The sequence below is a fragment of the Mastacembelus armatus genome, chromosome 16 (genome assembly GCF_900324485.2).
Source record: "Mastacembelus armatus chromosome 16, fMasArm1.2, whole genome shotgun sequence".
In the NCBI taxonomy this organism is placed as follows: domain Eukaryota; kingdom Metazoa; phylum Chordata; class Actinopteri; order Synbranchiformes; family Mastacembelidae; genus Mastacembelus; species Mastacembelus armatus.
In genome coordinates, this window is record NC_046648.1 from 300,260 (window position 1) to 437,376 (window position 137,117).

General features: G+C 42.4%; 17 protein-coding genes across 28 annotated transcripts in view; 10 read left to right on the plus strand and 7 right to left on the minus strand.

The window, feature by feature from the left end:
• Positions 1-414: 414 nt before the first annotated feature.
• Positions 415-5,596, plus strand: rbm24b (RNA binding motif protein 24b). Its single transcript, XM_026294244.2, has 4 exons — positions 415-885; positions 1,131-1,254; positions 1,370-1,424; positions 3,958-5,596. The coding sequence occupies exons 1-4, from the start codon at positions 715-717 to the stop codon at positions 4,313-4,315; spliced, it is 708 nt and encodes a 235-aa protein (XP_026150029.1). The 5' UTR covers positions 415-714; the 3' UTR covers positions 4,316-5,596.
• A 1,055-nt stretch (positions 5,597-6,651) lies between these two features.
• On the plus strand, positions 6,652-9,781 carry grinab (glutamate receptor, ionotropic, N-methyl D-aspartate-associated protein 1b (glutamate binding)). The gene is made up of 7 exons (XM_026294294.2): positions 6,652-6,814; positions 7,496-7,772; positions 7,862-7,965; positions 8,103-8,303; positions 8,622-8,750; positions 8,840-8,983; positions 9,222-9,781. The coding sequence occupies exons 2-7, from the start codon at positions 7,532-7,534 to the stop codon at positions 9,372-9,374; spliced, it is 972 nt and encodes a 323-aa protein (XP_026150079.1). The 5' UTR covers positions 6,652-6,814; positions 7,496-7,531; the 3' UTR covers positions 9,375-9,781.
• A 140-nt stretch (positions 9,782-9,921) lies between these two features.
• On the plus strand, positions 9,922-11,706 carry LOC113122754 (speriolin-like protein). Its single transcript, XM_026294295.2, has 4 exons — positions 9,922-10,101; positions 10,670-10,888; positions 10,988-11,106; positions 11,335-11,706. The coding sequence occupies exons 1-4, from the start codon at positions 9,942-9,944 to the stop codon at positions 11,665-11,667; spliced, it is 831 nt and encodes a 276-aa protein (XP_026150080.1). The 5' UTR covers positions 9,922-9,941; the 3' UTR covers positions 11,668-11,706.
• A 421-nt stretch (positions 11,707-12,127) lies between these two features.
• Positions 12,128-16,604, plus strand: smpd5 (sphingomyelin phosphodiesterase 5). Its single transcript, XM_026294357.1, has 8 exons — positions 12,128-12,308; positions 13,322-14,540; positions 14,630-14,705; positions 14,814-14,954; positions 15,035-15,124; positions 15,226-15,289; positions 15,405-15,564; positions 16,225-16,604. Exons 2-8 carry the CDS (start codon positions 13,422-13,424, stop codon positions 16,330-16,332), a joined length of 1,758 nt encoding a protein of 585 aa, XP_026150142.1. The 5' UTR covers positions 12,128-12,308; positions 13,322-13,421; the 3' UTR covers positions 16,333-16,604.
• Positions 16,605-17,118: 514 nt separating this feature from the next.
• Positions 17,119-18,603, plus strand: malsu1 (mitochondrial assembly of ribosomal large subunit 1). Its single transcript, XM_026294390.1, has 4 exons — positions 17,119-17,392; positions 17,867-18,042; positions 18,132-18,213; positions 18,293-18,603. Exons 1-4 carry the CDS (start codon positions 17,173-17,175, stop codon positions 18,445-18,447), a joined length of 633 nt encoding a protein of 210 aa, XP_026150175.1. The 5' UTR covers positions 17,119-17,172; the 3' UTR covers positions 18,448-18,603.
• On the plus strand, positions 18,456-25,288 carry LOC113122812 (peptide YY-like). Its single transcript, XM_026294392.1, has 4 exons — positions 18,456-18,526; positions 24,342-24,524; positions 24,608-24,697; positions 25,078-25,288. The coding sequence occupies exons 1-4, from the start codon at positions 18,507-18,509 to the stop codon at positions 25,100-25,102; spliced, it is 318 nt and encodes a 105-aa protein (XP_026150177.1). The 5' UTR covers positions 18,456-18,506; the 3' UTR covers positions 25,103-25,288.
• A 1,017-nt stretch (positions 25,289-26,305) lies between these two features.
• On the plus strand, positions 26,306-35,106 carry pals2a (protein associated with LIN7 2, MAGUK p55 family member a). Its single transcript, XM_026293356.1, has 14 exons — positions 26,306-26,593; positions 28,145-28,215; positions 28,626-28,735; positions 29,396-29,514; positions 30,737-30,889; positions 31,565-31,714; positions 31,812-32,039; positions 32,619-32,750; positions 32,912-33,014; positions 33,137-33,208; positions 33,296-33,457; positions 33,557-33,759; positions 33,838-33,966; positions 34,048-35,106. Exons 3-14 carry the CDS (start codon positions 28,705-28,707, stop codon positions 34,222-34,224), a joined length of 1,659 nt encoding a protein of 552 aa, XP_026149141.1. The 5' UTR covers positions 26,306-26,593; positions 28,145-28,215; positions 28,626-28,704; the 3' UTR covers positions 34,225-35,106.
• Positions 32,034-39,947, minus strand: gsdmeb (gasdermin Eb). Of its 4 annotated transcripts, XM_026293358.2 has the most exons (11): positions 39,731-39,944; positions 38,926-39,467; positions 38,649-38,841; positions 38,145-38,319; positions 37,477-37,597; positions 37,255-37,374; positions 36,892-37,019; positions 36,620-36,800; positions 36,315-36,388; positions 35,957-36,212; positions 32,034-32,399 (listed from the first exon to the last, which is right to left on the minus strand). In XM_026293358.2, the coding sequence occupies exons 2-10, from the start codon at positions 39,128-39,130 to the stop codon at positions 35,997-35,999; spliced, it is 1,413 nt and encodes a 470-aa protein (XP_026149143.1). In that variant the 5' UTR covers positions 39,131-39,467; positions 39,731-39,944; the 3' UTR covers positions 32,034-32,399; positions 35,957-35,996. The 4 variants fall into 4 exon arrangements, with proteins under 4 accessions (XP_026149143.1, XP_026149142.1, XP_026149145.1 ...); XM_026293357.2 differs by having other exon boundaries at positions 38,926-39,944; XM_026293359.1 differs by lacking the exon at positions 32,034-32,399 and adding an exon at positions 33,009-33,157 and having other exon boundaries at positions 38,926-39,945.
• Positions 39,948-41,226: 1,279 nt separating this feature from the next.
• Positions 41,227-68,486, minus strand: osbpl3b (oxysterol binding protein-like 3b). Of its 5 annotated transcripts, none has more exons than XM_026294118.1 (23): positions 68,250-68,479; positions 56,886-57,036; positions 53,983-54,099; positions 53,287-53,340; positions 52,816-52,929; positions 52,423-52,578; positions 52,100-52,223; positions 51,128-51,231; positions 50,716-50,808; positions 50,465-50,624; positions 49,709-49,839; positions 48,987-49,088; positions 47,500-47,637; positions 46,903-46,996; positions 46,500-46,744; positions 44,604-44,741; positions 44,413-44,476; positions 44,238-44,316; positions 43,979-44,123; positions 42,899-43,043; positions 42,673-42,799; positions 42,093-42,215; positions 41,227-41,954 (listed from the first exon to the last, which is right to left on the minus strand). In XM_026294118.1, exons 2-23 carry the CDS (start codon positions 56,979-56,981, stop codon positions 41,858-41,860), a joined length of 2,646 nt encoding a protein of 881 aa, XP_026149903.1. In that variant the 5' UTR covers positions 56,982-57,036; positions 68,250-68,479; the 3' UTR covers positions 41,227-41,857. The 5 variants fall into 5 exon arrangements, 4 of the variants coding, with proteins under 4 accessions (XP_026149903.1, XP_026149906.1, XP_026149904.1 ...); XM_026294121.1 differs by having other exon boundaries at positions 53,983-54,094; positions 68,250-68,449; XM_026294119.1 differs by lacking the exon at positions 48,987-49,088 and having other exon boundaries at positions 68,250-68,470.
• Positions 68,487-68,682: 196 nt separating this feature from the next.
• Positions 68,683-78,786, minus strand: spmip4 (sperm microtubule inner protein 4). 4 transcript variants are annotated; one of them, XM_026294089.1, is made up of 9 exons: positions 78,649-78,786; positions 72,015-72,147; positions 71,863-71,934; positions 71,714-71,743; positions 71,433-71,623; positions 71,257-71,345; positions 71,001-71,175; positions 70,729-70,817; positions 68,683-70,659 (listed from the first exon to the last, which is right to left on the minus strand). In XM_026294089.1, the coding sequence occupies exons 2-9, from the start codon at positions 72,101-72,103 to the stop codon at positions 69,775-69,777; spliced, it is 1,620 nt and encodes a 539-aa protein (XP_026149874.1). In that variant the 5' UTR covers positions 72,104-72,147; positions 78,649-78,786; the 3' UTR covers positions 68,683-69,774. The 4 variants fall into 4 exon arrangements, with proteins under 4 accessions (XP_026149874.1, XP_026149876.1, XP_033181511.1 ...); XM_026294091.2 differs by lacking the exon at positions 78,649-78,786 and adding an exon at positions 72,571-75,530 and having other exon boundaries at positions 72,015-72,122; XM_033325620.1 differs by lacking the exon at positions 78,649-78,786 and adding an exon at positions 72,571-75,530 and having other exon boundaries at positions 70,777-70,817.
• On the plus strand, positions 75,715-86,146 carry pde11al (phosphodiesterase 11a, like). Its single transcript, XM_026294097.2, has 20 exons — positions 75,715-76,524; positions 77,198-77,356; positions 78,373-78,462; positions 78,661-78,801; positions 78,903-78,967; positions 79,160-79,280; positions 79,477-79,552; positions 79,635-79,702; positions 79,836-79,928; positions 80,899-80,949; positions 81,059-81,205; positions 81,283-81,390; positions 82,549-82,658; positions 82,740-82,830; positions 83,458-83,558; positions 83,768-83,845; positions 83,947-84,010; positions 84,795-84,869; positions 85,015-85,098; positions 85,187-86,146. The coding sequence occupies exons 1-20, from the start codon at positions 75,751-75,753 to the stop codon at positions 85,478-85,480; spliced, it is 2,790 nt and encodes a 929-aa protein (XP_026149882.1). The 5' UTR covers positions 75,715-75,750; the 3' UTR covers positions 85,481-86,146.
• Positions 86,147-100,825: 14,679 nt separating this feature from the next.
• On the plus strand, positions 100,826-104,480 carry cbx3b (chromobox homolog 3b). 2 transcript variants are annotated; one of them, XM_026294096.1, is made up of 5 exons: positions 100,826-101,048; positions 101,434-101,574; positions 101,676-101,826; positions 102,192-102,361; positions 103,277-104,480. In XM_026294096.1, the coding sequence occupies exons 2-5, from the start codon at positions 101,435-101,437 to the stop codon at positions 103,395-103,397; spliced, it is 582 nt and encodes a 193-aa protein (XP_026149881.1). In that variant the 5' UTR covers positions 100,826-101,048; position 101,434; the 3' UTR covers positions 103,398-104,480. The 2 variants fall into 2 exon arrangements, with proteins under 2 accessions (XP_026149881.1, XP_026149880.1); XM_026294095.2 differs by lacking the exon at positions 100,826-101,048 and having other exon boundaries at positions 101,397-101,574.
• Positions 104,481-104,664: 184 nt separating this feature from the next.
• Positions 104,665-106,605, plus strand: snx10b (sorting nexin 10b). The gene is made up of 6 exons (XM_026294094.1): positions 104,665-104,797; positions 105,063-105,149; positions 105,220-105,320; positions 105,446-105,547; positions 105,695-105,904; positions 106,109-106,605. The coding sequence occupies exons 1-6, from the start codon at positions 104,765-104,767 to the stop codon at positions 106,233-106,235; spliced, it is 660 nt and encodes a 219-aa protein (XP_026149879.1). The 5' UTR covers positions 104,665-104,764; the 3' UTR covers positions 106,236-106,605.
• An 8,184-nt stretch (positions 106,606-114,789) lies between these two features.
• On the minus strand, positions 114,790-122,725 carry skap2 (src kinase associated phosphoprotein 2). Its single transcript, XM_026294088.1, has 12 exons — positions 122,565-122,725; positions 122,199-122,304; positions 122,066-122,091; positions 121,686-121,787; positions 120,925-121,005; positions 120,554-120,637; positions 120,293-120,417; positions 119,889-119,952; positions 119,601-119,723; positions 119,333-119,407; positions 118,413-118,525; positions 114,790-115,169 (listed from the first exon to the last, which is right to left on the minus strand). The coding sequence occupies exons 1-12, from the start codon at positions 122,602-122,604 to the stop codon at positions 115,077-115,079; spliced, it is 1,032 nt and encodes a 343-aa protein (XP_026149873.1). The 5' UTR covers positions 122,605-122,725; the 3' UTR covers positions 114,790-115,076.
• A 2,647-nt stretch (positions 122,726-125,372) lies between these two features.
• hoxa2b (homeobox A2b) lies at positions 125,373-127,025 on the minus strand. Its single transcript, XM_026293847.1, has 2 exons — positions 126,528-127,025; positions 125,373-126,093 (listed from the first exon to the last, which is right to left on the minus strand). Exons 1-2 carry the CDS (start codon positions 126,895-126,897, stop codon positions 125,402-125,404), a joined length of 1,062 nt encoding a protein of 353 aa, XP_026149632.1. The 5' UTR covers positions 126,898-127,025; the 3' UTR covers positions 125,373-125,401.
• A 5,597-nt stretch (positions 127,026-132,622) lies between these two features.
• On the minus strand, positions 132,623-133,972 carry hoxa9b (homeobox A9b). The gene is made up of 2 exons (XM_026293947.2): positions 133,325-133,972; positions 132,623-132,861 (listed from the first exon to the last, which is right to left on the minus strand). The coding sequence occupies exons 1-2, from the start codon at positions 133,839-133,841 to the stop codon at positions 132,623-132,625; spliced, it is 756 nt and encodes a 251-aa protein (XP_026149732.1). The 5' UTR covers positions 133,842-133,972.
• A 2,128-nt stretch (positions 133,973-136,100) lies between these two features.
• The window catches only part of hoxa10b (homeobox A10b), a 2,061-nt gene continuing 1,044 nt past the window's right edge, over positions 136,101-137,117 (minus strand). Inside the window, exon 2 of the mRNA XM_026293644.1 lies at positions 136,101-136,462. Within this exon, the coding sequence (XP_026149429.1) occupies positions 136,188-136,462 (275 nt within the window). The 3' untranslated portion in view covers positions 136,101-136,187. The remainder of the gene's footprint in view (positions 136,463-137,117) is intronic.

Below are 137,117 nucleotides of genomic sequence, written 5' to 3' on the forward strand. Positions count from 1 at the left end.
TCAACTATTTAGAGAAGTGGATTATAAAGCAAACAAAGATACTGACTTGTAGGACACTGAGGTTATGTCTCTTGGATTTAAGCAGCCTGAAGACTTAAGAGACAAACAAGTACTTTAATTATATAAGTTACTTATATTTATAAGTCCCAAAACATTATTAAGGATTCAGTATTTTCCACTAGGACTGTATTCCTGGCAGTGCTCTGACACTGACGCTTTGTGTTTGAAACAAACTTTTTATTAAACCAACAGTTGAAATATTGAATCCAATAAGAAAAGTCACAGCAGCTTTTGCATTGTTTGCAAAATCAAGCTGGTAGTGATGTGCAGCTTTGCTCTGACTGCATTTGGCACATGAAGGCTCAAACTTTTACAGCATGTCTGACAAAGCGCCCAGTCAACATCTAACTCTCTCCTGGGTTTTCTGTCCTTGTTTTGTTCGGCGCGCCCTTTGCGCACTCCCCGCGCCGTGCGACAGCCCCGGCAGCCTGAGCCCAGTGTGGTGGTCTGGATCTGGGTGGAGTTTAGTATCTGTGTCACGCACTGACAACTGGGAAACTTCCCGCAACAAACTAACAGGTGTCCTCCTACGGATCCGCCAGTCACGATACCGGGGGGCTTCCTGTCCGCAGTCTGTCTCTGAGCGCATCTGAACGCTTCCCTTTGTTTTACTTCACCCCGCAGCTTCAGGAAATCGCTTTCAGACTCCGACTAATGATGCACTCGGCGCAGAAAGACACCACCTTCACCAAGATCTTTGTGGGAGGTCTTCCATATCACACAACGGACTCAAGTCTCCGGAAATATTTCGAAGTGTTCGGGGACATCGAGGAGGCTGTGGTCATCACTGATCGGCAGACCGGGAAGTCCCGGGGTTATGGCTTCGTAAGTAACAGCCGAGGTTTCCTGCACACGTGCGTAACCGGGTACGAGGTCAATTAAGGAAAAACATGCGCAAATATCTGGGCTGAAATAACCCGGGCCCTTTTCTGTGTGACAGCTAGGTTGGATATATCAAGCGACCCGAGGACCCGAGTTAGACCAGAAACCATGTGAAAGGCCATGTGTCCTGGGTGCTGCCCGGTGCCTTCATTTCCATAAAGTGAATAGAACATTGCTGTTTCTTGCAGGTGACCATGGCAGACCGGGCTTCGGCAGACCGGGCTTGTAAGGACCCCAACCCCATTATAGATGGAAGGAAAGCCAATGTGAACCTGGCCTATCTGGGAGCAAAGCCCAGGGTCATACAGCCAGGTGAGCCCAGGACTACAGCCCAAATAATCAATGAAACATAGACACAGCAGCCCAAAGGACTGACACTAATAAACGTATTTTGCTTAAGTTTAATTGGAATTGTTTTTCTTTCTAGGGTTTGCGTTTGGCGTGCCTCAGATCCATCCAGCCTTCATCCAAAGACCTTATGGGTATGTGAAGCTACACAGTCACAGTTTCTTTCACAAAAAACTGTCTTTACAAACTAGGAAAAGAAAATCTATGAGTTGTTCACGATGATATCTGATGATTTTTATCACATGCATTTGTCATTGCCTCCACCTGTTTATTCCTGAATGAGGACATGTGAGTGTTGACGTGTGCCCCTCTGGCATTGATGTGCAGGACGTTTGTCTCCAGCCACTACAGCTCTTGACTTGATGTTGTCTATCTCTCTCTGATCTGACAGGGTCGTAACGATTAAAATAGCTGATGAAGGGACATGATTTGAGGAATAGCTGAGTCTGCATTGGGCAGAGCACTAAAGTGTTACCTCTATACTCTGACATACACAAACAAACTGAAATGGTGACTAGCTGCATGGAAGTCTTATGTTTTTTCCAGTTTTCCATAGTACTTAGATTGGTGTGTGCCTTGTTTTTCAGTATGATGTGGTGTTCAGCTTAACTGTGTGCTAATTTCAACTTGCGGGGGGGGGGTTGCAGGAGGTTTTTGTGCAGACTTTGCGTTTTGATAGGGAGTTGTAACTGAAATGAAATGGGGTGTTGATTCTTTCCCCCTTTTAATAATTGATTTATGCTTCAGCCTGTGGTTTATTATTTTCCCCAGTTTTAGTTAACACTATGTTGATATGTTTTGTTGTCACATGGGGGCTGATGATCACTCAGTGTGTTAATTTCACAATCAATCCCCTGCAACAAAACACTGGCGTGCATGTGGGGGTTCTTTTTCTGTTTCCTTACCCATGATGCTGTGTTTTTTTTCTATTAACCCATTGCTTCCACTTGTAGGTCACGTTGGTACATTATTAGCAAAGCAACAGCAGCCGATTCTGAGAATCTCCGAATTAAAGCTAGATCAATTTTTAGATGTTAACTAGTTATGGATTCATTATTGAGCTTTACAGTAAACAACAAACTTTTCATATAGATAAGCTCAAATTTCCGCTGCAGGCTGGAGACTGAGATCTTAGCCGGCCTCTTAGGCAGCAGCTGTTGTCTACAGTGATCTCCACAGCCTCTCAAATTCAGATGGAAAATGGGAGTCACTCGGCAGCGCTGTTAATAATGTATGTTACAGGCAGGGCTGCTCGGCTGTGGACAACAGGTGGACCGAGCCGTGTGCCCAGGAGGCCTTTTGGTTATGTGCTCTGGATTACCCATGTGTCCTGGTGATTTACAAAGCACCTTTATTTAGCTCTCAACTTGCAGGACCGCAGAATGTGCATCCCATGTCTTTCAGTGGCTCTTGAGATGGCTTAAGTCAGCTGTGCCCTCTTAGCGCCCGAGCCGTCGATGTTTAATTGCAGACAAAATCACAAAGGACAGCAGCATTTGTTCCCTGTCTCGTTAGATCAATTATAGATGTAGATAATTTTCTGAACAGAACTTGCAATTGTTTCTCTGGTCATTGTGCTGCTACTGTACAGAACTGTTGCTCGTATATCTCATTTTATAACAGAAAAAACTTTATCAGCTTCCCGGCCGATCGAGTCTGATGAGAAAGACGATACATCCAGCAAAATCACTGTGACAGGACAGTGGTGTAGGCAGCCATTGCTGTTGACGAGTGGCCTGCCATGTGTTACTGAAGGGGGAGCTTGTCCTTTGGAAATGACAAGGGGAGCGAAAATAGCTGCTACCAGCCTCCCTTGTCAGTCAAGTTGTGTATGTTTGTGTGGCGGCGTATGTCTGTAAGAGGAGGAGGGGCACTTGTCTATGGACAGATATAACAGTTTCACACCTGCTCCTCACTATATTTACTGAGGGTGACTTTACCACAGGTTTAAAGTGCAAGCAGATTTACCCAGATACCCAGGCTTGGACTTATCCCTGGTCTATATACAGAATATTGCTGTTCCTTTGGGAACCCCCTACTCGTTCACTGCTTTTTGTTCTTTAGAATAGCTGAATGAGTTTCTTTTTCAAACAAAGACACAACAGGGCCCCTGCAGAACTTACCACAAGTACCAACCTAAAAGGATACTGTATAGTTAATTCAGTAGCTATACTGACTGCATTGCATTTTTAGCAGCTCCATTTTAAAGACACAGAAAGCCTTTATGTTGTGTTTAAGGACCCATTAACATGTGTGGGCATGCCTGTATTTGTGGTGTTGGTGTTACAGTATGCAGATAGAATAATGTCCACCTCTTTTCTTGATATGTTGTGGTGTTGTGCGATAAGCTCGCATTTTGTCAAAAACAGTTTTCAGTGACACGTTGGGTTGCAGAGCTGGGCTGTGTCTACTTTAATGCCTCACTGTGTTTCAGATTCAGGTGCTTTTTGAACTTAAAATCTGCACTTGTGTTTTTTTGTGCTTCCTTAACTTTTCATTTCTGTGTAGGGTTTTTCTGTTGTTAATGAATGGATTTGCTGTGTTCTGAGGACTGGATTGACGTATTTGTGGCATCTGCTTTTCAGTTTTTCCAGAATTGAGTTTCAGCATTAGACAAATGACTGGCTGTGGCTCTGCTTTGACCCTGTGTGTCATTGCGTCCTGTAGGATCCCAGCCCACTACGTCTACCCTCAGGCCTTTGTCCAGCCCAGCGTTGTGATCCCTCATGTACAACCTTCTGCTGCTACCGCAACAGCTGCTGCGGCCGCCACCAGCCCATACCTCGACTATACCGGAGCAGCGTATGCCCAGTACTCCGCGGCGGCCGCCACTGCCGCCGCCGCCGCCGCCTATGAGCAGTATCCATATGCGGCCTCACCAGCACCAACAAGCTACATGACTACAGCAGGGTATGGATACGCTGTCCAGCAGCCACTCGCGACTGCTGCCACTCCAGGAGCCGCCGCTGCTGCTGCCTTCAGCCAGTACCAACCACAGCAGCTCCAGACGGATCGCATGCAGTAAAGCCACGAAAACTACCTGAAAAGAGGGAAGAAGGGGAGGCCGCCGGTCAAGGTAGAAGGGGGAATATGGGAAACGCTGAATGGTGGTTGTCACTCCCAGGTTTTTTCTTAGCAGCTCTTCTACCAAAGACCCTGAAGAAATTATTGAAGGGAGCTCAGTATTTTGTCACTGTTCAATTTCCAGTATCTGATTATTTATTTATTCAGCATCACTCACTGGACCTCATGTCAACAATTGCTGAATTTTGTGTATATATATATTTCAGTGGATCTTGTATAAAATTTCCTATTACATTTATGTCTTATGATCAGATTTCTTCCCCAATACTTTGAAAACAAACCAAAACACTTGCACACATACGAGAAAAGTATCTTTCATCATCATGCAGTTTTTAGTATATCATAGTTTTGGACCAGTAATTTGTTTGGTAACGCTATGCAGACATTGATAGAGAAGTCAGTGTTTTGTTAGGATCGCTCTTCTTTTTTAGTAACTGTGTGGAGTGAGATGGATTAGACAGCTAGTTTAAAATATATTTTCTTGACAGGACAATACTACAAAATGCTGAAGGTGATGCTGGGAAAAGCACTCACCATTCCTCCCTTATAAATTGCACCTCAAGCTCAGCAAAAGGGAGGAGACATTGTTGAATGTGAATCTGTAATTTTGAAAAAAAAGTTTCATAATGTGCCTTTTAAATTATGCTATTTATCTATTTATTATGGAGCCTTGCATTGATTAACCCTACATTTGAGTTCATGTGTTAGTATGAAGCCTGCTATAGAACATGCCCTGATGTGCTGCTGCATTTCACATGATCAAGAACATATGACAGATGTTTAAACTTGGCTTAACAAAGCAATATACTGTGTATAAAGAACAAAACATGAGTGGAAAGATAGCAATAAATCTAGAACTTTTTTGTTTTCTGTAGGTTTAATGTCTAAAATAGATTCTTAATTCTTTATTGTTGCTTTTTATACTTGAGCAGTTTGATATAGGACAGTGTGACTGTTCCCTTTTTAAATGTTTTCCATTTGATGTCTTTTGACATTAAATGTCTTTCATACTGCAAGGGCATCACCCATTTCACCTTGCATTTTATAATGCATGACTCAAAATAATGCAAACATTATTATTAAATTTGTGAAATAAAAGGAAATTTACCACCAACTGTTTTCTATTGTTCTGTGATCTGTGTCATTTTAGCTCACATGGTTTGATGAAGTCATATGACCTAATGGTCACAGCTGTCAATAAAGAACACACGTACCACTTTCACCATTAAACAGACTCATGTTTTTGTAAAATCCTTCAAAACAAAGTTCAAACTTGAGATGCAAGATATGTATCCTGCATCTGGGGAGGCCTGAGTCTAAGAATCCAGTCTGCTGGAAGGCCAAAACTGTAAGAAGTCCCTGTAATACATAGCCAGTAGTTTGTGGAACCAGATTCTTTCAAGTTGACCAAATAAAATCATAAAACTCAAAATATCCTGATGTGTTTTTCAATGTATAAATCCTAGGTTTATATTTCACATCATGACTAACATTAAATTTGATACAGCAATGTTTTGGTTCTCCTGTGGTCAAATGACTGAAATGCACATTTAACTCAGGGATTTCTGGTTTTTACAGACACTATAATTCTGTGTTTCAATCACTCACAGATGCAGGATATTATATCAAGACTGCCTGGTCCAAGGAAATGAAGGCTGTTGTGACCTTTCCCGGTTGCCCTCTTATTTTTCACCAAAGCTGTGGCCTTCTGACACCTGCTGGCTCCTGTGAGTCACAACTTCCAGCCGAGCATTTTGGAGCTGACACCGCACTTCTCGTCCAATCCGCTCACGGTCCGTTGGCGGATATATGTCTTTGTTCTTTGTTATTCCAACCATCATTTTCTTTTCTCAGAAACTGTCAAATTCACCCACATAGAAAACATGCAGTGGAGTTGCGTTTGGATCATAGCGGCGTTGCAGTAAATATGGGCATCCAACCTCGAAAATACGTTCAGGCCAAAATCTAGTTGGTAAATAGGTTACGAATGGGAAGGTCGAATTTGATGAAAGCTCGACTATATCCAAAATAAATAATAAATGAAAATATATTTCTTGAAAATCGAGCAAACATCGATGCCCCAAACAACCAAAAAGGGCCGTTTGCGCTATAAAACCAACATTTAGTGGATGTAGTGCTATATTGCTAATTCATAATCACTATTTCTAATCAGGTCAAAGAACTTTGTATGTTATAATATTTATAGTGGGTGTTTATAAGACGATGAAATGTGCATTGTTCCCAGGTTTCCCATTCGCCGCGTGTGACGTGAACGCCGCACTGCATTCCCGGACGCAGGGGGCGGGTTGCCAGTTTCAGTGGGTTTGGGCGAATATGGTTGAATTAGCTGCAAAACGGGAACAGAACCTGCCATAAAGTGTTGTCAACAATCCGGGAAGAAGGCTGTTGGCACTGGGAACGTTAACGGCGAGTAAATAACGTAAGCAGTGTTTAAATGCTTCTGTTGTACTAACTAACTTTGTGGCAACGAGCGCTTGGCTAACGCTGTTTCGGTCGTAGCGTTAGCTTATTGTACCTTCAAATAAAAAGCGTCTTCACTCGGTTTTAACCAAGTTATCGGTGCTCAAGCAGCAAGAAGAACCAGCTGTGTGCGCATTGGCGCAGGAAAAGGAGCCGTTTCTTGGCGGAAAGTGGAAAATTTCTCCTCGTTGGCGAAACCTCGAAGAAACCTCGTTTAACGGAAAACGCTTAGATTCCAACGCCCGGCAGCAGGTGGAGACAGTCGGTCAAGGCCGTTGTCAAATTAACTGACGTTAAGGATCAAAACACAAGACTGGTTAGGGTTGGTTACCCATAAGGTTCGGTTCGGGTTCAGGTAAGGAGTAAACGTGCTGACCTGCATCAATAGTCGATTTCCGGGGCTTGGAATCTAACACCAAGATTAACTGAACCGCAGTGAAATCAACTTTAAACCGGAAGCTCCGTTTCATCGTGTGAGAACAGACGGCGTCAAAAACTCTTCTGGTTAGTTGTCGATGCGGTTCTCATATCCACCGGAAGTCAGGCCCGTCGTGTGCGGTCTGCGACGGTACCGCGCATCTTAGTGAGGGTTGTTCCGTTTGTGCCCGTTAACGTTTTTACTTGACGCCTTATTTCTCAGAGCTGCCATCGGTCTCTGTTCACACCGACGCCGGACATGGCCACCGAGAAGGCTCCGGCACACGGGGCTCCCTCTCCAGCCTTGCGGCCCGAGGTGGACATGAAGATGCCAGGGCCAAACCTGTTTGGGGATCCGGCTGCTGGTGGTCTCCCTTTCCCCCCACCGACTGCGTTTGTTCCCGGGATTCCTGGAGCTTTTGGGGCGGCCACAAACCCTCAGGGCGGCTCAGGATACGGAGCCAACCCATCACCCTATGCAGCTCCAGGCCTCTTCAGCAGTTAGTATCTCTAACAGGTGTCACTTCATGTGGACTTACGTCCATTGTACATTTGCACTAATGTGATGTTCTGGTTGGTGCCACTTCAGATGATGTTTACTATAACCAGGACGACCCACCCCCCTTTCATGAGAATGAAGAGTTTGACTTTGGATTAGATAACAAGAACATAAGAAGAGCCTTTATTCGAAAAGTAAGTAGGCAGCAGTTACATGAACACACAGACAGAAAACCTCCTTTGTGGACTTGATGCAACTTCAAATGCATCTAAAATGTTCAGTTCTTGTTATTATTACTTGCTGCTGTTTAATAACCAAATGTGCCACGCAGGTGTTCTTGGTGTTAACCGCTCAGCTGATGGTGACATTCACCTTTGTGGCTGTGTTCACCTTTGTGGAACAAGTCAAGATGTTTGTCATGGTGAACACCTGGACCTACTTGGCCTCTTATGCCGTGTTCTTCGTGTCACTTTGTGTGATCTGCTGTTGTGGGAACATTCGCCGAAGACATCCCTGGAACCTGGTCGCACTTGTAAGCCTGCTCAGACTTTTTTTTTTTTTTTCCTACCCCTAAATAAGAAGCAGAGAGAATTACTGTGTTATCTGTTCTGGTTTATAAATCAGTGTTTTAGACTGAAACTGAAACAACAGTGTGTTTTAATGTGGAAAAGGGGGAGATTAGAAGACTTTTTTATGCTGACATTTTGATTTAGGAAGTGTCAGACTACAGTTGAGGTGCGGTCTCTGTTTTAGGTACAAAACATTCTCCATTTTTATTATTCGTGCCTTGAGCTGCACTCACGTCAAACAAGCGCAGCAGTGCTGATGTGTTCCTGTTTCTTGTTTTCAGTCCGTCCTCACTCTCAGTATGTCCTACTTGGTGGGAATGATTGCCAGCTACCATGAGACTGACTCAGTGATCATGGCAGTGGGCATCACAGCAGTTGTGTGCTTTACAGTTGTCGTCTTTTCTCTGCAGGTTGGTATATGTGTGTCCCTGCCTCCTGAATGTGTATCATGTAAATCGGTCACACTCGCTTTAATGACGCTCTTGGCTTCTTCCCACAGACTAAGTATGATTTCACTTCCCGTTACGGCGTGCTTTTCGTGTGTTTGATTGTTCTGATCGTCTTCAGCATCCTCTGCATCATCATCCGTGACAGGATTCTGCACATTGTGTATGCAGGATTGGGAGCATTGCTTTTCACCTGTGTAAGTCCTTAGACAATCAGATTTATTGCAGCTTTACAGAATACGGTATAAATGAGAGCAGTGAGTAATATTGACACCGATGATTTAAAGTTACAGGTTTAAGGACAGAGGTAAATAAACAAAAATTAAAAATAAATGATTGTAACCTCATAATTTTCTATATTTTTTTGTTTGGGCTAACATGTTTGGTTTGTGTAAAAGAAAGACAAATATTTGACCCAATTTCTTCTGTTAACAGTTCTTGGCAGTTGACACACAGATGCTGCTTGACAACAAGGAACTGTCCCTGAGTCCAGAGGAGTATGTCTTCGCTGCTCTTAACCTATACACAGATGTCATCAATATCTTCCTCTATATTCTCTCCATCTTTGGAAGTGCAAGGGGGAGCTGAGGAGGAGGAACAATAGGGAAATTTGTGTTGGCAGTAAATCGTGTCGAGTTTGTGCATAGAAGTGACCAATAATCTTTAATATTCAGTAACGGTTTGTTGTTCATTGATTACATACAGTAGTTGAGATTTCTTTGTTTCACTCAGTGTGTTTGTGAAAGAGTTTGCTCAGTTGTCATTGAGAAGAATCTGTTGACATGTAGTATAAACCAGCATTAGCCAGCAGTAAGGGAAGGTGCTAAAAACCACAGTGCACAGCTTCAATGTCAACAGATTGGTCTCCATGACGACTGAAAAACCTCACCCACTGTTGTATTTTGTCTGTCATGGATATGAAAAGTTAGTGTAGCGTAGCTTCAGTTTGGCTGTTTGCCGTATGATTTCCAAGGATGGGAATAAATTTTATTACTCCAATGGTTTTTCTCTACATGTGATCTGTTTCCTTGTGTGGGGCGGGGGGATCCTGAAGGCCTCGCCTACTACGGCAGAATGTTATGTTGTGATTTGATATAATTCTGCCCAGAAGGTTCTGAGTGTTTAGGGTTCGGCTGTGAAACAGGGAGCCCCAGAATGGACTGGGAGAAAACCGTTGCTGCCCTGCTGTCAGAAAATGAAAAACTTGGGCAGGAGAACGAACAGTTGAAGTCACTGCTGTGTGTAGTCAAGGAAAACCGAGACTTGAGAGCCAGGACACGGAGCTTCAACAATGACACTCTGGAGGAGTTCTCAGGTATTCGAGTGTTTTTCTGTGCCACTAGATGGCAGCTAGTGTACAGTTCAGAGGTGAGAGTGCAATGGCAAAGAATTGGAGCTAGAGTCGGGTGTGACTGCTTTAAACAGACGAGGTCAATGTTGGAGTCTGGTTGCCTTTGTTTTTAAATCAATTACTGCATTTCCTTTGTCATATAATTACTATGAGACATACAATATGTTAGCAAATATAAATCATTTTATGGGTCCAAACATAAACATCATACATGGATCCAGTTCTTCATATGTAGGCCTGAAGCAGCATTTCATAATAAAACAGTTGGCAGGGGAGAAACTGACCAATGTTGTTACCTAGCAACTAAATTCCAGAGAAATGGTCTTGGCAGTTTGACCTTTTCAACCTGAAATGTGAGTGAAATGTTGACTTAATTGTTTCTAAGAAAAATAAAGGATAGAGGAATTACAATTAAAGTTAGCAAAAATTGTGTACAAATTAAAAACTGTATCTTACCGATTATCAACAAATGTTCCTGTCATAATCCTTACAGAGTAGGTCTGACAATAATAGTTGGATTCCTTGTTATCAGTTAGCTCACCGTCAGCAGGAAAACCATCTAGTCTGTGGCAAACCACCTTTGATGACAGACAATTCAGGGAACACTTGCAACAAACCAAAACCAGCAATGAACACCGAACCTCATCCCCTGTTGACCTCAAGTCTTTCATCCAAAGCTCGATGCACACAGACACAAATGAGACGGCAGAGGTTCAGAGCTGCCAGGCCGATAATCCTCCTGAGGTCAAAGGTGAGTGATACCCAACATATGGTAATTTTGAACAAAGTAAATATTCACATATATTTTGTATATGTCATATTAATTTTAGTTACTTCCTTGTGGTTCTAGACAGGCTGTTGGGAGAGATTGCCTACCAGCTGGATAGACGGATTCTTTCCCATGTCTTCCAGGGCCATAAGAGGCTTTATGGTTTCACGCTGCTCAATATACCAGATAAGATCATAGAGGTTAGAAGTTGCACCTTGATATCTGAGGTGTTTAGTGGAAGAATTTTATTTTTTATTAACCTGGCAAACAACATGTTCATTTTTAAAATTCTAGTCCAAAGATTATAGATCAAATTTAAACAAAGATTTAACTTTCTCCCCTTTTCTGCTCATTTAGACAAATCGTACCATAACATTTCTTTTATGTGACTCAGAGGAAAGTGTCAAGCCTTTATCCCACTCCTGCAGGTCACCACACACCCGCTGACAGGGAAGATAGATGATGGCTATCGGGTTCATCTCACTCAGAGGTATTCTAACCTCATGGACCGTTTGAACCAGCTCGGATATAAAGCGACACTTCACCCACCTTTCACCGAATTTATTGTCAATACCTATGGGATCCTAAAGGAGAGGCCTGGTGAATACAGCACCCAGGCAAAGGTCTACAATAATCCAGACTTTCTAGGGAAGCTGATAATGTCCACAGCACCGAGAAAACTTCAGAAGGACCTGCTGCTTGTCCTCACCTGTCTCTGCAACATGGCCGAGAAGGACAGAAAGCCTCTTCTTCTGTGGTAGACATGATGCAAAGTCCGACTAAATTTGCTATACCACCCACAAACTGCAAATAAAAGCTGATAAATGAAATTATGTGATGCATTTTATGTGGCTCTGATTTCTTACACAGGAAAACTCCTGCCTACAATTTAAAATCCTCAATTCAGCATTTGTTTCTTCACACAGACTGTGGTGAAACATTGAAGGTGTCTCAGTCTGTTGTCTATACAAACACAAACACTCTCAGCAGTGACTTGATATTTTGACTGATGTTCAGTAACATATTGAGGCGGTGTAAATGTCATTCTGACTGAATTAACCATGATGCCACGATATAAAACATGTATTCACAGGTAGACTCATGTTTAGAGTATCTCCTATTCAGGCCCAGAACAGATGTTACAGATGTTACTAGGTCTCGACAGCTCAGGTCACGTGACAGATGGGCCAGACACCATGGTAACGTCATGAGGGCGTGGCTTAGTAATGCCAGTATAGTATAATAAGCTGCTGGGAGCCGTGTGCTTTTTATCTTCAGGTGACTTTACTCACCTGTTTCTCGCGCTACAAGCTGTTTTATTCGACCACGTGACAACCTAACAACCAGGTGTGAGTGAGAACCCGGTTAGTTGGAGCTGGGTTCCTCAGACCGACTGTCCCAGGTAAGAGCTGGTCGGGGTAAGCTAGCTGTTATGTAGAAACTACAACCGGATGTGAGAGCTCAGTCACATCGAAGATGGAGCTGCACCTGAACCAAAGTCTGTTGTCTTACAGGTGTTACTGTAAAGTGTTGAGTCGTTGGTTAAGGGAAACTGTTAGCTTAGCGTTAGCATACCTGAGGCTAAGGCTGTCTGCACACACACTCACACACACACTCAGACTCACACTCACACACACACTCAGACTCACACTCACACTCACACTCAGCTCGCATCCTCTTCCAATTCAAAAACGACACGACGGCTCAGTTTAACTCAGTTCAGCTCAGTTCAGTTTAGTTTAATTCAGTTTATCTCAGTTCAGATCAGTATTAGCTCAGTTCAGTCCAGTGCTGTTGTCTTGTTGTGGGTTCTTGTTTTTGGCCCAGCTCAGAGTCCAAAGTCCACAGTGGTGTCACACCGACATTAAAGGACTAATCCACACTAATGATTTAGAGAGTGAGTCTCATTATACGATGTTAGTGTCCAGAAAGCTGGATCAGACATAGTGGAGCTTTTCATATTAAATATTATTTTCGACCAAGAACATTTCTGTTAGGTTAGCAAAATATTAGTTTTACCTCTGACACACCCAATGACTGTTACCCAGTATAGTTATGTGGTAACTACAAACAAAGGTGTGATCATGCTTTTCATTGCAGCCTCACTTGGGCAGCAGTGGCCGTCGTGCAGACTGTAGCAGCCGGATTAAAGGAATTCTTTACCATGTTCTCCTCCTGTTAAAGTGGTTGGGCTAGTGTGCAGTAAGCCAGTGTGCCCTCCCCTCTGCAGCTCACTGCTCTGCATTCATGCCCGTACTGTCCTCACTTGCTTTATCGTTTCCAAACCTGCGTGTACGGGCATGAAGTAGGTGTGAGATAAAAACCAGCTTGATTGACAAGAATGTATGTTACGCTGTGGTTTGCAAGAACAGAGTCATGTCACAATAGTTACATTTCTTTTTCCTGCCTCCTTAGTGTCCAGTGGAGCTCATGAATGAGCGCGTTGAAGGAGAGGACAGAGCAGGAAGCCCCAATGGTGCTGACAGTGACTGTTGTTTAGACAAGGGGCAGAGGCATGGCCCTGCAGACATCTCCCTTTCCTAATGGGTGTGTTGCAGCCATCCATGCTGTGGGATGGGCATTAATCTTGCCTTGTTTCTGGTTTCTTGATCGCCTCATTGCTGTGTGCAAGTCCACCACCCTGGAGCGAACCCAGAGAGTTGAGCAAGAATGCTACCTCCAGCCTCTCAAGGTCATCTTTGGGGCTTGTATCTTCTTCATTCTTTTTCTTGCCACGGCCCCCTTGGCGTTCCTGGGCTTTCTGCTCTGGGGTCCTCTTCAGGCCTGTCGCAGACCCTTTTACTACCACAGAGTAACACCATCTTCGCCAGAGAGGGAGACACACAGGGGCTTTGAGCTTGCAGGAAAGGCATCATTTGGCTTTGCCACAGCCAACCTGTGTCTTTTGCCTGATGGCTTAGCTCGCTTTAACAACCTGGGGCACACCCAGCGGAGGGCGACTGCTATTGGTCAGCGCATTGTGCAGGGTGTGTGTCGACCCCATGTCCGTATCTTTGTTGATTCCCCCAGCAGCTGTGGTACTCTCAGCCCCTCCACTAGTATACTCCCCACAGTAAACACAAATACATATGGGGCTACAGATAGACAGGCTCAGCCCCCAGTGAGTCATGATTCAGCTGAAGGACGTGTTTCAGTCCCGAAATCCAGTAGTCATGTGGTTTGTGTGCCCTGTGATGATACAGAAGATGACGCCTGTACTGAGTCACCTCCTCCCCTACTCAATTCCAATCAGAACTCCAACCAGCAGGGCCGAACAGGTCACCGGAGTGCCCCCCGAGCCCTGCTCTCCCAGGGTCTCCGCCAGCAGGATGACGTACCCTGGGAGGTGTCGTCTTTGTTTCCAGCTAATGTGGACATACTATGCTTAGAGGAGGTGTTCGATAAGAGGGCTGCACAGAAACTAACCCAAGCATTAAAACCTGTGTTTGGTCACATACTATATGACATTGGTGTGTACGCTTGCCAGCCACCATGCAGATGTTCCTCTTTTAAGTTCTTCAACAGTGGCCTGTTTCTAGCCAGCCGATTCCCAGTGCTTGAAGCCCAGTACCGCTGCTTTCCCAACAGCCGAGGGGAAGATGCTCTGGCTGCCAAGGGCCTCCTTTCTGCTAAGGTACATGCTTAATATTATATATTAAGCTTCTATCGGAGACTGTTGTCCTTTTTGTTTTCCAGAATTAATGTTGTTTTTCATATTCACAGGTGCTAATTGGGCAGAATCAGAAACAGAAGAATGTGGTTGGTTTTTTTAATTGCACACACCTTCACGCACCAGAGGGCAAGTCACATTTTTTGATATGGTCTACTCAAATTATTATCAGAAAATAGTTTGCTTATAATGAAACAAGTTGAAACAAGTCACAGCTTCTGTGTGTTGTCTTATTAGGTGAAGGTGAAATTCGCTGTGAGCAGTTGAATATGGTCACCAAATGGATTGGTGATTTTCAAGCTACCCACAAGCAGCCTGATGAGGATGTTGTTTTTGATGTGCTCTGTGGTGATTTCAACTTTGACAACTGCTCACCAGGTGTGTTTTATTCTATTCTTTAAGTTTTTTCTGAATGCATCTTCACTAGTAGTATTTATACATTTTCTCTCTGCATCTAGATGACACACAGGAACAGAATCACTCTCTGTTTGAAGAATACAGAGATCCTTGCAGGGAAGGGCCTGGAAAAGAGAAGCCCTGGGTCATAGGTGTGTATCACTTCAATACATTATACAACAGTAAATGCTACATACTTACAGTATTTGACAAAGTTGACTAAAAATAAGGTTTTGCAATGATTTGGTTCAAGGAACTCTGCTGGAACAACCTACCTTGTATGAAGATGACGTAAATACCCCAGAGAATCTACAGAGGTACATCCAGTTCCACTGCTTCAGCACATATCACCAATGTGACATGAACAGAACCTTTAACAAGTCACTAAAATGAGTTGAAGATTCACTGTTTCTCATCTGTGGTTCTGTGTAGAACTCTGGAGACAGAGGACCTGAGAAAGCAATATATCTCTCCCCCTGTTCCCGCACTGGGCTGTCCATTGGTTTACCCTGAGACCGGCCAGCCGTGGGTGGGACGTCGGATTGACTATATCCTCTACCGCGAAAGCTCTATTTCAAAGCACTGCCACACCGTATGTGTCCTTGTGTATTGTTTCTACTCATGTCCTTTCTTCTACATTGCCTCTGCATTTATAAAAACACAACCGATGTCTCTTTAAAACAACGACAAAAAGAACAGTATTTAAGTTATGGGGGTATCAAGGGCACTTAGCTCCTCTTAAAAGGAATCTAAGCTCATCCAGGAAACACAAAATCGCATGTTTAGTGGGAAGGTCTCAAAAACTGATCAATAGCCATTAACTTTTATAATGCAAAAATAAATGATCAATTTTAAGTCAAATTACTGTTCTGTGATTGGTTGTTTTAAAGGATAAGCTGATGATTTTCAGATGATTTTGGTTATTTTCCAAAAATCCTGTGCACACACTCAAACCAACAATGAATTTTATGTATTCATCCTAATGTCTGTGGCTCCAGAACCTGGTTTAGCTTGTTCTTCTGTGTTTCACCCTCATGATATGCATGAGGCTCTTTCTTACCTCAGTCTGCAAAAGGCCACTCTGAGGTAAGAAAGAGTCAACTGCATGTCTCGTACTCAAATGTGTAGCACTATCAACAGTGCCAGAAGTTAGCATAAGTTAAGCATGAGAAAAGAGAGCCCCCTCCCCCTCAGAGCTACAGCATGATTTGAATCCTGATGAAATTAGTATACTGTCATTTCCTCCATCCAGGAAATTGAAGAGGTGACCTTTATAACCCAGCTGGCGGGGCTTACGGACCATATTCCTGTGGGTCTGAGAATAAATATAACACTGGACTCTGACTCTGCTGATGAATGAGGACTAATGTGAATGAAGCTTCACATTCCTTCAAAGGGAACCAAATGTACATTTCTCTGATCTGTACAGGCACAAAAATGGTTTGTTTACATTTTCAAATTTGTACTGACCAATGAGGTTATACCTCAGGTGAAATTAATAGCTTTTATACAATTTTATGCATCAAGGCTTTTAAATGCCACTGGTATTGTTTTGTAAAACAATACATTTTTTTAGGATTTTTCCTTTTGAAAGTTCTCCTACGGAAATAAATGGAAATGGTTCATTTTAAATCTTGTATCTTGTTTTTCATTGATTTGACTGTGAGGCGCAGTGACACGGTGGTAGTCGTTTACCACAGTAAAACTTTGCAGTCATTAGTTTTTGTGTCCTTAAGAGTAAGATCAAAAATAAATATGTATAATAAATAAATAATAAATTATGTTTTATCGTACAATAGATTAAGTTATTATTCATATGATTATTCAAAGCAGAGTATTTTATACATCTTTGGAACATCAAAATAAAAATTATATTTATTACAGTATTTTACCTTTGGCAGTATAGTCTGATTATAATACTAATAATAATAATGAAATTTTAAGCCCATCGCTTTGATTTGTAGAGCAGAGCTAAGGTTTTTGTTGTAAGGTGAAGCAAAGCAGCTTATTGATCTGCATTTGAGTCAATTCCCTTTGTGATCGATAGGGTGCACCCTTCGCGTGCGTCAAGCCAAGAAACCAACGAAGAAGACATCCGAACCAATCAAAATCCAAGGACGTGCATTACTTCCTGTTTTTAGCTTAGCCCATGAAAGACTCGTGGTTGGTCTTCCGGCGCTGAGACTGTGGCGTTAAAATCATGAGTATCGTCAGACGGTCTGCGAAATTGGTGTCGTCGGTGTTTAAGAGCAGCTTCGTACCGGAACAATCCGTCCGTTCGGTCCGCAACGCGTGGCGGCTCCGCCCGTGTCCGTCTCCACACTGCGCGGCAGGTTTAGCGTCGCGCCAGCATCACCTGGACAGGTGTTGTTCACAGGTGTCCGGAGACAGGAAGTCGGAGGAGACACATGAGGTGCACAGTAAGTTCTGTTTATTGATCTGAGGTGACTAATCGATTAACTAATGATAGAAACTGTTTTAAGTTGTTAGTTGCATCATTAAAGGATTTTGAAGTCGCTGTAGCGGGAGCAGCCGAAAGGAAAATAAGCTTTGGTCTATAAAATATCAGAAAACTGTGATCCCAGTTTTCCAGTGGTGAAGTTTTTTTTCCAATTGGCCGTTTTGTTCAACCAACAATCCAGTCAAACGTCAACAAATCCTACATGAGAACCTGAAACCAGGAGCTTTTGGTGTTTTACTTGAAGTGACAGTTATCAACATATTTTCTATTCTTGATCTGTGTCTGTCTTCAATAATAGTCTGCATATGACATGATATTGAAATAGCAGCATCAACAGCCTTAGTCACTTTTCTGCATGAGGTAACTCTGCACCTGCCACATGATGAATGAAAAGATTTAGTGATCTGCTGCTTGAATGTTTGTTTTTCTCCAGGACCCTCAGAGACTTTCACTCTCGATGTGCTGGTGTCTCTGCTGCGTCAGGAAAATGCCGTGGACGTCTGTGTGATTAAAGTCCCAGAGCAGGTCACGTATGCCGAGTACTTCATCGTCGTCAGTGGCGTCTCGCCTCGACACCTCCGCGCGATGGCCCTGTATGCCATCAAAGTGGTAACTAATGTTCATTTTCTCTTTGTGGAGGCGGAAATGGGCACCAGATGTTTGTTTTTAAACACTCACACATGATGTTTTTGCTCCAGTACAAATTTCTGAAAAAAGACCAGGATCCACGTGTCAAGATAGAAGGAAAAGATGCAGAGGACTGGATGTGCATTGACTTTGGTACGTCAAGCTTCGACACTCTGTCTTCAAATGTCGATTACAGACAGTGACATTCACTTTCGCCCTTTCTCTGTCTCAGGGAATATGGTTGTTCACTTCATGCTGCCAGAGGCCAGAGAAGTGTATGAACTGGAGAAACTCTGGACTCTCCGCAGCTATGATGAGCAGCTGAAGAACATTCCTGCTGAGACGCTACCAGAGGACTTCATATATGATGCTGACGCTACGAAGTGACAACACTGGACAAATTGTAAAAGTTGTTTTCAGACTTTACTGTATCTCTGTAGCATCGGATGCACGAATCCCTCTCTCTGTGAGTAGAAATAAAACTTTCAATATCATCTTACTGTAAAATTATTCTGTATTTACTTGTAAATATTAGAATAAAAAGATATACGCAAAGCACCAGAATTTGAAATTTGAATTAAATTGTTATATTATGTTTAGATATATTAAACACCTTGAAATGTATTTAACCACAAACAAATGCATTTTTTAAAGCTCCCAATATCTTGAGACAAGAACATAATGCCAGAGAATCAGGGCATAAAGTTAGAACCAAACACAGAAACGGCACCAAAGATATTATATCCCATTGTACACACGTACTACACAGTCATGGCTTGATGACAGTTCCAATTCACTGACATGCTCCTCATCATGTTGGATCAGAATATCAGCTAAATGTAAAAAGTAATGAAGCAGGAGATTCATACGCTCGGCCTGATGGGACCTGGTGTTTGTTGTTCTTTTTTGTTTTTTGCCTCCTGGGAGTGTTTTTTTTTTTTATCCTAACATGGTTTGCAAATGAAGAATGTGACTCACACTGTTTACATATACTGAATGGAAAAGATACTAGTGACTCAACAGCTTCACGTAATAGTTCCCGGCTGTAGATCCACCAAACGCCCACTAAATTGCAACTATGTGAACTTAAGGTTGGTCATACTTGAATATTTAAAGTTTATTTGAACAGTCCAATAACTACTATATGGTTTCTCATCTACAGATAACAGTGCTGTGTGTGTGTGTGTGTGTGTGTGTGTGTGTGTGTGTGTGTGTGTGTGTGTGTGCGTGCGTGCGTGTGCGCGTGCGCGTGCGCTCTTGTTTTTCTATTCTAGTGACACCTGACATATCACTCACACTGTGGGGACCAGTTTTCCCCATGGGGTCCAGGTCTCAGTCCCCACAGGCACAAGCATTGCAATCAATAGAAACAGCCTCCTGATATGCCTAGTGCAGTTTTTTTTTAAAAAAGAAAACTGGACCCCAGAGGGTCGATTTTCTGGACATTTGTGTTTCGCACACTGCCCTTAGTGGTTGTGGATGGCTGAAGTGGAACAGACGCGGCTTCTGTGTCGTGCTGACTGTGCCAACAGGTTAGGACTGACTTATGTATGGACTACATTCAAAATGATGAATTATTTTGGCATTGACACTTTGTGATGCAACTTTTAATATACAGCACAAGCATTGACCCATAACATGTAAATTATACTTGTAATTATACTACATAATTAGACTTATGTCCCCTCCACTCCCCCCAGTGTAAAAGACCAGACCAGCTGCTGTTGCCTGACGCAGTATTTTTTGCCTCAGAAGAAAATCAAAGGCTGGAGCAGAGTGAGACAGAGGAGCTGGTGGAAAATGCTGAGGAGCAGAGAAGATACAGGTGTAACAGTGACAGCACTTTGAAAGCCACAACGAGGTGGATGCGCAGCACAGTGCACTACAGGTGGTGTATTTATAGCATGTCCGGTACAATTTATGCATAAAAAACAACTGGGCAGGAGAAAAATTTTTATTTTTCTGAGTCCAGTCATATTTTATTAGACCAGCTGTATTTTTCTGAGACCAGTCATATTGTATTGGAGCAGTCATATTTTTCAGAGGCCAATCTTATTTTTCTGAGACCAGTCGTATTATATATTATATACAGTATTACAGTCGATCACCACATTTTGTTGGAGCGACTGAAGCACTAGGCGGGAATAACAGGTTCTGCACTGGACTGGTTCTCTTCTTACCTGTCCAATAGATCGTTTTGTGTCTCAGTTATTAATTACAAGTCTTCTTTCTCGCCAGTAAAGTACAGAGTCCCTCAAGGTTCAGTGCTGGGACCAGCCCTATTCTCCTTGTATATCTCGGACATATTATTCGTAAATATGGTGTTTCCTTCCATTGTTATGCTGATGACACTCAACTGTACTGTCCCTTTAAGGTCTTAGGCCATGGAAGGTTGAATTCCTTACATGAGTGTCTCACTGAGATAAAAAGCAGGATGGCTCAAAACTACTTGCAGCTGAATTCTAATAAAACAGAAATAGTTGTTATTGGGTCACAACATATAACCAAACATACTCTGCCCTCTACAGATCCTCTTTTACATAACTCCACATCCGCTGCAAAAAGTCATGGTGTTTGGTTTGACATTAAACTTTGAGCACCATGTCACAAAGCTTGTTCAGACATGTTTATATCACCTCAGAAATATCTCCAAAATACGCTCAATTTGATAATTTAAGGATATGGAGGTGATTTTACATGCTTTTATTTCCTCAAGCCTTGACCATTGCAACAGTCTATTCACCTGCCTGTGCCATAAATCAATTAACCGGCTCCAGGTTGTCCAGAACTCAGCTGCAAGACTCTTGACTGGAAAAAGGAGAATTGACCATATCACTCCTGTTTTAGCTTCCTTGCGCTGGCTCCCGGTACGTTTTAGGATAACTTTTATAGCACTGCATGGCCTTTCTCCAAGTTATATATCCCAGCTATTAAAGCTGTATGAGCCTGCTCGTAGCCTGAGATCCTCTGATAGAGATCTTCTATGCATCCCCTATGCTAGAATGAAAACCAGAGGTGATAAAGCCTTTGCAGTTAGAACTCCCAAACTCTGGAATGACTTACCTGAAAAAATAAGATCAGCTGACGCAGTACCATCTTTTAAAGCTCTCCTTAAATCTCACCTTTACCGGCAAGCCTTTCCTCATCTCCTTTAAATGGGGACGACCTCTTTTCCTCCTTAGTATTTAGGATTTTGTTGTTCTTTTATGTCTTTTATTGTAAAGCACTTTGTAACATATGTTTAGAAAAGTACTCTATAAATGAATTGTATTATTATTATTATTATATTGGACCAGTCGTATTTTATTCGACCACACATATTTTTCTGAGACCAGTCATATTTTATTGGATCAGTCATATTTTATTTGACCAGTCATATTTTTCTGACACGTCGTACATACATATATAACATGTCTGGTCCTCTACAGGGGGCAAAAGTCAGGTATGGTACCCATGGGGCAGCAGGTCAGGTCAAAACTTTGTGGTGAGTGTTTCCATTTTTTAAGTCATTTTCATCATGGAAAAAATTATGGGGCCCCACCATGTATTAATATCTGTGGGTATTTGTGTGTGTTTGTACAGAAATGGCCAGTTAATACAATCTGTTGGTCAAGCTGTAGGAGTTTTCTGGTCTCAGACAATGACTTTCTAGTGGATAAATGAAATGACTTTAGGGGGCGAATTGAAATGAGTGAAACAAGATGTGTTTTGTGTCTTATTCAAAAGCTGCTAATGTTCGCATTAACGGCACAGTCATCTTAACAATGGTTGTGCAGCCATTAATGGCCATGGTGTTTTTACACAGAGAGAGGGTACTGAAGAAAAGGCAGATCAGTTAGTTTTAAGGACACTGCAGTAAAATAAGGCAGGGCAGCTTTATTTATATGGCACATTTCAAACACATTAGAACAACCAGAAAAATATATATATTAAAGTATTAAAAGCGAAATGGCTTGTTTTCACATACATGTATGTATCCCATTCTATGGGAGTAGATCATTTATCTCCTATGTTCCATCAAAGAACATTGTAGATTTTAACTCCCTGATGTTACTGATTTGTGGAGTCTGCATGTTCTCCCTGTGCTTGTGTGGGTTTTCTCCAGGTACTCTGGTTTCCTCCCACAGTCCAAAAACATGTATGTCAGGTTGATTGGTGACTCTAAATTGCCCATAGGAGTGAGTGTGAGTGTGTGAGGTTGTTTGTCTCTATGTGGCCCTGTGATGGACTGGTAACCTGTCCAGGGTGGACCCCTGCCTTTCACCCAGAGAGAGCTGGGATAGGCTCCAGCTGATCCCTGGGACCCTGGTTAGGACTAGGGGGGTCTAGATGATGGATGGATGGATGGATGTTACTGATTTGTGTATTTCTTTTATTTTGTTTATTGATTCACCCATCCTGGCATATAATACTCCTCTCTAAAAGATGATGAATCAGTTAATTATATTTTCATCACACACTGAAATTATTTAAATTGGGATATTATTTTATTGTTCTCCAAAAATGTTCATGCCTTTATCCAGACAGACAACATCAACAACATAGCATGGCATAATGATATTTAATGGTGTCTAGTAAGAAATCTTTTATTCAAATGTAAATGTTTTTTGCTGTTAAATTTTGCACATGACAGCTGGATATTTGGTTTATAATACAAAGCTGAAAGTTTTTGCCCCTGTAAAGACTGTCCCTTTGCTCTGGAGCTCTCATATGACCGTCATAGGAAACAAAAACACTAACCTACTGTCAAATTTCAGTGGAGTGCTCTTCAGAGAAAATAGTTGTGATCAAAGCCATTTAACAGTTTAAAGGCTGAAAGCTTTTGTGCCCTCTATCAAGGAGGGATTGAAGGTTTGTGGAGCTGTGCAATTTGCTGCTCTTTCTTGTATAGTTTGGTGTAATTTGGAGCCATACTTGTTGGTCCGGTCAAAGTAGTTTAGTTAATGTCGGTCAGTAGTGTTTAGAGTGGAGTTATAGCACCACTGTTTTTGCATTCATATTGATTAGATGAGTGAGTAGTCATCTTAGGAGGATGCTAAATAGATAAATTTAAGACTTCTGAAGCTTTAGTTCTGAATCAAAGCTGTTAACCCTTAAATAGACATAAATCCAGGACACTGGATTGAGATAACAAGAACTATTGCTGTCCCTTTTTTTCTAACAGTTGGCTTATATAGTTCAGGTTATCAATACATAATCAGTGTTCTAGTTTCGTAATGCAGATCTGCTCAGCATTTGTCTATAAACAAAAAATCTAATCTTTCCAAACACGTGGGGTGTCCTAACATCTTTCGACTTAATGTGAAAACAACAGACCATCGTTAGCCGTTTGAGGCCACACACCATCAGCTTTATTGAAATGTATCATGCTGGTTTTGACTCTTGAGTGGACTCTAAATTAATAAAGGTTTTAGACTTGTGCTAAACTTGTGCCAGTACTTTTCCAAGATCACTGCACTTAAAGTTGAAATTTCTTTTTAACAAAGGAGGAAATGTGCTGCGATGAAGCATACTCACATTTAAAGCTTTCTTATTGTATTTGTTGTAGACATACTAATTGATGATAAAATAACAACACTGTAAAATGGCACAAATCAATTAGGAAAGCCTTTGTGAGTTGAGAGTTTGTATAATCAAACTCATTGCTTGCTGCAAAAGTGTTGATCACATAAACTACAATTCTTTGGTGAAGCAATGCAGGAATACATCTATAGAACCCACATGTTGACTCTGCAGTAAATTTATAATGCAGTTAATTTTAATAGGAAAAACAAAACATGTAGACTACAATTTCAAATATTTAACGTTTTAATGGATCTAATTCTGTGGCACCTTGTACATACGTCCATGTGTTTTTCTATGTTGTTGTGCAGGCATTAGAAAACTAATGGGGCAGTAAGTGTTTCTCAGGAGTACCCTAAATGTGGATAACGCTCCTTCCCCACGTGACACACACAGTATAAAGCAGGGCAGCTGTTAGGAGCTGACAGAGGTGTCTTGAACGTAGAGAAAACTGACTACAGCATTATCTTAGAATGTAAGTTAGAATCTATTTTTTTAAAACTGAGTATCAGTGAGCAGCAGTTACAGATCTGACAACCTTAATGAGCTGAGATGAGAGATAAAGTATTTTTTCATCCCTGAAGGGAAATTCAGGATTTTGAGGGACAAATTTAGGGAAATTAAATTTTGTGAACTATGGAAGTATGAATCTTTTCGTTTTTATTGTTGGATAATTATTTTTCACTGCATTTTGACTGTTAATTTTCCATGTGAACCAGGGTTTGCTCCAGTGCAGTGATGTCTCTGAATATTCTGGTTCTCTGCCTGCTGGCTTGTATTCACTCCGGCGTGCATGCGTATCCAGCCAAGCCTGCCAGTCCCCAGGAAGGTGCGCCACCTGAGGAGCTTGCCAAATATTATTCTGCACTGAGACACTACATCAACCTCATTACAAGACAGAGGTTTGTTCTTAAATTTATTTCAGATATTGATTGTAAAAACATGATACACGTAGTGACGTTGCTTGACTCTTTCTAATGCACAGATATGGGAAACGGGACATTCCAGAAACTTTAATTTCGGATGTGTTTATGAGAGAGAGCACTGAGAGTATTCCAGGATCTAACTATGTCAGGTAAATCAGTTTTTTGTAAATTTTGGAAAACTGTTTCCTGCATTCATAAAATATAAATTATATTTATATCCACTGGATTGTTGTTCCTCACTTGTGCTGTCTAAGTTTTCAATTTTATGCAATAATTATGATTGTGTTATAAAGTATTAGAGTGAGATAACTGAAACAAGCTAAACAAAAATTCTACAACCATGCAATCCAGTGTAATTCCACACACACAACAGCCATGGCATAAATATGTCCATGTGAAAGTGATAATGTTCAGTTGGTGATGTTTGGGGTTGTGATCATATCCACGGCTGTTTCTATTGAACTGCCTTATTTAATTAGGGACATGAGATAATCTTACACAGGTTTTTAATGCTTGTCTTATATTGCAGATATGATGAGCTGCCACTGTGGTGATGCTGCTGGAGCATCAAGGCTGATGACCATGAAGCTGCTGTCATATCTCCAGTAACATGAAATTAACTGGTACTGCATGGAATAAATGTTGTCTGATGCAGCTGCTCTGCCTCTGTGATGCTGCCAATGCTACACCAACACATTTACTGATGGAGTAAAGGTGCCCCCTACTGGTGAACACAATCAGTTTGGTGAGTGTTTGGCAAAAAGCTTGTGATTCACTAACAGTCTGGTCCGAACCATCCGAACTGGGTATAATCTGGTTAACACTGTAATGACAGCTGGTCCAAACGACTGGTTCCCTACAGGTTTGTGTGTGTCTGTGCTCAGTGCTGTCCAGGTGATGCAAAGGAGATTATTTATTGGTCCGATATCACAGGTGTCACAATTGAAGGTGAAGGTGTCACTAGAGAAGGTGTCACTAATCAAGGTGTCACTAGAGAAGGTGTGAAGGTGTCACCATTGAAGGTGTCACTAATGAAGGTTTTATAAATGAAGGTGAAGGTGTCACCACTGAAGGTGTCACTAATGAGGGTGTCACCATTGAAGGTTTCACTAATGAGGGTGTCACTATTGAAGGTGTCACTAATGAAGGTTTTATTAATAAAGGTGAAGATGTCACTATTGAAGGTGTCACTAATGAGGGTGTCACTATTGAAGGTTTCACTAATGAAGGTTTTATTAATAAAGGTGAAGATGTCACTATTGAAGGTGTCACTAATGAGGGTGTCACTATTGAAGGTTTCACTAATGAAGGTTTTATTAATAAAGGTGAAGATGTCACTATTGAAGGTGTCACTAATGAGGGTGTCACTATTGAAGGTTTTATTAATAAAGGTGAAGATGTTACTATTGAAGGTGTCACTAATGAGGGTGTCACTAATGAAGGTTTTATTAATGAAGGTGAAGGTGTCACTATTGAAGGTGTCACTAATGAAGGCTTTATTAATGAAGGTGAAGGTGTCACCATTGAAGGTTTCACTAATGAAGGTTTTATTAATGAAGGTGTCACCACTGAAGGTGTCATTAATGAGGGTGTCACCATTGAAGGTTTCAGTAGTGAAGGTGTCACTATTGAAAGTTTTATTAATGAAGGTGAGGGTGTCATTAATGAAGGTTTTATTAATGAAGATGTCACTAATGAGGGTGTCACCATTGAAGGTGTCGATGACTGATGGAGAAACTGTTTGTCTATAATCAAACGCGACCTTTGACTTTTAGGGGTCATCGGACTTGATGGAGAAACAGCGGTGAAATAAACCACGAATGCAGTTTAACCTCGACACGCAATGACTGCATGTGTCGGTGAGTTTACAGTAAACTGTGGGTCGGATGTGCAGAAACCCAGTGGACCGCACATGACGCCGTTAGCACCGGGAGGACGCAGGGACGCGCACTGGTTTGAATACAAGAAGTTACTGGTCCGGAATGAGGAAACACTGAAATAAAGGGAAGCGCCGCAGCATGTCCGAGGGATCCTGATCATATCAGGTAACACATATTTAATTTCACTAGACAAGCGGGCAACGTGGGACCCTGGACTGTCCCGGTGCCACCCGTTAACGTCAGCTAGCTAGCTGCCTTTAGCCACATGCTGCTATAAGAGCTAGCTGCCTTCGCTGGTGCTAACGCTGCCCACAGAAACACTGAACATGAAGTGAGCCGGGTCGACGTGTCCGCCCTGCCTGTCGCCGTGTGTTCACGTTGATCCAGCGTTGATCCCTAAAACAGAAATATGTGTCTGAATAACCACACGCACGTGGGGGCTACACATCTTTGTTAGCTAGCATTAGCAACGGCTAGCACCACGCCGGTAACGACAGAAATGACGCCAACGAGACCCAGACAGCTGCAGTTTAACAGATTCAACGTTACGTCTCGTTTTGTGCAAACTGATTCTGTGTGTCTGACCCTTTAGTCAGCTGTTAGCTGTTAGCGTTAGCGTTAGCCTCCTCACCCGACACACGTGCCCAGCAAACGTTAGCGTCGCTGTAGGAAACGTGTTTTTCTCGTTATCATGGTAGCTTCATGATTAAAACAGCTCCGTGCCTAACCCCCACTAACTAACCCACACTAACTAAACTAACGCTAACCAGCTAAACTAACTAGCCCTCAGAGCCGGTGTGCTTGTCTCCCCCATTCAGTAAGTGCTAGTCATAGTGTATGAGTATAAATACTGTATTTCTCAGGTGTGACAAGTGGAATCAGGTGTAATTGACCGAAATCCCCTCAGTCAAACTGTGTCAGTGTGGTCACTTCAGTTATTGATACGGAAACGATTACTGTCATTGATTAATGCTCCTATTGGTTTTCTGTTAATCGATTAATTGTCAGCTCTGTATGAGTTATGATCTTATGATGAGTTATGGACCATGAATCACATACTTGACACTGATTCACTATTTTAGCTTGAAAATGGCTGAAACGATTAATCGAATATCAATTACAGGTTAATTTCCTGTCTGTGGGCTGGTTCCACTGATTTCTATTCAAAGCTGTGACTTGATGTAAAATCAGGGCATTTTCTCACCAGCAACCTGTGGGCAAAGCCACGTTAACGTCTGTAAACGAGTCTAAAACTAAGTTTCTAGACTGGGGCAGGTAAAGTTCCACTTCCAGCTCGTCTTTTATTGGTTTGGCTCCATGTTCTTTAATGCTGTGGGTAATGCACGTTACAAAATGTTCCTGTGTACTTCACTGATTAGGAAACGTTTTGTGTTGTGTAAACATTGAGAGAACTGACTGTTTTGGGCAGCAGCAGGACAATAAATAAATCAGCCTTCAGATCTTATTCAGGCCATGAAAGTATTTCAGTATTTCCTGGAGCTTTATATCACTTGATAGTAGTAATGTCTGTTTTTAAACAGGCATTGATCGTGTGATTGATTTGGCCAATCAGAATGGTATAATTATTATTGATACGATACTAGAGAGGAGGTTACTTACCGGCATGAGCTGCTTTTATCAGTAGTTAGCATGAGGTTTTAGTTTCAGTCTAATAACAAGAATAATGTGATTTTTGTTTTTGCCCATTCTCCTCAGCACCATATGAGTGTTTTGTAGAAAACACGGGGCTCATGGTCGGATCACAATGATTTCAACATTGTTAGTAGGTGAGTTTGTATGTCTCATATATGTTTTCAGATTTTTAGCTCTTTGTTGACCTAGTGTAGACTGTGTGACTACTGTGGTGCTTTTTTGTGTACGGTTCACAATTCTGCCCCTGCTCAGAAAGCCTGTAATTGTGTTTGTCTACTGACTAAAGCATTGGCAGATCTGTTTGTCTCTGTTTCGAGAGCATATTTGTACAGCAAGTCCCGAGGGACCTCTCAGTATGTGGCTGGCACAAGCTTTAGGCTCATCCGTTGTCATCCCGTGGCCCACTTTGTCACTCCATTAATTCAGTGCTCACTGTGCTAATGTGCATCAAACAAGCAGTTTTCAAATGTCTTTTTTGACGTGCCTTGTTTGGTGATGTTGGCGTAAAGTCTACTAACTTGAGGTGGTTTTCTGTCTTCTGTAGCCCTGCAGTTGCTCTGGATTCTGTAAGGCTTTGACCGGGTTTAGAGAGTTTTATTTTGCTGAGGTGAAGAATAATACCCATGACTGTGGCCAATGCAAAGTCTGGCTCAGGTAAGCTTCCAAAGGTAAAGTGCTAACTAGTCTTTAGCTGTGCAGTCTGCAGAGTTTGACAGTCCGTTACTGTTTGAACGCTACTGTTGTGTGGGCATGTTTGCTGCTCTCTACACTTGGACATTTGTCCTGTGAAATCCCGTAGCCATACACATTAACCACACACAGAAAAACTCTTTCTTAACAAACTGTGAACCAGCAAAGGGTTTCGGTTTCATTAGGTGCTACATTTATTTTTCTATCCTAATTTAGTTTGTTAATGTTTTCAGTGTCTGAAAAATGCAAAGCAGAAGAAAGACAAATAGAAATATAATTATTGGCATGTGTGTGTCAGGATTTTCAACTCTGGTTTCTTGCTACAACAAGGCAGTTCTGTTTGCAGAACAGTTCCTTTGTTACTCTGCGTGCTTGTTACTGCTGCAATGGAAATGAGGGTTGTTCTCTGTGAATTGGTGCATTGACTGACTGCTTGCTTATTGTTCTTGCCTTGTGAGCTTTTATTATAATCACAGTTTTGTTTTTTTCCATCTGTGTTTTCATTCGCTTAGAATTTTAATTTTATTCATTATGACTCGCAATAAGCTTCATAACCTATTTCCTGTATTCACAAAGCAGTAATTGTCAAGCACCAGTGTTTGATGTGTGTTTTCTCCTCTTCAGCAATGCAACAGGTATTGGACAATCTGAAAGACCTGCCATCAGGCACAGGAGCCAAAGACATTGACCTCCTCTTCCTCAGGGGCATCATGGAAAGCCCCATTGTTCGCTCTCTCGCCAAGGTACAGTGAAACACCTTCCAGCTTCAGCACTGCTGCACATACACACACATCCATGCATGCAGAAATACCCAGAGTCATAATCTGATTAGCTGGTCATCATACTATAGCTATTAGTAAACAGAGGAGCAAATGTCAAAGAAATGAAGGTGTAGTAAACGTCATGTCACTGCACACAGCGCAGTCCGACATGACAAAACAAAACTGAAATGCTTTTTAAACTGGGGGGTGTGTCTGCAGGCAAGTGCTCCCCTATGATAGTGACTAATTCTGGTGGTGTGAAGGTTTAAGTTACTTGCAGCAAATATCTTGTAGCCAAAATAAGAAATATAACTGAACATCATTAGACGAGTGATCAGATTTATTGTATGCAGGGTTACACCGCACAGATCTCGTCATCTCAACATAGTTTTAATCTGATGACGAATCCAAAAGTATCTGCTCAACATCTGAAGACAAAAAAAATCATTTAACACACGTTAATCAGTGTTTCATATGCTAAAACAGGCCGACAGCACAATGAACAAATGGCCTACGTAACAAAATGCAGACTAGGGTCACCAGGGTCATCATTATAAATAGAATGATTTGTACAAAAAGCTTGTCACAAAAGCACGACTGTCCTCATTTCTTACAGAGCACTTTTTCCTCATATTACATTTTTCCTAGTAGATGTGCCCACATGCAGTTTCTGATCATTTTAAAATACAACCGAACAATACAGTATATAGAAGGACACAACAATTCTGATATTCTCATATATAAAACCGTAAAAAGAGTTTGTGAATAGTTGTGCCTGATAGTAATGTGGGTTTTTAGCGTAGGTGGGACATAAAGAGACTTTTCAGCAGTGGAGAAAGGCTTTGAATCAGGAAACCCCATAAGGAAACAAGATTTATGTGAAGGGCATAGATAGGTGGGACATAAAACCCTGGATAATGATGTAATTGTCAGGTTTCCTTAGAAGTACTATATGTCATTACATATTGGGACTGTACTACAACAATATCAAAAACAAGAAGCATATTGTTTGAAACTTATTCTAAAATACGTTGAGATAAAATCGTTTGTGTTGGATCAGCCCTGGGGTGCTGTTTTACCCAAATTGGACTGATTTTAAAAAATGGTTTCACTTCAATGTAACAATTAAAAAGCTATATTTGGGAGTGATAGTATATAGATTTTAATTTGTTCTGCATCTGTAATGTAGTCTTTTTGTTCAAAGGCCCATGAGCGTCTTGAGGAAGTGAAGTTAGAGGCTGTGCAGCACAATAATGTTCAGCTGGTCATGGAGATCCTGGATTCTCTTAACAACCTGCCAGAAAAAGATGCTGCTGCTACAGAACTTGTCGAAATTCTTCAGGAGCCTCACTTTAAGGTATCGTAGAGCTTAGTCTTCTTGTACACAACTGTTACTGGGTTTAATGGGGATGAATAGATTGGAGATTTGTAGAATGATCTGGATTGTGTGCGACTGGAAGCCAGAAATTTTTACTCCAACCACTGCTTAATTTTCTCTGGAGGCAGCTCTTCTTCCTGGTCTGCTTTTACATTCTTGACCACTAACATGCTCCAGCATGTGAGTGTGGGGGTGTAAAACCTTGGGCCAATAGCAAGATGAGTTATGAGGGTAAAGTGAGGGGAGAACACTGTCTCATCTACAGTAAATCTTCACATTTGCTGATGCAGTTTGTAGTTTCTGACCAATGATAAATCTGTGTTGCAGCTTCCAGGGTAAGAACAAGACTGGTTTATCTTTTTTTGCTTGTCAAGGTGATTTCTGTCTCTCTGCGGTCATAAAGTGTCTTTTTAAAGGTTTGTGTCAGAGTTATGTGTACAGCAAAGTGATTTTTCTCTTCATTTTCTCATGGTAGTATATCAAATGTTTGTTACAGTGCTAGTTTAGTGTTAGTTTTTTGTAAGTACACGGTTTCCACATATCTTCTTGTCGTTCTCGGTCAGATAAAGCTGTCAGAAAGCTACAGCTACAGCATCGTTGTGAACAGGTTTTGAGTTATTTCTGTCTATTTCTCTTTGCATCTTTCTGCCTCAGTCATTGATAGAGGCTCATGACAAAGTGGCAGCAAAGTGCTATGAAATGCCTCAGCCTGTGGAGAACAGCAACCCGTTGCCGTTGAGTTCATTCATGCCAGCTGATGCTGTCCGGATGATTGGCATCCAGAAGAAAGCTGGGGAACCACTGGTAAGGCGTTTTTATACACCACTGCACTCTAGAGGAAACATGAAATGCTCCTGTTTGGATGTTAAAGCCCGTGAGACACTGAGTGACGCTGTTTCAGGGGGTGACGTTCCGTGTGGATCGGGGAGACATGGTGATTGCACGGATCTTACATGGAAGCTCGATTGACAGACAGGGCATGCTGCACGCAGGGGACATAATCCGTGAGGTGAATGGTCGTGAGGTCGGTACCAACCCCCTTGAACTCCAAGAGCTACTGAGAGACTGCAGTGGGACCATCACTCTCAAGGTCTCGCCCAGTTACCGAGACACGCCAACACTGCCACAGGTGAGGAAGAAAGAGGCTGCATTTGATGTGTTCTGTCAATTTTTTTGGTGTGTTCACTGAAATCAGTGGAAAATATTATGTTGATGGGCGTCTACTGAAGCATTGAGGGGTGCTGTACCTGTTAAGGACTGGGTGACTTGAGTTTTCTCAAAATGCCAGGCTTCTGAAAATTGAGCCCCCCCACTGTCTATTAATAACACTTGACATACATGAAATGTCTGGAGCACGCCCACTCCTTCGGATACACACCAGCTGACACCGAGGAGCTTGTAGGGTTATGTCATTGACCTTGGTACAGGGATCTCATTCTTCTGGCTGCTTGTGTCTTGGTTTTCAGTTATGACAGCTTGTCAGTTTGGCCTGTTGTAGACAAGAGACAAAAAACTCATCTGTCAGCAACTTTATTCTGAACATGTCATTTTTCGGTGAAAAATCCTCCTGACAGTGAAACTTTTCAAAGACGCATCTAGTCCGTGTTCACCCACCTTCTCACTACTGTCTCTGAGCACTGACAGCAAGAACTATGACAGTACAAACGCAGAACAGACAGAGTTAACCGTTAACTTGTTGACACTCTAGGTTTATCTGAAGCCACAATTCAACTACAACCCTGTCACAGACAACTTGATCCCGTGTAAGGAGGCAGGTCTGGCCTTCTCCAAGGGGGACATCCTTCATGTAGTCAACAAAGAAGACCCCAACTGGTGGCAGGTGAGGGGGGACATTCTGCTCTGTCATTGATCTGCTTTGACTAGTGCTGCACAGTTAATTCAGGTGTGGAAACATGTTCTGCTGAAAACTGCATGAGGTCGCTAGGGCTGAGAAGTGAAAACTTTAAGCCAATCACCTCTCAACTACTGATTTCCACATAGGCTTGCAAAGTTGTCGGAGGAGCCACTGGCCTCATTCCCAGTCAGTTGTTGGAAGAGAAGAGGAAAGCTTTTGTGAGAAGAGACTGGGATAGTTCTGGTACAGGTCAGTGCAAATCGTGTTTCTGCTTTCACACCGTTATACTAGCTCCTCTTATTTGATGTTCAGGAAACCTTTGCCTTTAGCACCACCAAGTGGTGACCTGAAACTTTGTGCATGTGGCTCAGGGAGGCTCTGTGGAACTCAAGCTGCAAAGAAAAAGAAGAAAAAAATGATGTACCTCACTGCTAAGAATGCAGGTGTGTATGTTTTCCTACATGCAGGAGATTTAGATGACGTGTGTAGACAGTTTGGTCCTTATTCAGCCCATGTTTTGCCTTGAGCAGAGTTTGACCGTTATGAGCTGCAGATTTATGAGGAAGTAACCAAGATGCCGCCGTTCCAGAGGAAAACACTTGTTCTGATTGGAGCGCAGGGAGTTGGGAGGCGGAGTCTGAAGAACAGACTTATTGTCATAAATCCATTGCTATATGGAACCACTATACCCTGTGAGTGTTTGAGACGAGCAGCTAAGGTTGTTTAATTTTCTGTACTTGACGATTTCATACCAGGTAATTGTAACACCTTCTCTCACCTCTTACTTCCAGTCACATCACGGCAACCCAGAGAAGAGGAGAGAGATGGCCAGAACTACTGCTTTGTGACACGGGAAGAGATGGAGAAGGACATCAAGGACAGCCGTTACCTGGAGCACGGCGAGTATGATGGCAACCTTTACGGCACCAAGATCGACTCTATCCACGAAGTGGTGGATGCAGGTCGTACCTGCATCCTAGACGTCAACCCTCAGGTGAGTCAGTCACACGCATCATGTGTTTGATTTGTTTTTCTGTTACGTTTTGGTCGTGACGTTGTATTTTCTGTTCAGGCCCTGAAAATGTTGAAGACTGCTGAGTTTATGCCATTTGTGGTGTTTATTGCTGCTCCTGAACTGGACACACTAAGAGCTATGCACAAAGCTGTGGTCGATGCTGGTTTGACTACCAAACTACTCACAGTAAGTTTTAAGATCCAAAAACTCAAATATTCATGAATAATTGTTTTTTTTATTGTAATGGACTGAATCTTTCTGTTACAGGAGAACGATTTAAAAAAAACTGTCGATGAGAGCGCCAGGATCCGTCGGGGGTACAGTCACTTCTTTGACCTTACTATTGTTAATGACAATCTGGACAAGGCCTTTGACCAGCTGCAGGAGGCTGTGGAGAAATTATTCATAGAGCCACAGTGGGTTCCAGTCAGCTGGGTCTACTGAAGTCCAAGCTGCTTGGCCTGGGATGAAAGGAAGCACCTGAAGCAATGGAGGACGCAGCACTGTACTGCACACTCAGGCAAAGTAGGAGACTAAGCCCTGTGTGAATTTGGGTGTTGGGTAAAGCTGCATCACTCACCTTCATCTGAGCTGCCAGATTCTTTTAGCACACTATGCAACTTACAGGAAGTGTACTTATTTATTGGTAAAATCATTTTTAAAAAGAACTTTACATTCAAAAGGTTTGGAGGAAAATACTGGCCCTTGTGCCGGGATGTTTTAAAAGCAAAAGCAGTTTTTGCCATGTCCTGTTATTTTAGGTGTGTAAGGGTTAAAGGTTTATATATTTATTCTGCAAAAACTGAGAAGGGCTTGCTCTTTAAAACAGACAATACCTCAGTGTTACAGTTTACAGTGCATTTGCCTCCAGTACTTCATCTCACTTTTTTCACTACAAAATTGTCATTCGTGTTAGAATAGTGTCATTGTTTTGACATCATGGCTACACCTGCATCTTGGGGTCTTTGCAGTTCATCCACAAAAATCACACCTGAGTCGATGTTTGATATTGTACAGGAAGAAACGTTAATAACCGCAGTGTATTTCTTCTTCAGACAAACACAGCACACGTTGCATTAACTGACCGGCAGACCTTTGGGTTACGGTTAGATGATGAGGCGACGTGGTGCTGTGTCTGTCATGGGAAAAAACTTTCCACAGTACTCTTAAAGGGTACTGCACCTCAGTGAACCATCCCTTTTGATGTGATAGTACTAAAAACTAAAACTGTTGAAATAATTTCAGCTTTACTTAAAAATGTATATTTTACGGTATTTCAAAAAGATGTATTTTCAGATGTCAATTAAATAACGTGTTTTATAACGAGCTGCCTTGTTTTTTTTGGGCAAAATTGCCTGATAAATGTGCAAATTGTGTTTTATAAAATTATTTTGCACCATAGAAAACATACCAACAGGAGCTAAAGCTAAACTAACCAAAACAAATTAACAATTAACTAACAAAACTAAAGCTTTGTTCCCTTAACAATATAAATCTCCACTTTTAAAGGCATTCTGAAACTAAAACTGTGTGATAACACAAAATTTTTAAACATTCATAAACCAATTTGCTCAAGTATTTCAAGGTGAGGTCTGTAGACCAATCATTTTAAAAAACAGACCTATGTCTGGGATAAGTCTGGATTAAAATGTTTAACAGAGTTTTCCAACCTCATGAATATTAGATCTAACAGTATTTAACAGAAAAACAAAGAAGCAAACTGAAAAGCTGTTAAAGATAAACAATCCACAAAGCAAGGATGTATGTTAAGTAGAAAATTCCCTAAGGGGCCTCTAAAACTATATTTTTACAATAAAGGAACAAATTAAATCACTGTCACAGTGCTCATTAATCTGATATTCAGTTATAAACATAACAGGCCTGCTTTAAGATCATTTTTATTACTATAATCTCAAGGTTGACTGTAATTTCATTAGTAATGATTTGTTTAGTCTATAAAATGTGTAAAACATAGTGAAAAGGTTAAAAACTCACCAGAAACTCAGGTGACATTTTAAAATTGTCAAATAAAAAAGCTGATTTTTAAAAAATACAATTTGTTTGTTGACAGACTAAAGTATTAGCTGATTGTTTCATTACTAGTACATTATATTATTATATTATGGTTAGATGCCATTCTGTTGCACCATAGGGAGTATAAAAAAATAAACTTTACCTTCTTGTAATGAGGCATTTAAGTCTTCAGTTCAAACATATCAGGCCAATGAGGCGAGACCTCTCACGGCGATACAGAGGACCAGAGGCTGGTTTCCATGGTGGTGGTCTATTTCTGTCCTCACTGTGTCTCCATCTCTCTCCAGAGACACATTAGATGAGGCAAACAGGTCTTTGATGTTTTCAAAGACATCTGTCCGTGCAGTGAGACCTGCTCTGCTCAGGCTCAACTCTCCCCTCCCTGAAACACACTGCACCTGGAACAGGTGTGAGGGGAACAAATGAAAAAGAGAACAGCTAATACACATAAATGGTATTAAATGTCATATATTCATTTAGTAAAAACTGCATTCACTAACCAGCAGCTCCATTGTCTGTAGCACTGTGGGGCTGCAGCACATTCCCAAGGCAGCAAGACAATCATCTGTCATCTCTGAAAGACAACGACCCAAACACAGGATGAAAACAGGCCTCAAGGAAACCAAACGTTCATGGGCTGCTGCATGCAGCAGGGTAACCCTAACCCTAACCCTAACCCTAACCCATGCAGAACTCAACACTACATACAGTATTCCTGCTCCACCTTTAATTAGGTCATTTTTCTTGCCAGATTGAGAACTTGCAGCAACATTTAATTTAAGTAATAGAAAAAAATAAGTCTCACCAGTCATGGCACTGCTAATGAGGTGAAGGGCGATGAGGACTGATGTGGACCGGCCTGCCTGGGCTGACTTCACTTCACCACATTGCTCAACAATGTCCAAAATTGCTTGGATGTTCTGTTTTTGAAGCTCAGTTGCTGTAACATCACCCAGGGCAAGACTCTCCAGGCACATCTGCTCCAGCTGAGACAGAGGAAGTCATCCAGGTTTAAAAGCCAGCAAACAAGATTGTAAACATGCCTCTGTGCTGCTAAGACCCGTCTGTCCCACCTACCACATCCTGAAGTGTGCTGACAGCTGCTGGGTCCTGCATAACCTTTGTAACCTGCTGGAGCAGAGAGGACCTTGTGGTGACAGGAAGCGATGAAAGCAGCTGGAAATGATCGTTAAATTGCTCCAGGTCTGTCCATGGAAAGAAAAAAAAAAAAAAAAAAAAGAGACCATCATTCCCAAATAATAAGGGTCAAAGCTTATGGCCACAAAGAGTTATCATTCTGACAGGACAGAATGGGGCCTCCTGTCTCTAGAGGCTCTATGCGACTTCATATTTGTTTCTAAAAATGTCATCTGCCGCCACAACAGTCACGTTCCATGGCTGCCAAGAGAAAAAACAGATGAGGAGAAAACAGTAATTTACCGTTTTGAAGGCAGCTATTTCCAGAAATGGGCACAGGAGCTCCAGAGACAGCACAAAGTCTTTTGGCAGTACAGCTGTCTACTTCAAAACCTCCAGTGGTGTCCGACATCAGACACAGCTCTGAGGGTAAAAAAGTACCACGTTTCAAATCACTCGACCTGTTTGTTCTTATTAAATCTGCAAACACTTCTCCATCTGTGAGTTTAATGACATATTTCTCACCGTAGCGTCCATCATGTTTGATCTCTAGCTCTATGAGGGCATAAGCGATGGTGGTGTGGGTCGGAATCTCCATGGTAACATTGCTGTCTTTACTCAAGCTCCCATTCTCCTTTAACGAAACCTACAGACAGAGCAAACGGAAGAGCAGAGCTGAGGCCGGACGATTCCAACATCGGTCTATTTTAAAGAAAACAACTACAAAACAACCAGTAAATAAAAGCTCTTCATACAACCAGACGTGCCTGTTAGATGCTCTTTTTAAGAAACATCTTATTTATTGAAAGAAACTATTTCCTGTGGAATATGAAGAGTGAATGCAAAAGCTTTTCTCTGCGCTAAGAATTTCACAATAACACGCAGGAACAGCAAAATATCAAAGAGGAGCAGAAATCTCATTTTCCACCAAGAGTTTGCAGAAAAAAATGCCACAAATTTCATTTCTTCTTAACTTAAAAAAAGTTAGACGCAGAACTGAAAACATACTCTGGGAAACTGAAGAGAACCAGTACATATCACATAAATTGAACAGAAGGTAAATCCCAAATAACTCCAGAGAGACTGAATACTCATACACATTCAAAGACAAACTTCAAAATAAAAGAATGCTTTCTGTTGTGGAACCCACCCTGACACTACATGATCCTACAAAATAAAACATAATATTCTACCTTTGGACTCTTGGGCCCGCAGATGCTCAGTCCTCCTCCACAGTGTCTGGCCTGATGCTCCTCTTCTATGACCGAACAGGGCTGCGTGGTCACAATACGCTCTCTCACGATCCCAAATACCCGTCTCTGCTTCCCCTTTGTCTGCTGGACCAGACAGTGGGACATGTCCAGAACCCTGAGATGTTCAATTTACAAAAACAGTGTTATTACTCTTGGAAAGTTTGCATTAGATGATGACATTCATACACACTGGGTATTTGCTGAATTATTCTTACACCTATTTGGATTTTTATAATGAAACAAAAACAGCAGCCTTCCTCTGAGGACTAATATTGAACTGAGCCTCCTGTGCTGAGCTTTATGGTTGGACAAAGATCACTCACGTGTTCGCGGATCTTTAACAGGCTGAACGTCAGATGATATTCATGACATTGTTCTTTAGATTTAAATGATTAAAAAGACAAAACTCTCAGACAGGACAGAGGGTGAATATTGAGTAGTAACCTGTCTTTGGAGTCGTGCAGCAGCTTCTGCACATCCACTTCTTCTTTCTTCAAACTGCCAAAGGAGGACTGGAGTTTGGAAGAGTCTTTACCTGCCAGACTCATGTCTGAGTGGGCAAAACTCGCATTGATGGCCCCGCCAGTGTTGTCGCCATATGTCCCTGAATATTTCAGAAAGTCTGTCTCCACGACAACTGTGGACATGTGGAAAAAATAAGGTCACCTGTAGACATTCAACAAATAGCCTGAAAGCACGTCCGAAGGGTTCTGATACTCACCTGGTTGTACAGGTGTTTCTCCTGTCAGTATGTCGTTGAGGTTGAAACCAGTGGGAAGATACTTCGGCTTCTGCCAGAACCAGAAACGTCGGCGCTTCACCACCACCGTCAGCAGAGCGATGGTGTCACTGAGGCTGGACACCGGGACCAGCAAACCTCCAGGATCCACCTCCTGCACAAAGTTCCTGGTAGCTGTGGCAAACATCTCCCCGTTGGACAGGAGCAGCAATCAGTCCTCACCTTCTTTTCCCCAACTAACCCTCAGAGAGTTCATTTACGGCCCAGTCGAGTCAAACAAACCGACTTCCGTTGTTCTGACGCTTCAACAACAAACGCGAATCGTAAACAAATGTGAAAGTCTTTGTTTAAATCTGGTCTCCTGCACCAGAGGAGGAAACTCCTTTGTGTCCAGGCTGTCGGAGCTTCCTCATGGCACGGACTCACAGATACGCCCTGACGCACTGACGCATCGAGACGCTCCGCCTTCTCCTGTTTAATAAACACACGTTTCCGTTTTAGTCAGCCAACTCCCGCCAGAATCGCTGGAAAACAAAAAAACACACACACAAATAAATGTCATACAAACCCCCAAAACACAAGTCACTGAAAACACAACACCCCAAAAAGAAAGAGAAGAAAACACACACACACCGAGTAGTTCTGATACGACAAAGCGTCAATGCGTGGCAGGTCTAGTCTGACTCTAGTCTGAGTCTAGTCTGAGTCTAGTCTGAGTCTAGTCTGACACCAGATTTACAATATGAGGCTGGGAACACGACGACCTCAACAACCAGCGTGCACCCACCAGGGCTGGAGAGCTGAAGGAGGAACAGCGATCAACTAAACCATAACTTGCAGTGCAGCCATCAACCTGATCGATTTCCAACCGGATATGATCGGCGGTCTGCTCAGACCACGTCCATAAACCGACAGAAGTACCATAAAACACATCCAGACCATGAAAACACGCAGACAACAAAGAAAACACCATACCTCCAACCAGAAAGACTGGAACCCGTCTCCCGGGGCCCTTCCACTGCCTGTTTAAAAACCCTCCGGCTTTACACCTGGTCTCTACTGGGAACTAGTTCGCCCAGATAAGGAATACAACAAATGGAAAAGCAAGAGCTAAATGTGAAATCATCTTGTGTTGGAATAATGTAATGTGGCTTAAAAACAGTATTTTGTAAACTGGATAAAAAATATCTTCATTTTTTGTGGAGCCTTGAATGGACGAGAGGTACAGATAATGGACAGATGATTCAGTTTTCCTGTTGGCCCACTTCGCCTGCCTGATTAGCTCAATTCAGTTCAATTTTATTTGTATATTTACAATTCAATCATCTCAAGGCACTTTACAAAAACAAAAAACCAACAAATCCCTTATGAGCAGCACTTGGTGACAGTGGAGAGGAAAAACTCCCTTTAACGGAAAAAACCTCCAGCAGAACCAGGCTCAGTTTGGGCAGCACCTGCCTCGACCGGTTGGGGTGACATTCAATGGTGGTATATACATGTTGGGGGGAGGAGGGTTTGGGTCAGGGTCAAGGTTAAAGTCAGGGTCAGGGTCAGGGTCAGGGTCAGGGTAGGGGAGCTCAGTGCACCAAGGGAAAGTTTCTGACTATGTCGCTGAGCGGTGAAAATCTGTTAGAAACGTGACCAGGCAGGTGATGAGCCGTGGGCTTCAGCTTGGGAATATGTTTCCGTCGGACCGTCACCCAGGCTAATTCTCCGGGCTGCTCCGGAGCTGCTGCCGGACAGCTAACAGGTCCAGAGCTAACAGAACCTGGTCTCGGTGGCTCCACACCTGCTAACAGGGCTAGGCTAGCTGGCGTGTGTTTATAGGTACAGAGGTTCCAAATCAGTGACCCTTGCCCCCAAAGCTACCAGAACCTTGCACTTATTACAGGTCTCATTATGATTAAAGGAGGCAGAGGAATAACTAAACATGTGGCACCGAGCAGGAGAGGGAGAGAGAAGCCATGTTACTAGCTAGCTAAGCTAACTGGTAGGCTAACGAGCGCTAAGTCTGGTTATAGCAAGAAGTACTGCACAAAATACAAAGGTACTGGACTAGTACAAGAATGTGTAGCGGTTATTGATTTGTTCAGAGAGTTTAGTTAGTTTTTAGGTGTGTTAGACTAAAGCTAATCCATAGACGAGCTACACAGCACAACACACTTGCAACAGGAAGTGAATTCTCTTACCAGGAAACAGTGTCACAGCTCAGAGAACTGAATGGGATGGTCTCCTGCTGCCTCCTGGATTTTGAACAAACAACTTAAAACGACTCCAGAAAAAGAAAGTCTCAGAGATTTTATTTGAGCTCATGGAGCATAGTTTTGCACACTTCTGGTCCAAAAGTCCAAGGTCCATACAGACAATGGTGCAGTGGATAAAGTGAAAATGGCTAAATTTGATATTTGCTACTGCTGCACAATCATTCACACAGTCATAGCTAAAAAGCAGTAACTACAGCCATGAGACAAAGAAAAGTTCTGCAAGGAACAAAAACCAAATGAACATTATGAGTACAAGCAGTAAGGCATTAGGCAGGTGCAGAATAAATATTAGGTGTGTACACTCAGTGGCTTAGCAAGGCTAGTTTATCTCAGAGGTAGAGAATGTCCATGACGGCCGGTAGATTTTAAGCTAGTGTAGACCTGTTAGGAAAGGAATTTATCATCCTCTGTCCCACATACTTTTCCTTTTCTCTGTGTGCAGCACAAGAGGTGATAAACATTCCTATTATATGCTTGCACATGTTCACACAACTTGCTGCTAAGGCATTAACTTTCATGAACTGCAGTTAAGAAGACCAAGAACTGAATGTGGATGGACTGGAACAAATGTCACCAGAACCAGCCTGGATCACAGTAGAGGCTGTGGAGGAGTGTGCACGTGTGTGGGAGCATGATCTGCAGCTCAGGGATCACCAGAGTGTAGGAAAATCCATGTGGGTGAAGCAAGGGTCTTTCCTCAGCTCCCAGTATGTGTTGTTGCTCACCCAGGTATCATCCTTGGACCGCCTGTTGAGACAGAAGAAATGTCTGATAGCACATAAAGCTGCAAAGGACAGGACTGTGTTCAGATTAAACTGTGACAAGCTCAATTTCCCCTAAACGAGTTCCTCAGTGAGAAACTAATCAATTGGATATTTGGCCCACCTGAAGAATTTAGGTTGATGTGTTACGTTGTTCTCCTCCAGGACTCTTCGCCTCTCTCTCTGCAGCTGTTCAATCCTCTGCTTCTGTTCCTCTGCAGCCTCCAGGTTTCCCTCCTCCAGCAGTCTGACACATTCATTATGCAAATATGATGAAACAATCTTCAACATTCAAATTTAATCTTCACTCATGTTTTTGGATTTGCATCATTACTGTAAGGTAACTTCATAATGGATGAGGACTCAGGAGCTGAGTGTTTTCTGTGGCACCTTGTGACCGTTTCATTTTCAGACTTTAAAATCTAAGAATGTGAGCTAACATTAGTTTTATTAATCTAAAGCTGCTGTGGTTAATTATTGTCTATTGTGATCATAGGATGAGAGGTGTGTTTTTACCACAGCACGACATGAGCGTGACTGAGATCCAAGCGTCTAAATGATGAGCCGTATTATAACAGAAATAAACCATGTTTATTATTTTTAAAAAACTGTTTCCCATTTGCACGACGTTAAAGAAATCAGGGCATTGCACAAAGTTGAGAATTACTGAAGAAAATACCTGTTTCCTTCAGTTTTCTTCTTACCTTTGGTCCACTCGCAGTCTGGTGTCTGTGGGTGGTAGCAGCAGTTTCAGACATGGGCCCAACTCATTCAGTTCAACAGCAAACTTGGTAAAACCATAGTACTGCTCATGATCTACCGGCACAGGGTCTGCATTGCCAACATATTACACCCACTGTGTTAGATAACAGAAAGACATCTATTGCAAAATAACCTTTGCTGCTTTCTTATCAAAGAAACCTGCCATACTTGCTCTCCAGATGCATGTGGCTGAAGGTGGGTCTCCACAAAAAACAGCTTCGTTCCACTTCCCAAAGAGTCTGTGGATGACCTTCCCTTTCTGATCTGTGATACTTCCCTCCACTTCATTCACACTTGAATTCCAGTATTTGGCCTGAAGAGAACATCCATCTAAATGAACAACGTTTTGAACAGGTGATATCTGCTTGTTGCACAAGGGCAGAGATCACCAACCCTGCTCCTCGTGGTCCTGCTTGTTTTCCAGATATCCCTGCCCGACTTACTGCTGATTACCTGGATCAGGCATGTTCAGCCAATCAGAAGCTGGAATGGCAGGGATCATTGGAAAACCAGCAGGACAGCAGCTCTCGAGGACCAGGGTTGGTGAGCTCTGCACAAGAGGATACAGTGATAGGTGAGTATGACTGAACATTGCAGTGTCCTCCTGCAGTCAGCAGATGTTGCTGTTGTGCAAGTCGTCCTCAGCTCCCCCCCCCCCTGGAGTGTCTCACCGGACTAGTATGTTTAACGAGATATGAGACATGACATGTCTTGACTCGCTATCCTGCACAGGTTCAGCAGTTCTTTAAAATGGGCACATGCTACAGCAATTAACCTTCTCAAACATCACATGTGAAGACCATCGAGGGACTCAAGAACACCTTCCGTACGGAAAGTTTATGGATTAATGAGGGAACTGCAGTATTTGCTGTGCCTCTAACTGCTCTGAGGTTATTTTGATCAAACCCCCTGGAGTTCACTGAGGGATGTTTACCAACACAACATACGGTGATTGAGAGAGAGAGAGAACTCTGGTATCAGGGACCCAGAATACAGTTCACTGGACTGGCATAATTTAAGTGGTGTGCAGGTGTGATATCAAACCTATAGTTTTTATATGCAACGGCTTTGTAGCTGTGTATTGGGTGGTGGTTATTGGTCTAATTGGGTTTTCTAAAACATCCTTCCAGAATCAAAGGTGATGAATGAAAAAATTAAGAACAAAGTTTGATATAAAATAAACATCATATTAATGGTGGTGAGATTCATTAGGGCCAGTGCAGCCATGCATACATTTGTTCGTCTCACCTTAACAAACGTGATCTTGCACTGACAAATATCAATGGTGGAGTTTTTGATGGAGATCTCCCCATAGTGCTCGATCCATCGCTGCCCACTGAGAATGTTGTGGATGCAGGAGGTCACTTTGTTCCACTCATAATGGTCTCCAAATCTAGAAAAAACAAACAATATTCATTTTATCTTGACGAATGTAGACACTTCTTTCAAATGGCATGGTTTGTACAGTCTGTATGTATGTGTCTGCATCGTCACAGAAGAAACTCACTCTGGCAGAGTTACATGAGTGGTACCCACAGGAACAATCTCCATTGACTTCCCCCAGAACTTGTTCTTACACCTCACATCTACAGAATCAGAGAAAAACACCTCAACATTTATCCCAGGCAAACAGGTCCCACTGGATGTTTTAAAGACAATGAGAAACTTATAAATTCCACTACCCTGCCAAAAGACAAAGTTTTTAGATTCTGCATGGCACGCTGAGATTGGTGGGTGATGGCTGACCTGGCATGGTAGAGGGGAACAAAGAGTAGAGTAGTACACTGATTAAATGGCTGCTATTATGAAAATATTAGTAGAACCAATAACTGTTAAATTGTTGACAGAGTAGAAATTGAGAGATGTTTTATACCTGCTCTGCAACAAATCGAAAGCCTTTATCTGGCCGGTCACATTCATACGTCTCTCCCAGAACAGGGTTGAAAGGTTTTCCCCCAGTTCTGTAGTAGCTGGATGCATAGCCTGACACAACAAATGTGGCTATGTATACCTAAATAAGGAAAAGGCAGTACAGTTAGTAGTGCTTTAATTACACGTCTTAGGACAGAAGCATAAATGAGACTTAAACTTTACCTTGTGAAAAACATAATGATGTGACAGTGACAATTACTTTGACATCTCAGGCCCGGCCACAGGCAGAAGATGGCACAGGCCTCATTTATAAATTGTATAATGCACATTTGTTCTTAATTACTGGATGACTCCACAGGCTGTATCTCTACACCTCCCACACATGAATGAACCAGTAAACACCACTGCCATCTCCACAATGTATAGAAAAAGGTTTCTCCCATAAAAAAAAAAATCAGCTTCCTCTGCTAGTTTCCAGCTGGAGTCTCTGGCCTAGAGCGACAAGACCGGGGGCAATTAATGGGTGATTCCTGGCTCTTAGAATTTGGTTTTGATAGTCACTAAAATCTTTCTCAGATTGCTGTAATTGTCAGGGTATTCTTGTAGTACATAGTTTCTATAATAACTGTTCTGGCTTTTTACGTTAAAGTGTGTTTGAAAGTTCTGGCAATTTCTTATTCACATTTGTGCCCAGTGCTAGCTGAGAAGATCGATACCACTCTCAAGTCTTTGTACTAAAGGTGAAAGTGGAGCCCGCAGGCAATATTCAGTTTTAAGTTTCATGTATTAAAAAAACCAGTAGGGCAATGTAAAACATTATCAGCTATGAGCATGACACAGAGGACACAAACGATAAAATCTTACAAATATAAAGCAGATAAAAATAACTGGTTAAACAAAAACAGTTATGAGTCAGACCTAATTTCCAATGTGGACCCAGTGAAAGTGGACAGAAACCCCAGACAAGGAGAAGGAAACAGTGGGAAATGTCATGAATGTCATGCAACTGAATGCTGTTCAGTTTTTAAATATATATATATATTTAGAAATACAACAAACAATATAAAGTGAGAATTAGTAAACTTAGTCAGGTGAGTGTTTTCCTTTTGCTTCCACACTTTATGCTAAACTGAGCTAATTTATTCTGCAGCTTCATATTTAAAGGTGCAAGGTGTAAAATGAAAGATTTCGTGGCATCTATCAGTGAGATTGAAGAATCCAGCCTTGTGAACACCCCTCACACTCCATCCCACCCGTTTCCAGGTGCAAGGAAGGACACGGTGGCCGTCACCTTTAAAACAAGTCCTGGTTACCTGTGTTTGGTTTGTCCATTCTGGGCCTTAACCCTAACATGGCTGCATCTGCATGTAGATTTAAAAGGCTCTGTCTAAGATTAAGAAAATGCAACAGTTGGTATTTTCAGTGATTACACACTAATGAGAACATATTCATGAACAGTAAATTCCATTTCTGCTAATAGAGCCCATTAAATGTTCCACATTGAACCTTTTGCTCACGGCAAGAAAGCAAATAAACATATTTTTACAAACTGTTGAACTATCCCTTTAAGAAAGCCGAGCTCATACATTATTTTGGATGGAAAACATGAACTCACCATAATAATTGAGTTAATTGGACAGAGGCCTTGAGTTTGACAAAAGCAGGTGCTGGTGACCACAGACCAGTAGTCTGGTGACCTCTGAAAATGACTTGACGACAGATGTAACTCCAATTTTTCCTGCTGGTTTGGACTGTGCCCTCATTGCCAGCAGGAGAAATTCAAGTTGTATCTGTCGTACTATACTCGGCTTCTGCTTGATCCAGTCATTTTCAGAGGCCACCAGACTACTGTCACCAGCAACACTCTCAAAAAGCTAAAGTGAATCTGCCATCTCACCATACGTTCAAAAGGGTCCTGGGTGTTAGCAGCCCTGTCTAGCAGCTCGCTGTACTCCAGCTCCTCACACAGTCTCTGCAGGGTGTTGAGTGGCTCATTAAGCTGCACAGGCATTGCCACTTTGGACAGATCTTTACCGATGTTGTTTTTGAGGATGTTCCACAGGCTGACGGTGCTGCTGTTGGGGCTGGGCGAGGGCAGGCAGGATCTACGCTTACAAAGAACAGGACTCTCTTCCACAGAGCCTAGGAGCAGATGGCGTATGAGGTCAGGTAACACATTGGCAGCTCGTTGTGTGAATGTTAATTGCAAACAAAATTTATAACTGAATTTGACTGGTGCCAGTATTGTATTTACATTTTAGTTAAAAATATGTCCCTTAGTTCTTTGGGCCATCGTTTACCTGAATTTGGTCTCTCACTTTCTGTCCCGTTGCTGAAGTTGTCCATTGAGATGTTGTCACTAATGTCACTAATGTAGGAGTCATCCTCTGACACCTAAAAAACAGCCAAACCTTAGCTCCTGTAATAGAGACATTTTAATAACACCTGCAGCGAGGCCACGGACAGGTCTCTTTCAGCCTCCTGTCACATCAGCAGCAGATCTACAGCACTGGAGATGACAGGTCCCTTAGGACCTCGTGGACAAATTAGAACAGATCTGCAGTTTGCTGTATTTTTAGACCAAAGTAATTAACATACATTTACACATCCCTTCTATTCCAGCTGCCACCTTATCAGGACATGCCACATTAACGCTGAAGGAAGCGGAGAATGAACAATCTTGTCATAAAAATGTTAAAATAAGATAATGTTCATTCTGCAGTAGAAAGATACTGAATTATCACCAGATTCAAGTTCAACACAAGCTGCTTATCACAACAGCAATGATATTTTCCTTGTGCTTCCCTAAATGTCCATTAAAAATTAATGCAAAAAAGGCAGATTCTGAGTTGACACAGCACAGCTGCTGCTAGTACCAGCTTAACAGTCACATTTACCTCATTTTCAGAGGAACTGGCAGACAGCAGGACTTCCTGTGCATCAAAGAACTCGGACAAAGACTCTGCTATTGAAGCTCTGCTCTCATTGGACACTTGGTGCACGAGGGGACGGGATTCATCCACCGACTCCTGTGTCTGGGAGATTTATAAGAACAAAAACATTGTCATAGTCAGGCTCAGGGTAATCCAGACTATGACAGATTCCCAATGCTTGGATGATGCCAGCATCACAACATGCAGAACACTAATATGCAATACACTGAAGAACAGTCATCTCCAAAATATCACAATATAAATGTTACTGAAAAGAAAAACAGGCGGGAAATTCCTCCATATTTCCCAGATGCAAAGTATTTTGTGACAGTGACTAAAAAAAGTGCCAATAATTGTCTTTACTACGCACTTTTCAGGGAGCACCACCTCCTGAAACAAGCTGCTTTCCTTTTAGTGAGAAAGTGTTTCCTGTCAGTCCTTGTGTATTTTTCACTGTTACAGGACTGAGAGGAAACTTCTCCTAAAGGAAACTCTGTGCTCACATAATCAGATCTGCTGACCAGACAGCATGAACTGATCCACGTAAATGTGTCCCTGGTAATTTGTTGAACACACATTTTATTACATTATCTCCGGGCTAATTCATCAGTTTGAGCGATAACAAATGATAGAAGCACATACTCATTTCCATGTGAGTGTCTGCGGGATATTCTTTGTGTTTGTAATCTGTTATGGTTCATCTGCTATGACTCCAGTTTAATTTACGCTCCGAGTGGATTTACATGCTTCTTGCAAACATACAGTTCTGGCCAGTTCATAATAATTAATGAAGTGACATTTTGAGATCCAGACTCTGGAAATATTGGTACAATAATGTACATGCATGTTGTATATTTTCCAATGAAATCGGTGTGTAGCTGTAACACCACCTTCTTTTTCATTTTTTCAGATTATCAGATGTTTATAGTTTATAGCGTTGTGCACTTTGTTTCATGTTTTGTCTCAAGCTGCCTGTAAACATCTGTGAACATCTGTAAACATCTGTAAACATCTGTGAAGCTGAAAGTATTTTATACTGCACTAATGACACATTTACGTGGATCAGTTCATGCTGTCTGGTCAGCAGATCTGATTATGTGAGCACAGAGTTTCCTTTAGGAGAAGTTTCCTCTCAGTCCTGTAACAGTGAAAAATACACAAGGACTGACAGGAAACACTTTCTCACTAAAAGGAAAGCAGCTTGTTTCAGGAGGTGGTGCTCCCTGAAAAGTGCGTAGTAAAGACAATTACTGGCACTTTTTTTAGACACTGTCATCACAAAACAGATTCTGGTGAGGGGGTGAGGGTTTTTAAAAACTGGATGTGGGGGAAAGGGACAGCTCATTCATTCTGTGACAAATTCTACACTGTGTGGGATGAAAATAAAGGTGTAGATAATAATAATCACCATGATGGTGGGGAAACTACAGTGACTGCATTCCTGCACCCACCTTCACAGGGGCAGTGAGATTTATTAATGTGGGCTCTACGATGTGGGACTCAGCATGAATCTTGCGCAGGCGCTCTCTCAGTTCAGAGTTCTGGGCTAGAGCCTGGAAAAATAACCAGTGTAGACATTGTTTATAGCACACACCCTAACCATTACCATGCTGTTTTAAACCAACCCTGCACACGTTTCCATCTTTTGAAATATGTTTTTCCTCTGACAGATTATCATCAAGCTGTAAACATACAATTTACCTTGGCTATGGGGACTGTATGTGTTATCACAGACAGGAAACCATGTGAGCCCAAACTATATTAAACATGTATTTCTGACGCTGTGTGAAGTAGAGTAGAGTAGGCAGAATGTGAGTAATCAGGAAGAAAAGCTAATACCCAGAAGGGTATTTGAAGTTAACTTGTGTTGGTGTATGAAACACGCAAGTTCTGATGTGAAGTCAGCATGACACTAGACCTGTGGCACCAAAGACAAATTTTAGACAGAAACACTAGGTGGGAGGCAGCAGCCACAGGAACCATGACTGTTGAACATGTTGTTGAGGTGGGCAGACTTCACAGCAGCAGCTAGGTATCCCTCTACAAGGCCCGTCAGTGTATCACTGCTGACAGGTGGCGTGGGAGGGCACAGCGTCTCAGTGACGTGTAAAACCCGACGTATTTCTACCGACTGAGTCTATGTCTGTATTTGAGCATGTGTCTGTCCACGTACCGTTGTCAGTGCATTCTTCAAACCAACAACCTGCGGTGAGGTGGGGGGACACGCCTCATGGTCCAGACACTGCTTTACTCTCTCCCTCTCAGATGTTAGAGAACTTAGGGCTGATTTCATGGTGGCATGAACTGCAGAAGAAAAAGACATGGGATCTGTAACTGCAAGCCAATTTTTAGTTTCATCTCGATCCACTGACACCATCAACACAATAAATGGAATAAGTATGAAGTTTTGTTTATTTTCTATTCTCCGAGCATAACATTTTACTTTGCACTTAATAACTAACATTACTGAAAACCTCTGGCCATATGCACCATTGTATTAGACCAGGCCCATCACATGCTTAGCTTCGTAACTCTGCACTGCTGATTGTCATTATTCCATGTCAGGCATGGTTTATCTGAGTATTTATATCAGTGAGGGGTGGTAGAAAACTAAATTACACCCCTATGGGGCAACTGTCTTTTCCAAACTTTGTGGTTTAGAAAGCGTAAACCTCTTATTTAGTAATAGTCAGGGAAATGCTGACACATTGTCAGAATCCTAACAAGACAAACTGTTAATCAGCAATTAGCAGCTGTCATAGCTTCAACACTGTCAATCTGATTTGCTGTAAACAACAACACCCTGCCAGCAGATAAGACAGCCAGGGGACACATTCAGTGGACTTATTGGAGGCATCTGAAAATGTGCCTTATATTAGTTTGTAAAAATGGTCAAAATCAAACTGTTAATTAAAACGATGTGACTCACAGTTGGTGGCGACACGGCAGAAGTCTTCCTGCAGCTTGGCCACATCAAAAGCAGAATCCAGGGATTCAGGATCGGCTTTGTCGTTGCCGAGCGCGGCAGTGGAGAGGTTGGGGTTAGAGGCGTGCAGGCGGATAGAGCCAGAGGAGATGCAGCTGGGTACCTTCAGTAAAGCAGTGGGAACAGAACTTAGAAGCACTGATGCTAAAAAAAAAGGATTTAGCATGATCACACTTCATTTTCACCTGGCCTACCTGCAGAGTTGTTTTGACATCTTTGCTATAATTCTTTGTGCGCCATTTCCTTGGAAGTCTCTTTTCCTTTTTGGGGCTGTCAAAGGTAGATGTCTAGTGAACATAAGAGAAGATACTGACACTGGAGTCAGGGCATTTTTTCTGTTATGAAAGGCTTTTTATAGGAAATGTTTTCACAATGGGCAATGCCAACGGCAATAAGTTCTATATTTAGGAGCAAGTGACTTCAGAGCAACCAAAAATAGTGGTGAATAAAAATGGTATGAGAAGACACTTGCTGCTTAAATTGCAGTCATCTCGTATTTGGGTTACTTTGTATTTACAAAGCAGTTTCTCAGACTTAAATGATGATTATGATGAGCAGACCTGCTCTGCAAATACAAGTGAAAGAAATCAGAAGTTAAGCGCTGACCTGCAATGCTTGGATAGATGGAGCAGAATAGGTGCGGTGGAGGACTTCCATGCTCTGAAGCAGGTGACTGAGCTCCAGCAGGTAGGCCTCACAGACTGACAAATCTGTGCCAGGAAGGACGAAGAGCCACCACAAGAAGAGAAGGTAAAAAAACAAACGACAGCACAGTTAAAGCTGCACCTCCACACTACTCATTAAGGACAGGCCTCCACCTCTGCAGGTACAGACAGCGTGAAGGGCCGACAAACCCTAACCAACAATCCACCACATTAGTATCTGCAGATGTCCCAGGGTCACTAATGTAGTGTACTCAACATACGATCACCGAGCTTCGTTTATTCTCTGTTCAGCAGGCAATTATCAAAAGTCTTCTTTCTACATAAGCAGCCTGTAATTTTGCCTAAGTTTCTGGTTTAGAAGAAGAAGTTCCCGTTTAACAGCTAGACATCATCAGGATCCTAATGAATAAAAACTGAGACAAACAGTCTATCAGTAATCAACAGCTTCCTCGTTTGTAAACAACACCATTGCCAGTTTGTCTAATTTGCAAATAAGACAGCAGGCAGATAGATTTATAGGCAGCTCTTCTGTTTCTCTGACTGTCTCTGCCAACCCAACCATACCTCTGCAAAACAACCTTGAAGCTGTAGCCTCCATATGGCTTCATCTTTTCTCAGGCCGACTTTATAGACAAAACCAGTCATTATAAAAATTCCAACTTGAGATTTCTAAACGTCTCAATTACTCAGCAGCATTTTATGGCTTTAACAGAAGTGCAGCTTATCTCAGATCCAACTGATGTTTTTAGCAGGCTGGCAACTGAATTTCAGCCAAATCAGACCCCCAACACTTTATCAACATGTCAGATAAACAAGTCACATTGAATGATAGAAAAATCAGCATAGAAAATGAGAAGTCCATTAAGTACTTATAAAACAACCCACATCACAAGGGACAGCTTTGTCATCTCACCTTTGGAGCACTTGTCCATGTCGTCAGATGACTGGAGCCAGGCTGTCACCTTGGCTTGGCTGTTGTTGTTCAAGGGGAAGGCGCCTACAGAATGCACTGTGGATTGCCTCCGTATAGGCACGCACTGCAACGAGAAACAGACCCACAGTCAATCCAGAAACCATTTCTTCATAAAATGCTTCAGGACCTCTTGCTGATTAAATAATGATATTCATGAGCAGAAAGACAAGAGAAAGCATTTGGTGAATTTTTACTGTAAACAGCACAGTAGAACGCCGACACAGTTGTTCCTAACAGTGTGCTGTGTAATGCACAGGGTATACCTTTCTGATGGAGGCACTCTCAGCAATGCTGGGGGAGTTGGGGGAGGGGTAGTAGAAGGACTTCTCGTTAGGGTAGAGGGCAATTTCATTCTGCCGATAGAGCCGATGGAGACGCAGCTTGGACACCCATTCATCAAACAGGTCCTGTGATTTAATCTGCAGAGCAGATACCACAATCAGAAATCGACACAAGGACGTGGGAAACGGAGGAGGTGCATCAGTGTAAACAAATGCATGCACGTGTACAGTACCCACTCACACTATACAAGACATCAGGGCATTAATGTTCGCTTCTGTTCCAGGAATTTAAAGTGAATTTGTACTGTCCAGGCTTCACCTCAATTCCTGTAAGCCTGTGGGGAATGCCTTAAATTCATTAGCCGGGTAGTTTACCTTCAGGTGATAGATGTTTTCCTCTGCATCAAGATCAATGCACATGGCTTTCTTTTTAATGGCCATGACAGAGAGACCCACATCAATGCAGCCATGCACTTTCCCTTTCTCGATCTGCAAAGCAAAGTTAGCTGATGAATACTGATATGAATATATCAGACCTGAGATAATTCCAATACAACAAGGTTCAAAGCAGCAATAAGAGTCTGTTGTTGCTCAGCCATGGCCCAGCCCTGCTGCATTGCTGGTATATAATTATGTGAGATTGTCAGGTGAAACGTACAGTGTGATTCTTATCAGTGATGAGAAGACTGTGAGGGAACGAGGGCCTTGTGCATTTAATGGAACAGAAATCTATTCTGGGAAAGACCAGAATCTACAGTACAAGAGTTTTATAACAACCCTGAGTGTTGAAATCTTCAGTAAGTGACAGGCCCACATAGTATGCAGCCAGCAGGCTTTTATACTCACATCAGCACTGCACTTGCCATACTTCAGAATGCCCTTGTCCAGGAAAAAGTATCTCTGTAGGGAAACAGAAGGACAAAGAGCAAATGAGATGAAGCTGAGACAAAATATCCCTGACAGCAAGCCTGAAGTCGCACTTTGACTTTGTGAATATGACACATAGTCAGCCTCTTGTTAATGTATGTTGTTAATGCTGCTGTGATGTTTGTCATCAGAGGCCCCTGTCTTCACTCTGTCTGTCTGTATTATTCCTCCTCTCACTCTGCTGCAATATTTCTCCACCTCTGTTCTTGGTGATCTGACTGTCCATCACCAGAATCACAGCGCTGAAAGCACAAAGACCAGACAGTCAGTGACTGTAAGTCAATACTAAATGCATACTGACCTATTAAGAAACAGGCCATCAGCTAATGCATCTGAGAGGAACACCAAGATAGCTAGACGGTATCATCCCAGTGAAAGCTTTTAGGCTCAGCGTGAACGGGCCTGACCCAAGCTCACAGCTGCCTAAAACCAAAAACCATCGACTGCATAAACTCATTCAGTTCGTTTTAAACACAAATGAGTCTTTTCGACAGACTTTTTTTAAGGGTGAAAAAAAAAATTGGTGAAACCAGAGTGATGTTCACTTGTTAAACATGGTTGTAAAGTCTAAGACTAAGTGTAACAGTGAAGGACCTTTCAGGGGTTGGATTGTACCTTATGCCAGCCCTTCATGGGCCACTTCCTCCTCTTCAGCATGTAGCCCTCCTGTTTCTGGAGCTCCGGGACGTTGCTGAAGCCTCCACGCAGGCCCTCCACTATTTCCCAGCTGTCCTGCGGGCACAGATGGTTTATGAGAACTATGAAGTGACAGAGAAACGGTAGCAGACGTTCAACTTGTGGACACACATGCAAATTCAAGACAGCAGGAGATTTAGTAACTTAATATTAAATGACTCATCCACAATGTCAAAAGCATTTTCTAATCAGTGACTGTTGATACAGTTTGGGTGTGCTGCCTCTTTGTTGTGTCAGTCAGTGGGAAGCTGTGGGATATGAGTCAAAAAACAGTCAAATGAGGCAACTGCATGTGTCCAATGTGAGACTCTGGACTATTAACACCTCATGGTCCCATTCACAAAATTAGCTCACCTGTCTAATCTCATTCCACACAATAATAATTTCCGGACTGAGATTATAACGCTCAAGATCTAATCCCCTGCAAATACAGAGATTAAGATGATATCTCACTACGGCCTAATCCAGGTAGCTCTATACTTCGCCAGTGGGAATTCCAGGAAGGCAGGAATTTTGTAGAACCAGTGGGGACACAGAGGATATTGGATAATTTGTGGTTTATAGCACTTTTAGTTTACATTTCTATTGATTTTATCATTATTAATATTATGATGATGAGCACCATTTGATACATGCGACAGATTTTTCCACGTTTATAATCATAGATGATCTCATTTGGATTATCTTGGCTTCGGATTGGAGACTACATTTTTCACAGGAACAATTGAAAAGACAAATCTGTCAGACAGAGACTAAACATACTTTCCTATACATGATCCTTATGAGAGGAATTAGCTGTAAAACATTTCTCTGAGAAGAATTTGATCTAATCAGAAGCCAATAACAATCTGAACGTCAAGAAAGTAATTTAACACGATTTCATGCCATTCGTTATTGCAGAGAGCCAACAGGAAGTCATCCAGCCATCCAAAAGAAGCTCATGCTCTTCTGCACAGAACGGATCTAGAACCCATGTTCTACAGGCTTTTTTGGTTTGTGAATCTACTGAGCGACACATGAATGGATTGATTTGAGCATCAAATAAACAGCACTGCTGAGCAGCACTGAGCTAAATCTGAAATGTGTCCACTAGATGCTGTTTCTGGAGCTTCATATGAGGCGCTAAAGATAGCTGCATCAACGCTAAACTTTTCTATTGATTTATTCGGCAATGACATTTATGTCGACAACTTTATAATGAAAATGAAGGGAAGAGAGAGGGGGATAGGACATGTGACAAAGGTCAAAGGTAACAACGGAGTCAAACTAAGGATGCTGCAGTTAGATGACTCTTGTGAGTCTCATATCTTCGTTGAACTGCTGGAGTCGCTCATGAAGCACAAAAGCCAAACTACTTGAGCTGTGTCGCTTCTCTCTGGTTCATATTGTTATAAACTGAACACCTGCGGTTCTGCCCTGCTGACTGAGCATAATAAGTGAACTGAAGAAATCACCTGGAGATCATGAAGGGCACTTTAAGTTCATTATGCTGAAAACACAGTGTCGCCCAGGACTGATGAAAATTCGAGCACAAATGATGTTCACGTCACAGCTGGCCGGAGGGACCCTCGGTTCTTGGCAGACTATTTGTTAGGTCACTGTGTCCCTGACGTTTCAGTATGTAACAGATCCGACTACCAAACTGTTTTTGGTCAGAAAGACTGACTGGTGGAGGTGAGGCCATCTAAAATAAACCCATTTTTCCAAGAGGGATGGGGGGTGGAGAGGGTGCGTCTCCTGGGTTATTCTTTCTCCCTCATCCTCCTCACGGAGCCACAATGAGTCACTGCCATACATCCCTCCGCCCTTCTCTTCAAGGTCATGAGATACTTTCTGGGAGAAAGTAGTGACGTAACTGACAAGGAGAGGCACGAAGCCCGATAATTCATATTGTCTTGACCTGAAAACTTTAAGTAACTCACCATCTGTTGTTGCTTATCAGACAATTGCTCCCTATACCGAAATATTTTTTTATTTCTCCTAATTTTATTGAAATCCTCCTAATTCCACACATGTATGTTGTGAGAAACACACTGAAGTTCAGTGAGTGTAGAAGAAACTAAGCATGACTGAAGTTTATTATCTCACTCGATCTTTAGAGTTAATTATATGTTAATTAATTATTTTTAGGTGACACAAAAGTGTAATATAAAGTAAATATATTTGAGAATATTTATTTATTTGTTCAGAGGTTCTTTAACAAGAACACTTTGCTGTTGCTCTGAAGTGATGAAACGCTTGTGTTTGGTTTGTGTTCGTGTAGGCAGGATTATAGTGAACTTTCTTTTCCAGAAAACACTGTTGCGGGTAATGAAAAATTAATGGGTCTTCTGCCTGCAGTAAAATGCTCAAGGCAAACATAAACAACAGTTTGTTCATAATGCTTATTTATTCACTAATTTAGGTGTGAAGGAAACGTTGCAGGATTGTGTTTTTGTTATTTAGTGCACTTCAGCTTTTCCCACATTTGCAATTGGAGAAACCTCTTTCTCAAGTTGGCAACTTTTAGACACGTAATGCAAAGAGAGGCTCAGATGGGGCTGTCTCCTCAGGCTTGCAGGAGCATCTACGTTGGATCTATTAGTAAAGGTTTGTGTGGTTAAGGCATTTAGAGGAATCCCTGAAGACTGGCAGCTGCTATAAAGAGCATAATGAGAAAAAAATAACTTTCTTCCTTCTGGACATGTAAAACCAGAGAAATGATCTGTTACAGTCCCACAGAGTCCTGCTCCGGCAGTGAATGATGCCCGATTGAGGTGGTGGATTTTCGCTGATAGGGGCGGGAGACAGATCCCAGAGTGTGTCCGACAGGTCTGTGTTACCTGACGGCTGTCGTGTTTGGACGAGGAGCTGCTGTTGCTGCGTGACAGGGAGGAGATCTTCTGCGACATGGCTGAGCTGCGCTCCTCTGAGCCCATCTCGCTGCAGACCAGCACTGCAGGCTACGGCTGGAGTACCAGGAGCATCCCTCCTCTGAGAGACGAAGGACATGAGGACAGAGGGAGGAGGGAGAAATACAGCTGTAACAGGCAAATCCTTTAAAAGCCTTTTAGCTCTCACTGAAAAATGCATTAGGTTATTTAGAGTGATCAGTTTTTCCTTCTTCATGTAAAAAACATGGGGTGTAATGAGAAAAGCTGCACAGACAAATTCTCAACATCAGCAAGTGAAACTGACAACAACAAAGGACATAAATATGTCTCGCAAGTGAAGCGGCCACAGGGCTTAAATAATTCACACCTTATCCTGACACAGTGATGGACTGATCTACAGATCATGTCACTAAAGTGCCCGTAGGACCAGCAGGGTGGAGCAGAGTCCCGTGAGTTTACACACGGAAACAGTTTTCATACAAAAAGTCTCAGTAACTATAAACCACTTCTAGTCCAACCAGTGAGAAATGACAGTGATGTCTGAGATGACTCCATGTCACATGTGAAGATGAGGTGAGGTGTGAGCAGTGAAACATCCAGTAATATCATCACTTCAGCAGTGTGAAATCATTGGCTGCCTTCAGTCAATTTCCACACTTTGTAATTCAAATTAACATTATGTGCCTCATGAACCACGTCGGTACATAAAACTGCATTTGCTAATGCATGAGGGGCCATTTTTAGGGTTGGGGTTAGGTATAAGCTGATCCACAAAAGCAGGCAGGTCACGTCAGTCTACAGGGGAACAAGCAGCAGGCCACCAGTTTAGCTTTACTGGGAATTATCAGTGATTTTTTGGCCCATTATGTCAGAGTCTGTGTTAAGAGACAAGCACAGTCGCTCTAAGTTTCTTCATTTAGTCATAGTAGTGTCTTGTGTCTGTTTTATAGTTTTGATTGGGGCTAAATTAGAATATATGGTGCTACTATGGTACAGTGGTAAGCACTGTTGTCTCACAGCAAGAAGGTTCTAAGTTCAAGTCCTGCTTGACCCTGGGGCCTTTCTGTGTGAAGTGTTTCTCCAGGTAGTCCGACCTCCTCCCACAGTCCAGAGATGTTTGGATTTAGACTAAACTGTCAGGCCTGTGGCAGAGCTCGCCTCTCGCCCACTGTCAAGTGGGACTGGCTCCATCCACGATTCACTCTCCACGAGGTACCAGACGACATGAATAGGAAATGTGTGGATGGATAATCATATAGGTGATATAAATGATATCCTCCAATATGAATATACTGTATGACACAATATGGCCAATGCATGTGTCCCATGTAAAATAAATTAATAATAGAAAACCACTTTGAAGCAGCAGCAGATAATCAAATTATCTTCTCTGCTCCTGCAAACTTCGTGCTGCATAATGGCCACAGCCTCTCGTGTTGGACAGACAAAAGCATGGTCATCTGAAACCTCCATCCTTCATCCCAGCCCCCCCCCTGTCTGAGGACCACGAGCTGCCGTTTACACTGACGGAGCTTGACGCCAAAATACAGCCACAACAATAGATCAAAGTGGCAGAGAACACAAAAAGGGTCCCGGAGCAGTAGGACAGCACATCTTTTGCATTTTGCAGCTCAATTACTGCTGGATGCACTTACCCAAACCAGGACAGAAACAGATTAAGCTATAGAAAACCATGATTCATGACACACTAAATGTAGATGTATCAATCTAACCACCACAGCTCTCCTCCATCTCCTATGATTTATTCATCCACTTTCGGTGGATCACACCAGCTATGCACAGGTCTGCCACTCAGTCACTCCTCAGGGCAGCCTTTCATCTGACAACAACACCACTTCTAGTGCTTTCATCAAGGTAACAGCAGCATCAGACGTCAAAGCTCCAGTAATTACCCTGAATAGCACATGCTTGTTGAGGACAATGAAGAAATGCACTAGGAGACTGTGACAGATAAGATTACAGAGCTGTGTCGGGGTTAGGGTTGACATTCGTACATTTTTCTTCACTTGGAATCATTTTTAGACTGAGAAACAGATACAGACATAAAACACAGACAGACTATGTCTAACATACAGTGCAGTAAGTGGTGGTGGTTCATGTTAATGAGCAGAGCTGTCGTGCTGAGACCACAATTTGTAAAAATGGGAGCAGTGACAGGCGGTGAATGCTGACTGTGTTTGTCTAATGCAGGAGCCCATGAAGCCTGACGACTACTGGGGACTCATGGACTGTACAAGCCACTGACCACGGACACTGTCAACACATGATAACTGTTTCCAAACACACACGGGGGTTTGCTGTAGGAGAAACAGTGCAATGGAAGCAAAACCACATTGTCAAGAAATGGTGACGATTAAAAAAAAAAAAAAAAGGTGGTGACTTTTGCATTTAAATCAACGCGAGTTCACGATAAAATAAGTGTCTCACTGTGTATTGTTGAAGTTCTAGAGCCAGATTAGTAAGATTCATCTCCTCATAAACTACCACACTGTGCTCCATGAGATCTTCAAATCAGCATCTTTGTTACAATGGAATATAATAGAGTTGATAATGAACTGCTTTCCAGGCTGGATATAAATGTAGCAGAGAGTCTCCTCAGGTGATCTGCATATTAAAGATGTCATTGTTTTGGTGACAAAATTACTGAAGTGCACAAAACTTGTAGAAATTGGAATCCAAGCAGTAATGAAAATAATTATGTTCCATGCTTTCAATTTGCTGAATACATGGATGCTATTTATATGCATATGTTCTTCTCAAGTGTCTCTTACACAAAAGGTCGAACGGTTTGTGTGCAGAGGTGACTAGCATCTCTTGAATATTCTAGTAAAGTGTGGGTGGATGGCAGCTGTGCTAAAATGAGAAACCAGCGTGGCACCAGGAGGAGACAGATGTGTAACTAGCAGGGGCCTAAAACTTGTACTGACTGTCCTAATTTTCTCTCAGCAGCATCTGTATCTTGTTGTAGCCCAATAAGTGAAGCTCCATCCTGTTCATGAACCGCAGAGAAAAGACTACATTCAAAATGTTTTCATGGCCATGGCAATGCTGGTTTATGGGTTGGTCTGTCTGTTGATTGGTCTACTAAATTAAATACTGTTATATTTTAAGGCCACTCGTGATTCCCAGGCAAAATCTATCTTTCCATTATCTTCCACTTGTTCCCACTCTCCAGGGTTGTGGGGGGGGCTGGAGGCGATCCCAGCTGACATTGAGCGAGAGGCAGGGTATAATTAATTATCCCTGCTCTTCCATCTTCTGATCAGCTGGACACACCTGATTCAGGTAAGTAGGTAGGACAGAGATAGAAGAAAACATCAGTTCACCAACTGTGCCTGAGGCAGACTGCCGGTCTGTGGGCAATTTAGAGGCCTAACGCTGACCTGCACGTTCTGGACTGTAGGACGACGCAGACACAAGGAGAACATGCTGCATTCAAATCCGGGGCCTTCTGGCTGTGTGGTAACGCTGCTCATCACTGCTCTTACTGTGCCATCCTATACAATATACTGCATTTGGTGACCCTCTAACTTCTCCACATCATATACCTGCTAAACATCAACATGCTAGGATGATACCAAAAAACTCTTAGTCAGCTGAAGGCCTCAGTTAAAGTCATAGATGGCTTAATGTCCTTTTAAGATGCACTAACTAGATTGGCACAAGCTGAAAGCCCTATTATATTCTGCAGTTCAAGTTGCAGAAGTTCCTCTGTCCATCCACAGTCTCTGCCAAGGGACTGATGAGCCTAACAGGCTTTCAGACATCATAAGGATGTGACTCACCAGAATAAACGCCTCATGGTTGAACCCCTACAGTGCAGCGTTTGTAAGAAATAGAGTCATGTTTGCAAAAATGATAGCACTCAAGCTCTTATCGACAGCTGATGCACCGCAGTAATTCAAAGAAGTCGGGGGGGAACAGACCTTAAAATGCACACGACTGCTCACAACATGATGGGAACTCACTTCAGAGACACTGTGCTGCCTGTTCCTGAAGCTGCTAGATGTAGGCATGGCCAGGTGAAACATGAGTCATCCCAAACTATAGCAGAATATTGACTTTTACCAAGTTGATTAGATAATATTTAAGTAATCTTTAAATACACAGGTCTGCATAAGCTCTTAAATAACATTTGATATGCATAACCCAAAGGTAAGAGTTGAGTTCTATTCCAGCTTCAAGCCATAAAAAGCAGTTTCTCCAAATGATTATGAAACCAATGTTTATGAAACAGCCTGAGTTTATATATGAAGCAAACAAAGCCACTAGAAAGACTGTGAATTGAAAAAAGAGCATTACTGTGTTTGATAAAAGCAATTGGCTTTTTAGCTGCAGCAGAATCTAAATGGACTTTCCTTTGATTTGTGATGAAACAGAGTTATCTAAGGAAAGAAAACCAGTGTTGATCCACACCGGCTCCAAAAGGCAACAGTCGCTTTCAGCTTCTCATTGTGCGTTTTAACTCCGGAGCAATGGCACCAAACCTGACAAAACAAATGACATCTGCATTCAAACACGTGAAACTAAACATGGTGTTGTGTTAACCACCTTATCTCTGCTGCCCACCAGCCCTTCCCTGACAGCTCATTCCTCTCAATGCAAAGCTCTTCAGTGGCACAACAAGCTGCGGCAGCTCAGAGAGTCGTTCACCTTCATCCATCGCAATAAATCCGTATCAGAATTTCTATTGCCTTTCATTTTTCCTTTCAGGGGCAGCTTTGTTGGAGGCTGGTTTCTCATGAGCACACAAATTATTCTCGCTGTTAGCAAACAATACGGTCGTGAAGATCATTTTCTGAAAGGTGCTACACACCAAGAGGGACCCAGAGGGCTCCCGTTCCCTGCAGCTGAATCTCACCACTCCAATAACAGTAATCAGGGGACATCTGTGCAATATTCTGTTAGGATGATGCCACTTAGTTGGTTATTTCATTACTGAAATGCGTCTTGGAAGGGGAAAAGAAAACCTGTCACAAAAGGAGCAAAGGGAGGAGTGAAGCAGAATATTGGTCACAATTAAATATTTTGTGGCTCAAAGCGTAGTTTGATTTAATACTGCAATATAATGGATTTTTATTATGCCATATTTCTTTTCTGCAGCAACAAGCTGATGTAACGTCTAAAGGGGGAAATTCTACCATGTGAAATAAAGACTTACTGTAATATCTAACAATGTGTGAAATATGCTTATTTGCTTCCTTCTGAGATTTACATGCAAAGATTTGTCAGTTTAATACTAAGCTACACTGGTTAGTTTAGCAATAAAACCCACCCAGCCCGGCTCCCCACAGGTAACACAACCGGCCTGATTATATCTAGTTTCTTCTTCACGTGTGTGAAAATGAATTATTATGGACTTTATTTTTTTACTGAACAAACACCTTTTTTAAGGCCGAAGCAAATGTCCATTTCATCTCTTCAGCAGCAAACACAAATGATCGAGCACCGTCTTCAATCTCATATCAGTGGAGCCTCATATTTCCCCACATGCAGCATGAGGTCTGATTGGGAACGGAGTAAGACGGGGAGAGAAGCAATTCAAGTCTGAGAGCAAAAGTGCCTCATTCAAAGCTGATGTGATCTGGGTTTCAGATAAGGTCCTTCAAGATGGTGCAATCAGCTGAAGAGCAGACATCACACTGCTGTCACAGAGTTAGTGACGAGAATTATCAGCCATTAAAATATTGCACAGGAAACAGTAAAGCGTGCTCTCTCTCTCTTTTCCACAGTAATTAATTGCCTTCTCCAAAGACCTTAACAGTGTAACTGGGACCAAAAAGCTCCATCTCCTTAAATCAGTCTGCAGAATCAGGGCTCACAGCAGCATTTCTACCTCAAAACATATTCTTCAAGCAACATCACAGGTCAGCATGACACCACCCAACACGTTATCACTCCAAAGTAAGACAAAACTGGCTTCAACCCAACCTGTGATCTATTATTCATTAGTACATCTCTTGACCAAACAGGATATTGTGTGCCAGCCCACATCTGTGCGTATGTGCGGCCCCACCTTCTCTGAAAGAGACACACAGATGGTAACGCCTGTTCCTGATCTGCTTAAGGAGTCATTGTGAAAGGTTGCCAAGACCAGATCGGGAGCCACTCCAAAAAATAGGCTCATGCTGCTGAGCCTAAAGTATGCACATCCCTCCCTGCTATCTGTAATCATGCATTTCAACCGAAAGCTTTCTTTCCTCATCACTTTCACACTTATGGGGACCTGCTTGCAAGGTTATGATGTCATTAATAAGACGAGACCAATAAGGTCCCTCCTCGATAACTTCCTGCTGCATAGTATTTCTCTTCATTCATGGGACCTACTGCCCGACACACGACAGACTGTCACACACTCTCACAAACACCACACCACATCCTGTTAATCAGCCACATCCTCAACATGTTCCCTCCCCTCCCATCTCTTTCACTTGTCTGCTGTCAGTGGCAAAGGTCTCCTCTTCTGTTGTAGTCACAGTGTGAGGCGGCTCATTAGGATGCAGGGTAGAGTCACATCTTTCTTCGACATGCATATCCTGAGCTTCTTGATATCAAGTGCTCTTCACGATGTGTCACATGTATTGACTTGCATGACAGTTCAATCCAAGTGTTGCTTTCCCAAATTAAAAATTATAGTGCCCATGACACTGCTTTGAATAGAGAACAACAGCAGCATCTCCAATGTCTATTCTCACATTAAGTCTCAATTAAATAACTCAGGATAATGACATTGAGATGTGCTGCATGAAAATGCATGAAACCACAGACGGCATAATAAAAAATTTAAAATAATAAAAACCATCAAACATCTTCACTGCCACAAGCAATCTCCAAGTCCTTCAAGTGCAGATATATTTAGACGTGGCATCATTTTCCATTACCTTCCATTTATAGACAGATGGAGATGAACTGTCTGAGTGAGAAGAGAAACCGCATCTTGAGACATTTACTTCATGTCTGAACTCCATCAGCATAGTGTTTCTAACCCACTGGACCAGGGCACGACTGACCCGACTGTATGAATCCAGTGTAGAGCAGCACATTAACAGACAGTCTGTCACTGCACCAGGGGCGGACTCACACTGCAGCTTCATTTAAGTGGCAAAAGTGTTGGAAACAAGAAAAAACATCTGTCAAGCTTATGTTTTTGTGGTTTGATTGCAGTCGTGTTCTGGAGGGCTTCGTTTGCAGCATATGCTGCTGAAGTTGTGGTGGAATCGTCACCCACGGGTCTATTTGGTTTTATGGAACTAATTTACTGTGTGAAAATGTTTAATCCCACTATATGATCCTGATGAGAGAAACACAATTTAAACCAAAAATACTACGTGTATTAAAAATCTACCTGATGACAGTGTTATCACCAGTGTTATTCAAGTTGAACCTTAGAACATATTATATAATATATAATATATACATATTTGTCAGGAGGTTCCTTTATACCACAATTGTCAGGGCTCCTGGCCTAAAAGAAACATCAGGGAATAGTCCCCTAAGTTATTAGGATTTTTCCACTGGGGAGCAAGAATGTTTTCACATTATACCACTCAAACACCAAAAGTGTTATTTCAAGCCTTAAAGCCTACATTATTTAAACACATCAGGGCCGTCGTCCATTTAGATGTCGAACACTGCGAATTATTCAGTCCTGCAAACCAAGAAAATGAACGTGGCTCTATGGAAGAGACGCATCTTGGTCATGGAGTGCGCCACACTCACTCCTATGGGCAATTTAGAGTCACCAATCAACCTGACATACATGTTTTTGGACTGTGGGAGGAAACCAGAGGACCTGGAGAAAACCCACACAAGCACAGGGAGAACATGCAGACTCCACACAGAAAGGCCCCTGATGGGTTTCAAACCACTGCTATGCGGATGACACTCAGTTATATCTATCTATTAAACCTGTTAACACAAACCAGTTAACCAGACTTCAAGCCTGTCTAACTGACATAAAGGCTTGGATGACCAGTAACTTTTTACTTTTAAACTCGGAGAAAACAGAAGTCATTATATTTGGGCCTAAAAATCTCAGAAATAACTTTTCTAAAATTATAGCTACTCTAGATGGCATAGCCCTGGCCTCCAGCACTACTGTAAAAAACCTTGGAGTTATTTTTGACCAGGACATGTCCTTTAACTCACACATAAAACAAATTTCTAGAACTGCATTCTTTCACCTGCGCAACATTTCCAAAATTAGGAACATCCTGTCTCAAAATGATGCAGAAAAACTAGTCCATGCGTTTGTTTCCTCAAGGCTAGATTACTGTAACTCATTACTATCTGGATGTCCTAATATCTCCATAAAAAGCCTCCAATTAATCCAGAATGCCGCAGCCAGAGTCCTGACAGGAACTAGCAGGAGAGATCATATTTCTCCTATATTGGCTTCTCTTCATTGGCTCCCTGTAAAATATAGAATAGAATTTAAAATCCTTCTTCTCACATACAAATCCCTTCATAATCAAGCTCCTTCATACCTTAAAGACCTCATAGTACCATATTATCCCAATAGACCACTTCGCTTTCAGAGTGCAGGCCTACTTGTGGTTCCCAGAGTTCTCAAAAGCAGAATGGGAGGCAGAGCCTTTAGCTATCAAGCTCCTCTCCTGTGGAACCAGCTCTCAGCCTGGGTTCAGGAGGCAGACACTCTCTGTACTTTTAAGGCTAGACTTAAAACCTTCCTCTTTGACAAAGCGTATAGTTAGGGCTGGCTTCAGGCAACCCTGAACCATCCCTTAGTTAGTTATGCTGCTATAGGCCTAGACTGCCCGAGGACCATCGGTGCACTGAGCTCCCCTACCCTAACCCCCTTCTCTCCCACCTCATGTATATTCCACCATTGAATGTTACTAACCTTGTGCTCTCTCTCTCCCTCCCTCTCTCTCTCTCTCTCTCTCTCTCTCTCTCTGTACCTTCTGCAGGTGTCCCTGGTCCTGGAGCTGTTTATCGCTGATGTGCAGTTACTGGCCCCACCAACTTGCAGTGTCTATTTGTTGTTTATTGTTGCTGTTCTTTTCTCTCTCCTCTATCCACTCACCCCAACCGGTCGAGGCAGATGGCCGCCCAAACTGAGCCCGGTTCTGCTGGAGGTTTTTTTTTCTTCCGTTAAAGGGAGTTTTTTCCTCTCCACTGTCACCAAGTGCTTGCTCATAAGGGAATTGTTGGGTTTTTAGTTTTAGTTTTTGTAAAGTGCCTTGAGATGATTTGTATTGTGATTTGGCGCTATACAAATAAAATTGAATTGAATTGAATTGAATTGAAACCAGGAACCTTCTTGCTGTGAGGCAACAGTGCTAATCACTAATCCACAAAGTCCAAAAATGCATATTGCAAGTTTTAAACAAAATAGTTTCAAAGTAAACGTGAAACGTAGAAAAATGCAGCCAAATGGTGCAATGAGATCATTCACTGAGCCTTGATCTGTCTGGAAGTTGGACCACCAGGACCAAAGATGTCTCAAGCTCTTCTGGTCTGAGGACCGAGGAGAGATGAGGCTGCCTGGAGGAGCTATAACTGAGGCGAGTGCAATCCTGCCACACTCCATTATTAAAAATTAGTTTTGCTATTCGCTTCACATTAAGCATCGGAGGAAAAGACGCCTCATGTCTCTGGAAGCGTCTTTCCCTGGCTCCTTTTTCCTTGAGTCTTGGTGCCGCCCACATAAGATGAAAAGACTCAAGTGAGGAAATCGTGGATGTAATTAGTGGAGTTGGGAAACACCCAAGGTCCATAAGAGGAAACTCCTGCCACGTGCACAAGGTGCTCAGCAGTTATTCACCTGATGGCTGATGGGTATTTAAAACAGCTTTTGTTTCTTTTCAGCATAGACCCTGGAAACACACTGTTACTGTAGGACTCGTACATTTCGGCGAATCATGGTGACAACTAAATATATATTTACAGCTTTAAACTAAATTAGCTGATTAGTGATGGAACCGATAAATAAATAGAACTGTACTCGACTGGCTTTATTTGTTTCATTCTGCAACATGGAAAACAAACACAAAACAGCAGGTGACATGGAAAATGGCAGAACAACCTCTCTAATCTAAACACTCAGCCCCAAACTATCCAACAGCTGAATACAGTGGAATCTGATGAATTATAGGTTGTGCATATTTGTACAGTGACTCAGTTTAATGTCACTGCAATGCTGAACTGCTGCTGTAACTACAGGTACGACTTGCACAAACAAAGATGTTTTTCTTTCCTGCTGCTGCGGCTCTTTGTGATCCTGTGGATTTGACAACAGTCACTGATTTGGTGACGGCTTTGTTGACTGTGGTAAAAAAATAAAAAAGTATTTCACATTCTTCATTTTACAGTCTCCCAAGTATTTATTACAGGAGTGTTTCAACATGCAAAGTCTGCAGGCTGTATTTTCCCACCGATGCTGTGCTGTTCACCAGCGTGAGCCACAATGTGCAGAACCATCCGGCTTTATAATTCACAACATGACTTACAGTTTACAGAAACTGTCACTGGTCCCATTCGGCCCCACTTACTCCTAGAAAAGCTCCCTGTTGCACCGTCGAGCTGCACAGAGACGACACTGTGCAAACGTAACATTAGAGCTGCTGTGAGTGACCCAGCACAACAGCTTTGACTCAGCCAGATCCTTTAACACCGTTTAACACTGCAGACATATGCACCCTCACAGGAACACACACACCATTCTTATACTGGAACCACTGGACTTATCAGGGAGTGTGTTCATGCAGGCTGTCAGCCCTGCCATCTACAGGAAAAACATCAATATTCCTGCTTTCGCTCTAACATCAACTATGAGATGCTGAGATCAAACCCTGATTAAATCTGAAATGGATCCTCTGCACGCTCACTATCTCTCTCTCTCACACACACACACACACACACACACACACACACACACACACACACGGAAGCACCTTATTCATAGTGTACTGATAGCTGCTGCTGCACAGCCTGCATCAGGTATAGCATAGGACAGTATGGATTTATCCTCCACAACTTGTCCTAGAGGAACAAAGGATGGAGGCTCAGAGTTACCATGGAGACTGAAAGGATCTATCGGTGTTTGAGACACATAATGATCAGAGATTAACGAGAACACTGTAAAACACGGAGACCGCAGGCATTTAAGCCTGTTACTTTCTCCTGCAGAGATTTCAAACGCTCAGTGAAACTGCTGTGAACCATGAGAAGTTTAAACACATATTCAGCTAAAATATCCTGTTAAATGTCAGAAAGACTCAGCGGCGAAGTATTAACGGCCACATGTCACGGACCAATAAAGACACTCACCTCGACAAAGTTGGTGAAGGGGGGACGATGGAAACCGTCGGTTCGCACCAGGGGAAGAACAACCAAGGGAGGAACTACAGCTGCACCAGACTGCGAGTCTACTCCGGCCCGACGTGCACACACATGTTGTGCCCGCACTCGGTGCGCTCAGATATTGCCAAACTCCGACACGCACCAGTTTCTCCAGCGTGGAGGAGGGAGGAGGTGCGTGACGGACGGACGTCAACTCCAATTAACATGCGGGACAGGGCGCAGCGTCACCGGAAAGAGGCGGGGCTTATAATAATAATGATGATAAGAAATAAATAAATAAAAGGTCGCCTTCCAATGCAAACCAAAGATAAATTAAAAGATAAAACAAGATGACACTGAGCACTAACCCCCCCCCCCCCCCCCAGAGTCAAATGTACAAATGAGTTCCGATAAATTCTCCTTTAAACATTTTTACTTTCTATTTTATTGCAATTTGTGACGGTAAAAAGTTTGACAGGAAATGGTTTGGATGGCCTAAAGTGACAATACACTGCCCCCTGCTGGACAAAGGCCTAAATCACCTCGTTTGACTCCAACTGGTGGAATAATAGAAGAAATGCAGAGGAAATAAACAGGAGTATAAACATAAATGTAGAAATCAACATCAGTCTAACGAGCGACCCAGCAGGTTTGAAAATATTGAATGTGGTCTGTTTCTTCCCATAAATACTGGTTGGTTTGCTCACCAGCAGAAAGCAAAGGAAAACATTTCCTGGTTAGAAACACCACAACTTGAGTTTTTCTACAATCCAGCAGTAAATGGCCCTTTGTCTGTTCTTCTTTCAGAGTCTGAATGAGGCTGTTATGTCACTCAGGGCTGCAGACTTGCTGCTCGAGAACTTCATGGCACAAGAAAAGAGTCGACCACACAATTTGTGCAAAAGAATTTTTCCTTTGACACTGACAAGGTTAGTGCAGCCTCGACAGCACAGGGGTGGATTCCATAACACACACAGCACAATGTGCCGTGATGAACTCTGAGTTACAAGTTGAGGGGGAAGGAAATTTCACACAAACTTTTCTGTAAAATGATGAAGGCTGCATTGCAGACCACAGTATTCATGTGTGCAGCATTATGAATTTACTCTTGCTGAATATTGTGTCTGTGTCAACTTTTACCTTTCTGGTACCTACAGTTTGTGGGGCCTTGAATAAGACTTGAATAATATTGGCTCTGATGAATAATGCAAATTAAATCTAAAGGAAAGAGCAAGTTAAAGTGTTTTTGTTAAAATTCAAAGTGTGTCATAATTCATGTTTTCAAAATATTAATACAACAAATGTATAGTTTCTCCATAGGTTATATCAGAATTTGATGGATAGCCCACTGGACTTCTCCAACTTTGTGAAGCCTAAAACAAAAACCTGAAACACTGAAAACTTAAAGTGATAAAATTTCAAAGATGAGGATTCAAGTCACATAAATGAAAACATCATAAAGTCACAGTTTTAAATGAACAGCTGCTATTTGCTTCGACAGATGTTGAAGACGTCATCCATGGAGGTAGCAGCAGTTGACCCCATAGAAGTTGTGCTTTTTCCCTGTGATGACGTTGTCCCTCAGGTTCACAGCAGCAGGGGTGATGGAGCGAATAAAGTTGCGATGGGCCTCTGACTTACTGAACGAGTGCTGAAGGTCCAGGAGGCTTAGACCTACACCTTGTCTACCCAGTGAACCCACTCTGTCCACTGGGTGAGGGGCAGTTTGGACAGGAGGCCTTGGCAGGATGCATGGCTTAGTGATACTGTGTGTCGTGCTGTGCTCGCCGGTGGCCTTTGACTCGGCATGTGAGTCAGCACCGGCCCGATCGGTGGCTGCAGCCAACTGACTGTCGCTGGATGAATTTCTTCCAGCTTTAAAATACTGGGCTCTGCTGTGCTCGATCATGCTTTTCTTTCTGTCGGCATCTACCTCTCCCTGAGAAAGTGGGTATTTGCCTGTTTCGGCAGCCTGGTTCGAATTAGCCTCTTGGCCGCTCTGTGACAAGGATACTTGCCAGAGACTGTCATCAAACTGGACTTTGCTGTCTTCTCTGTCCTTGCCCTCATACAGAGAGCTCCTGTGCTCAGGTTGTTGTTTGTAAAGGAGCTCCTGGGACAGGTCTGCAGCCCATGTCTCTGTGGAACCAGTGCTATTCTCTGATTGACTGTGGCCCTTTGGATTTAAGTCTGGTGCCTCATTATGTTTTGCTGTGATCTCCTGTGGCCTATGTTGGTGTAGAACAGTTAAAGCAGTGCTTAGGCTGGGAGCTGGACATGGATTTAGGAGCTGAGGAGCAGTGGGGCTGCAGGTGCTCCTCCCCACGTGGCTTTGTTGTCTTCTTCTACATCCTTGTTTCGGTGTAGAGGGAACAAACACTGGATAAGACCTTTCTCTCTGCAGGGAAAAGAGCTCATTATAATTAGTGTTGCACATTGGACATGTTATTATTTGCAGCTATTTTACCAGTGGGGCAATGTGTGAATTCATGTCAGCAAGGTCACTCATTCTTTCCTTGAAGTCGTCTGTCTTCAGAGGACTTGCTGGACCAGATCCTTAAAAATGTGAAATATTAATACCAGGTTAATAATTTCTGACATAAAAGACACAAAAATCTCATCCACTAAAATATTATTTATGACTTTATACCATCATCTTTTCTAATGTATTCATTTCTATTTACAGTATGTTCTGCTTCCATTACCACGACACTATATTCAGAGTCTAGACTTCATTACCTGTGTAGTCCATTTGATAGGAGGTGAGCCAGTGTGTTCTCTCCTGGTTTCTCAGCATGTTGCTTGTCCGCTCAGATAAAGACAAGTCCCAGTCACGAAGCTGAGGGTTGGGCAGCACTGTCTTTGGAGGAGTGGGGTAGAAAACCTGGCTCCCTCCCTTCAGTGGCTTTGAATGCTGGAGGAAGTTGTTGTAAGACATTTCATATGTAATGGTTAACTTTAATCATAACGTGACACCATATGTTTTATTACTCACATCCAAGAAGCCATGTTCTCCTGACCACAAAGCAGCCTTCTTCCTGGTTTTCATGGGTGTCTCTATCATTTCATGTCTGTATGGCCCACCTATACGTGGAAATAAAGACATCGTGAAGACCTTTGGGAAATATTTATTCTACGATCCCATTTTACAACAGTGCACTGCTCTCGTACCGATAGTTTTACTCAGCAGAGTGACATCTGCTGGACTATTTGGGATAGACGGGTTGAGGAAAGACTGTGAGGCAGCTCTGACTCCTGAACACGGGTCATCTGGAGAGTGGAATGATGGGAACATTGCAAACCGACAGATGTGGGATGACTGAGGATGCTCCTTTGGAATCGCAATCTTTATGAGTCTCTCCCTGTTTTAGATACAAGGATGTTAAATGAAGATGGGGCGTACGTACAGTGTGAAACACACACATGAAAATAAATCAGTGTCGTATACTCACGCTATATTTATATCAGTTGGTTTGGGTATGCTAGGAAAACAAACAAAATACTTATTATTATCATGTTTCCCTGCTGATGAAAGAACCTGGTATTTCACTGAATATATTTATGGTGTAAAATGACTCATGATAACTCAGGGGCTGCTCACAGTTGGTCATTAAGACGAACATTACTTTTCCTTCTGCTTGTACTGTTTTGTGCTCGCTGACTGGTGATCCGCCTGCAAAGGTAAATTATCTGTCACGAACCTGCAGTACATGTGAAGTGCTGCATTTTTAATTATGCAACTATCTCACTCACTCAGGCATGATGGCTCCTCCATAATTACAATGATAATGATCATTTAAATCAGATGGGATGCTGTGATTTAGTGAGGACGTGGGCTCCATCTGGTTGCTGGAGCTTTGACTGAAGGTGAATCAAGGATTAAACTCTGGGGACAGAATTAAAGCAATAATACAACGAATTCAATCACATCTCAGGTAAAATACTGCTTGCTACGCTAACACCCGCTAACACTGCTGTACTTGTTTGGTCTCATTGTTTTACCATGATAATTAACTCACATCAATTTATCATGGGTGTTCTGGTCTGGTGATGAAAATGATGACAGAGCCAACACTGTCTCAGTGAACATGGATTATAGGAAACATGGTCAGTGTAAAGTGTAAAGTGTAAAGTGTTTTAGCTTAAGTCACATAGAGCAAGTCAGCAGGCATGTTGTGTTTCTCTCTGTTTTACTCAGCACAACATCGTAGTCTTCTATGTTACTGCACATTGATGCTAAACGAATGGCTGAGTACACAATTACTGAAGAAACAAACAGAAAAACAATACATGTGTCATATTCACTTACTTGGTCAGTGCTATAGGGAAATCAGTGGGATGGATTTCCTCTTCCACCTTTTGTGACTGACAAAAAACTAATCCAGGGATTTTTTTTGGGTGTCGTCCTGCAGACACGAGCAGCAGCAGCAGTCATGTTGGTCCATGTAGAGAAGAGCTGTAACACTGAAGGTTTCATTGGCAGAGTCGGACTCTGTCTCCTTCGCTTGTGGTCAGACACAATAGGACCAGAATGAGTGACACCCAATCCGGCCACCAGGACATGTGAGCAGAGGTGTGGTTAAAACCCAACCTGTACACTGCAACAACATCTCACAGTCATTTTAGCAAACGAGACATTTTTCCTAAAGGCTCAACTGCTCAGTGTCCAGACGTGCTAATTATTTCCTGTTATTTCAGTATTTTCATGTCCATGCAATCACTGCTCACCATGGCCATCGTGCAGTCATCAGCTGTGGCTCTGATAATATTACGGTTTGTTCACGGTTTGGTGAACTCAGCTGGAAGGAGCCCACAGGTGCTGACACCGGATACAGGCTGCGTGCGGGTGGTGTTTGGTTACAGGAGTAAAGTTTCAGTGTTTAGTGTCTCCGTTCCTGTGCAGCATAGGAACACGTCTGCATCCAGGTTATGTGCCCAAGACAATGGCAGAAAGGGTGATGGTTTTCATCTGAGTCTCGTCCTGTTTTATGCTGACTTAGACACTGTGTACTCATTTTGTAGAACATTTCCTTCTCAGATTTAATGATGAGATGATGAGTTGAGATAAACTTTATTCATCCCCGAAGAAAAATTCAGGATGAATTTGAATAATGAATAGATATGTGCTGTCCATGGTGCTTGTCTTGACTGAAGAAAAGCACAAACCCTTTACAGCTAAAATGATTAAAATCAATCATACAGCAAAACAATTCCCAATTTTGGAGACAAAAGGGCTGCTGGTCAGGGGAGATCCTAAAACTGTATATTGATGACAAATTGTCCTTAAACATTCAGGACTAAATGAACAACGTTAAAAAAAAAAGATCATCATTTATAGTTTTTATTCCAAGAAACTCAGCTCACCCATATGGGTGTGATTTGCTCAGAGTTTATGGACAGTGACAAAAAAAGCACCATTATTAGATTCTGATCCAGATGTTGCTAAAGCCCAACTGGTGCACATAAAGTATACTCTATGTGATATCACATATTTCCAGTCCCACTCATTTAAAATCAGTGAGGAGTGTAAGAGAAAAAGAAAAACCTCAATCTCTCATCTGAAACAACCAACTGTAAATTAGAAATTAGCACTTTTACATAGGATCCTATTAAAAAGCTGTGACCTGGACAGCACATGATTTTCCTCTCACTCCTTTAATCATCAAAAACCTGAAGACTACTACAGTTTTTAATCAGCACACAAGCAAGACTAAAAATCACTGCAGCTTCCTTTACTTGGACATGGCATAGGCTGCAGACCTTGGGTTGTTCAGTGGCCCCCACAAGACCAATATTCTGCTTTCTCCTTTTTAATTGGGATTCCCTGGAGCCCTTGTCCAAACTCTAAGCAAAACAACAAAGTCACATCAAGCAGCTTAAGCTAAGTCCAGTAACCAATTACACAGCAGAACGGCAGCTCTCTGGATTACACTTCCTTCTGCTGCATTATGATTATACCACAACCTGCAGTGATTTCCCTAATATTAAAATGCAGGTTGATACTTAACTGCTGTGGAGTTTCACACACCAACAGCAAATCAGCCTAATCTCTAGTTCCTAATGCTACTTCGTCAGTGACCTCAGAAACATCAGGGTTTATTGACGTCTCTGTAAAGCACATGTGGCATTAAGGTGAAGTGTGGATGCCTAATACCACTGAAAAACCGTGAGGGTTGAGGTGTCGCACTCAGAGTCATCCCCATCAATGCACTACCATCCTACCTGAGACCTGAGACCTGAGACCTGAGACCTGAGACCTGAGACCTGAGACCCTTGGCCAGTTGCCTGCATTCCCAGCTAATAAGCCATTCTTCCTTTGCTGATGGAATTTATTGAGACTTTTATGCTGTGTCTTTCATATGAGCTGAGCATGAAAGAATAAAAGATGAACCAGTGAACCTGCACCTCAAAGCACACCGCCCTGGAGAAAATTTAATTAATTTCATGCTTCAAAAACAAAAAACAAAAACATATTTCACAACCTCGGAGTGTGTGGGCGTTTGTATGTGTCTGAGTGTGCGCTGAGGGTGAGAGCACAAAAGAGACAGTAAATAACTGTATAATCACAAGGCCACTTAACTCCAGGTCCACACACGTGTGTTTGTCTCCACGCTGGGAAATACTGTAGAGCAACAAACATCCCTGTAGCTTCAGTCTGACTGTAGGAAACATGCATGTAACTTAGCACAAATACTGAGGAAATAACAGATTCCCTGGATGTTTTCACATTCTCTCTCCATCTATTCAGTCATATTCTGCTGTCTGGAGGCAAGTGACCTTGAGTTATTCACAGGTATTGAGGTGGCAGGACAGCCAGAGATACCTTAACATCTATCTATCTATCTATCTATCTATCTATCTATCTATCTATCTATCTATCTATCTATCTATCTATCTATCTACCTACCTTAATCTATGTAAGTTGTGTTAGCCTATCTGTAGGTCTGAGGTCCTAGTGTCAAATTTTGTTTTATTGTTTATTTAAAATTTCAGGCTCATTGTTCCTCGTAGTACAAACAGCGTCAGTGTGTTTTTAATGTAATTTATAATAAATAAATTCACACTGGTTTTGATTGGAGCACTGCACAGTGTCTCTGGTGGCTTACAATAAAGAGAGCGAGTGAAAAGCCTGCCCTGCACTTTCTCTTTTTTCCAATTTCTGGGGAGAATATATAGGCGCCTTGTTTTTCTACACCTCTCCATAGTTTCCAGAAAATCCCCAGAGACGCAGCTCAGTCTTGACCGACAGCTTCAGCTCCTCTCAAATAAACTGGAGCTACCTGAGCCCCTCTGCTCTCAGTTGCAGGAACAAACGGTGGACGGGCTTTAATGGGGGCTGCATGAATAAATGTTTGGAGCAGGACATCACTGCGCTCAGAAGCTCAGCTGCAGCCGCCTCACTCCCATCATCCCCTCGTCCAACTCTGACAGACTCTGACAGACTCTGATAGACTCTGTTGGTCCTGAGTGTCTCACCGCAGCTCTTAACATGACAACATTTGACTTCTCGGACATAGAGGCGTTTTTGGACTGCCATCCAGACCTTTTCGAAGAGTACATCATTCGGAAGGCGAAATGCGATCAGGTTAGCAGGTGGTTGAAGGAGCATCCGCCTGGCAAAGTGTCCACAGCCGAGGAGAAGCGCGGCGCTGCCAGGGACCCGCTCTGGCCGAACAACCCTGACGGGCTCCGGCGAAGATCGTCCCACATGGAGCTGCGAAGAAACTTCGCCCGGTCCAAAGCCACCACTGCACACTGGACCTACGACGAGCATGTGAGTTTGAGCGAACACGAATCCCAGTCCAGCATGAGGCGCCGTGCGCTCCTGCGTAAAGCCAGCTCCTTGCCTCCAACAACTGCGCACATCCTCAGCGCCTTGCTGGAGTCCAGGGTCAACGTGCCCCAGTACGCGTCCAGTGCCATCGACTACAAGTACAGACTCAAGGAAACCAACGAGAGGGAGTTTTTCTTGGAATTAGTGAAAGATATCTCCAGTGATTTGGACCTGACAAACCTCAGTTATAAGATCCTGATCAATGTGTGCATCCTGGTTGATGCCGACAGGTGTTCTCTTTTCCTTGTGGAGGGACCCGCGCACAAGAGGACCCTGGTGTCCAAATTCTTTGATGTGCACTCAGGCACGACAGTAAGACCATCCTCCAGCACCCTAAACTCCAATGAGGTGCAGGTGCCGTGGGGAAAGGGTATCATTGGCTATGTGGCAGAGCATGGAGAAACTGTAAACATCGCCAACGCATATGAGGTAAATGTGAGCGTAATCTGCGGTAATTTACACATTTTATACGCACACAAAAGCTCATTCATGGGGATTTCAAATAAATAAAGCCACTGATTATCGGTGAGCAAACCAGAACATAAACTCCTTGGAGCTGGCTCTTGGGCCACATGGAGTCCAGAGGACAGTGTTAAGCTGGGCAGTGTTTGGCAGCATTGTGCCATCCCTCCAACTAAAACCTTTACGCATGAGAGTCATTAAACAAGTAGGTGCGTAGAAAACCTCCTAGGAAATGTTTCCTCTGAATAAAAACACAATCCCAATAGTACTCAAAGAAAAGTCTGCCTTTACTATAACTATACTAAGATAACTATACTATAGTTCTTCCTACAAGCTAGTTCTCTTCTTATGTACTAGCGGTTACAACACATCATTATATCATGGCCTTGGGCTGCTATTACTGCATTAGTGCAGATATGTGTCAGGAAGGGCTATTCCACTTATATCCAGAACAACAGCCCCCTGCAGAGTGGTGGATATAACCAAGCACCTAAAGCTGCTTAATGTACACGACACAAACGCCTCAGACCCCAATGTTGTGGGAATGTGGTCAAACAGGGGACAAGGTCAAACGTGCCGCCATGTACTGATCACACTGTGATACAGGATGATGAATTGTTTTGATTGACCACTGTTCCAGGACCACCGCTTCAGTGATGAGATAGACAAGTTAACAGGCTACAAGACACAGTCCATCCTCTGTATGGCCATCTGTAACAGTGATGGAGAAGTCATAGGTGTTGTACAAGCAATCAACAAAAATCCCATGGGCACCCCCTTTACTGAGGACGACGAGAAGGTGAGCTTCTAACGTGTCTGATCAAAGGCCAGTCACATTCATGTGCACTGGCTTTTATCAGTTTTTACTGTTGGTTTGACCATTACAGGCATTTTAGTGCTGAGTTAACAGCCACCACCACACACTCCACATACACTAACACTTATTGCAGAGCAGTGCTCGAACCGTGCAGCTAAAAACACTGTTTATACTTTTTAATCTTTTTAATGGCTGTGGAGAGGGAACCAGCATTCCCTTGGAAGCAAAATACTAGAAAAATGAAAATAGAGGTTAACCTCTTACACAAGCACACAGTGTTAGTAACTGCAGCATTATGTCTGGGTGTAACACACACACACACACACACACACACACACACACACATTTTGAGTGGATACGCTTTGAATCGTTCCCTGAGCAATCCACTTGAAATGGGTCTGTATTATAGCCTCATTTACTGTTCTGTAGCCTATGAATACAATTTCATGCTGCCAGTTTGTTGATGAGAAAATAATACAGTGCCAGTCAAAAACTTGGACACACTTTCCCTCTGGTCTGAGTGTGTGCAGTAAATATATGTTTACTTGACTCCACAGGAGTCCAGCTGCACTGGAGAGCAACAGTTTGTCCACAAGGGGGCAGAATAAAGTTGTGCAAAGTCATTTATTCTAAATAGTTTTTTCTCTGACTTGTTCTTGAAAGAGTCTAAACATTTTAAAACAAAACTCAAACTATAGCTACAGCAAAGAAACTCCAGAGACTATGGCTGAAACTGCCCATCTGTCAGTTTATCTAGGAACATTAGGGCCCTTGATGCCTTACTAGATGCCTTCTTTCTCTAAATCAATACTTCATTAACAGAGAATCTATCTGAGAGAAGTTTGTGCAGAGAAGCAGTTAACGGCATCATGACTTTCTACACCCGCTGTCACACGGTCCTCATCTTTTCCCATTTTATACCCTTTTGTTTAGCATATAAACAGATGACATTTGTGGATCATGCATACTGTTCACCACTTTGTTGTACTTTCACTCAGGTGCTGCAGATGTATCTTCCATTCTGTGGAATATCGATTTCCAATGCTAAGCTGTTTTCAGAGTCTCGAAAAGAGTATGAAAGGAGTCGGGTGAGAAGCCATGACTTTTTACAAAAAGACGGTTGTTTTATAAGCCAGTGGAGGATTGTCAGTAACATCAGCATTTCCTTTTATTACTAAAAGCAATGTAATCTCACTTTAGCCACATTAATAAACATTAATAAACATTAAATAAGCTGCTGCAGTCAGTTTTTCTGAAGTGATTCGTGTCCTTACCTATTGGCCCAGGCTCTGCTGGAGGTGGTCAACGACCTGTTTGAGGAGCAGACTGACCTGGAGAAAATTGTCAGGAAGATCATGCAGCGAGCTCTGACCCTCCTGCAGTGCGAACGCTGCTCTGTGCTTCTCCTAGAGGACATCGACTCGCCCGTGAGATCTCCGGCTCTAGAAAATTTCTTGTGTGAAACTCTTGGATCGTTCTTGTTAAATGTAGTTGCTGTGGGTTGTGATGGTACCGATCCTTTCCACAGGTTGTAAAGTTCTCCAAGACGTTTGAACTGATGTCTCCCCTGTGCAACATGGACCGTGACATCAGGTAAATCCTTCCAGAGACCTTGTTGGATGTGAAGAAGACATGAAGCAGATTGTTAGACACAGATTATTTACCTCAGCTGGAGCAGCAGATATTACACATAATAAACAGAAAGTCATGATGCTGTGGTGCATGTTGGGAGTGTTAGTGCCTGGGCCTGACTGTTGTTTCCTGTTTGTGTTATTGACCAATCAGCATGGAGAAGCTATCGTGTTCTGATTGGCTGATCAACAACAGCATTGCTGAGCTGGTGGCTTCCACAGGGCTGCCTGTTAACATCAGTGATGTGTGTCAGGACCCACGTTTTGATGCTGAGGTGTGGACTCTGGCTTGTGCATCACAGATTTAAAAACGTCTCGATGATGTTGCTGTAATCTGCTTTAAAGCACACACAGCATGTTTGTATGTCACTGACACTTTTATGTAGAATCCAGTCAAAAAATAATATATTCTCACTCAAACATGAACCATTCCCAGGTTTATTCTACAGTCACCATCTCCTGCTTTTACAGGCGGATCAGGCCTCAGGGTTCCACATTAGGTCAGTCTTGTGTGTCCCAATCTGGAATCGAACTCACCAGATAATTGGTAGGCTGACCAAAAATAATCAGTTTGCTCTGACTGGCAATCAATTTCTATGTTACAGTCAATGATGTGTGTTTCTCCAAAGGGGTCGCAGAAATCCTGAACCGACTGGACAGGAAGACCTTTAATGATGCAGACCAGCGACTGTTTGAGGTTAATTACTCAAAAGTTAAATTTGAGCTGCAGCACTAAACCTCTTTGTTGGTCCACACTGTTGCACTAAATACACATGAGGAGAAATGTTCAGGTTCCTTTACTGTTTTTTTGGTGTTTCCTATGTGTGCAGGCATTTGTTATATTCTGTGGCCTTGGAATCAACAACACCATGATGTACAATCAAGTTAAGAAGGCGTGGGCCAAACAGTCTGTAGCTCTGGATGTAAGCACAACAACACGTTGGTCAAACTAATCTGTGTTTTTCATCCATCACATAGAGAAATTAAGATTGTTATATATTTGTTTTTGCTTTTTGTAGGTATCACTTTTTCATTCTCATCATTCTTGCATTTTCTTCTCCTTTCCCATTAGTATCCAAATAAAATAATAAAATCTTATTTATGAGGAAGGATATTACCAGAATACACCTTAAAACCCTTGATGAGCATGTAAACCATGGTATGCCAGTATTTAAATTATATTATAAATCAAATCATTGTAGAAATATTTCTGCAAAAAAGTAAAGCTCAGTATACATACATATAAAAAAATCTTTTATTTAACGTTGAGACTACCAGTGGACTCTGTACATGCTATGCTTTGAAATGGACTAATGATCAGCATCCCTGATTAATGAATATACAGATGAATTTTCATAGCCTGAGGTATAAAAATACTAGTTTGTTATTCTGCTAAACCAAAAATACAAAACGGATTTGGTTCCACCCATGAAATCCATGGTTCCAACCTGAGTGTATGGGAAAAGCTTAGAAGAGGTGTCACCGATTAATGCTAATTCTACCAGAGGCTCCTCAGTGTGTCCGGCTGTGTTCTGCTCCACTGCCCGGTATCTAACCTGAGCAGCCACATTATTCTCCGCAGACATGGTTCTGTTTCTCTGCCATTAATATTTCAGCTGCTTTCAATAATTCATGATAAATACATGTGCTAGTCTGCTCACCTCTCATCAAAGGCAACACACACTCTTGTATTTCTGTCACATACGTTTTTCTGTTTGGATTTTTCTTTCTGTAGCAAAATTTTGGTTTTAAAAGCATAAATGTCTTTTCTTTTATCCTGATTATGCATCAAGGTAAGTAGAAAAGACAGAGCGCGTTGAAATTCAGCAGTAAGTTTTAGCATTACATTAGCAGCTCTCCTTTGACCATTTTGCACAACTTCTACTTTTTCAGATGTTGTCTTACCATGCTACCTGCTCCAAGGTAGAGGTTGACAGACTGAAGGTAAGCCTCATCAAGAAATACTGAGAGAACAACAACAGAAGTGCTTTGTCGCTTTGCTTTCTTCCTTGCTGGCACTATGGGATTGACAGCTCTGACCTCTCCCCCTAAGGCAGCCAAGATCCCCCTGAGCAGTGAATTGGGCATTGATGAGTTTCACTTCAACGACTTCTCTTTGGACAGCGATGCCATGATCACTGCGTCACTGCGGATGTTTTTGGAACTTGGTGTTGTGCAAAAGTTTAAAATTGACTATGAGGTGAGAACTGGACTATATTCTGTAAAATGTTTTTGTATATGTACGTATGCATCATCTGTATATGGGCCTTTTCTTAGGTTCTGTGCCGTTGGCTTCTCACTGTGAGGAAGAACTACCGAACTGTGGCGTATCACAACTGGAGGCATGCCTTCAATGTGTCGCAGTGCATGTTCGTCATGATCACAGTAAGTTTCCAGTACTGCTTATGGACTGAACACTCTTTCAACTCATAGGATTTTATTTTATATTTTTATATTTTAGTGAATGTGCACCAGATGTTTCAAATGATTATAACCGGACAACTAGAATATGTTTCCTAGTTTTGAATCCAGGTTTGGAATAATTCATTGGAACTGGAACAAGTCGATATTTATACTGAATGTACATGAATGATACTCAGACAACGTGGAATAATAAAGACTTTAAAAGTAAGTTGAGAGAACGAGGAACCTGGATGTTAATGGGTTAAAGTGTAAAATTGTTATGTTTCCCCAAAATACACAGGTTTAAAATAAAAATGACCTAACTTGTTAAGATGAGATGTTTCTCTAGTGATAACAGCCTTCCCTCACAGATTTGCATTCAATCTGCTGTCAAAATGTCTAATACAATAACAGCAAAAGTCAACCCAAAGACATGATCCAAACTTTGACCCTCACTGAGGATAAGAAGTTGTTGAGGTTATTTTTAAAGTCTGCCATGAGAAAATTAGGTCCCAGTGGATTTATCAATCTGCCACTGAACTAAACATCATTAGAAAGAAAGATCAGAGGAAAAAACATCATTAAGACAAAATCCAAAGAAAAGCGTTTTGGGGAGAATGATGAACTTCCCATGGTATTCAGGTGAGGTGAGAGCTTACAAACATCAATACATGAATGATCAGAAATATACCATCCAATATATCAATCCTCTTCACGCTGAGCTGACTGGTGAGCACAGGAGGTGGAAAGTGAAAAAAGAGACAGTGGCAGAGCGAAGAAGGCAAAGTCTGACATGTTTGTGCTGCTACGTGCCAGAAATACTGCAAGGAATAAAAGAGGCTTTTGTTGATCTGGGTGTGCGGATCTCTCGATTTCTTCATGCTCTGAATGTGAACTCAAAAACATAATACACTAAAGTGTGAACAGCACTTCAGCCTAAACCCGTTAAATCCTTTGTTACCCACGTGCTGCCTAAACCTGCACACATTCATGAATTATAAACCTGACAGACATGACTTCTTAGCTGAAAACAAAACCATAGCAATTCTTTCCACTTTGGTTTGAGCTGCAGCTTATGACAGCAAAATTTAGAGGTCAGAGGTCATGTTAATATTAATTGCATGTTTCGGATTTTAACAGACAGCCAGTTTCCAGGATGTTCTGTCAGACGCAGAGATCCTGGCGCTGATGGTTGGATGTCTGTGTCATGACTTAGACCATCGAGGCACCAACAATGCATTTCAAGCCAAGTGAGTGAGAACAGCTTGGGGTCTAATAAACCGTTGTCCTGCAGGCAACTGTAAGTTTCTTTGCTGTGGTTTTCCCTGCAGGACAGGTTCTGCTCTGGCTTTGCTGTACGGGACATCAGCCACTCTGGAACATCATCACTTCAACCATGCAGTCATGATTCTACAAAGTGAGGTCAGATTAATGTTTCTCACACGATTACTGGGAAACCTTCATGTAACTCTGATGTTTACTGTAGTATCTACGGTCTGAGTTTGTCTTTTCTGGTCTTAGTTTACTTGTGTATTTAATTTGACGTGTGTATAAAAATTGTCTGTACAAATTTGAATGCATAGTTGAAATAACCAGCGAATTGGCTCCCTTAATAAACAAGAAGATGCCATTAAAAACACAAACCCAAATCTCACAAAATCCTAGTAAAAACACCTGATCATCCACGGGTCGTGTATCTATCTGATCTCTCTGCTGTTGGAACACGCATGTGTGTTAGAGCATGTGTGTTAGAGCATGTGTGTTAGAGCATGTGTGTCCAGAATGAGCTTTGGGATGGTGCAGAGGCAGCTTTGTCTCAGGTGTAGCTCTATTTGTACAACGCAACTGTGTTCTCTATTGATTTCTTCTAACAGAAGGGTTAGGGTTAGGGTTAGGGTTGAAGACCTTAACCCTTGCTAATGGGAGCTTCATTTGACAGTGACCAATGCCTTTACCGATGCAAAGGCTTCACGGAGATGTGTTAGCAACTATTACTCATTCTTTTCTGCTTTTCTGTATACGCCTGTTTGCTATTGCATTTTTTCACAGGGTCACAATATCTTTGCAAACCTCTGCTCTAAAGAGTATAGCAACATGATGCAGCTACTGAAGCAGGCTATTCTCTCCACAGACCTTACTCTGCACTTCGAGTAAGTGGTGATGAATTCAAAGCTATTCATGATTAGTCAGAAGTAAAACTGAAATAGATTAATACAGAAGATTAAGAAAGAAATTAAAATTGTGATGTCTGTGTTACATAAATGTGCTTGTGTGAGGTGGTTTGAAAAAATGGCCTTGGAGTGAATGTTTTCACCTTTTAACATTTTCTATATCCTTGACTGTCTCTTTGCATTGGAAGGCGCAGAACCAAGTTCTTTGAGTATGTTCTGTCTGGAGAATTCAGCTGGACAGATGAAGGACATAGAGAAGTTCTCAGGTTTCTACTTTTGTGCTAAATGAAACTGTTCTGTGTCAAAATGACTTTAGAAATGAGAAGCAAAACAGGCAGCTAGAAATGAGCTTTGATCCCGTCAACAGGTCTATGCTGATGACAGCATGTGATCTGGGTGCCGTCACTCGCCCTTGGCAGATATCTAAGCAGGTTAGAGTTTATATATCTGTGGTCATGTTTGATGTCAAGATGCTGATGAAAGATGTTTAAAAAAGAACCCGTCTGCATGTTCTACCCTTTTTAGGCTCCAGAAATGTGCATATTCTCCCTGTAACCCCTGTTTCCCTGCCTTTCCCACAATGCATGCTGGGATATGCACCTGTTTCCAAGTGGTCTTAAACTATTGGTGCATAAAGAGATTGAAATATCCATCCATCCATCTATCCAACCATGCATCTGTTAAACAGGTATACAACACCTATCCATCCATTTTCCTTTTGGTCAAAAATGCATCTAAGGACGGCCACAAACATTATTTATGAACAAACTGTTCCGCTGTATAGGCCAGGGAACTGCATCCTCATCATGGTGCAGTATTATTTCCCAGGTTTATTTGTCATATTAAAGGCCATATTAAATACACAATGAAGATCATTAACGTTCTTCATGCACTTAACCTAAAACATTTCCAAATGCAAACTCGTGATCTACAAGAGCAGCTCATGCAGCATCTTCGTGTATATATATCTATGGCCACATGCTGCCGTCTGTGTTCTTCATTGATGAATTAGCAGAACCCTTAATATTAGAGAAATAGAGCAGAATAGAATAGATCTTAATTGTTAATGTTTTAAAACAGCAAAATGAAATTACCTGAATCGTCTTTAAACAAAGGAAAATACATTCGTCCTCTGAGGCGTGTTTTAACGTCTGAATGTTGCATCATATTTTAGCAAAACAATGCAATAATGATGGTTTGCATTCATGTTCTAAGGTTGCAGAACTGGTGACAAGTGAATTCTTTGAGCAAGGTGACAGAGAGAGGTCTGAGCTCAAGCTGACCCCAGCGGTAAGTAAATAAGCTTTCACAGGGACTTTTGTCCATTTCAGATAATGAGTACTAGCTCAGGCAAAGTATGGTCTACATTTTTTCATCAAACGATGATGATGAATGGTTTTGGTCATGGATGACCCAAGGTCCGTCTCCTGTGTAGGCCATATTTGACCGTAATCGCAAAGATGAACTACCCGCCTTACAGCTGGAGTGGATAGATGGCATCTGTAAACCCCTGTATCAGGTAGGTAACCCTCTGTGACCAGTCCACAGGTACATATTTAGGAACTGGAAATCTAAACATCAGCTATACTCTTCTGTGTCTCTCACAGGCACTGCTGAAGCTCAACAGGAAGTTGCAGCCAATGGTCGACGGGATAGACGCCAATCGAAAGAAGTGGCAGGAGCTCTGCTCGTCTTATGAGCAGACACACAGAGTCTCAGTGTCCATTCAAGGTACCGACGCCGCTCAGGGTCCTGAGTCCAGTGATCCACGAGCAGAATCCACACAGGCTGTGACGACAGGAGGAAATGACAAGTTTGGGGCAAAGCCTAAATGTGGTCAGGGTCTGAAGTGCAGGGTGAACCGAGATTCCTGCGACGTAACAGCTGCAGCGAAGGAGTAGACGAAGCAAATGTTGAATATAGTTTTATCAATTAGATGGTTCAAATGGGACTTTTCCCATCACGTTCATCTGCTGAGCACATTGCTTCTCCCAAGTGTTAAACTCAGGAATGGGAATATTTCCCATTTATGAAACTCAATTTAAAGGCCAATTTCCCATTTCTTTCTATCTATCTATTGATCTATCTATCTATCTATCTATCTATCTATCTATCTATCTATCTACCTACCTTAATCTTAAAGCTTTTCATTTTTGGTGAGAGACTTCTGTTAAAACCAAAATCACTAAATGTCTAAATGTAATGTTGAGATGGGAGCGGCCTCCAAACATTGCCCTTGGATTGCCTTCACAAACAAAAAGGAATCACTGTGATTTCACTCTGTCTCATAAATTGCTGTTATGAATGTAGGCTGGAGCACGATCTTGTTCCTGAATGTGTTTTCACTTCTTACCTCGGTTGCAAATTTTTGGCTGGTATTAATTTATGTGTTTGTAGTTTAACTGTACTGTGAACTGCATGTTTGCTTCCTGTCTGTTCTTTACCTTCTAATTGCTTGAAAAATAATGACACCGGGGAGTATTGTGTTGTAAAATGATCTTATCGTAAATACTGTAAAGGGGAAGTTTTTGTTTTTTGCTGTTTGTGGAACATTTATAGATTTAACTTGATTTATTACACTATTTTTAATGAGTGAGACAAATACACATCTGTGTGTCTGTTCCTTCTATTAATTGAGATTTGCCATCACAGTGTTTTCTAAGTGACACTGTGGTGGCAGCATGCTGATTATGTTGAAAATGCATGTATAATGTTTGATGATGACATTGCATTATCTTGATGCCTTTGCCCTATGAGATTTGTCTTGCATGAAACTACTGAAAGAAAAATGTGTTGGATGCACTATTGTTTAAAAACAGAAAACATATTTCTATTTTCAATCTCAGACTGTACCAAAATTATACCTGCATTATTTTCACACACAGGACTATATTTGTGCAAGAATTGGCATTTTGTTCTGATATTATTTTCACACACAGGACTATATTTGTGCAAGAATTGGCATTTTGTTCTGATATTTGTACTGTCCACTAAAAACTACAAGGAAAAGTCTGTATGAGTCCAGCTGGGTTTGGGAATAAAACGTCCTGGCATGGAAACTGATTGTATGTGTCCTTTTGTGGTTTACAGTATTTATTTATATGGAATCAGAATCATGCATGATTTCCATGGACGTTGTTTAGATCAATCCATATATTATCTATATATCTGTTTATTCCTATCAAGTGTCCCAGCTGACATTAGGTGAGAAGCAGAATTTACATTTGGCCAATTTAGTGTCACTAAGTGTTAGTGTTAGTGTTTAGTATTAATCTAGTGTTAATCCAGTTAATCTAACCTGTTTGTGTTTGGACTGTCCTTGTACACAGTTTCTCTACACAGACTCAGCACCCAGAATGTTTTTACTTTAGCCAATAGTGATAAACTCTGCACCATGTTGACTGTAATTATTATGTAACATCATGGGCCAAATGGCATTTTACAGTAAAATGTGCTGACAAACCTGTATCATGCTAGTTATACTCATATAAACATATGAGAGTGAGTAACGAAAATAAAACAGATGAATAGATAGTTACGATAAGATACTGATATATTTTCATGACTCCTGATCATCTGCGATTGTTTAATCTTCTTTGAACTGTTGAAGAACAAAGTGCAGAGTAAAAATCTGTTTATCTTTTTAATCTGACAACAGTCAGAAAGTTGTTAACTAAGGCTTTTTGAATCATCTCCTCATGGAGCTCAAAGAAAAGCTTTGTGAATAAAGAGAAACCCCACCACCTGAAAAGTGATGCTAAAGGTTAGCTGATCCATGACGTAGACACAGCCACAGCCTCGTAGAGAGCACACTGAAGGGAGAATCTTTACATATTCATACAGTCTCTTTAAAATCCTGTTATTCATCTGTCCAGAGTGTTTGATGTTGATTTTAATAAGGCAGCGAGGTAAAGCAACAGGAGCAGCAGCAGAAAAACTCTCGACATGCACACAGCCGCCAGCTGCCAAGCCATAGTCAGAGCCAGGCCTTAATCTATAATTTAACATGGATTGAGTTTATCCTCCTCAGGGCTGATGATCAGGGGAAAGCCAGCTGGGGAGAGGAGGGAGAGCCTTCCAACCTCATTTTTATACGGGGTCTGGATCTGCCGTGGTCTTTGATCCCCTCCCTCCCTCGTTTTCCCTTCTCTGCTGTTGTTTTTGGCTTTATCTCCGATTCAGTCTGACATACTGAACTGTACACACTGACAAACAGACGCAGAATATTAAATGACAACAAGACGAACGCCCTGGACAGACGTGTGTAAAGTTAAAGACCTTCTAAGATATTTATACGCCTAGTTTGTATCCTGACTCATTTTAATGAGACAGAGGTCGAGAATAGAAACCAAACAACCTGCAATAACCTGTGGGAATGAGCTATAGTGACAGGATTAAACATTGTGCACATAAACATAATCACAGTAATGTTATCATCAAGATGAAATGACTTAGATCAATTTTTAGAAACTAGACTGTGGTAAGCAAAGCCATGCAAATGTAATAGTGTGATGAGAGTATAAATATTAATATACGCCTTCAACACTAATGGTAATGTGCCAGGAATAGCTTTGTTTGCCTCATGAGTATTTATTTTTTATGTGCACATCATTTGTATGATATACACCATGTTAATTTAAATAAAGCGATTGCAAAATACCATGAAATGATAGCACTGGAAAAGCATTTATATATCTGCATCTTTATAGTGTACCAGGGTGCATATATTTTTATTATTTGAAGCAAACCAGAACCAGCAGGGGCTTTAATCTTAGCTCCAGTGGCAGGGGAATTAACCACTGTACCATCACTCGACCCCAGATGTTGTTTTGCAGACAAGACTTCAGAGAAAATAGAAACATGTCCAAAAGGAGCGAAGGACACTGTCACTATAAAACGTAGCAGTTTTAACTGATTTACTGCGGAGGTGAATAGTCTGTTCTTCAAGTACAGACAGAAAGTCACAGCCACATTCAAAACAAGCCTTTGAACATTTACAGCTCAACATTATTTCATTTTTTCTCTGACTTCCCATCACCACATGAGAGAACAGATGTTCCTGGCTGATTATCCTGACAGATAAGTAAAGATGTACCGTACTGCTTAACCTCCGAACCAACCAATGCAGTCACCGCCTGCCTTGATGAGAGCTATAAGAGGTGAAACATGCCTGGAACACATCATCTGTCCTCCCCTTATCTGGCCTGGACCGATGACCAGTTACCAGCACTAACTTATGGAGGACAGGATTGTGCTGAGGGCTGTTTTTAAATTCAAGCATTCACGCTGCCTTTGAGTCTGAGGACGTCCTGTCCCAGCAGTCACACGATGAAGCCACAGGCTCAGTGGAGATATTTTCCTTTGGCCATTTACTGCACTGGGTTGTCTGGTCTGCCTGTCATAATCAAAGCATCCTCAGTGCTATGACATGAAGATGAATAATTGATTCGTGCAGGCAGCTCACTGGTTATGTAATATCAGCCCCAGTGAAGCATTAGACAGGGCTCTAGTCTGACACTGTGCTGCAAGAAACCACAGGAAAACTATTAGAAAGGTTTGAAATGACCAGTTGATTAACTGGTAGAATCTACAATATTTTTTCTAGTGGACATTTTTAACATAAGATAAAATAAACTTTTTTAATCCTTGGAAGAAAAGTCAGGAATGCCAAACATTTGCTTGCTGCACTTTTGTTTTCTTGCACTCAGGGAAACTTATTACTGCACTGTATTTGTGTTTCTGTGCAAACATTTGCAAAAACAGCTTTTCTGGACTGTCAATTATATAACTGACTTTAATAACAGTATTAATATTTCACCATATTAGCTGCGTACATTGAATATATGTCAGTTTTGATGCAAACTGACCAAATGATGTCACTCTGGCTCTCAATAACAACTTCAGTGACAGTTTTCTCCATATTTGACAAATACCTGCTCAAATGTCATGCAGCAAATGTCCCACATCCACCCAGACATGTGCTGGTCTGTGTGGATGTTGACCAAATGAGCTCAACAGTAGCTTCACTTATCACCTAAACATTGGGACAACTGCCTCAGGAACATGTCATGGAGACGCAAACTGTGCAAATGGTCACATAGTGAATCCCAGGTTCAAATCCAGCGCAGTGCGACTCCTTGTGGTCAATGGTAGAACTGCAGCACTGTTGTGGTGGCTGAATATGTTTCCAACTGTTTTTTTAGTTTTAACATTTAAAGTTTAAAGTTTTAGTTTGAAATTTTCACACCTCTACCACAAAGTTACCACAGAGTTTCAGGAGACCTTGGGATTATTGATTGATAAGTTGAAACAGCTGAAGTTGCACTGGGCTTTATCCCTGCACTTGATGTCTGGACTCTGCATGTTGTATCTTTGCCTTGGGTGTCTTGGGGTGTGGGTCCTAATTGTACCCAGACTGCTTAAGCCCCTGATATTCTTGCTTGCAAGTCTAGTTTTCCTGTTTATTTCCCTTGTATATGTCCATTTCATTTGAACAGTTTTTTATCTTTACGTTGTCTTAACTGTGTTGTGCTGTTTCATGCATATTGTGTTTAATGTTGTTTGTACTTTTATTTGCATGTGAAGCATTTTGTCCCTCTGTGATTGAACTGTGTTATACAAATTAAGCTTCTCTTGTCTTCCCAAGGAAACTGACTTCTTCACTTTTTCTAATAGACAATTTATCAACAGTCTCACAAAATAAAACTGACAATCAAGAGAATTGTTAGTCGAAGGCTGAAACACTGTCATTTCCTAATACAGTAAACTCATCTAGGAAAGAGCAATATTAAATTTTAAAAAGGTATTTGAGCCACATCTGAACACAAAAGCGTTTTAAACATTGTGTAATGTGCTCATATCGTCAGGACTGATATGTATTTCAATATTTATGAATTTGCTTTTCAGCCTTACTAAACTGTTTCATTTGCTTCCCTCAAGTGGTGAATACGAGCAGTGACATTAGTGACAATCAAATGGTACAAACTCATGTGGAAATCAGGTTGAACGGGAAAGTGAAAATAATGAATCCTTACATGTCAACGTGAACAGCAGCTGAACTGGAAACAACAGAATGACTTGAAGTGTGTATGAGAGTCGGAGAGTGTGTGAGCATGTGCTCTTGACCAGTGACTTGCATTTGACCAGAGACTTTTTTAAATCAAGGGGAGGCACTCAGAGTATCCCCTGTCCTGCCGACAGCTGGGACCACCCCTCTCTGATGACAGGCCAGAACTGGAGTCCCTCAGTGAAAAGCCCTTTGATTGTTGGCAGCAGCTCCTCTGGTTTGGCTGAATGGCTGACAGCTCTGTCAGGGTGATGGACGGGTGGGTGTTTCACCCCTGATAGAAACAAGCCCCCTTCAGCAAGCCACTAACTCTCAGAGAGCAGGACCTCTGCCAGTCAACTTCCAAGCTCTTCTCAAACAGATGGAAACAACCACATCTGAGATAGAGCAGCGTAAAAGAGAGTCAGCCAGTAATTACTAGTCACAGTAGCAAAGAATGGACATTACTGCTTAGTCAAGAATTAAACCAAGGAGGGTGATGTTTTCCAGAACAGTATTAATGTTCCTATTAATGTCCACAAACTCCTGAGAACCTTGTAATCTGTAGATATAGCCCAGTATCATCGAATCAAACACAGCTAGATCTGGGGATTGAATTTACAAACATCTCTCCTGAAGGCAATCGCTCCATTATTCAGAGAACCTGTTGTTTTGCCTCTCTGCTTTTATGTATTGACTTTTTATATCTTCAAAGTTTTATATCTTCAAAGTTTTGAAGACAGTGTTTTATATCTTCAAAGTTTTGAAGATATAAAATGGTTCGAAAGGGTCAAAAGGTTAATGTCTGGCTTTTGCAGTGAGTAGCTTGAATTTCAGCCCCTGAATGCATCATTATCAATGTATGTTCCATGACCAGACAGAGCAGCTTCGTTTGTCCCAACACTGAAACATCAGCGTTTGCCTGTGAGAATAAACACTGTACACCAACCTGAAACCCCAACTCAGTCAGTATTTCTAGTCTCTTGCTTTTCATCCCTCACATGCACACACTCAGAAAACATCAGCTCCACGTCGTGAATCACTGCTCAGCACCATTGGGGCAGGTTTTCATACCAAGGTGGTCTTTTACGTCGCAGAGCAGTGGGTTTGTGTGGGGATTTAGCCAACTATGACCTTCGAACATGTGAATGGAGAAATCTACAATAGTGCTTACGTGTGTGTTGTTGGCAAAAAAAGGAAGTGAATCATTTATTTTATTTATTTATTTGTGTTTAATCTGTTTTCATCTCTGTGAGACAAGGTGACCATGAAACACTGTCAGGCTGCTGCTGTAACATCTCAATCCCTGAGGTCTTTCCTATGTAAACACATTATTCCCTGTTTGCTGTGTTGGTCCTTCATCTGTTGCCGTTTGCACGAGACTAGAATCCAAAATTGTCTAAAGTTCCCATTAACTTTTGAACTTTTTCAGATTATGTGCTTAAATTGTTAATTTGCTAAAACAAATGGATTTGCATTTTAAAAAGGAACAGCATACAAATGTTAGACATGTTAGACATGTAGACGTCCCCTCACTATGACTAGAGCAGAACTTTTCTTCCTTCATAGTCAGGAAACATTAACGTCCCCACAGTCTGTTTTAATGTATTGTACCATGGAAACAGGTAACTTTCTCTACTGTGGGTTTAAAGAAGAGTAGTAATGAAGGAAGTAATGAAAAACATCCAGGGCTCAAATGCACATTTCATCGTTCAAACATCATGCAGAGGAGTCCTTTCCCTCTGTCGCACATAAAGTTGTTCAGCTCTTTCACATCATGACCACTGACTCATGGCAGAGGGGGATGGTAAAGCTGGAGGTCTGAGAAATTCAAGACCCCATGGCAATACACCATTCAGCCCTCACAAGCACTTAAGGCCTTTTAAAAAAGCTGCAGCATTGTTTACTATTGGCTCTGAGCGAACAATGGCTGGAGCCCTGGTGTCTCAGCACTAACAAGGCCCATCTGAAAGCAGGAGGGGAAATATAAGCCGGCCTGTGCTTGCCACTTCATTTCCTGGCTGGTAAGAGCCTGCTTCCTGTGCATCAGCCTGAACATGGCATGTCACCGGAGGGACTTTGCCACTTGTTCCCCTCTGAGCTCCCCCTCCTCCACTTTGACTCTCAGCTGCAGACAATTATTTTCAAGACGCAGTGAGTAAGAGTTTCCAGATTAGCTCCTTTTGGGACTCAAAGTGAAAATGACATATTGGAGAATGCAGAATGTATATCAGCTTCGTGTTTGGCAGGTCTAGGCACTGGTTCAAACCAAGGGTGCAGTTGTGGTATTTCAGCACACTATACCAAAGTGTGGAAAACAGGCTATGGAAACAAATTTTCATGCCCAGCAACTATTTCATGGCTGTATAAGTCTGTCTACTTGAGGAAGAGCTGTTTTGTGTTGGCGCCGATTTTAATGAATTTAGACTTAGTGACTTTGCAAATGTGGAACAAATCTTACATATATATTTCCCCCTGTGGACTCAGAATGATTGAAGGAATAGATTTAAATGAAGATTTATGAAAACAGCTTGTTTCTAAAATATGTTGTGCATCCATGCAGGAATGCAAATAGGCTGTTTCCAATGGACAGTCTGCCATGAAGGGAAGGGACAAGGCAAGGTAATTAATTGTTAGACACGGGGTCAGTACAAGTGAAAAGTGGCACAAATATCTGGGTGCAGAATGAAAAAGGAGATTTGAAGAGAGTTTCGAACCCTGCCATCTTTCTCTGACAATCATCGAGTGAAGTTGGAGCAATAATTAGGTGATGGTCAGTTTTGGACACTGTTGTCCCAAATAAGACATGGGAAGATGCAGGAGGTGGTTCAGACATTGTTATTTCCAACAAGCACTATTGGAATATACTGGTGCCTTTAGAGTAGCTTAGTTTAAGACAACAAAACATTTGTGTCCAAACATTTAAACATAACAGTTTGTGTTAAGTGTTTAATGATAAATGTGTTACTCGTCATATTACGCTCAGCATCATCAGAGACTGCTCACACCCCCATCGAGGACTGGTTTCTCTGCTGAACTCTGGCAGGAGGTACCGCAGTCTGAAGTGCAGAACAGCCAGGTTCATTCCACAGGGCATCAGAATCCTGAACCTAGACAATAAACCAAGAATTTCAGTCATAGGTCTCTTGCTGTGTTACAACCCAATCCCTGTGGAATATTATATAGTCTTGTTATAATAAACAGTGTGGAAGTGCAATACATGGGCAATAAGTGCAATAGATACCATTCGCTGGTATGTCAGTACAGAAATGATTTTAGTTTTGTTAGTGATATTCTCATAGCACATGTACAGTATTTTTATTTGAGACTTCTAAGTTGTTTGCACCGTAATAAAATTCATATTTTATTTAATTTCATCTATTATTTTTATTCTGTTTAGTCCTTTCTATTTTTATTACATATTCTACCTCTTTGTTTCTTATTTTACCTCTCCTCTACCTCGTCATTTCGTTCATGTGCGTACTTGTGACGTAAAAAATGAACGACAATAAAGTTGAATCTGAATCTAAAGGCCATCAGGAGTGTCAGATGACATGCACACAACAAACACGACCACTGGGTATTGTAGTTTTCCAGCTATTGACCCTCTTGATTTTATTTTCCAATGTACCTCTAAAAACAAGTGCAAAGTCTCAAACCTGATTTCAGTGTCTGAAGCCAAAACTAGACTTTTTATTGCTTGGAATAGAGTATTAGTTGCTGTGGCTTGTCTCCATCAATTACCCAGATTTCACCACAGCGTGTTCCATGTCTTTGTTCAGAGTTTGCAGGATAATTACTGGCAGGACCTGCTTAAAGCTGTTATTTTCCAGATGGTATGCAGGCAAGACTGAAGAGCTGGTTAGTCCCACCATGTGCTCATGCTGGAGCCTATACAGTAAGCACTTAGACTTCAGATGGCATAGAATTGCTTCAGGCCTGGCTGAGCTGCAGTGGGTCATAGTCAAAGTACTTTTGGCTGAAGAAGAAACGCTTCAGATTTTCAGGATCCAGAAAGCAAGAGTTCTGTATTCGAGTGCAAAGCCTCACTTCCCGACCTGTGCAGAACAGACACAGGATTTGATTGCAGATGGGCCAGTTTCCTGCACCCAGAGGGGAAAAATATGAGGTTTAGAGGGTTGAATCGTGATTGGATGCGGAGCAGATGTAAAGTTAAAAGCGTACAGCTGTGAGAGAGAGAGAAGGAGCAAAAGGTCAACAGGCTGGAATCGTGGTTTGTGGAGCTGCACTTGATGAGAGTAGACATTCAGCAGCTGCATAGTGACAAGGAGATTTACCAAAGCAGAGGTCTTCTTACCACTCAAGGATGAGATACTATTCAGCTGTCCACTTGCTGAAAAACGCACTAAGGTTGTAGCTATTGTTTATAGCCCTAATATTCTTGTGATACACATGTAAAAGAGATATTCCAGATATCTCAATTGGTATCAAGATGCAGAGCCAGACATGAAGGTCTTGTCATAACTCTAGATAAGAAAGCAAGAGCATATTTCTGGCAGCCCCAGTGATGACTCTGTATGGAGACCTGACTTCGCCGGGGTCATCGGTTTGAGCCGAGTCCTTCTTTCTTCTTCGTTTCCATCTCCCTAACGCCTAGGAAGAGACCTACGCCACGGGAGAGTCCCTTGTTTGGGGTCATTGGGTGGTGATGGACAGCTGTGGAAAGGAACACTTAACATCGAGAGAAACTGAGATGGAAGGGGAAGCGTGACAAAGGCAGGCCCCAAGAAAGAAAACTATCTCCTTGTAGACAACAGCAGTCGTTGCTTTGTGAGCAACCAGCGGAGAGCAATCCATCAAAAGTTAGTTACTTTGAGAGAGAGTCTCAAATTACTCCTCAAAACTATTAGGATTATAATCACAGCCTGTTAAACATGCTACTTTAGAAACAGATCAAACTAAAAAGTCAAAATACGGGACTCAGGGTCACTAGTAATGACACCGAGAAGCATTTGGAGCCAGGATACAATGATTGAAGAATATGAACAGTATCTGAACAACATCAAGTGCCTGTGTTTCATACGAGTCAAAACCTTTTTCCTTTTTTCTGAAAATAATCCGGCCTGAGTTGACTGACACATTCCTCCATGTGCTGTTAAAAGGACCTCAATTAACTTTACTCACGTTTTACTTCGCCCTGAGTCAACCTGCCACAAAACTCAGAAGAACAAAACCCCCTGACAGAAACAAGAAAGAAGAGCGCGGAGAATGGCAATCCGAAAGATGAGAAGAAAAGGAGAAAAGTCTTTTTTTAGGTTCAAAGGCAATATTTTCCCCCTCCGCTGTTATCCTTTCACTTTGTGCCACATTGGCCCCTTGGGGAATGGGAGTCACTTGTCATGGGTGCCATTCACCTGTCAGTCAGGGTGTTACAGGATCCAATGGGCTCCATGTCGTGGAGCGGAAACCCCCAGCCAAGAGGCAGGAGATGAAATCAGCAGCTGTTGGCACTGGCACCGAAACCACCAGGACTGAACTCGTCTTATTGGACCTAGCAGATCCTGAGACTTGACTTTCTGGTACTGATAGTTTTCAGATAGTCGCTCCTGATTATGTGAAAACTCTGCTGTACAGAAGAGTCATCACCTCTAAACCTGCTGAATTTTAGAGACTTTGGCTACCCTGAATAATGAGCCAGTATAAACAAAGTCAAAATAAATCCATAGCTGAAAATACCTGCACTTTCAAATAACAGCTTCATAACCTGTCCATAAAAACGTGGAGGTCAAACTGTGTTTATCCAAGTCTGTTAAGAGTGCTTCTTGTTACTGAGCTGGCTAAAAGGGGCATTTTATATATGAAGAAAATAAACCTGTGGAATTTATAGTACATTTACTCAAATACTGTAATTGTGAGGTACTTGAAATGGTGTATTTCCATTTTAGGTAACTCCAACTTCCCTTTTATAAATAAATGTTTTTTTTTTACATATATATAAATTTACTAGGGTTTGTTTTAAAAGGGTTTGTACATGTTTTTGGACTTTCTTGTTTTGCCTTCCTTTTGGCGATTAGTGTCTTTTTCTTGTATCAGCTGAAACTAAACTTTCTTTTTGTTAAACCTACATCACAGGCTTAGTTAGTTTGTTCAGCTGCCCTGGAGATGAAACACTTGGCCTGTCAGCTGAAAGATGCTTGACAGTAGCTGCAAATATTTCATCCACTGCAATTTAGTGTTGTCTAAAAAGTTAACTATGAAAGTTTATGTTTGGAAACAGAACAATCACAGATCAATATGGTATCTTTGAAATCTTTTATTCCAAACATGCAGCAACATGAATGCTCTGAAGATACATTCCTACCGTGTTCATTCCTGACATGAAAACCTATAACTACCCCCTCAAGCCCCCCGTGCAAAAACAAGGTATAGAAACACAGAGGAATGCACTGTAAGTGTTTTGCAACAGGAGACAGATGTCTGCGAGCAAATCCAGGTGGCCTGCTGTTCCACATCCTAATGAAAAGTTGTTTTTGTCTTAAACGTCTGCACATGCACACAGGACACAGAAAGCACTGAAGGGATGCACCAGACCCAGACCGGTGCAACGTGTGAGAGTGAATATGATCTGAAATGAATGGATGAATGAGCTGCATCATGTCCAGCTGATGAAGATGTTGGGTGACACGGCAGAGTTGGTGACTGTAAACTACCGGAGCTGTTATAATGCTCTTGGTGCCATGTTTGTTTATCTGTGCTACATGTAGGAATGAACGCAGAGAAAGTCCTTTGTAAATATGCAGTTTATTAATCATCAGCCTGTCAGTAATGTGATCGTGTAAATCACTTCCCCTCCACACCAGACGTATATATTACTGTGTCACTGAGCTATGCTCCTTGTACAACTGCATTACCCCTGATAATAATAACAGGGCTGATGTGAATGTCCTCGCCCCGGCTGTAACCCGAGAGCCTCGGGGTGGTGCTGAGAGACGCCAGGGGCCCTCCATGTGAAAAGGGTGCAGTCAGGATTGGCTTGAGCCACACAGACCACTACTCACTCCACCACACAGCCCTCACAGCAGGGTCCAGCCATCTGGACTCATTTCTGCTCTGACAGGGTGGCTCTCAAGGCCCATCTGTATGAGGGCTACATTCATAGCGGGCCCCAGGAATGTGCCTGTCTGTGAGCGGGCTGAAGAGATTTAGGGGATAACGGTACAAAGTGATATATCTTTTCATGCCCCACTCTGGAGCATGTCATTTTGTCAACATCTGTATTTCATTTTTACTGCTCTGGTCAAATTTGGGTTCAGTCAGTTTGGTTCTAGGCACAAACGGGCTTCAAATCATTTCATTATTGCCTGTGGTCGTGTTATTTCGGCTGCAAACACACGCAACACACAACATATGTTTTTAAAACCCCTGAAATTATTCTCTAATTTGCTTCAATTCCAGACCATAAAACCCAGGATGTCATTATATTTTTGTCATTGTTTTTGTAATAGTTCTAAAGTGATGATTATGGAGAACATTTTGCTGTGGTTTGTGTGTGTGTGTGTGTGTGTGTAGAAAGTGTGTGGTGTAGTTACAATGTTCACTCATGCAATGAATTTTAGACAGTCTTTCTCACTGTTAGTGTCTCTATTGTAATTGTTTGTCCAGTAAAGTTAATTATTAAAAAATATATATATATATTCGGTTACGAGAACCCAAACATGATCCAGACTCTAGCAAAGCTGTAAATCTAGACAGGACCTCACTGCATGTATTACCGCCATTCCTGCGCCTGCAGCGACAGCTCAACCCTATTAGCTGTTCAGTTACTATGGCAACTAGTATTAAACCCCCAAAAGAGTGGACAGGAAGGGGTCAGAGAGCAACAGCAGGTCATACGGCAGATAACCAACACATGTCCTGCTATGCTTTCTGGGTCTACTCAGAGGGCCCATACAGAAAAGACGCAAATGCAGTTCTTTTATGAAAGCTGTAAAAAAATATTATGGCAGCTCTTGTTTCATAAGGTTATTTCTAAAAAGGATTTATATGTGGTAAATTATTGCGTTTTTCACGGACAATATGTCATACTAATTCCTATATTGGTTATAAGCTGTTAAAACTGTTTCTGGCTGTGGTTATCCTCCTCCAACACGACACTTCATTCATCCGCGGACTATTCGGCTGTTTTTCTGAGGAACAGCTGGACCTCATTCACTTCATTAATGTACCTTTAACATTTGTGGACTGTGGTAAAGTCAAACAAATGAAAAGAAAAACAAACATATAAAGTGAACTTTATTGTCAGTGAACTGACAATAAGCTGTTTTTATATGTTTGTTTGATATTAAGAGACAATGAGATGGTTGATAATGACTATTAATGACTTTACTATTAAAGATTTAATATTAGCCTTATTTAAAGGTGGTTGTCTAATTATTGGAAATGTAAATTGTAGGAAGAACAAAACACAGTTATTTGTTTAGCAAAACTAAGAAGGTTTATCACTGTTTTGGAGACAGAGAACATTTCTTTAATAACTTATAAGCAAGAGGTGGAAAAAAACTGTTTTGTTGTTGAGAACATTTTCAACAGAGCATTAATAAATAATCACAGAAGAAAACAGCAGTTTACCACCTTTGCTTTAACTACAGAGAATTTGCACTTCGTGAGAATCGTGTCAATGCAAAGTTTCCCCTGCAGGAGATGACAGATCATAAGTGGCACGTCCAAATGACCAGACATTGATTTGCAACATACAGGAGACCTAAGTCCTGTCCCCCGAGACTGTAATCGATAAGCCCCTTTTCTAAAGAGGATACACACCCAATTCATCTTCAATGCAAGGGTCTGCCAGCCTTTGCACTGAAACCACTTTTAATCACATCCCCAGGGTGTCTCCTGTGTTCTCTCGGTGAACCTGAGGTATTAATTCTCAGGACTATGTCACATCACAATGTGCTGCTTCCATTTCATCCGTGCTGCACTGTTGTTGTGCTGTTTGCAACGTTAGCAGAAGTAAGTTGCATGAACAAACGTGCCCTGATGTAGCTAAACCTGCCGTGAGGAGGAAAATGGATTAGAAGTCCAAGAGAAGCAGAATCCAACTTCTAGTAAAACCTTTGTTCTGCTGCCTTTTGCTATGGGCTTTGCATCTATTCTCATTAGGTACCTGGGTGAGCTCTGAGCTCTTGGTCCCACTGAACCTGGCAGACAAAGACGAGCGAGCAGCGCCCCCCAGTGGTGAGTCCTAAAACAGTGTGGACTGACTGGTGGGGAAAAAAGGCAAACTTGGTCAAGAGGGATGGTTTGTTAGTGGTGCTTATTTAGCCAATCAGTAGCTTTGGGGTTTCCCATTGGTTAAAAGAGAGCTGTCAATCAAATCCTCCAGGGCCTGTTTTCTGTGAACTACTCAGTGTTGTTGAGGAGGTCGTGGACTGCACATCCCCTCCGTGAAAACCTGTGTGTTTGCAGTGGCATTCAGATTTATCTGGAAGAAGCAATATATAAAAATGCCCTAGCACAGTATTAGTACCAAGTATTAGCAGTAAAATATACTTAGAATAAAATTTTAAAGATCTCTGTAATTTAATGAAAAAGCACCATATTCTGCATAATTTTATTTTTATTATAAATGCATCATTTTGAACCAATGTTATTGATGCATTGAGATGCATAATGATATTGTCACGGTGGAGTTCATTTATATACATTTATATCATTTAATTATTTTATTTATAGCAATGTCTCATATTTTGCAATAATCTTATTATTTGTGTTAAATTATTGCAAAGTACAATAAGTGGAGATAAAATAAATGTAGTGAAAATCTAATCTTGTTAAATTCGACATTAATTATAGGAAAATAATTACATTAGACATATAATTATATGATATTACATTAGACATATAATAATATTATATTATATTATATTATATTGTAAAGGTGTCAGTCCAGATAACGTGTTTGTTTTGGCCTACAGGGATGTGCGTCGCATAGACTCTGCTGAGGTTTATCTATTTATTTTTTCTAAGTAAATAAAAAAATATTTGCTCTGACTGACAATGCTCAGAAAATTCGAACATCTGGACTAAATCTATGATCCCAGAGACACGCACAGACCCCTGTCATACCCCCCTAGCGCCCATGGGTGGCAGGGCTGTTCCGGACCACTGGACGGGGACGGACGAACGCATTGCTCTCTGATTGGTCGGCGGCGTGCGCGTCCCCGTCGTCTCCTCCCGGTTTTCCTGGCATGACCTTTTCCCTTGGCAACCACTTCCTCCGAGCATGCACGGCCATCTTTAATTTTAACTCATTCATGAAAAAGTTGTTGGGCGCACGTAAAGACACCGACGGGCACATTTGCGCACTGAGCGGCACCGACTGCGCAGTGTGCATGTACTTTCCAGCGACAAGCTCCGAACCGCAGCGCGCTGTCCGCAGAGACCGAGTGAACACCGAGAGCGTACGTGCACACGGTTCATTACGCGTCCTGTCCGTCACACTGGCACATTTCACTCCTGCTGTCTGTGCTGTCGGTTCCTAACTGACCCGGGGGGGACAATAAACGTGTCTGAATCATAACGTGTTGCGTTTTGCGCGGCGGAATGACGCGCAGTGAAAACCACAGCAGGTGCAGCTGCACTAAGTGTGTGGATGTTGTGTGAAGGGCGCAGCACAGACTCACCACTGCCATGTTGTTCTGTCGGTGTCCCAGCAGCAGGGACGGGAAACTGTCCTTTCAGCTGGAAGTTTCAACACAACACACATCTCTTTGTTTCCGCCTTCTCCTCGATGCTCTGATGTTTGTAGAACTGGCTGTGACACATTTGCTCTTGTTGTTCATGCAGAATGAGAAAGAAGCAGACCGCCAAACAGAGGAAGACTGAGGAGACTACAGACGTCCAGGAGTTTGTCGTAGAGAAAATCATTCGCCGCAGAATCTCTGACGGAAGAGTGGAGTACTTCCTGAAGTGGAAGGGCTTCACCGAGTGAGAGACTGTGCAGCATCGTGTATTTGCTTCTTTGTGTTGTGTTGTTTGTGGTGCGAGGACGTAAACATTAAGACCTGCTCGTGTTTGACCGTCCACAGTGCAGAAAACACGTGGGAGCCTGAGGACAACCTGGACTGTCCTGAGCTCATTGAGGAGTTCCTAAGAAACAGCCAGCTCTCAGGGGAGAATGAGGAAGAGCAGCCCGAGCTCATCCCCAAAGAAGAACTGACAGAGCAAGAGACGGAAATTGTGAGTATGAGAGAATATCTGAAGGTGTGTGTTGTTTCCATGTTATTCACAGAGCGTCTGCTCCTAAAGCTGCAAAAAAGGAAGAAAAACAAATGTATTATTAGACTCTTTTTTTATTTAGTGCGGGGCTTTGATGAGAGTGTTGGCAGATTTGGTTTTTCATTATTTCAGGGTTTAGGGCAGAAAATGAAACCAAAAGCAGAAGGTGGTTGAGGTGGAGCTGGTTTGTTTTGCAATACCTCTGAAACTGAAAGCTGTTACACTTCCTCTTTTTTTTTGCAGCGGAACAAATGCCAGTCTGCTAATGTTGTCTTGGCTGTTTCCTCTAACGGTCGGACCTTCTGTTTTTGTCGCCCTTTGTGCAGTCCTGTGTGCGGCCTCAGCTGCAGCCTCGCACTGTGCAAAGTGGCGGCGACGTCCTGGAGCCGAACAGTGAGCCGTCAGGTGTCCACGCTAATCTCAGCACGTACCTCGAGCCTGAATGCATCATCGGCTCCACAGACAGACAGGGAGAACTCATGTTCCTTGTCAAATGGTAACTCCTCTGCTTCCCCTTTTCTCTGCGCGTCAGTAAATGCCTCTGGTTGGGTAAAAGGTTGTTTTGATGGTCAAATCACACTTGTACAATCTAAACTATAGCGAAGATGACAAAACATCCAGTTCTGCAAACGTCTGCCTGTCACCCTGTGGTTTCTGTGATGCTTTAAGTCTGAAAGACACTTTAGTAATGTCAGCTAAACTGATCCCAGTGTGGAAACTACAGCATTTAGCAGAAAGTCCCAATGCAAACATAGTGTGATAAGTTTGACAGATGTGGGCGTTTAGCGTGTGTGGAGGCCTCTGCTCAGTCTGTCAATGTACAAACAAAACTGAACCACAATGCAACGTTAGGCCACAGGGTGCAGCGTTGGCTAATAACATGCGTGCATGCAGATACTTTCCTGTTTTTGACATGTGCATAGCAGTTTCCGCTGTTTACTTGACTTTGCAGCGAAAGATAAAGATAATTTTCCAGAGTTGAGTCGTCCCCTTCAGTGTGAGTGTTATTGCTTTTACTCTGTTTATTTTATAAGCCTTCTAACTTCTGTAACTCACTGGTACCTGAAGCAGTGCTCCCTCACTAACACTCTGCATTAGTTTAAAAACAGCCTGAACAGTGTTTAAACTAATGCAGAGATTAGTATCATGACGGCAAGTGGAGCTCTGTTGGTTTGGAAATGAGGCTAGAGTCAAAACAAACTGTACATTGTTTTGACTGTTCTTTATTGTGAGTCTACCCACTTCACCGAAATAGCTGTTCCCCTTCCATTCTCCATAATTACGGTCCTGACGAGTTGGCTATGCTTGATAAATGTATGCGATTTCTGTTTGTTGCTACTGAAACGTTCTCCGTACAGTAAAAGGGGATGTCTGTCTTGATGTTTTCCTTCTCCTGCGTCCGTCCCTGCAGGAAGAACTCGGATGACGTAGCCCTGTTGTCTGCCCGTGAAGCGAGCGCCAGGTGTCCCCAGGTGGTCATCGACTTCTACGAGCAGAAACTGACCTGGCACTGTGGAGACGAGGAGCAATGATGCGTGTCTGTGTTTGTGTGCCGAGCAGAAGTGATAAACAGCTGCCCCCTCGCCTGAAGCTTAGTTTAACCTCCATCGAGTGTCCTCCTTCAGCTGACATTAGAGGCGCGCTGTGTGAAATGATGCTGCAGGTAGAGGTTCAGACTGTGACAGGTGCAAAAACCTCAGCGGGGATGGATTTTAGGTGGGCTCAGTCCTGTGGTGCTGGGTAAGGTCGCTGTGCCTTTGCGGAGACTGTGATGGAGACTAAAACTAACCTTTGTGTAGAGCGGTCAGTTTGTGGTCGAACTAACCTGTAGTAATCACTGTGGACATGTGTTTTGTTTTTAAGGCTTGTTATATAGTAATTTAGTATTTATAGTCCTGTTTACCTGCAAGGATCTTCCACTGGTAGGAGTCCATGGTTGTTTAGTGTGCTTTCAATCTTGTATAGCAACACTATGTAGGCAGTGAACTAACTGCTGTCCAGTCTTTATACCTCCAGTCCATGTAGCTGCTGGTTAGATCTGAAGACTGTAAAGCTTGGACTTGTTTTGTGAGGTGTTTATAGCTGCAGCTTTTTACTGTGTCTCTCTGTTTCTTTATGACCTTGTGGTTGATGTCAAACATTTAAAAAGGTTGCCCACCAGAAATCTCCCCATTACTCCCACTCTGCTGCTGTGTACCAGTTGTTATTTCTTCTCATCTCTTTAGAATTACAAGTTTTTTAAAAGAATAATTTTGTGCTTTTACACGCTTTTGTGCAAAATTAAGTCTTGTCAGATTGAATCAAAGGTTCATATAGATTTGATTAATCAGATTTGCATAAGTTGAAAAATTACTTTTGTGCGCCCGCAGTAATTACAGCAATTGTTAAATGTAGCACTTTAGTCATGAGACAATTATGGATGGCACTGTCTTCCAGGAATTACACTGGCCCATGTGACTCATAATACCTGTGTCCTGATGGCACTGTCCTGACTCGACATATCTCTCATGACTGTTATGGGACACAGCTGAACCTTAAACCTCCTAAACCACACCTGCTATTGAACTACTGTAACTGTTGACCATTGATCTGTGAATAAAAAACCTTTTGTGACACCTTTTGGTTAAGCCTTTTATTTCACTTCACATTTCTACCTTGTGAAAACATGAAGTAGAAATATCTGCTCAGTTAAAATATGCTGATGTCTGATTTAAAGGCATTTGCACGTAAGATGTGCTTTGTTGATTGGATTTGACGGTCGCGGGGAGGAGCGTAGCTCGGACTTTGTTTTGAAACCTTTGCTCCTGGACAGTAAAACTGAATAAACAACACTGTGAGGCACAGCGTTATCTGGCTGACTTTGTGTCAGTGAGTTTAAAACGTGAGGAAATCTAAAATTATGAGGCAAGAAACTGACAACTCTGTGAAACAGGTGAGTCTGATGCTTTGTGTCTTATTGGATTATATTTAAAATATTTTTAAAAATCCATGAAATGTCACATGTGGAAATTCTGTTACAGCCAACAAACAGTTTCTGTTTTGTCCTGAGCAACAAAGGTTATTTGGTGGGATTTTCCTATCCTGAGTCTTGTATTGGTCATTGCACTTCCTCTATCTGCCAATAAATTCTTCCCCTTTTTCATAACAGAGGGCATTCAGTTCAGTGCTTCAGCGTCTCTTGTTCTTTCTCCATGCAGCCGGTCATTAGTGTCTGGGTGCGGGACCCACGGATACAGAAGAATGACTTCTGGCATGCCTACATAGACTATGAAATTTGTTTACATGTAAGTAAGACAATACAGCTAATCTCTTAATTCCAGGGATACGCCTTTTTAAAACAGTGTTCTCATTTAGACCGACAGCGTGTTCTTCACCAAGAAGATTTCCAGCGTGAGAAGGAGGTACAGTGAGTTTGTTTGGCTCAGGCAGAAACTACAAGCAAATTCACTGTTAATGTAAGTTTATCCACAAATAATCGGATTGAGAAAAATAAACATGTTTTTCTGTTTTCACGTTAAATGTAATCTGCACTGGTTTGTGTCATTCTCATAGTGTGTGTGTGTGTGTGTGTCTTTTGCAGGGTGCAATTACCAGAGCTGCCTCCAAAAAACCCCTTTTTCAGCCTGAACAACGGCCACCAGATCACAGAGCGGATGAAGGGCCTGCAGACGTTTCTGGAAAAGTAAGAATTATCTCACACATCAATTCACTTATCAGCTTCAAACATAACAAAACTGGTGAATTGATTTCATAAACACCGGGCCATGTCACTGCTGTATTTACATCAACAAGAACAACTCCAATTGATTTATTGCCAACTTTTCTCCAGGATCCTCCAGAGCCCTCTGCTGCTCTCTGACAGCTGCCTGCATCTTTTCCTGCAGTCAGAGCTCAGCGTGTCCAAGATGGAGGCCTGTGCTGCTGGAAAGACCCACTATTCTGTGGCCCAGGCGGTTCAGCGCTGTGGCCTAAGACGGTTCCACTCCAAAGAGGATCTGCAGAAAGACGTGTGCACATCCTGTGACTCTGACTCAGACAGGTATTATAATATCACCACTCCAAACGTTCAGCGGTTCTCAAAACTCTTCAACTATTAACCCTAAGGATAGACTTGCTTTGTTTTTGCTTTGTCAGCAGTTAGGCAAGATGTGCTTTTACTTTAGTAATGGATGTTTTAGGACACATTATACGAGACCTCACTCCCTAAGTTGTAACACTGAGCCCTGTGTTTGTCGTATTTCAGCTCTATGTGTAGTGATCCAGAGCCCCTGAAGGATTTCGCAATAAACAAATCAGATAGAGCTGCTTCGCTCGATCTCATGGGAAGCAGCCAGGAGGAAACGCTCTGCTGCTCGTCTGGTTCTATATGAAAACATAATCTTCATTTAGAAGTGACAAATAATTGGATTCTCTACATTTATAATCCTGCACAACCTTTTGGATCTGTAAAGAAAAGGTCACCTGTTACTCTGTCATTGTTAATCATTTGACTTAGCTTATTATTGTCTCATCTAGAGATATCAGCTTAAAACATGTGCAATAAATAGAAATAAAATGTACTTATTGATTTATCCATAAAGTGATGTTTACCAGTTAGTTCTGTACAATGCAGTACCAACAGTTTGCCTGAAGATGGCAGTGTTGACACATCCATCTGTTTGTATCTTCACATGTCCCATGAACATATGCTGTAAGTGTCTATATTTATTTTATAAAGTCTCCAACCATAAGCATCATGAATTTTTGTCTTTCATAATGTGAAACTGGTCAGACATGTGCAAATAACAGCAATGACAGCTAATGTCCTTCTGTGTGGCCGAACTCTCCCTCCTAATAAAGTGAAAGATGCTGGAAGCTTGTCATCTGGTGGCCACTGCAGTGCTTAGCAGTCTGACACATGTAATAGGGTCTCTGCAGAGGTTTCAGACAATCCCCCCTGTTGGGTGTGTGGCTGGTAGGAGGCCCTGTGGGATCCCAGTGGACACGCTCCTGTCTGAGAGGGTTACATTGCTCCACACTGAATAAGACGCCAGCTGCACTGACAAGCCACTTTACTCAGTCTCTCTTGCTTTGTGTTTGTATGAGCTGTTTGACTATAGTCACACATATGTGCCTGTGTGTGTGTGTGTGTGTGTGTGTGTTGGGAACACATACGTGTGCTCCCATAGTGAGCAGCACTATGCTTATGTAGAGCTAATGACCACAGAGCAGAGTGATGGCAGACTGACATAGTCGCACAGCTAATTAGATTAGCTTCCTCTCTGCGGCGGCTGTGATGTTCATTATAAATTCAGAACGGGAAAAGACAAAAGGCTTGTGTTGCAGGGGAAGACAGAGGTGACGTCACCTTAGACCTGCTCTGCTCTGAGCTGGAGAGGGGTTTGGACAGCAGGAATACCCACAGGCTCAAATTCTGAGCGCGGGGGGGGGGGTATTTTTCCTGAAGATGTGTGGGTGTGTCTGGGTGCTCATCCACATCCATATATGCTAATGCTTTACATGCATGTGTCCTCTTTGTCAGTGTCTAATGGTGTGGGTCAGCTTTGCCTGTTTGCTGTGACACATCCAGAAAACACACAGTGCTGAGGATGTGGATGTTAGGACAGATGTATGCACATGGGGAGCGATATTCATATTATTCAGTCTAACAATGTTCTGATGCTCCTCCAAAACATTTTTTCAGATGATCATTTTAACAGTTTGTCATGCTACAGAAAAACTGTGATTCATTCAGCACAAATCTGAATATTACACCTGACGCTGGCATTGTGAGTGTGAGTTTGCTATCACCCTGACATCTGGCAATATCAGTTAGACATTCACATCTGTTCCTGTTGTACAACAAAAAAACTACACATTTGCTATTTTCTAAGTGGATTCCAGCGCTGTAAGACTCAGTATGTTTTTCCTTTTGGTTTCTAGTCAGAATGATCTGAGAGCGGTGAGGAGTGTTTTGACCTCGGTATTACTCAAATCCTAGAAGTAATCCTGGGCTTTATGAAAAATGCTAAAAATGTACAGCATGTTATATCACTTTCAGAAAGTAATCTTGCTGGGCTTTGAGACCCACAGTTATACAGATGACATGTGCTGTAAATCACACATGCATATTTTTGTGAATGTCACCCATATGGCTTTGCATTTTCAGACAAGTCTCCCTGTCTGCCGCTGACAGTCCTCTGGACTGAAACATTACATCGCCGCTTTAGTCTGACCCGTCCGACAGTATTCGCCTCTTTTAATTGTTTGTGACTCTGGTCCGCCGGTTGTTAACCTTGAGCCACCACAGTCTAGTCTGTCAGTGCAGCTGCTGCCATGGCGACGCTGACACATTGAAACCCATCAAATTGATTGGCTCCCCGCTCCTTGTTGCTCCAGCCCCGAGAGATCAGATGGAGCGAAAACAAAAGGAGCGACTACAATCACAGTTTTCAGGGTGGAATTTAGCTGGAAAGAAAAGTACAAGCTAAAAGTTTTATTATTTCCACAAATGCTTTCACTCAGTTTAATCTAATTAGTATGCTTATTGTTTGACACATAAAACAGCAGAAGATAAGATAAAGGAAAATGGCCCCTCTGGGAGATGCCCATCTGCCTCAGACCAAGTCAGCATGTCTTTCTGCCACGACAGCTCAAATAAACCCTCTGTGAACTCATGCTTGACTTACTATCGCCTGTGTTGTGTAATTAACGCAAAATCACAAATAGCAAAAATTAATTTTATGTGCTGGAAAGAACAAAATGTCAAACTTGAACGTAACAATATGAAATCCCAATCAGGGTTCCTCTGCTGAGCCAAAAACAAATGGAAGTATTGAGGTAGATATGCTCCAGTGGAGGCAAATTACAGATAAATCAGAGGCTGCTCATGCATTTTAAGTGCCACATTATACAGAATCCATTAGTAGCAATAGGAGTTCAGCACCACTTCAGATATTAAATCTCCGTGACTGCAACTCTGTGGAACCAGGATGAGTCGATATCAGAGAATCCCAGCTGCAGTGCCAATAGATAGGGGCTGAGACCTAAAGACAAGGTGCCAGAGCTGCACACCAGCGACAGTCGCATGATAACGGTGCAGGCTGGAGACACAATGTGTTGCTTCTTAAACACAGAGAGACGACCATTCACTGGGGGCAAATGAGGGTGCAAGGTAAATGATCTAGAAGTCTGGGATTAATTGAATTGTTAATAACATATGGCTCAGCTCTGAATGGTTTTCAAGGTCTCTCACATTTCAGGGCTGATTTACTGAGGGCCACAAAAATTCCACAACCTGACAGCCAACAAAGGATTTTCAGATGTTACGTCTGTCCTTGTAGCTCTGTGTCTTTTTGCCTGACTACCCTCAAAAGCCAAACCTATTGTAACACCTGCCTCAGTCTGGTGAAAAAATACTTCTCAAGGCTGAAACATTTTTCTCTGTCACTCAATTGTCGCAAATGGAAATGAGCCAACCTAAAAGCTATCCATCATTCTTCAGACCTAACAGTGCCGGTGCCTTACCTCAGTTCTGCATGGCTTCTACCTGCCATTTCTCCTCCATATGCTATCACCTTTGGGTGCACGGATGTAGCAATTACCGGGAAACGGGCGTAGTCACTGTACCAAGTCGACAACAGCTTCTCGTCTCCTGGAATCAGGGCTGAGCAGCGTGAAAGCAGCTCCTCTGCCTTGGACGCACTGGCCTGAGGCGGAAAAGGAAGTTAAGATTACAGCTTCATAATTTCCTAAAATAATATGGTGTGTAAAATCAGACATGTTCCCTTTGGAGCATTAGGCTGAAAACAGATGGATGAGAGCACTTGTTAAAACAACGTCTGCACTCACCGCATATAGTTAGACATATACATGTTGATGGGCCGTTAGCTAAAAATAATTCAGTCTAATGCAGCGGCCCTGTGAAAATAAGAAAAAATAGGTGTACCTAATAAAGTGCCAACTCCAGAGATTCACAAATGTTAAAGTATATGTCCGTTAAAACGGATTATCCATACAAAAACTCGTGCATGAGAGTGTCTGTGATACCTTATGCCCATAAAAAAGTGGATCTAGGCTCATGGGAACAGCTCTTTGGGGTTTCACATGACCAAGTCATAATTCCAGCCCATCCAGACTAATGTCTGGAGATGAGGAACCTGGACACTCTTTGGTCAGTGAACGGAGAGGTGGCTGGTGGTGGCAGTGAGAGGACGACAGAGGGTGGAGAAACAAAAGGAGAAACAAATGGAAGGGTAGAGGGCACAGTCTCTTGAGGCCTCTGTGCTTCACTGCCAGTGTGTGTAAATCAGCAGGCAGCTCACGGCTGCAATGAGGTAGAAAATAAAAAAAACATAAAAATGTCCAAGTGAAATAAGAGGCAAGGAGAAATCTTTTATGATGAGCCTAAATTCTCCTTACTCTGCAGTAGATCCACTGGCCGGCTCAGCTTGTCTTCTCCAGATACCGTCCATCATCCCTGTGTCTGCATATAGCCACAAATTACTCAAATTATCCCACCTGCTATTCATGTAATACATATGTAATGAGTGTCCTAAATTCACATGATTATCATTCATGGTATGTTAATCACCCTATGTCAAATTCATTAATATTCAAATAAAATCATGTGAACTGCCAAACCAGAAAGTCAGAAGTTCTGCAGATGTGGTTCGGATACATTACACACTCATGAAGCTCTGAGCACAACTTTGCTAACGTGCATAAACTTTGGGCATTGAACATGCAGCCTCGTTTGAACACGGGGATTCATTCTTGATGCTGTAGGAACTAAAAGGTCTACTTACTACGTTTTGGGAGCTTTAGGCGCCATCACGTGCTCTAAATGTGGACGTTCCCCAGCTGGAAGCTTAAAAAGCTATTAAGTGCGATGAGATTCATTTGTCAATATATACAAGAAGGTCACATTCATCTTGTTATATTCAGCAAATGCAACTGCAAAGCCATTTACACTTGATAAACAGCAGTGGTTACATGAAATACTTTCCCATGATGTTTTAGAAACACCAAGGCCTCCCACTCCTAAGGAGAGCCATTAGAAATCAATGAACATGTGGATCTTTTCCTATATTTTGATTAAATTGAAGGTTTATCTCTTTTACTGACTGTCTAAAATAGTTTTACAGCCTTCCCACATAATTCTGGTGGAGACGTATGAACCTATTTATCTTAACTGATGTTTTTGGCCCCAAATGGTCAAATGAAGGAATTTGCACTCAAAAACAAATCTGAATCAGGATTGAACCCAGCCTGTGTAGTTCCTGTGCAATTGTGCCTCCTCGGGCTGTTTAAAATCTCCAAATTCTCGAACGACGTGTGTCACGTGAAGCCGTGGCCTTGATCGGTGATGTTTTTCCGTGCACCCCATGCCCCCGCTCTCTCTGTACTGACGAGCAGCTCCAGGTGTACCCGAGCACTAAATTAGCTCAGGTTAGCGTGGCAGGACCTGTGCTTGGATTCATACCAGAGCTGACACTAAATGGAAGTAATGGCAGCAATCTGCTATCCAGTGACTCAGTTAGCTCAGAAAGCTCCTATAACTCAACCCTCACACATTTACTTCCTCTGGCAGGGGGCTGTCTTACAAAAAAGCTGCTATATTAAGAGCTGACATTGAAAGGAGACCCCAACTAGAATGTGGGGTCATTACAACACAGGGTCATCTCTCTCTGTGGGGGGTCAAAGAGGAAAAAGAAAGGTGGGGGAGAGAGAGGGGTGATCAGTTTGCACAGGACTGGCATGCAGTCGGCTGCAGTGAGGTGTAACAATGTACATTGTGAAGAGGGCTGTAATTACACTTAGACTATTTCTCACATCTCTGACCTCGCCTGATTACAAACTATCCTCCCAGACCATCCAGGGTCATTACTCACCTCACTAAGTAGTAGAGTAAATCAGTGACAGAGCGCTCACCTAATATTAGAGCCACAGACACAGAGTAAACAGTGCCGGAGTACAGAGGCTGCAGCCTTGTAAATTATCTTCGAGGAGATGGAGCGGGAACGAGGTGTGGGAGATGTTTATGGCAGGTAGACAAACACCTGTCACTTTGATATGCCTGATTTATCCTGAGTGACATGTCAGCACATAGCTCTACCCTGCCTGACAACCTGGACCGCCAACCCCACACCTGAAAATGAGACCTGCAGCATACAGGAGGGAGGAGATGACAAGGCTCTGTAGCAACAACAGCTTCATCGGTTTAGAGCAGCAGCTGGGGATTAAAGGCTGCATCTGCAGGAAAGTCGACGCTGATGTTTCTGTGCCTGACACTGGACTTTCAGACAGTGGAGCCACTTCCTGCTCCTGAGACATAAAGGACATCACTGTCTGCAGCTCCCACAAGGCAATTTGCAAGAAGGAAGAACAGACACTGGTAAGGTGACAGGAGTGGGCGTGGTGCTTGTAATAAATGGCCCATCTAGACCCATATTTACTGGCCTGCCACTAACCCTGCTCTACAGCTCATAATATTACACATTAGATATTGAAAAATCACTGGAATAAATAAAAATCTAAGCCTCAAATTCTAGAAACACGATTTCCAAAGCAGCCTGCCATGATGTTCATTAGCTTTCACTTTAAATACACCATGTCTCCTCACAATGTCACAATCCAGCTGAGGAAACCTTAATTTGTCAGCAGCCGTGAATTATGGTAACAGAAACTGACCTCAATTAAGAGTGACTTGCATTTAAAAAGCGTCTATTTCAGATTTTAAGATTTAGACCAGGAGGAGAGGCTTTAATGGAAGGCTGACAGAGGGCCAGTTGGAGAGGTAATACATTTCCTGCAAAATGCCAGGGGATACCATATAAATAAAGCAGTGTTATTCCTGACAGAAACTCTGTATGAAGCTGGTGTGATCTACGGCTGAGTGACCTGGTTAAAGAGCAGCAGAAACAGCTGTCAGCGTGATCAAGATTGCATCTGTAAAGGGGTATAGATCAAGCCTCCAGCCTTCTCACCAACACCACCGATAATAGGATGATGGCACATTATATTTCTAAACAATGATGAGCAGTTCTCTGTTAGCAGGAGCAGATTTGTGAACTCATACACCTTTGGGATTTCCTATTATTTATTTGTGGAGGTCCCGTCTAGAACATGTACACAGCCTACACGTTATGTTTGCTATTTTTAGAAGAGAAACTATGCATGTGAGCTATCACTTCAAATTTAAACAAGTATATTCTGTCCTGAAAGGAAGTTTGATATTTCCATAATCTCTTTCAGCAAATCTGATTTTATTTATTACTCAGCAGCTCAATCTATATATATTTGGCTGGCAAAAGTGTGTCTTTATGGTTGTAAGTATTAATTAGTGATATTCTGGTATCATTAGTGTAATTTAGTGCTTGGATAGATTAATGGCACAGTGGCATTTATCTCTGATACATTATATCTTGATGTTATATTGCAATAAAAGAGCCCTGTATTTTCTGAAGATATGGTTGTCCAAACCAAACGGGGGGGATGAGGGTGTAGTTGACATCCATTAAGGAAATCCTTTATTGGCACATAAAAGTGAGAGGCAATATTTAGCTTTACTTGCCTCTGGCAACCTACCCCACAGTCTAATATTAAAGGGAGGGTTCCTAGGTGGAAAGACCAAGCTTTGTCAGCCGTTAAGAAATATTTGTGTTTACGTATTAAATCCAAATTTCAGCATGAGTCTCAAACATGTTTAAGTGTTTAATAAACTGCCTACATGTCGCTAGTGTCATCTGGTCATTTCTACTGTATCACTACATCCCTTTCCTGGCCTAAAACAAAGCTTTTCCTCTCTATTTCCAATGTAATATATTCAATAACTAATTATGATAATTCATTACATCTCCAATTAGCAGAGAGGCTTTATCGTTGCACTATACCGTAAAGAGCAGGATTTATGTTGGCTTTGAATGTCACCCAGAGGACAGAGGACTGGCTCATCACTCAAGAGGAACAAAACAGAGAGACAGGAGCAAGGAAAAAATAGAGGAAAGAGCGAGAAAACGATACAGTGAGTTATTAGTTAATGAACACTTTTTCCTTCTCATTTTCTCTCAACCTTGACGAGGCTTCTTTTGTCTGCAGCAAACCAAAAAATAAAGTGCCTGATCCTGACAGAACCACTTGTAGTGTAGCTTTGGCTTTTCTGCGAGACGACTGTAAAAAGATATGTACAGTATGTATGTAACCTCGGTGGGATATGCCCAGCTAACGCCACCTTGCCTGCTGTCAAACAGCCCCTCGGAGAGCAATAAGCATCCCTGCTATCTGTGTGGGTGGCTGTCTTATTAGTGCACCTCAGCCGTTTCACTCAGGCACGCAGAACAGCCAACCATCTGCCACGCCGTGATCCTCTGCCCAGCAAAGTCTCTTAGGCGTCATAAAAAACCACAGTGTCCCTTTGAAGCGCTGAACAAAAGTGCTGACCAGATGAATAAACTCATTTTTAAAAATAAATAAATAATTTTTCATTTCTCCAGGAGGTTGTGCACATATATTTAGTGCGTACACAGAAGTTAATATTGACAGTGGCCTGATGTTAACTACCTCGGATTACAGAGAGCAAATAATTTGTTACAGTAGGCGGTAATGTTACTGATGAACGCACTTATTCTTTCTGCTGAGACATATTAATAGTTTGCCTCTCGCCGAAAAAACTTAAACAAGACTCTATCACACTGGCTTTTGATTTAATTTCTGCTGTTAATCTTCTTCCTCTTGTCTGATGTTTAATGTCATTGTTTATTCAACATGTAAACATCATGCCAAGATTTACGATTTATATAGATGAAAAATAAAACTGGCATGTGGCATTTCTGCCTTGAGCATCTCTGTCACAGCCCTAATCTATGGCCCTTGAAGAGACTCTATCGCCACCTTGTGGCTGACGCTACAGGTTAAATGCTTCTTAATGCCCCGCTGAAACAGAGACTATATTTATATATTTATTATTTGTACCATTTGCAAGCATCAAACCAAAGCATAATATTCTGTTGAAAACTGTATCTGGCACAGAAAATAAATAGAAACAAGCAAAGTGCAGATACTGTAGGAAAATATTCTTACACATGTACCTTACTCATATGAAAACAGTTTCATCAAGGGAATGTTCCGGAAAAAAAACCCACTGAATTTAATCCAGTTCAACATCAAGACTCAAACAAGTGGAAAATTAAAACATGGAGCCAAGAGGTTTGAACAACTTTCACCAGATCCATCTATAGACTGTACAGCTCCATTAGGTAGTCTTTGGGAACGATCCCTATGGTTCCATTCTTCTCCCCGACCCACCAGCCAAAGTTCTGGTATTCCTGGAAAAGGACAGAGTGGAGACATCCAGAGAAAATAAAAAGGGTGTTCAACGGTGGATTTACAGTCAGTTATCACATAGTAGATGTAAGGTGAACCTTAAAACATGTTAAAATTGGAGTTTCAACAATTCATCAGTTGGTCCACTGAATAAATTTACCATTTAAGTAATTTTTCAAGCAGTCATTGTAAAATGTGCTCATTCCAGCTTCTCCAAACTTGGGGCTTCCCACTTTTTTATATTATTGTTTGACCAATAAGGACGGTCCGTATGCAGACGGAGCAGCAAGACATTTCAAAAAGTAAAGCCTTCAGTTGGAGTCTCTGAGACATTAAGTCAGAATTATCAATGATAACTCCCAGCACTTCATCACCACTGCCTGTTCACAAAATCGTAACGTTTCCCTTTCGCTCCCTCTGCCAAAACATCAACAACTTCGTATTTCCTGTTCCCTCTGCTGCCTTTCTACCCAGTTTTGAGCCTGAGCACACTTTCCTCAACTCCACACAAAAACCTCAGTGTGCACAGAGCACATCGCACATAAATCTGCCACAGCATGACAAGTAATAGCTCCAAATGGCTGTCAGCATGCTGAGATGTGAGGAGGACACTATGGGGAGAGATCTAACGCAAGAGGGGAATATCCTTCGCTCTCTGTTTGGCCAAGAGTCTGACCTCACATCAAAGTCTTCCTGGGACATGAATCAACGCTGGAGATCACATTCTGACAAGGCTGGAGGAAGAAGAACCTGCACAGTGTTTCAAATTCAAGGCAGAACTCAGGGACTAGGAGGGACCACATCTGGGTCCAGTTATTCCCCAGGGGACAGTAATGAATGTAAGTGATCATATGGTGGTACTGGATGCAGGAAGATTACAATGACAATAATAACGTTAGCACTGACAGTTGTGTGGTTGGCACGTCAGATAAAAAGCTGAATTACCGTCTGCGTCCAAACTCCACAGTCAGATGATGATATGGAAACAGCATAAACAGCAAATTACACAGCACAAGAAATAATCAGAAAGTGTCAGGAGCCATTTCATTAATGTGTCATATGATGAAAATGACATTTCCTCCTCACGGGATGTGCCTGGGGGATAATATAGCAGAATGACATGAGATGTGTGTAACAGAGTGTGAGGCTGAGAGTGTGTGTGTGTGTGTGTGTGTGCGTGTGTGCGTGTGTGTGTGTGCACGTTATACGACTTCCTGTAACTAGCCTTTGAAAACAGCAACACCTCATTGTGTAGTTCTGGCTGACAAATAAGTCATGCTTGGGCGAGCGTGGGACACAAACATATACAGAGCTGTGGAAGACTAATGACACCACACACACTAACGCACACACCCTCAGCTGACTGATACCACTGTCCTGTAATTTTATTACTTCTACAAAATTAAAGGCTCCTGACTCCATTTACAGGCACCACTTGTACGACAAGTGATATGATGCAAAGATCTGCAGAAAAAATAACAAAAGCTGCAGCAACATGATGTTAGGAGAGCGTTTACATTTTATCAACCCATTTAGCCACTTACATTAAGTGAGATGTTATACCTCTCGATTAGTTTTATGTGCTGTGACTTGCACCAGGAGGGAGCTGCAGCACACTCTCTCACTCCAGGGCCTATAATCAACACCCAGGTCCTGACTGGGGGGTCTCACAGCTGTAACACTACAGTTATTTCTGGTCTGTAAAACGGGGGGAGGGACGCAGGGAAGAGGGAGAAAGAGAATGTGGGAGGAGGGAACGACACACGGAGGGGGGAAGGAGTCGGCTATCCACTAGCTGCAGCTGGCCGCTGCAGTCCAGACAGGTTTTATGGTCATTGCCCTCACAGCAGGCCACAACCCCCAACACCAAGGTTTCAGCTAATGGCACTCCCAGTCTGAGTGAAAGGGCAACTTTGGTCCTTTTCCAGACATGAGGAAGGAACAATAAACAGGCATTTGGCCAATGAGCAGCAAAAAGTCCGTCTGGTTTGTGCATTTGTTTCATTCCATTTGCTCATCAAATAAACTGGATTGTCAGAACAAACTGTTTCTGCTTTTCAAATTGATGAATTATTTAGATTTTACACAGTTGGTCAGATAAAAAAGGTAAAAAAAAACATCATCTACGGCCCTGACAAATTTTTATCAACATTTTCTGCTATTTTTATACACAAGTGTCGAATCCACTGAACGACATACACCAAACAGGGCAACGAAGGAAAATGACTTGTAATTGCAGGCTACTTCCTATGCACCTGAGTGAAAACCAAACTAAACGTTAAGTATTTACAAATCAAGGGGTTTGGAGCTGAGTAGTAACTAAATCTGGTGGATAGGTTTTCATGTCTTTCAGGTGCCACTAGATGGCAGACTTGATTTTGTAAAAGGTCTTGGTCAGTTGACAACAGTATGTTTCAATCAACTACATAGAAACACAGCCAGTCTAGATGGTGCTTGTTTCTTTGCACAGACCACAGGGTCGACATGCGTCTGTAAAAGTATATAATTCCTTGGCTTATTTTCCAGGCCATGTTCAAAAACAAGCTTGTTAAATGCATCAGTACAAAATCCTATTTGGTGGTCATATGAAGCAGTTAAGCACAAGACGGCTTCAGTTCAGTTCAGTGACTTAATAAAGGTAAAGAACGGCCCCTCAGTTCTCCACACCTGGCACCCACGCCTGGTCGACAAGCCGCGGAAATTGTGCGTCCACTACACGTCCTCACCTGCTCTGAATGGAGTGGCGGACTGAGTCTGGGTTTCCTGAAAACACACATTCCTATTTGGCGAGGTGAGAGAGACGTCTGAGAGGTGTGTGTGGGCTGAGGGCTGCTCAGCGCCGGGCATGGCAGCAGCAGCGTGCTGAAACAGTCCAGATGGAAGTGATGGAACGGAGCAGTGTGCCAGCTAAGCCCAGCCTCCGCCAACAGCACTAAAACAGTTTCCGTTATGACACAACTAATCCCCATCACAGTGCCAGAGAGAGAACCTATCCCAGTCTGCCTCAGCCGTCCACCTCCAGGCGGTGGGCCAGACGCTGCCAGTAAAGGATATGAACAGTCAATTCCTCTGAGGGCCCAGAAATAACTCACTTTAGGTGGTCTGCGCCCAGCAAAGCCACTCTGATTAAAAACCTTGTCTCCAAACTTTTGCACTGCGGTTGGGTTTGAGCTAATGCCTGCTTTGTCATGCATCAGGAAAACACACACCAAGGGACACATCAGTGCAGAGCTCCCTAAACATACCCTGCTCAGTATGTAGATGGTTTCTCCACGTTTGAAGGTCAGCTCATCTGGGTGGTCCCCTACACAGTCCCACAAGCCCTGGTAGTAGTTCGGATAGTCCTTGCTCTTGTCAGCTGCAGAACGGGAGAAATAAAGCGATAACAGATTAGATGTTTTATTTTTGACTGAGAATATTCGTTTTACGCCTGCTGACCTGAATACAGGTGTGATTTTTAGTTTTCAACAGAGTCAACAGGAGGCAGCGGTGAGCCTGGAGCAGAGAAGGCTGGAGCTCACAGCTTGAGTAAGGTTGATACTAATACTGATGGAGCTATAAGAGCTCCAGGATTAGTGCAGAGCCTGTGTTACTGTTTGATTGCTGTTGCACAGTGTATAATTTGTACAGTAACCCATAAATGTGACTCTACAGTAGATTGTGTGCGTTTATGAAGCATAAAATTAGGTCAAGTATGAAATAAGAATAAGTGTAAAATTAGGCCACAGTTCCTTGGCAGTGGTTGTTTCCTTATTGCTCATCTGTCGATCCAAAGTCAGACCCTTTCGTGTTTAGCTCCAGCCCCTGATGATGAGGCTGCTGTAACCTGAGTTTTTCTGTAGATAGATATTGTCCTGGCGAAGTGTGTTTGCACCTCTAGCTCTCTAGTGCTCGTCATTTATTGTAAAAGGAAGTTGTCTAACTGAACTAAAAGTTATTTCCAGCATTGTGCTAACTTTCAGTTGCACATGTTCACAGAAACTTCCTCTGTCAAAGTCACTTCTTCTTAACTATGGCTGAGAAGGTCTGTGTTGCTGACAACTACACAAAGGTGGGCCAGACTTTCTTGACTCCAGTCTCCTTCTATCTTTTGTATCTGGACTAAAAGGGAATTCACAGATTCAACACACCACTTATATAATTATGCACAGTGTTTTTTGTGTACCTGCGACAGGAGGAGGAGGTTTGCTCGCAGGCGCCACTTTTGGAGACGGCTTTGGTGGAGCGGGCATGTCCTCCTCTGCAGAAACAAGACAGTGTTGGTGGATGAGTGTGCTGTGAATGAACGGTCATGATTCACTGTCTAATTCATGGATGGAGAAATATGCACTGGCAGGAGATGAAGCCTTTAAGTTGGAAAAAAACCCATCATGCATGTGTAGTCACGTTCTGTGGGAGAACAGCGATCTCCACAGCGAGTCAGACGGTCAGACCTGGGAGCTCTTCATAAATGTCTTCATCAATCGGCTGAGGCTCAGCTGCATCACCCATAGTTCCGACGTCATCGTACATTCCCTGGTCGTCGTCCTCTTCCTCTGGGATGATCCCCGTCATATCTACAAAGACCAGAAGATAATATTGACTTATGCACAATAAAAGAGGATTCGTGCACACTGAGCACATGGTGCTAATCTTTGAATCACTTTGTTAACCGTTGATTTTAACACTCTTCATGAATCAAATGCACAACAACAGTGTTCTATGACAGAAAGGACCCAAACCTTTCAGGACAAAGTCTATCTGTTTCACCCATTCCTCCGCCTCTTTCACTGATGACGCACAAAACTGTGATGAAAGAGGACAGTAATGAAAACTGCAGTCAGTGCAATATGCAGTTCCACACGTGTTAATTAACATAAACAAATAATACTGCATTTATGCATAGTAAAATGTTCCACATGGCAGTGCCTGAACGTTAGAAACACTTTAAATATGCATGTTAGCTTGAGCCTTTGCAAAGGCAGCAGTGTCAATAGTTTTTAAAAAGTAAAGGTTTGATGAAGTGAAGGTAAGCACACGCCTCGCCTAATTTTAAACATGCTACATCTCAAGTCCACCTTTGTTTTGCTACTGAACATAGCAGGGACTGGAAGAGGTTTAGACCATCACCCAGAGACAAGTGTACCTGATACACTCGCTTGTCCGGAGCACAAATCTCAAAGCAGCAGTCCTTCTTCGAGTCTTTCCGTAAGTTGCTGTTCATTTTGACGCTGTACCCATCGATGCTGAACTCTCCCTTCTGCTGCTTGTCTGGTTATGGAACATTAGAACATCAGCATTAAGGGGATGATAGAAACAGCTGCAGTGTCTTAGAAACATTCATGGATGTACCATTTTTCAAAACTGACAGGAAAACTGAGACAAAGTGGGGAAAAAACTGAAGTACCTTTCTCACTGCCGTAATAGTAGAAGGTATGGTGGCTCAGAGCACACCACCTCTTCTGCCACTCTGTGCCAAAAAAGCTGTGATCTGTGGAGGCAAGGCCAACAATAATCTTCATATTAAAGAGGCTTTTTATGGTTTGTATTGAGGCAATCTGAGATGTGTATTGTCTGTGCATCACATGCAATATTTCACATAATGGCCACTGTTCTGTCTTCAGGACATTATGTGTTTTATAGGTGTTATTTTCTTTCATGGGGCTGTTGTTTTATGTCCACCTACTTTTTGCTAAGACCTTGTAAGGTGAAACATTACAGTGAAACATTGGGAGGCTGAGAAATTTAGTGGGTGTATCTTGTGAGCAGAGCACCGACCCTTTCTGCGCTTCTCAAGGTATCCGGCTTTGAAGACAGATATCAGGTCTTGAGCGGCCACAGGTGGAGACTGCTGGGCGCCTGGAAGAGAACCCAGTGAAGTGAACTCAAGTGTTCTCGTTTCAATTTCTACTGTTTGTAATATGTCAAACTGCAACTAGCTGGGCTTCAGGCTAACTTTGCTATTATGCATTTGGCTGATTGATGTTAAACTGAGGAGCAAAAGCCACGAAGGCTCCACCAAGCGATGTTTTCCTTCTCATCGGAGGAGATTCTGCTTCTAGTGTGCAACTTCAATGCAAATGTTCAACTGCTGTGTCAAAGTTGCTTTGTGTGAAAGAGCAGTCAGATTCCCTGACACTCTCCTTAAAAAACTAAACACAAAACTGTGCGTGCATTGCCATGACGGAGGACACAGGGTTAAAGCTACTGTACATTAAGGAATGTTTTTCTCAAACTACAGCCATGGCAGTAATTTTCAGTCCCCAGACGCTGGTGAGAGCAGTAAAGCATGCTCAGGCTGTCAGAGCGATGGGCTGAAAGAGATGGTGGGAGCAGCAGTTGTGCCCTAAATTGCTTCCCAAGTATGTTGCCAAGTTACAGTTGGAATGTTTTCCTCATTGTGCCACTCAAAGTCACTTTCTCCAGGAGCAGATCCAGAGATTTGTAATTTTCATGCCAGGGTGCAGCTTCCAATAAATTAACCCACAGCTTGTTAGCAAATCAACTCTGGACACGTCTGTTAAGTGCTTGTGTCTAACCTTCGCAAGTGTCTTCGTCCTTGTCTGTGCGCTCTGACTGCAGCGACCCTCCGTCGTTGTTGCTGTCGACTTCCTCCTCATCATCTGAGTCATCGCCACCTACTACAATAAACACAGGCTGTGTGTCGGGCATGTTATGGTGTAACACGGTGGTTCCCAGTCTGGTTTATACATCTGTGAGGAGTTTCCCCTTTCACCCACACTGTTAAGAAAAAGCAAGGACCTGAATCTAAAGAAACCAAAGACTATTTGTTTTCTTTTTATTTTCTATCCTGCTGATTGTCCTGTGACATCTGACATTCAGGTCTTTGTGTGAACCACTTGTGTGACAGATGCAAACACAAACCTCGGGATTATGATAAAAGTAACACCACACTCACTTTTGTCCTTGAAGTCGTGTGGAAAGCTGCAGGGAGAGTCAGAGAAAGGACGTTAGTACCTTCCACGTTTTGCATCAGCAACAAGAAAACAAAGTCTCGGTGCATAATCCATGACCAATGCAAGCGGACATACCCCTGTTTGACTTCTTTGATCCGCCTGATGAAGACTTCCCTCTTCTCTCTCGCCTTCTTGCTTAGGTTTTCTCCCTTTAGCCCATCGCTGAGGAAATACTCTATGTCTAAGAGAGAAAGACCCCAGGTGAGTCCCTGATGTCGCTGTTATTTAGCAGCGGCTGCTCTCGGACATGTTCTCACATTAGAAGCACCGAGTGTTGGACAGGCTGCTTGTCATAGCAGCAGCTTTGTGCTCTGATCCATCTGAAAAACTCAGCCATCCATATTGACGCTTCCTCTTTCACACAACAGGCTCTTAAAAACCGGGCTCAGAGGCACAGACCTTTAAAAACACGGAGAACAGAAGAAATACGAGTTTGTTCACCTGAAATAAGAATCGCCAGCTCCTCGGGAATCGCCCTCATTGTGATCAGGTTGTCGCTGACAGCAACGGACCGTCGGACAGAGGAAACTTCACACGGAAACAAGAGCTGAGAGATACGGAAGTTAACCTGCTCTTTTTTTATCACTGACCACAGAGTTCCGCTGCTCAACGCGCACTGGCTTCTGTCGGCCGCTCAGCCTTCGTGCGTGGGTGTGCGCGTGTAGCCCACATTTCTCTCCAGATGGTCTTAGTCTTTACAAACTAAAGTCAGTCAGTGATCACTGGTCTTCAGATCACATTTAGGACTGGTCTGGTCCTGCTCATGCAATAACAATCTCAATACTGTTAATCCCAATAAGGATCATTCAAACTGAAAAGTCAGATTATTGTTAATCCCAATAAGGATCATTAGAAATTAAATGACAGATCTGTGAACAACTTTTTCATGAATCATATTTGAAATATCTCAGTTGTTTCTATTGATTTAAACTGTCCCGTGCCGGCCAGAATAAAGTGAACACAATGAGCAACTGCTCCTGGTGTGATCCAGCTAAGCAGCGTGTTGACATATTGTTTATAAAGCCGTCAGTCATTCATTACTCATCTCTGGACAGGCGGCATCAGCAGGTTAGAGCCTCAGCCTTTGAACTCTAGAGGCTCCTGTTGTGGACAAAGGAGACAGAGCTGTCAGGCTGCAGCTGCAGGTGGTGGATCATACTAACTTCACACATCTAGCTATGGGCTGCTGTCATGTGATATACAATCCTTCTCGGATCATATTTTACGCTTTATGGCGGGGTTTACGTGTATTTGGCGTATTGTGACGTCACTTCCTGTCCAGACTTCTGTGAACAGCCAATAAATACTTCAGGAGCTTCAAACCCTCTATGGTCATTCAAACCCTGACCCTCTCCTGACCTGGCAATAGTTCCTCCCAGTTTGGAGAGGAGAGGAGAGCCAGCTTGACCTTTGACCCCCGTGTGTGCGTATCTGTGCTGTATCTGGTTTCCCATAAAGCTTCACTCCTGATCCTTCCCAACGCAGCTGGCACATCATTCCCAGCGTGGAGGTGTATTTTGTGTGTGCACAGAAACTGGGAAATGAGCGTGTGAACGTAAGAAATAAATAAATAGAAGAAGAGAATTTTTTTAAATAGCAGTTTTTAAAAATGATAAATAGAAGAAGAGTTTTTTTTAAATAGCAGTTTTTAAAAATGATAAATAGAAGAAGAGTTTTTTTTTAAATAGCAGTTTTTAAAAATGATAAATAGAAGAAGAGTTTTTTTTAAATGGCAGTTTTTAAAAATGATAAATAGAAGAAGAGTTGTGTTTGTGGGTAGTTTAGCCTGGAAACAGCGTAATATTTAAAATTATAGCTTAGTGGTTTCAGCACTTAACCAAACACCGTTTCTGTGCCTCCTTGGTTTTCTACCCAGTCCTTGTTTTCAAATCGTGCACAATTTCCCATCCCTTCAAACCGTATTTCAGCTGAAATGGCAGTTGGCCACCTCTCTTCACCTTTTTATTGTTGCTGTGAGGCTGAGAGTCCTGAGAGCAGAATGATGAAACACAGATATCCAGGCCCTACACATGAATCCTGTCTCCTGCAGACTCTGGTCACTAAAATGAATCAGTGTGATTGGTAATCCTGTCATTGCTCTAACATTATACCGTTTTAGCTTTTCATCAAACGTTTCCCCAAATCATTAAATAACATCATAAAAACCGGAGCTGCCATTGTTGCATCAGACGCTTCTTCATGCGCGATTTACAGGTTCAACTGGTCGGTGTGGCGCATTTTTAGCAGTAAACTGGACGAGATTGACCCAAATTTGCCTTTTTTGACACTAGAATTGACTAGAAATCAACAGAATAAACATCATTTTCTATTGGACCTGATCCGTTGGTGAAATTATAATTGATACCAATTATATTGGATGTTCTGAAAAAATAATGAATAATTTGAAATCATAAAAAAAGTTTTGAAGACCACGACGACGATTTTTAATTCAAAGGTATTCTATTACATTGCGGATCGGGCTATAAACAAGCACCCTGAGTGCTGTGAGTTTTATAGGCAATAAAATTTAATTAGAGAGCCAAGAAAAGTCGTAGCTTTTGGCCTGGGACTCCTAGCAGGCAATTCTCACTGCAAATTTTTCTTTTTCTGGGCTTTAAAACGCAAAGGCAATGAATCTCCCTGATCAAACACTACAGGGACCAGACAAGAACCAGTCACGTTGAAATAAATCTCCCACCCTATTTAAAATAAATAATCTACTATGCAAACATCTCCAGAGGGCAGGTACTCATATTGCTGTATTTAACTAATTGTTTTTTGATGTTGTGAGATTTTAAATTCAGTTCTGTCTTAATATTTGTAATATAAGCTCCAATACATTGTCTTCAATGACAGTTTAGAAAATATACTGTGATTTTTATTTAAAACACTTAATATTCCCCTCAGCTGAAAACTGAGTCACACTGTTTGACTTCATTCGTTATTGATTTGGCTTTAAAATATTATGTTAATATAAACCTAATCATCTGTCCAAACTTTGATATTTGGAAATAAGACAACGGCGCATCTGATTCGACTCAATGCAAAGTTTTATTTCAAGAAAAATATTCTGCTCACTTATTGTCAAATTCATAGAAAAATAAATGTCTAATTCCTCTCGCACTCTAATGCAACGACCAGTCCATGTAGACAAAATAGTAGTTCTGTTGTTTTTGCTTAAACTTACCTTATGTCTGAGACCCATTAAGGATTTCCCACCTCACGCTAAAAACTAAGTACATTGGAAAGTGTGTGAATAAAAACTAGAAACAGGGATTTTAATAGCTCAAGTTCTGCAGGTCGATTGTTGTGAGTGTTTCTGAGAAAAGGTCAAACGTTTCGGGCGATAGAGGCAGAGGGCTTTGTGCTGAATCTGACAAAGTTGGTGAGAAAGAGGAGGAGGATGAGAAAACTTGGAAATCCTGCAAAGAAACGTCCAGGCCCGAGGAATCGTCATTGTCCGGCCCTATTGTTGAGGCGCAGATCGGACCCGTGGGCGCCGGGTTTGGAAAATGTTTCAGATTTTTCTCATTGCTGTTCAAAGGCGCCACAGCCGAGCTTTGGTTCTCCCCATTGTGCGCGTTCTGACACTGATGTGAAGTCAAGGTATTTTGGTGGAAATACCTCTCCCTCTCCAGGAGCGTCCCGGCTGCGCTACTGGCAGCCGCCTGCTCAAACTCGTCCTCCGGCCCGTCGTCGTCCAGGCACGCGTATTTCCCCTCACTGTCCCGGTTCTCCTTGCAGTGGGTCTGCCTCTTGTGCTTCATCCTCCTGTTCTGAAACCACACTTTCACCTGCTTCTCTGTTAAATCCAGCAAAGCGGCTATTTCCACCCGCCTCGGTCTGCAGAGGTATTTGTTAAAATGAAACTCCTTCTCCAGCTCCAACAGTTGGGTGTTGGTGTACGCAGTCCTCAGCCTCCTGGATGCCCCTCCACCGCTAATACCACCCTCTGGTATCTCTGGTGAACCTAAAAAAAATACACCAAAGTTTGTTTCATCACAGAAAATAAGACAGCGGCACAGTTGTGTGTGAGGAAAACAAGCTCTATGGGGTGAAACTTGTGGCAGGCAGGCACCGGGAGGAGGAAGATTTATGGGCCCCAGGCAGAATATGATGGGTCTGCGTGGACAGGACGGAGGGTGAAGATTAATGAACATGCCAGCTGCTGGCCCGTGTAAGAATAATCTATCACTCTCCATTACTGTCAAACATTAACGCTCTAACACTGCATCACAAGTCAGTGCGTTATTTGATGAGATTAAGCAAGCTTAAATCAAAATCCTATACTGGCGTAAAGGGACGCCCACGTTTCACGAGGCCCGGGATGCAGCTCCTTGCAGAGGGGAATCCTCAGACAATGAGGAGCCTTTAACATGGAGGTTATTAATCATCGTGTCTTGCCTTGGGGGGAGAAGTAGGGCGGTGAGGAGCCAGTCGTTGTCGCAGGAGCAGAAGAAGCAGCAATCGGGCTCCTCTTGATGCTTTTCTTCTCCTTCATCCACGGGTACTCCGGGGGTAGGGACGCTGCCTGCAGCGGGCTGCAGCCTTTCAGAGCCTGCTTTGAGCGGCTGTGGCGTGGGTGGATGCCCGGGTTCAGGCCGGGAACGGTCTGCTCAAAGGGAGGAGGAATCAGTGTCGACTGTGAAAGCGCCGAGCTCTTGATTGATGAACTTTGAAATGCATCACCAGGGTTAGTGAGAGATGTCAGGCACTCAGCGAGCGACGGCTGGCTGTTGATAAAACCACTTTCTCGCTCGAATTCGTAATTCATCTCCTCGTTCTTGTCTGGAAGGCTCGCTGATTGTAAGGTAACTCGGGGAGGGGGCAGAGATAATACAAAATTAATACGCAGTTTATTTTCATAAACTGCTAAACTCGGTATGGTCGTATTGAAACCTCTGTGCCATAAACTATTGGTTTCGAGAGGACATGGTTGGAATTAGACCGTGCTGCTTGTCACATGATTGCATCTGCCCAATGACAATTTGGGGTTTTTATCAAAAGAAGCCACTGTCCCCTGTGATTGATCGAGAAAGTCGGAGGGGTAACGCCTCATTCCGGGGTAGCTGCTCCTTTATTTACACATTTTTGGGTCAATTTATTCACAGCAGACCCCCCCCCCCCCCCCCCCCCCCCCCCCCCCCCCCACCTCCCCAAAAGCCGTGCCTACTTTTGCGCGTCCACACATTCTATCCTGCGGGTGCGCGCGTGTTAGGTTGTAGCGTATCTACGCACATGTCTGTGTCCACGGTGTGTTTATTGCAATCATGACACATTACAAATCATTTCAGCAGCCACATCTGCGTCTCAACCCACAGTGACGTCTGCAGTCGTTATCGGGTCCAAGGCTTTAATCTTGAGACTTTCATGAGTATTGACTTGGAGAGGAAAGCTGCACCAGACATATCCCACAACACACCCAGAAATATGTGCACCCCTCCCCCAGCACACACGCACGCACACACACACACACACACACACACACACACACACACACACACACACACACACACACACACACAGCAGAGAGGTACAGAGGTTCGTTTTTCATAGGTATCAATGTGGTTTTGCGTTGATCCCTGGATTTTGGCACAGACGTGTTATGTTATCTTGGATTAAAAGTTATTGCCACTAAAATATTCATGCGTTTTAACACGAAATCAACTGAAAACACAACGTGTTGTGTTCAAGTAAAAACGCAGCTGGTTTATTTAAAAGGTATTTGTCATCATTTTACACTTTATAGCTCCCTGCCCTACATCCCATTTTATTTATTTTATTTCACCTATAGGGATAATGTTGACCTAAGCCACCATCCATACACTTCAGTGTTATTGGTTATAACATAGCGTAGAGTAGACATGATTTGCCACTGTGGTGTGAGGCGAAGGAAAGGTGGGGATCTGATGGCTGTTTATTGCTCAGGCTCTAAACAAAGAGCCCCGGTAGCATGTGTGTGATCAATCTTTCTCGCCAAAAGGTCTGACAGCTCCCTGCCCTAAGAACACATTTAAACCATCTAACACTCCCTAAGATCATTTATGACCAAGAAGAAAACAGCCACTCTCTAGGTATGCTGCAGGAGAAGTTTTCAATTTAGAAATGGGATGGATTTCTTCAGAGGCACGGATAAGACGCACGGCCATTACGCACAAAGGGTACTCGCTCAATAATAAATCAGAAATCCCCCAAAAGACGAGACTCTGTCGTCTTTTTTCGTTTGCAGAAAGGACTATCCAGGCACAGAAAATACCCCAAAAGAGGACTGGACTCGGTTAGTGGTGTAGAAACGAACGAAGAAGCCTGTACATATAGGATCGATTGTTTGCTGAGGTGAGTGGGTGTTGGCATTCAGCAGAAATCCCATTCAGCCTCATGTCTTCCTCTCAGTCCAAACCCCCGTGGCCCGTTCAGCTTTGCCACATACGCCTGAGATGTTTTTATCTGCTTGGGTATAAGATGTTCATTTTGATCAGTGTGTTATTTGTAAGGATGCACTTCACGGGTCTTGTGAAGGAGTAATACGCCAATATCACCTCGTATAAATGCGCTTTAAAAAGTAAATAAGATCCTGATGACGCGTTACGGATTATTGTAACTGCTGTATTTAAATTTAAAGTCGTTTGTGTGAGAATTTCATTGTGGTGTTGTTTATGCAGTTTGTTATCTCAACTAACATATTGCAACAGATTTATGTATAACAATAATATAATAGGTTTGTAATTTGACACCTTTTCCTCATCACAATAAGGTTTATATAAACGACATTTAGCTGCCTGAGCGCACAGATTTAAATGGACACGAAGGTACAAACAGAGCAAAGAGTTTTCTGCGAAATGTAACAACAACAACTAGAAAATGTGATTTAAAGACGCGCACGCTCAGGCTGGGACGCGCTTTAAGCTGCAGAGAGACTGCTCTTTTTGTTCAGGGCTGCACGGACATAACGCCACGTTTTGATGCGTGTTTGGAACCAGTTGCAGACGGAAGATGGTGTCTGGGTGAGCCGGGAACAGGAGCGCGTTTCCCGTCTGTTCCGAAACGACAAGAGACATCTGGGAGGCAAGCAGGCCAAGCCTGCGACCGCTGACGGACACTTGTGAAGAAAAACAACAATACTTCTCTTCCAGGCGCTACTGTGCTGCGGAAACGTTTCCACTGAAGGTGAATGTGACGCAAATGCTCAACCTGAATTAAAAAATAACTCAGTCACCGCATTGTTCTCTGTGTGAAGTCTGTATATGAAATGTCTTGAATAAACAGGCTGCACGTTTCTAAAACACTAACAGGCCTAATATGGGAAATAATATTTAGGGGCAGTGATTGATCGTGTTTCTGAAAGTGTTTATTGCCCCTTGTTTCCGTCATTAAGCGTCATAGATCACATCAGTCTGTGTAGGAGCGTATAACACACTTAGGATGTGTGTGTGTGGAATTAGAGTGTGAGTGTGTGTGTTTGTGTTGTGTGAGTGTGTGTTGTGTATGTGTGTGTGTCAGTGTGTGTTAGAGTGTGTGTCCTGAAAACAAAGCAGCCCTCACGAGAGGATTTTCGCATTATAATTTTATTTATTGGGCCCCTCGGATTCATGGGAAGATTTGACAAATACTTCAGGCGCGTTATGGGCTCGCAAATCAAAGTGTGTGTCTCATCGTCATGAGCAGGAATATTGTGGTAGCTAAAGGAAACCTCACCGATATGGCCTATCTGGGCCTTTGTTGCCGATCAGAAATAAAAACTCCTTCCAGGTGCGATGCCACTTACCTGTCCCACAGGTTGCACTTCTGTCAGTTCTCCTTGGTTCAAGTGTCCCTGAGCAGTTGTCCTGTAGGTGAAAGCAGAAAGTTTAGCATGGACACATTTTTGACCATCACATCACAGCATGTAAGTTTTATTAATACAGGGAAATGCAAATACTTCCCTTTGATTAATCTGAGGTGTACGGGCTCAGAACAGAGGTCAGTTATTTTCAATTAATTATCTGCAAAACAATTTAGACCTAGCTAACACACACACACACACCAAGGGCGTATCCATGTCACTTTGGGATCTGTCCAAAACAACATACTGGCACAGACGACCACTGAATGAAAGATACTTCCATGTGCTTGTGACTTTACTCCCCTGAACTCCAAAGTTCACTTGTGGCTTCCTGTGTCACCGGTGTTCAGGTCAGGAGGCTTGATGAATAGCCAGGGGTCAGAAAGGTCACTGCAAACAACATCCAAGCAACTTTCTGTTTATGAGCAGAGTGGGTTGTTTGCATTGAAGATACATATCCAAACATTCACGGGGATCAGACTGGAATACCATCCACACATTGTGTAGGACCTGAGGAGACTGAACAGAAGGTATTAATCATGTTTTTGAAAAAAGGTAATATCCCTAATATCACAGGTAATAGGATGAACAAGAGATTTAATGAGCTGCGTATAGGTGACCTTTGGGGTGGGTGTGGGAGATGGGAAGGTGGGTGGTGAGGGAAAGCAGGAAGGTGCGGAAGGTTTAAGGTCGTTTTCACTTTATAGGACCTGAAGTTCATCTCAGCTGGGGTCTAAAAATGTGTCTCCAAATCAGCATGAACACGTGATGCAGTGGACGAGTCCTGCTTATCAGAAGGTTCCCACATGTTCACATTTGTTACTGTTCATACCAGTTTAGTATCTGATCTGTTGAGCACGCAGCCACCTAAGGGTTAAGTCATTCAATAAATGTTTTCGGATCTTCTCAGGAATGGGAACAAGTAAAACAGCCCCTGGTTAAACAGGGACCTACTTCAATTGAACAAAAAACATTATTAAAGTGAATTTTATGCAAAAACTGTATTAAAATAAATAAAATGTTGCAGCAGCAAATCGACACAACTGGCGCAGGTCTGTAATGGATGGGGAGTGGTCTTGGGCGCAGTGAACGCATCATGCAGTTCGAGGGTTTTTCTTCAGATGAGTCGCTGCTTCCACCTGCTGGTGGTCGGAGCACAGCAGCAACCGGCTCGGGGCTCGAACGCAGCACCAGGAAAACTCTTTCTAACCTTTTATGTTTAACGGTGTCATCTTCTAATGATGCTGAAGGAGCCCGATGTATGTGGTGTGTTTGTTTATGTGTGTGGTGTGTTTTATTTCAGTGTGTGGAACATGTGGCCGTGTGTCTGGGCACTATTGTCCTCAGACCTTTGCTGCGACAAAACGACAAACGGATGTTTCTGCAGCGAGACGCTCTAATTGTGGGTAGACGGCTGTAAAGTAATTAGACGCTTTAGGACAGACCCATCTGCAATCCTGCCATCCCCTGCACCCCTCATCCATGTGTGTGTGTGTGTGTGTGTGTGTGTGTCAGCCATTGCTTCAGGCCTGTCTTCCAGCTACACTGGCCTACATATTTAGGTGTTTGTCCGAGGCTTGTTAGAAATGCTGCTTTATTGCTGCCATGACGCTTCTGTGCGTTTTGATGTTTTCGCACCTAATAAACGGTTCATGACAGAAAAGCATCTATTAACCTGCAGTTTACAGACTCTCGGATTCATGCGACAATTAAATGCAAAACAATCTATAAATACTAAATGTTTGAGATTTAGCTCCTTAGTTTATTTGCTGTTTCGACGTTTTTATTTACTTGTTTCGTTTCTAAAAAAATAAAAAATAAAAGCTTCTTTTCAGTCTGAGGATCAACGTTTAATTCAAATAATTCTCATTTTTATACCGAGTATGATTAAAGTTATTTATGTTTCAAACTAACATTGTCCCTCAGTTCCACAATGTTATAATTGTAGTATATAAATGTTTTAAACTTTAACAGAAGCTTTTCTGAGAGAGAGAAAATCTGAACAGGCCTTGGGCAGAGTCTGCGGCTCATTTGGGAAGTTTGCGCCATAAAGTTCAGTGGTTACAAACCAGAAGATGCAGTAAAAGTTTTATCTTTAGTTCCTGTAATAAAAACTTTTTCTTCCGTTTTAAATGACAGAAATGAAACGTCTAATTTTGACAAAATAGTTTGGAAGGTCTTTATAGGTGAACACACTTAATATTATATTAAATGATGTAAAATGCCTTGAGTCTAATTGTGAAGTAAACCATTTAAAATGAATGAGACTTAATAAAGGGCATGTGTTATACAAACTACCATTTATTTTTGGATGAAATTAAGAACATCGAGGTATTTAAGTGTGCACAGTGTTTTCACAAATGGATCGAAGCCTGACGATGAAAAACATTTAAATCTATAATGTAAACGATGCAAATAGGCAGCTGGAAGACATTCAGGTAGTCAAGGATAATTTCATGCAGATAACAACCGATGACAGGCCTACCTATCTGTGTGCGCCCAAATACAACACATCTAAACTCCCACTACAGACATTTTGTCCTCACACAAAACATGAAACACTGGTTAGCGGCGAAAAAACACATCGTCTGAACAACACAAACGTTTACGAGACCATGTGTACCCCCCACCCACCCCCTCCTCCCCAGACTCTAATCCACCATCAGTCCAAACCCAGTTAACTGTCCCTCCGCCGGTCTTTGTTTTCTTTCTTCATCTTCATCCTGCGGTTCTGAAACCAGATTTTCACCTGTCTCTCGGTCAAATTCAGGACTCTCGCTACTTCATATCTACGATCCCGTGGGAGGTACATGTTAAACAGAAACTCCTTTTCCAGTTCGAGGATTTGATGCTTTGTATAAGGGCAACGTTTTTTTCTGGTGGGCTTTGCGTGAAGCCAGTTGGATGATGGGTTATCTGGAAACAGGGGATCAAAACCAGGAGAGAAAAATAGTTAATGCTCCCTCAGTGCAGGATTCAAACACAATCTGACTTCACAGTGGGGGGGGGGGGGGGGGGGGCATGCTGCTCCTGGAAAGATTAGAGGCTAAACATGTGAAGAAATCATTGTGGTTTGTTTTTACCCTGCTGTCAGTAATCTGAGGACTGGGGGTAGCAGATTCTTTGTTTTCTTGTTGTCTAGCACTACAGAGTGGAGTGTGCCAACCACCCAGAAGAGTCTGCACATCCTATTTTAAAGAAATTCACGGCGCTGAGCTGTAAGACCGTGTTTTCTCTTTGCGCCTAAACAGCTGTTGCTTTAAGAATATTGATAATAATCGAGGCCTGTCGTTTCCAAAGCGATTCACCCTCAAGACATTAACCCCAATTTAATAATAAAAGTGGCTCCAGAATAAAAGCAAAACACTGCGTCGCTTACTTGCATCTACCTCCCTTTTCTCCTCTGCTGACGGGGTCTCGTCACTGGCTTTAGACGTGGATGTGGTTTCGCAGGGAATCTCCACAAGGGACGCTCCGTTTTCAATGTCAGACAAAAGAGGTGTGTGCGTTTCCAAAGTTGTACACTCAGTACTACCAACCAGAGGCTCGGGTTTTATCTCATAATGCATCGCTGTCGACGGTAATCCCGTTAAACATAGGGACGCAGAAACCGGATCCAACGCCCAGGAGCGCGTAAACATGCCATCGCTGTCCCCGGCTGTGTAATGGTGATGTATGTAAGTCGGGGTGGCCGTGTTTGGAGGGTGGGCCGACATGGAACTCCAAGATCCACCAAAAATAGAAGATTTCGCCTGCAAAGGACAAGACTCGTGTCCGCCATATTCGGTGAGCATCGCCTGCTCCACCCCTGCAGCTGATGAGTACCTCGGTGCCATATCTTCCTGCTCGGGCAGAAGACGCGAGTCAACATAATAACTGGTTCCCAGCGTCGACATTGCAAAAAATGCAAAAGGAGAAAAACAACAGTTCACAGTCCTGCAGTCTTCAGAAAAAAGGGATTCATTGCATGTTATAATGTTCTGCTTTCCTGCATCAGCTTGGAGCTCAATGCGTCCAGTAAGTTGAACCTTGCCCAACACTGGATAGGGCGCCCCAAACACGTGACCGTGGGACAGAACAATAAATAATAAATCAGCCTGCTGCTCAACTAAATGGCCACCATTTTACCCACCATATTTTAATAGCAAATCCCCGCGCCTTTATTAGGAAATATTTTTGTTTTATAAGCAATAAACGTTCTGATGTTTGTCACGACGTCTGATGTTGGTGTGATCGGACAGAGCTGGGACCGGGGGCAGGGCTAGTTCGGCGTTCAAGCCTCTATTTGTGACATCATCCCTTTAAAATGTATATTAATAAACGCCTAGGGGGATTATTTATTATCCAAAATTAAGAGCTTATAATAATTTAATGACCTTAACATCTGAAATGAGTTTGTAAAGAGAATTCGTGGCTGGTATATAAAAGATTTTCTGCTTGTTTTAAATAAGATAAAACGCGCTGAAAGGATCACTGGATTTTACAATATATAAACAGTTTCCACGATGCACATAGCTGTGCCTGCAGGCTTGTGGGTCTACTGTGAAGGCAATCTGAAACGGGAAGTGGGGTGAGGTTATTTGGGTGCTATATAACAGGCCTTTTTATCACGGGCAATTGGGTTGTTTTTCTTAAGGTTACAACCTGGCTGTCTAAGCTAAATATCACCAATAAAGCGCAGCCTTTGTCTCTTTTCTCTGGCGCAAGCAGACGCATCCGGCATTTCCTACAGTGAAGCAACTGGCAGACTGCAATGATCATAACCGAGGCCTTGTCTGTCCTTTCCTCCTCTCCTGGCATTATACAAGCCTCAATCTTTACATTTTCCCGCCTCATCTTTAATTCTGTTGTTTAGATCACACACGTTCTTCACAGACATAACCTGAAACTAGACATGGCCAAAATCTAACCATAAACAAATAACGATTTCATAAAGAAAAGCCCCACAGAAACATAAAAACCCTTTCAATTAGCCATTTTACGCACAGCAATAAAACATATTACTTCATACGTTTTGCGCCTGCGCCAAATTTTTAATCAATTCGATTCGCAATTAATAGTGATAGTGTTTTCGTGATGCGACGAGTTTCACTGAGGTAATCAAGGCAGTTTCGTGTTGTGGGAGAAATATTATAGCCCAACAACATGAGACTACCTAAACCACTCAACAGCCCGCTCTCCTCTTCAGGAAAATCTGATCAATCCCTTTTTCTTTAGTATTTTGAAGGAGTAAAAATGACGCATCTCCACATTCTAACAGTTTCAGAAATGTGTGAAGGGGCCAAATACAAATCTGAGACAGTAAATTATTAATGAGCCACGTCCAAATGGAAAACCCACAGTCTGACAGTGCGGCCATTCTCAAACTGTTTCCCAACATTTTATACCTCGAACAGTCCAGCTGTATTTTTGCTTGCACACTAAAATTACGCTAAAATTACGCAGTTTTAAAGATGAATTAGTGTCTTTGTTTTTTCAAGCGGAACACTTTTATATATTTATTCTAATTTAATTTTAAAATAATAAAAGAAAAATTACTGCTCCTTCATTTATTGTGAGGTTTCCGTTTAAGCCTGGTGTCAAGGACAAAAGGAAATGAAGTGTGCACAGCCCCGAGACATCCATTACAGGCCTAAACTATGAAGAGCATCAGCCTTTACTACTGGAATAATATTTACAGTACACAAAGCCGAGCCAGTCCAGGACACAATCGGCATTAGCACCATGCTCTGTGCCTGTGCCAGCCCAGAGATTTAAACAGCACCACGCTCTTTAAATGTGTGTCTTTCTGAGTGAAAGAAAAAGTCCGCAGTTACAGGGATGGTTTTATTCATTTGACCAGCAAAATGTGCAAATATTATTCAAACCTCTTGGGTTCTTTAGCTTTCACATAAAGGACTACAAGTAACTGTATCTGTAACACAAAGGGTTAGTCCAGCATGCAAATTCCAATGGCTCACTCAGGTTGAATATACAGTATGTACAAGCCTGGAGCTCTGAAACATTGTGGTCACATTCTGAACATTTTTAACACAATGGATCAACGTGACAAATGTGCCCATTTATAAATACATATCCACGACTAAATTAAACAGACGTGAAAAGAACATTTTCAAAAGAACAACAATCAATAAGTTAGCAGTAGGGTCCTATTTTCCATGGACAATCTCACAGTTGGGCAGGGGGCTCTGCACAGGCGCCCTTGCCATGGGTGGTGGAGGGCGCCAAAGACGCGCACAGTCTCATGAGAAACTGAAGTTGCTGGAGAGCTCTCGGATCCTGTTCTCCCGGCTCATTTTTTTCAGTTTCATCCTCCTGTTTTGGAACCAGATTTTGACTTGCCTGTCAGTGAGGTGCACACTGCGGCTGATCTCCAGACGACGCTCTCTAGTCAAGTACATGTTGAAGAGAAACTCCTTCTCCAGCTCCAGAGTCTGGTGCTTGGTGTAGGGGCAGCGCTTCTTTCGGCCACTCTTAGCTGTGAGCCAGTTCGCCGTACTTTCCATTTTCCCATCACCTACAAACACACGTGAGAAATGACACATTAGAAACATTAGGCAACAGGTGGGACATAAACCCTGAACCTGAGGGATCGTGGAAATTAAAGACAAGTGAAATTCAAAAGCTGGAAGAATGAAAAGGTGACTGACAAAACATTGGTGTCAAGCTGTTTGGTGGAGCATTCTGCGGTTTGCCCTGACTCCCAGTGCACAGCATTAGAAACAAACATTAGAAAGACTCCAGTAATGACTGGTCTCTGTTTTCTATTTGGTTACTTTCACGATTTTATGCACAGTCAGCTACACTTCAGCCTTTTTTTTTTGTTGTTTTTTTTTACTTTTAGCAGAAACTGCTATCTGCACCATTAAGCAGGCAGCCAGGAGCAAATTGTACCGTTATGAAGACATAACGCACAGCCTGCAGTTTGCTGTAATTATAGCAAGGCCTGTGCGTGGATGAAACACGCGGCACCGGCCTGGTTGTTGCTTTAAACGTGAAGTAACAATCAAAGCCCGATTGTGTTTAAAATCAGCAGGATAATTCGTGTTAATTGTCAGAACTTCATCGTGCTGGAGCCAAGCAGCTCAGCGTGGGTCGCGTTAGAGCTGCAGCAGCTTATTTGTGCTCTAACAGCAGCTACTAAAGCACAATAACACCGATTCTCGGCTCTG

Coding starts and splice junctions, on each gene's coding strand:
- rbm24b (XM_026294244.2), top strand. CDS start 715: ATGATGCACTCGGCGCAGAAAGACACCACCTTCACCAAGATCTTTGTG. Junction 1,255..1,369: donor GCCCAGGGTCATACAGCCAG/GTGAGCCCAGGA, acceptor TTTTCTTTCTAG/GGTTTGCGTTTGGCGTGCCT. Junction 1,425..3,957: donor TTCATCCAAAGACCTTATGG/GTATGTGAAGCT, acceptor TGCGTCCTGTAG/GATCCCAGCCCACTACGTCT.
- grinab (XM_026294294.2), top strand. CDS start 7,532: ATGGCCACCGAGAAGGCTCCGGCACACGGGGCTCCCTCTCCAGCCTTG. Junction 8,751..8,839: donor TTGTCGTCTTTTCTCTGCAG/GTTGGTATATGT, acceptor TTCTTCCCACAG/ACTAAGTATGATTTCACTTC. Junction 8,984..9,221: donor GAGCATTGCTTTTCACCTGT/GTAAGTCCTTAG, acceptor TTCTGTTAACAG/TTCTTGGCAGTTGACACACA.
- LOC113122754 (XM_026294295.2), top strand. CDS start 9,942: ATGGACTGGGAGAAAACCGTTGCTGCCCTGCTGTCAGAAAATGAAAAA. Junction 10,102..10,669: donor CACTCTGGAGGAGTTCTCAG/GTATTCGAGTGT, acceptor CCTTGTTATCAG/TTAGCTCACCGTCAGCAGGA. Junction 10,889..10,987: donor TAATCCTCCTGAGGTCAAAG/GTGAGTGATACC, acceptor TTGTGGTTCTAG/ACAGGCTGTTGGGAGAGATT.
- smpd5 (XM_026294357.1), top strand. CDS start 13,422: ATGGCCCTGCAGACATCTCCCTTTCCTAATGGGTGTGTTGCAGCCATC. Junction 14,955..15,034: donor CTTTGACAACTGCTCACCAG/GTGTGTTTTATT, acceptor CTCTGCATCTAG/ATGACACACAGGAACAGAAT. Junction 15,565..16,224: donor TTTCAAAGCACTGCCACACC/GTATGTGTCCTT, acceptor TCCTCCATCCAG/GAAATTGAAGAGGTGACCTT.
- malsu1 (XM_026294390.1), top strand. CDS start 17,173: ATGAGTATCGTCAGACGGTCTGCGAAATTGGTGTCGTCGGTGTTTAAG. Junction 18,043..18,131: donor CCCTGTATGCCATCAAAGTG/GTAACTAATGTT, acceptor TTTTTGCTCCAG/TACAAATTTCTGAAAAAAGA. Junction 18,214..18,292: donor CTGGATGTGCATTGACTTTG/GTACGTCAAGCT, acceptor TCTCTGTCTCAG/GGAATATGGTTGTTCACTTC.
- LOC113122812 (XM_026294392.1), top strand. CDS start 18,507: ATGCACGAATCCCTCTCTCT. Junction 24,525..24,607: donor AACCTCATTACAAGACAGAG/GTTTGTTCTTAA, acceptor TCTAATGCACAG/ATATGGGAAACGGGACATTC. Junction 24,698..25,077: donor CCAGGATCTAACTATGTCAG/GTAAATCAGTTT, acceptor CTTATATTGCAG/ATATGATGAGCTGCCACTGT.
- pals2a (XM_026293356.1), top strand. CDS start 28,705: ATGACTGTGGCCAATGCAAAGTCTGGCTCAG. Junction 28,736..29,395: donor CAATGCAAAGTCTGGCTCAG/GTAAGCTTCCAA, acceptor TCTCCTCTTCAG/CAATGCAACAGGTATTGGAC. Junction 31,715..31,811: donor AGAAAGCTGGGGAACCACTG/GTAAGGCGTTTT, acceptor ACGCTGTTTCAG/GGGGTGACGTTCCGTGTGGA.
- gsdmeb (XM_026293358.2), bottom strand. CDS start 39,130: ATGTTTGCCACAGCTACCAGGAACTTTGTGCAGGAGGTGGATCCTGGA. Junction 37,375..37,476: donor CAAACATGATGGACGCTACG/GTGAGAAATATG, acceptor TTTTACCCTCAG/AGCTGTGTCTGATGTCGGAC. Junction 36,213..36,314: donor TACAGACAATGGAGCTGCTG/GTTAGTGAATGC, acceptor CACCTGTTCCAG/GTGCAGTGTGTTTCAGGGAG.
- osbpl3b (XM_026294118.1), bottom strand. CDS start 56,981: ATGGGCTCAGAGGAGCGCAGCTCAGCCATGTCGCAGAAGATCTCCTCC. Junction 44,317..44,412: donor AAACTTTGTCTTTTGGCAGG/GTAGTGGAATTT, acceptor CTGATTCTGTAG/ATGTGAGGTGTAAGAACAAG. Junction 42,216..42,672: donor AGACTGCGAGTGGACCAAAG/GTAAGAAGAAAA, acceptor TGAATGTGTCAG/ACTGCTGGAGGAGGGAAACC.
- spmip4 (XM_026294089.1), bottom strand. CDS start 72,103: ATGGAGCCCACGTCCTCACTAAATCACAGCATCCCATCTGATTTAAAT. Junction 71,346..71,432: donor TCTGCTGAGTAAAACTATCG/GTACGAGAGCAG, acceptor TTCCACGTATAG/GTGGGCCATACAGACATGAA. Junction 71,176..71,256: donor GAGAACATGGCTTCTTGGAT/GTGAGTAATAAA, acceptor AACTTCCTCCAG/CATTCAAAGCCACTGAAGGG.
- pde11al (XM_026294097.2), top strand. CDS start 75,751: ATGACAACATTTGACTTCTCGGACATAGAGGCGTTTTTGGACTGCCAT. Junction 79,553..79,634: donor TCGAACTCACCAGATAATTG/GTAGGCTGACCA, acceptor GTTTCTCCAAAG/GGGTCGCAGAAATCCTGAAC. Junction 83,846..83,946: donor GGACATAGAGAAGTTCTCAG/GTTTCTACTTTT, acceptor TCCCGTCAACAG/GTCTATGCTGATGACAGCAT.
- cbx3b (XM_026294096.1), top strand. CDS start 101,435: ATGAGAAAGAAGCAGACCGCCAAACAGAGGAAGACTGAGGAGACTACA. Junction 101,575..101,675: donor AAGTGGAAGGGCTTCACCGA/GTGAGAGACTGT, acceptor GACCGTCCACAG/TGCAGAAAACACGTGGGAGC. Junction 101,827..102,191: donor CAGAGCAAGAGACGGAAATT/GTGAGTATGAGA, acceptor CCCTTTGTGCAG/TCCTGTGTGCGGCCTCAGCT.
- snx10b (XM_026294094.1), top strand. CDS start 104,765: ATGAGGCAAGAAACTGACAACTCTGTGAAACAG. Junction 105,150..105,219: donor ACTATGAAATTTGTTTACAT/GTAAGTAAGACA, acceptor GTTCTCATTTAG/ACCGACAGCGTGTTCTTCAC. Junction 105,321..105,445: donor CAAGCAAATTCACTGTTAAT/GTAAGTTTATCC, acceptor TGTCTTTTGCAG/GGTGCAATTACCAGAGCTGC.
- skap2 (XM_026294088.1), bottom strand. CDS start 122,604: ATGAGGGCGATTCCCGAGGAGCTGGCGATTCTTATTTCAG. Junction 121,006..121,685: donor GGACGAAGACACTTGCGAAG/GTTAGACACAAG, acceptor GTTCTCTTCCAG/GCGCCCAGCAGTCTCCACCT. Junction 119,408..119,600: donor CATTTATGAAGAGCTCCCAG/GTCTGACCGTCT, acceptor TTGTTTCTGCAG/AGGAGGACATGCCCGCTCCA.
- hoxa2b (XM_026293847.1), bottom strand. CDS start 126,897: ATGAATTACGAATTCGAGCGAGAAAGTGGTTTTATCAACAGCCAGCCG. Junction 126,094..126,527: donor GCCCTACTTCTCCCCCCAAG/GCAAGACACGAT, acceptor TATTTTTTTTAG/GTTCACCAGAGATACCAGAG.
- hoxa9b (XM_026293947.2), bottom strand. CDS start 133,841: ATGTCGACGCTGGGAACCAGTTATTATGTTGACTCGCGTCTTCTGCCC. Junction 132,862..133,324: donor GAAAAGGGAGGTAGATGCAA/GTAAGCGACGCA, acceptor CCCTGTTTCCAG/ATAACCCATCATCCAACTGG.